This window comes from Rhinopithecus roxellana, chromosome 9, assembly GCF_007565055.1.
Source record: "Rhinopithecus roxellana isolate Shanxi Qingling chromosome 9, ASM756505v1, whole genome shotgun sequence".
NCBI classification, from domain to species: Eukaryota; Metazoa; Chordata; class Mammalia; order Primates; family Cercopithecidae; genus Rhinopithecus; species Rhinopithecus roxellana.
This window is the reverse complement of record NC_044557.1, coordinates 121954138-122098316: the sequence shown is the minus strand read 5'-3', so window position 1 is coordinate 122098316 and position 144179 is coordinate 121954138. Positions and strand designations below refer to the sequence as shown.

Here is a 144179-nt window from a genome sequence, read left to right as displayed (position 1 = left end):
CTTTAGAAGGCTGAGGGAGGTGGATCACTTGAGCTCAGGAGATCAAGACCAGCCTGGCATACATGGTGAAACCCCATCTCTACTAAAAATACAAAAATTAACTGGACATGGTGATTACACACCTGTAATCCCAGCTTCTTGGGAGGCTGAGGTGGGAGGATCATTGAGCCTGGGAGGCAGAGGTTGCAGTGAGCCAAGATCATGCCACTGCACTCCAGCCTGGGTGACAGAGCAAGCCTCTGTCTCAAAACAAACAAACAAACAAAACAAAACAAAAAAAACTTGTATGTACCTCACAACAAAGCTTCAAAATATGTGAAACAAAAATTGACTGAAACCAAAGAGAAAAAGAGGCAAAACCACCATCATAGGTGAATTTAACACCTCTGTCACTAATTGACAGAACTTGTGGAGAAAAAGTCAGTAAAGATATAAAAGATTTGAACACCACTATCAACCAACTTGATACTTGGCATTTATGAAGCAGTACACATACCTACAGAATTTAAAAAATAGCAAAATGGCAGATGTAAGTCCCTTCTTATCAGTAATTACAATAAGTACAAAAGGGTTAAATTTACTAACTAAAATGTAGACACTGGCTGAATGGATAAAAACAAAAACAAGCAAAAAACTTCCCGCATGATCCAATTTTATGTTGTCTACAAGAGATCCTTGTTAGATCAAAAGACAGGTTAAAGGTGAGCTGGGTTGGCTATACTAATATCAGACACAATAGACTAAGTTATAATAAAAAATTGTCACATGAGACAAAGGTGATTATATGTTGATAAAAGGTTAATTCCTACAGGAACCAACCTTTTGTGGTATATGTGGTATATATAAGCACATATACACCAAACAACAGAGCCACAAATATATGCAGCAAACTGACAAAAATAAAGGGAGAAGTTTTTCTTCTTTTTTCTGTTTTTAGAGACGGAGGTCTGTCTATGTTGGCCAGGCTGGTTTTAAACTCCTGGCCTCAAGCAGTCCTCCCACCTTGGCCCTCCAAAGTGCTGGGATTACAGGTGTGAGCCACTGCACCTAGCTGAGAAATGGTTTTATAATAGTAATTGGAGACTTCACGGCTGTCATCATAGCTACCATTTGTTAAGCACTTACTATATGCCAAGACTATGCTAGGCACTTCACGTGTTTTTTTTTTTTTTTTTTTTTTTTTTTTTTTTTTTATTACTTTTAGTTCTAGGGTAAATGTGCATAACGTGCAGGTTTGTTACATTTGTATACTTGCGCCATGTTGGTGTGCTGCACCCATCAACTCGTCAGCACCCATCAATTCATCATTTATATCAGGTATAACTCCCAGTGCAATCCTTCCCCCCTCCCCCCTCCCCATGATAGGCCCCGGTGTGTGATGTTCCCCTTCCCGAGTCCAAGTGATCTCATTGTTCAGCTCCCACCTACGAGTGAGAATATGCAGTGTTTGGTTTTCTGTTCTTGTGATAGTTTGCTAAGAATGATGGTTTCCAGCTGCATCCATGTCCCTACAAAGGACGCAAACTCATCCTTTTTTATGGCTGCATAGTATTCCATGGTGTATATGTGCCACATTTTCTTAATCCAGTCTGTCACAGATGGACATTTGGGTTGATTCCAAGTCTTTGCTATTGTGAATAGTGCCGCAATAAACATACGTGTGCATGTGTCTTTATAGCAGCATGATTTATAATCCTTTGGGTATATACCCAGTAGTGGGATGGCTGGGTCATATGGTACATCTAGTTCTAGATCCTTGAGGAATTGCCATACTGTTTTCCATAATGGTTGAACTAGTTTACAATCCCACCAACAGTGTAAAAGTGTTCCTATTTCTCCACATCCTCTCCAACACCTGTTGTTTCCTGACTTTTTAATGATTGCCATTCTAACTGGTGTGAGATGGTATCTCATTGTGGTTTTGATTTGCATTTCTCTGATGGCCAGTGATGGTGAGCATTTTTTCATGTGTCTGTTGGCTGTATGAATGTCTTCTTTTGAGAAATGTCTGTTCATATCCTTTGCCCACTTTTTGATGGGGTTGTTTGTTTTTTTCTTGTATATTTCTTTGAGTTCTTTGTAGATTCTGGATATTAGCCCTTTGTCGGATGAGTAGATTGCAAAGATTTTCTCCCATTCTGTAGGTTGCCTCTTCACTCTGATGGTAGTTTCTTTTGCTGTGCAGAAGCTCTTTAGTTTAATTAGATCCCATTTGTCAATTTTGGCTTTTGCTGCCGTTGCTTTTGGTGTTTTAGTCATGAAGTCCTTGCCCATGCCTATGTCCTGAATGGTATTACCTAGGTTTTCTTCTAGGGTTTTTATGGTATTAGGTCTAACATTTAAGTCTCTAATTCATCTTGAATTAATCTTCGTATAAGGAGTAAGGAAAGGATCCAGTTTCAGCTTTCTACTTATGGCTAGCCAATTTTCCCAGCACCATTTATTAAATAGGGAATCCTTTCCCCATTTCTTGTTTCTCTCAGGTTTGTTAAAGATCAGATGGCTGTAGATGTGTGGTATTATTTCTGAGGACTCTGTTCTGTTCCATTGGTCTATATCTCTGTTTTGGTACCAGTACCATGCTGTTTTGGTTACTGTAGCCTTGTAGTATAGTTTGAAGTCAGGTAGCGTGACGCCTCCAGCTTTGTCCTTTTGACTTAGGATTGTCTTGGCAATGCGGGCTCTTTTTTGGTTCCATATGAACTTTAAAGCAGTTTTTTTCCAATTCTGTGAAGAAACTCATTGGTAGATTGATGGGGATGGCATTGAATCTATAAATAACCTTGGGCAGTAGGGCCATTTTCACAATATTGATTCTTCCTATCCATGAGCATGGTATGTTCTTCCATTTGTTTGTGTCCTCTTTTATTTCACTGAGCAGTGGTTTGTAGTTCTCCTTGAAGAGGTCCTTGACATCCCTTGTAAGTTGGATTCCTAGGTATTTTATTCTCTTTGAAGCAATTGTGAATGGAAGTTCATTCATGATTTGGCTCTCTGTGTGTCTGTTACTGGTGTATAAGAATGCTTGTGATTTTTGCACATTAATTTTGTATCCTGAGACTTTGCTGAAGTTGCTTATCAGCTTAACGAGATTTTGGGCTGAGACAATGGGGTTTTCTAAATATACAATCATGTCATCTGCAAACAGGGACAATTTGACTTCTTCTTTTCCTAACTGAATACCCTTGATTTCTTTCTCTTGCCTGATTGCCCTAGCCAGAACTTCCAACACTATGTTGAATAGGAGTGGTGAGAGAGGGCATCCCTGTCTTGTGCCAGTTTTCAAAGGGAATTTTTCCAGTTTTTGCCCATTCAGTATGATATTAGCTGTGGGTTTGTCATAAATAGCTCTTATTATTTTGAGGTACGTTCCATCAATACCAAATTTATTGAGCGTTTTTAGCATGAAGGGCTGTTGAATTTTGTCAAAAGCCTTCTCTGCATCTATTGAGATAATCATGTGTTTCTTGTCTTTGGTTCTGTTTATATGCTGGATTACATTTATTGGTTTGCGAATGTTGAACCAGCCTTGCATCCCAGGGATGAAGCCCACTTGATCATGGTGGATAAGCTTTTTGATGTGCTGCTGAATCCGGTTTGCCAGTATCTTATTGAGGATTTTTGCATCGATGTTCATCAGGGATATTGGTCTAAAATTCTCTTTTTTTGTTGTGTCTCTGCCAGGCTTTGGTATCAGGATGATGTTGGCCTCATAAAATGAGTTAGGGAGGATTCCCTCTTTCTATTGATTGGAATAGTTTCAGAAGGAATGGTACCAGCTCCTCCTTGTACCTCTGGTAGAATTCAACTGTGAATCCATCTGGTCCTAGACTTTTTTTGGTTTGTAGGCTATTAATTATTGCCTCAATTTCAGAGCCTGCTATTGGTCTATTCAGGGATTCAACTTCTTCCTGGTTTAGTCTTGGAAGAGTGTAAGTGTCCAGGAAATTATCCATTTCTTCTAGATTTTCTAGTTGATTTGAGTAGAGGTGTTTATAGTATTCTCTGATGGTAGTTTGTAGTTCTGTGAGGTCAGTGGTGATATCCCCTTCATCATTTTGTATTGCGTCTATTTGATTCCTCTCTCTTCTTTATTAGTCTTGCTAGTGGTCTGTCAATTTTGTTGATCTTTTCAAAAAACCAACTCCTGGATTCATTGATTTTTTTGGAGGATTTTTTGTGTCTCTGCCTCCTTCAGTTCTGTTCTGATCTTATTTATTTTTTGCCTTCTGCTAGCTTTTGAATGTGTTTGCTCTTGCCTCTCTAGTTCTTTTAATTGTGATGTTAGAGTGTCAATTTTAGATCTTTCCTGCTTTCTCTTGTGGGCATTTAGTGCTATAAATTTCCCTCTACCCACTGCTTTAAATGTGTCCCAGAGATTCTGGTATATTGTATCTTTGTTCTCATTGGTTTCAAAGAACATCTTTATTTCTGCTTTCATTTCGTTATGTACCCAGTAGTCATTCAGGAGCAGGTTGTTCAGTTTCCATGTAGTTGAGCGGTTTTGATTGAGTTTCTTAGTCCTGAGTTCTAATTTGATTGCACTGTGGTCTGAGAGATAGTTTGTTATAATTTCTGTTCTTTTACATTTGCTGAGGAGTGCTTTACTTCCAATTATGTGGTCAATTTTGGAATAAGTGCGATGTGGTGCTGAGAAGAATGTATATTCTGTTGATTTGGGGTGGAGAGTTCTATAGATGTCTATTAGGTCCACTTGGTGCAGAGATGAGTTCAATTCCTGGATATCCTTGTTAACTTTCTGTCTCGTTGATCTGTCTAATGTTGACAGTGGAGTGTTGAAGTCTCCCATTATTATTGTATGGGAGTCTAAGTCTCTTTGTAAGTCTCTAAGGACTTGCTTTATGAATCTGGGTGCTCCTGTGTTGGGTGCATATATATTTAGGATAGTTAGCACTTCCTGTTGAATTGATCCCTTTACCATTATGTAATGGCCTTCTTTGTCTCTTTTGATCTTTGATGGTTTAAAGTCTGTTTTATCAGAGACTAGTATTGCAATCCCTGCATTTTTTTTGTTCTCCATTTGCTTGGTAGATCTTCCTCCATCCCTTTATTTTGAGCCTATGTATGTCTCTGCATGTGAGATGGGTCTCCTGAATACAGCAGACTGATGGGTCTTGACTCTTTATCCAGTTTGCCAGTCTGTGTCTTTTAATTCAGCATTTAGTCCATTTTCATTTAAGGTTAATATTGTTATGTGTGAACTTGATCCAGCCATTATGATATTAACTGGTTATTTTGCTCATTAGTTGATGCAGTTTCTTCCTAGCCTCGATGGTCTTTACATTTTTGCATGTTTTTGCAATGGCTGGTACCGGTTGTTCCTTTCCATGTTTAGGGCTTCCTTCAGGGTCTCTTGTAAGGCAGGCCTGGTGGTGACAAAATCTCTAAGTATTTGCTTATCTGTAAAGGATTTTATTTCTCCTTCACTTATGAAACTTAGTTTGGCTGGATATGAAATTCTGGGTTTAAAATTCTTTTCTTTAAGAATGTTGAATATTGGCCCCCACTCTCTTCTGGCTTGTAGAGTTTCTGCCGAGAGATCTGCTGTTAGTCTGATGGGCTTCCCTTTGTGGGTAACCCTACCTTTCTCTCTGGCTGCCCTTAAGATTTTTTCCTTCATTTCAACTTTGGTGAATTTGGCAATTATGTGTCTTGGAGTTGCTCTTCTCGAGGAGTATCTTTGTGGCATTCTCTGTATTTCCTGAATCTGAATGTTGGCCTGCCCTACTAGGTTGGGGAAGTTCTCCTGGATGATATCCTGAGGAGTGTTTTCCAACTTGGTTCCATTTTCCCCCTCACTTTCAGGCACCCCAATCAGATGTAGATTTGGTCTTTTTACATAATCCCATACTTCTTGCAGGCTTTGTTCATTTCTTTTTCTTCTTTTTTCTTTTGGTTTCTCTTCTCACTTCATTTCATTCATTTGATCCTTAATCGCTGATACTCTTTCTTCCAGTTGATCGAGTCGGTTACTGAAGCTTGTGCATTTGTCACATATTTCTCGTGTCATGGTTTTTATCTCTGTCATTTCGTTTATGACCTTCTCTGCATTAATTAGTCTAGCTGTCAATTCTTCCACTCTTTTTTCAAGATTTTTAGTTTCTTTGCGCTAGGTACGTAACTCCTCCTTTAGCTCTGAGAAGTTTGATGGACTGAAGCCTTCTTCTCTCATCTCGTCAAAGTCATTCTCTGACCAGCTTTGATCCGTTGCTGGCGATGGGCTGCGCTCCTTTGTAGGGGGAGATGCGCTCTTATTTTTTGAATTTCCAGCTTTTCTGCCCTGCTTTTTCCCCATCTTTGTGGTTTTATCTGCCTCTGGTCTTTGATGATGGTGACGTACTGATGGGGTTTTGGTATAGGTGTCCTTCCTGTTTGATAGTTTTCCTTCTAACAGTCAGGACCCTCAGCTGTAGGTCTGTTGGAGATTGCTTGATGTCCACTCCAGACCCTGTTTGCCTGGGTATCAGCAGCAGAGGTTGCAGAAGATAGAATATTGCTGAACAGCGAGTGTACCTGTCTGATTCTTACTTTGGAAGCTTCCTCTCAGGGGTGTACTCCACCCTGTGAGGTGTGGGGTGTCAGACTGCCCCTAGTGGGGGATGTCTCCCAGTTAGGCTACTCAGGGGTCAGGGACCCACTTGAGCAGGCAGTCTGTCCCTTCTCAGATCTCAACCTCTGTGTTGGGAGATCCACCGCTCTCTTCTAAGCTGTCAGACAGAGTCGTTTGTGTCTGCAAAGGTTTCTGCTGCTTTTGTTGTTGTTGTTGTTAACTGTGCCCTGTCCCCAGAGGTGGAGTCTACAGAGATAGGCAGGTTTCCTTGAGCTGCTGTGAGCTCCACCCAGTTCGAGCTTCCCAGTGGCTTTGTTTACCTACTTAAGCCTCAGCAATGGCGGGCGCCCCTCCCCTAGCCTCGCTGCTGTCTTGCAGTTAGATTGCAGACTGCTGTGTTAGCAATGAGGGAGGCTCTGTGGGTGTGGGACCCTTCCGGCCAGGTATGGGATATATTCTCCTGGTGTGCCCGTTTGCTTAAAGCGCAGTATTGGGTTGGGAGTTACCCGATTTTCCAGGTGTTGTGTGTCTCGGTTCCCCTGGCTAGGAAAAGGGATTCCCTTCCCCCTTGCGCTTCCCAGGTGAGGTGATGCCTCACCCTGCTTCAGCTCTCGCTGGTCGGGCTGCAGCAACTGACCAGCACCGATTGTCCGGCACTCCCTAGTGAGATGACCCCAGTACCTCAGTTGAAAATGCAGAAATCACCGGTCTTCTGTGTCGCTCACGCTGGGAGTTGGAGACTGGAGCTGTTTCTATTCGGCCATCTTGCTCCGCCCCTCCATTTCCCTCTGTCAAATCTTAAAAATAAACATGATGTTACAAATTGGCCAGAGAACAGAGAGGACATCAAAACTGGTAAAAAACTTTCTTACTTCAGCACACATGTTATACCCAACAAAACAGATATAAAGCTGAATATTAGAACTTTTGAAGTGACAGGAATTAAAATAACTAAATCCTGTTAGCTTCTTACAAGAGGGCTCCTATTATAGTCTTATTTAATAAAATTGGAACAATGAATATTAAATGTATCGTGTGTGTGTGTGTGTGTGTATATGTCAAAGAGTACGTTAAGAGATGATTTTTGCAGCAGAAGGAAAATAGAATTTGATGTTACAATAGCTGCCCTCAAAGAAACTTATAATTTGGAAGATGAATGTATACACCAGTAAAAAAAGCAATACACACAGACTGACAGTGGGAAGTACAGAGGTCTGAATATGCTTTAGGTTGTTAAAGCAAGACACATCTACTACAACTATCTGAATCTTTTATGAATTAGAGAGAGATTACAATTGGATTTCATAATAGTATCCTACTGCAAAAATTATCGTTTTATTGTAGCATATTTAAGTGTCCTCCTCTGTCCTTTGTTATAGGACCAGGGCCTGTTCTGGAGGCATGGAGTTCGAATTGATTTGGAGAGATGATGGTAACAGTAGCTTCTAAATATAAACCTGATGCTTATACAACCATTATGCCAAGAGTAAAAGTAGCTGTTCAATTCCTTTCTGTGGAGCATGGAAGATTCTTTCTATTTGCATATGGTATGGGTCATTCATAATCAAATTTGAATATGTAATAAGCCGTTCATAGTTGATAGCTTTGGGAAAATGAATTAATTTCTTTACATCTGCGTATCCTCTCATATAAAAGGGGATACAAGCATTCAACATCCAAGGCTGCTATGAGGACCAGGTGCAAAGAAGACCTTTAGTCACACATTGACCCCTCCCCTGCTTCCTGACTTTCTAAATTATTCGTTTGTAACACAATTATTCTCTTAAGGTTGTCCTTGATATTTCGTTTTAGACTAATTTTATCTGCACAATTTTAGGGACTGAAAAGGAGAATATACAACATAGTTTGTCCAGAAACACTTAGTAGATGACTCTTCTTATAGTCAAATTTTGTAGTCCATAAAACATGTGAAATATTTAGTCTATGACAATTTCAGAGCAATGTGACAGACTAGATTCAACCATAATTGGAATCAAAATAATTACCACAGAGATGTATTATTTTTTCCCATATCCTCAGAACAGTAAATCGTTTAAGGCAACTGTAGACACTAGTTTATTTCTTGTGGGGGAATGTTCTCTGTGGCACCTGTAATACAATCTTCCTTACTAAACTCCACTTATTTTCAATGATTTTTTTTTTTTATGAAACGAATATGACATTCTCAACTAAAGTTAGGAAAGTATAATAATTATGTTTCTCTTTAAATTAAGCTGTTTCCATCCCAAAAGCAAATACACAGTCCTAACAGGGAACCTGGGACATAAAGGGGCCATTTAGTGTCTTGTTTAACAGACAAAGACAACTGTAGGGCAGCCAGAGGACAGATTTAAATCCTGTTAAGAATAGCAGGAAATATTTTAGTTCACAGCAGTATGACACCACTTGTGGTTTCCTTAGGCATACAAGACAAGTCAACTCAAGCCTGTGGATTTTTTGGGTGAATGGAAATAACTCCCTTCTGTGCTTGTTTTTCACTGGAATGCTGACATGTGCAACGCTTGAAAATTCAGATCAGCCAGAGTTTACCCTGGCACTTGAAAAGAAGAAACTATTTTAGTAGTACCGCGGTGTTCACTTTCAAGTGAGCAAAAGTGTAGTATGGTAGATGTAGAGAAGAAAACTCATGATTACTTGTTATTTTTCTTAAACTCAGCAGAAATAGTAGAACAATCAAGAAATACTATCCCTTCTATTAAAACACTAGAATATAGACAACTTATGAATTTCAGATTAAAATTCTTCATACAGGTCCATAGTTCTCCACAAATGTGAACCTTTCCAAGTCTGTGACTGTGGAAATAGTTTGGTCATTCAAGGACTGTGGCTGTGAGCTATATGTATGTTGTCTGCCTGAGCAGAAATGCTGCCCAGTGAAACATCAAGTGGAATATGGAGGTATAATTGGTAGTAAAGATAACAGTTTGCTGAGTGCCTAAGATGTGTCCAGCAACTTAAATTCAGTTTGGTTAGGGTTAACATTAATAGTAGTCGCTAGTTATAACATTGTACTGTGGAACCCTATTAGGGAAAGAAGTTGTTTTTATGTTGGAGTCAGTGAGGTGCTGCTTGTCAAAGAGGTCCCTTGAGTTCCATAATTTTCTTTAGTTATGGATGAATCCCTGATTTGTTAGTTTTGTATTATTCAAAATTTATGTCTCACATATCTCTCAGTCTGGATTTTCTAGGAAGCACATACCATATTTAATGTCTTTAAAAGATGCATTCTTTCTGACCTTACATTAACTTTAGGATACATTTTTTCTATAGGCCAGGGACATTGCTCAATATTTTCAAGTATGACTTTCAGTAAAAATGCAGAAACGTTTTTATAGTGCATGATTTTTATACTTTCACCAATGCTGAGAGTTGAAAGACAATCTTAACACCGAGAAGGCATTTTTGAAATGGGAGATTGTAATAATGTGGTTCAAGTGTATTGCATACTGAGCATTTAATCTCACCAAGAGCCGAAGATTTTAGGTCACAAGGAGGTACTATTTTAGTGAGTTCATAAAGCTGCATCTCTTATACAACTTGTTTTTCCAAGGAAGACTTTATCAAATGCTGAATCACAATGTATTCTTATTTATACTTCCTGAAATGCAAAATATCAATATTCTTTAGAGTTTTAAATGGTACTTATAGTTATCTAAAACCAGGACTCCTGGAAGCAAAGTCTGGACATTGGCTTCTTTCTCCACCTCAGAGGAGGAGGTTTTCCACTTCTCCATTGAGACATGTTCCAGGTCCAGCTGAAGGAGGCAAAAAATGTTCTTCAGATAACTTGTGTAGACTAACACATGGATAAATGTGGATTTTCTAAAATTTAATAAAATTCTTGCCAAACTTGGTAGAAAAATAAGAAAATTTTACAACAAACCAATCTCACTTACACACATTAATTCAAAAAATACTAAGTGAAATATTAGCAAACAAAATCTATCACCACATTTAAAAATAACAAAGCATTCTGTGTGTTGTCTCATCACTTTGCTGAGTGCATCCCTTGCTATGCAGAAGGTTTTTAGCTTGATGTGGTTCCATTTGTCTATTTTTGTTTTGGTTGCCTGGACTTTTGAAGTCTTAGGAAATCTTTGCCCAGTCCAGTGTCCTAGAATGCTTCTCCAATGTTTTCTTCTAGAAGTTTTAGAGTTTCAGGTCCTAAGTTTGTCTTTAATCCATTTTGAGTTTATTTTTGCATGTAACAAGAGATAGCAATCTAGTTTCATTCTTCTGTATGTGAATATCAATTTTCCCAGTACCATTTATTAGCCTGTCCTTTTCCCAATGTATATTCTTGGTGACTTTGCCAAAAATGAGTTGACTGTAAATGCATGGACTTATTTCTGGTTCTCTACCCTGTTCCGCTGGTTTTTGTGTCTGTTTTTATACCAGTATCATGCTGTTTCAGCTACTGTAGCCACTATAGCTTTGTGATATAATTTGAGGTCAGGTAATATGATGTTCTTTGTGCTTAGTATTGCTTTAGCTATTCTGGATCTTTTGTGGTTCTATACAAATTTTAAGCCTTTTCCCCTCATTTCTGTGAATAATGTTGTTGGTATTTTGATAGTATTGCACTGAATCTATAGATTGCTTTGGAGAGTATTGACTTTTTAATAATATTGAATCTTCCAGTATATGAACATGGAATATCTTTTCATTTTATTGTGTCCTCTTAAATTTATTTTATCAATGTTTTATAGTATTCCTTGTGGAAATCTTTCACTTCTTTGATTAAATTTATTTTTAGGTATTGGAGGAAAATACTTCTAAATTGCTCATTTGACAAGGGATTAATATCCAAAATATATAAGCAGCTCAAACAACTCAGTAGCAAAAATGGGGAAAATATCTGGTTAGACATTTTTCAAAATAAGACCTAAAAATGGCCAAAATGGATATGAAAAAGAATACTTTATATTACCAGCCATCAGAGAAATACATATCAAAATTACAATGAGATGTCACCTCATCCCAATTAAAGTGGCTTTTTCTCAAGAAGACAGACCATAACTGACACTGGCAAGGATGCAGGGAGAGGGGAATCACTGTACACTGTGGGTGAGAAAGTAAAGTAGTACAGTGACTATGGAGAACAATATGAAGGTTTCTCAAAAACCTGAAAACAGAACTACCATATGATACAGCAATCCTACTGCTGGATATATATCCACAAAAAAGAAAATCAGTATATCAAAGATATATCTCCACTTCCATGTTTATTGCAGCACTTTTTGCAACAGCCAAGATATAGAATCAACCTAAGTATCTATCAGTGGATGAATGGATAAAAAATACGGTATATCTACACAGTGGAATATTATTCAGCCACAAAAATGAAATTCTGTCATTTCCAACAACATGAATGAAACTGGAGGACATTATGTTTAGTGAAATAAACCAGGTAGATAAAGAGAGATATGTGTTCTCCTTCATATGTGGAAGCAGAAATATTAGAACTCAGGAGATAGAGAGTAGAATAATGGTTATCAGAGGCTTGGAAGTGTAGTGCGGAGGGAGGGTAAAGGCGGAATGATTAGTGGGCACAAAACCTCTAGATAGAAGGAATAAGCTTAAGCATTTAGTATGCTTATACATACAGTATGGAGACTATAGTTAATAATTTATTGTATATTTCAAAATAAGTAGAAGAGTGAAATTGGAATATTTCCAACATAAAGAAATGATAAATGCATGAGGTGATAGTTATCCAAATTATCTTGATTGGCTCATTACGCATTATATGCTTGCATCAAAATGTCACATACACCCACAAATATTTAAGTGTTAGATATTCACAAAAATTAAAAGTAAAAAAAAAAGTAAACAGAAATAAACATGACAGACTGGTATTTATTATAGGAATCTAAGGGATATTCAATATTAGAAAACTATAAATTGAAACATATCAATTCAAAAGGGGGTAGTAATAAAATAATACTGGCCTCTTCTTAGGTATAGAAAGGCCAAAAATGCCAATTCATGTTTAAAAACTCAAATAAATAGAAATTGATGGACTCCTATTTAACATACTTTCCATATACAGTATTTCAAGAGCAAATGTCTTAATGGTAAAGTAGCAGAGATTCTCTAGTACAATGAGCTGTACGAGGATGCCTGTTAGCTTCACTGTTATTTCACATTAACTTGTAAATAGTAGCCAATAAAATAGAGAACAAAAGCATTTAGTGACAACACTTTTGAAAAGTTAATACTATTTTTATTCACAGATTATACAATCGTATATCAGAAAAACTAAAAAAGTATCAATGCAAAAATACAACAAATAATTGGTCAATATATAACAATAAATTGTCTTCATATGGGTAAGGAAAACCAGTTAGAAAATTTAATGGAATAAAAAGAAATCCCACTTATGTGGCAAAAAACAAAACATAGTCAACTAAACAAAAATACAAAAAAATTTCCAAACTTGGCATAAGCATAAAAAGAAATGCCCCAAACCTATGTGACAAAAAGTATAAAATACTCCTGTAAGGTGCAAAAGTTGAATTATATAAATAGAAAACAACTTATATTCCTGAAGAGAAAAACAGCATCAAAGTGATGTCAAACCCTTCTAAGTTAATTTAAAAATTTTAAATAATGCTAATAACAATACCACAATAATTTTTTTTCTGGAGATGAAAATTTGATTATAAAGTTCATTTGAAAGAATAAATAAACAACAAATGGTTAAGAAAAACCTTGGTGAGGGGGTACAATAGCATAGGTGATAAACTACTGTCCTTAGCAGATATTAAAGCATCTTATATTTTTTTCTCTATAATTAAAAGGGTATGGTGTGCTTGCTTGACTGGACCTACCAAAAATAGAACAGAAAACAAACTCCAGAAACAGACCCAACTGCATACGAATATTTAAAATATGACAGTGGTGGCTTTTCAAATTTATGAAGTCAAGACAGACATTTTAATAAGTAGTATTAGAAATCCATATAAAATAAGATAAATTGCATCTGTTCTGTCATGACAAATTCCAAATTAATCAGAAACTTAAATGTAAAAAGTAAGATTATAGATAGAGGTTCCTAGATGGCCAAATAGGAACAGCTCCAGCCTGCACCTCCCAGCATTAGCGACACAGAAGATGGGTATTTCTGCATTTCCAACTGAGGTACCGGGTTCATCTCACTGGGGCTTGTCAGATAGTGGGTGCAGCCCATGGAGCAAGGTGGGGCATCGCCTCACCCAGGAAGCACAAGGGGTCAGGGAATTCCCTTTCCTAGCAAAGGGAAGCCTTGACAGACAGTACCTGGAAAATCAGGACACTCCCACCCTAATACTGTGCTTTTCCAACGGCCTTAGCAAATGGCACAGCAGGAGATTATATCCCATGCCTGGCTTGGAGGGTCCCATGCCCATGGAGCCTCACTCACTGCTAGTACAGTAGCCTGAGATTGAACTACAAGGCTGGGGGAGGGGTGTCTGCCATTGCTGAGGCTTGAGTAGGTAAACAAAATGGCCAGGAAGCTCGAACTGGGTGGAGTCCAACACAGGTCAAGGAGCCTGCCTGCCCCTGTAGACTCCACTTCTGGGGACAGGGCATAGCTGAACAAAAGGCAGCAGAAACTTCTGCAGACTTAATAGTGCCTGTTTGACAGTTTTGAAGAGAGCAGTGTTTCTCCAAGCACAGAGTTTGAGATCTGAGAACGGACAGACTGCCTCCGCAAGTGGGTTCCTGACCCCTGAGTAGCCTAACTGGGAGACACCTCCTAGTAGGGGCCGACTGACACCTCATACAGCTGAGTGCCCCTCTGAGACGAAGTTTCAAGAGGAAGGATCAGGCAGAAACATCTGCTGTTCTGCAATATTTGCTGTTCTGCAGCCTCTGCTGGTGATACCCAGGCAAACAGGGTCTGGAGTAGACCTCCAGCAAACCCCAACAGACCTGCAGCTGAGGGTCCTGACTGTTAAAAGGAAAACTAACAAACAGAAAGGACATCCACACCAAAACCCCATCTGTACATCACCATCATCAAAGACCAAAGGTAGACAAAACAACAAAGATGGGGAGAAACCAGAGCAGAAAAGCTGAAAATTCTAAAAATCAGAGCACCTCTTCTCCTCCAAAGGAAGGCAGCTCCTCGCCAGCAATAGAACAAAGCTGGATGGAGAATGACTTTGACAGTTGAGAGAAGAAGGCTCCTTCTCTTATTAGACGATTGGTAATAACAAGCTTCTCCAAGTTAAAGGAGGATGTTCGAATCCATTGCAAAGAAGCTAAAAACCTTGAAAAAAGAGTAGATGAATCACTAACTAGAATAAACAGTGTAGAGAAGTCCTTAAATGACCTGATGGAGCTGAAAACCATGGCATGAGAACTATGTGACGCATGCACAAGCTTCAGTAGCCGATTCAACCAACTGGAAGAAGGGGTATCAGTGATTGAAGATCAAATGAATGAAATGAAGTGAGAAGAGAAGTTTAGAGAAAAAAGAGTAAAAACAAATGAACAAAGTCTCCAAGAAATATGGTACTATGTGAAAAGACCAATTCTATGTCTGATTGGTGTACCTGAAAGTGATGGGGAGAATGGAACCAAGTTGGAAAACCATCTTCAGGATATTATCCAGGAAAACTTCCCTAACCTAATGAGGCAGGCCAACATTCAAATTCAGGAAATATGGAGAATGCCACAAAGATACTCCTTGAGAAGAGCAACTCCAAGACACATAATTTTCAGATTCACCAAAGTTGAAATGAAGGAAAAAATGTTAAGGGTAGCCAAAGAGAAAAGTCGGCTTACCCACAAAGGGAAGCCCATCAGACAAACAGCAGATCTCTTGGCAAAAACTCTACAAACCAGAAGAGAGTGAGGGCCAATATTCAATTATTCTTAAAGAAAAAAAATTCCAACCCAGAATTTCATATCCAGCCAAACTAAGCTTCATAAGCAAAGGATAAATAAAATCCTTTATAGACAAACAAATGCTGAGAGATTTTTGTCACCACCAGGCCTGCCTTACAAGAGCTTCTGAAGGAAGCCCTAAACATGGAAAGGAACAACCGGTACCAGCCACTGCAAAAACATGCCAAAATGTAAAGATCATCAATGCTAGGAAGAAACTGCATCAACTAACAAGCAAAATAACTGGCTATCATCATAATGACAAGATCAAATTCACACATAACAATATTAACCTTAAATGTAAATGGGCTAAATGGTCAATTAAATGACACAGAGTGGCAGATTGGATAAAAAGTCAAGACCCATCAGTGTGCTGTATTCAGGAGACCCATCTCATGTGCAGAGACACACATAGGCTCAAAATAAAGGGATGGAGGAAGATCTACTAAGCAAATGGGAAACAACAAAAAAGCAGGGGTTGCAATCCTAATCTCTGATAAAACAGACTTTAAACCATCAAAGATCAAAAGAGATCAAGAAGGCCATTACATAATGGTAAAGGGATCAATTCAACAAGAAGAGCTAACTATCCTAAATATATATGCACCCAATACAGAAACATGCAGATTCATAAAGCAAGTCCTTAGAGACCTACAAAGAGACTTAGACTCACGCACAATAATAATGGGAGACTTTAACACCCCACTGTCGACATTAGACAGATCCAGGAGACAGAAAGTTAACAAGGATATCCAGGAATTGAACACAACTCTGCATCAAGTGGACCTAATAGATATCTATAGAACTCTCCACCCCAAATCAACAGAATATACATTCTTCTCAGCACCACATCACACTTTTCCAAAATTGACCACATAGTTGGAAGTAAAGCACTCCTCAGCAAATGTAAAAGAACAGAAATTATAACAAACTGTCTCTCAGACCACAGTGCAATCAAACTAGAGCTCAAGATTAAGAAAGTCACTCAAAACTGCTCAAATACATGGGACACATTTAAAGCAGTGTGTAGAGGCAAATTCATAGCACTAAATGCCCACAAGAGAAAGCAGGAAAGATCAAAATTGACACCCTAACATCACAATTAAAAGAACTAGAGAAGCAAGAGCAAACACATTCAAAAGCTAGCAGAAGGCAAGAAATAACAGAGTGGAACTGAAGGAGATAGAGACACAAAGTACCCTTCAAAAAAATCAATGAATCCAGGAGCTGGTTTTTTGAAAAGATCAACAAAATTGATAGACTAATAAAGAAGAAAAGAGAGAAGAATCAAATAAATGCAATATAAAGGGGATATCACCAGTGATCCCACAGAAATACAAACTACCATCAGAGAATACTATAAACACCTCTACGCAAATATATATGTGTGTATATATATATATACACCACACACACACACACATGCATACGCACATATACATATATATTTAGGGAGTCAGAGGATCCCAGGAAAGAATGCAGGCTGTCACAAGGCCATCTAACTGAATTAAAAATACACAGGACAATCTCACTTAGTATAGTGGTGTCTACTTTAGTAACTTTAGAAATAAATGGAGATAGTATGATTAAAGGGAAAAATAACAGCATGCATAAGTGTTGTACTGTAGTTGATAAATCTGTGTCCAGGTAGGTATAGGCTAGCAACTGTGACATAGTTACACATGTAAACTGGAATGGGACAATAAATAAATGGATATTGGATAGTGGGAGCCAATTTTCTTATTGCGGAAATGGGAATTTTTATGTAAATAAGGGGAAAAGGCTAAAATGATTCAAGTCATAACGGATTAGAGTTGGAGACATTAGTATGAACTTATGTCTAATGTAATATAGGTACAGATGATAACATCTAGAAGTATTTATAGGTACAAGTTGAGCATCCATCACCTGAAAATCTAAAACCCAACTTGCTCTGAAAACCAAAACTTTCTGAGCACTGATGCCATAAGTAGAAAATTCCCCACTTGACCTCACGTGACAGGTCACAGTCAAAACATAATTAACACTTTGTTTCATACACAGAAATATTTAAAAATATTATATGAAGGCCGGGCACAGTGGTTCATGCCTGTAATCCCAGCACTTTGGAAGGCTGAGGAGGGCGGATCACAAGATCAGGAGATCGACACCATCCTGGCTAACATGGTGAAACCCTGTCTCTACTAAAAATACAAAAAATTAGCTGGGCATGGTGGCACCCACCTGCAGTCCCAGCTAGTAGAGAAGCTGAATCAGGAGAATCACTTTAACTCGGGAGGTGGAGGTCGCAGTGAGCCGAGATCGCTCCACTGTACTCCAGCCTTGCAACAAAGCGAGACTCCGTCTCAAAAACAAACAAACAAAAAAATTACACAAAATTACCTTCAGGCTATGTGTATAAGGTATACATGAAACATAAATTTCATGTTTAGAATTAGGTCACATCCCAGAGATATCTATTTTTGTATATGCAAATATTCCAAAATCCCCCCAAAATTCCAAAATTCAAAACTCTTTCAGTCTCAAGAATTTCAGATAAGGGATGCTCAACTTCTGTGCCTATATACATAGCTTGGTACACACTCATATATTTATTTCGTGTGTCAGATGAGACAGCCTAAAAGAAATGAGACTCCAGTAGCAATGGATGCATCTAGTTCCCATGTCTTGAGTTCTAATATCGTTCTCCAATTAAAGAATCAGGGCTCCTTGGAGAAAATGGCTGATTCTAGAACTAGGCAGAAATAGTCAAGGTGAGCCTAGATCATCTTGTAGTGCCAGAAAGTAAGAAAGTATTCAATTACCAAAACAAAAACAAAAGCCAAAACGAAACCCCCAAAATAGCTTACACTGGTTTGTGATTGGGATATGTCAAAGGGGCACAGGAGCTCATTGAAAGAGTTTCCAATGACCAAAGCTGAAACTATTTGAGTAATAAATAGAGAAGCACTTTATTATAATCTAAAACATAACATAAATATCTGAATCTATAAGAACTGAATAAATAAGTTAATGGGAGAGAAGAGATAAATCTCCCATACAGAAGAACCCCACAGAAATTATACAGAAACCCCACCCCAAAGGAAGTTGCATGAGTCCCCACAACTTAGTGTGAGCTTCAAATCATGTCTTCTTTCTCCAAGGTATGGTATAGCAAAGAGGGAAATTAAAAGAATTACTTTACAAGAGAGAAACCTGACAAAAATGCCTTCTCCTGGGTAATTAAGGTCAACATCAACAGTGATAAGTCAGGGTGATAATACGTATCCTTAATATGACATAACAAAAATGGCACTTTGCCTTCACAGTCTCCTTCCCCCAAACCCATACCCTCAGTCTAATCATGATAAAAACATAAAACACATTTAAATTGAGGGACAACCTATAAAACATCTGACTCAATACTCAACAAAACCATCAAGTAATTAAAAAAGAAGGAAAGTCTGAAAAATTGCCACAGGCAAGAAGAGCCTAAAGAGCTGTGACAAGATGTATACACAATGTGGTAACCTGAGTAAGATCCTACAATAGAGAAAAGATATTAGGTGAAAACAAGGAAATCTGAATAACATACGAACTTGAACTAATAATAATTTATCTATCTATCTATCTATCTATCTATCTATCTATCTATCTATCTATCTATCTATCGTGACAGAGTCTTGCTCTGTGGCCCAGTCTGGAGTGTAGTGTTGCTTTCTTGGCTCACTGCAGTCTCCGCCTCCCGGGTTCAAGCTATTCTCCTGCCTCAGCCTCCCGAGTAGCTGTGATTACAGGCGCACCCAACCACACCTGGCTAATTTTTGGTAGAGACAGGGTTTCACCATACTGGCCAGGCTGGTCTCAAACTCCTGACCTCAAGTGATCTGCCTGCCTCAGCTTCCCGAAGTGCTGGGATTACAGGCGTGGTTCATCAGTTCTAATAAATTTACCATACTAATGTAAGATGCCAGTAACTAGAGGAACTGTGTGCAAGGTTTATATGGGAACTTTCTGTAATGTATGCTCAATTAATCTGCAAATCTAAAACTGTTCTAAATAATAAAACCTATCATTAGGTTGGTGCAAAAGTAATGTGGTTTTTGCCATTAATTTTAAGGCCAAAAGCTGCAATTACTTTTGCACCAACCTAATAATAAAAATAGTTTTAAGGGACTTAACAATAATTACAGTATATGGATCTATTATGAACCCAGATTTAAACCAACTAACTATATAGTCCTTTATGAGACAATTGTAAACTGGAAGGGTGACTATTTGATAATAAAGCATTGCTCTTTCTTTAAGTTATAATAATGCTATTATGATTATGTGTAAAATACTATTTCAGTGATGCAAACTGAAGTATTTAAAGCTAAAATGATGGGATGTTTGGATCGTCCTCAAAGTAATCCAGTGGGTTATACTTCCTGTGGGAATATAGACAAAAAAAGATTTTCCAAGAATGTTGGAGCTGGATTGGAGCTCTATAATGGCTACATGGAAGTTCATTGCACTACTTTTTACTTGATATATGCATATTTCTATCGGTATTTTTAAAAATTATAATTCGTATTAGAGAACTATAGTGTTTGTCCTTAATAATCAAATATATTATTTCTTCTTGTGAATTGTTTCTTCAGTTGTTTAAGCAAGCGTTCATCTATGATAATATAACTGTGCTATATTTCTCAAAAAATAATTTTAAAAAAGGGAGAAAGAAGATATTTCTGATAGAGTTTAAAGAACTATCTTGTATACCTGTATGTTCAGCAGCATGGGTTCAGTTAACTTGTTTGTTGTGTTTGTTACTTATGTTAAAATGATAACCATTCAATCCTCTCTCATCTGCAGACCAGCGCTAATCACTAACGTGTTTGGAATAAAACATAAATATGTTCTGTATCACTTTTCCAACAGCATCTTCATATTTCAATAAAAAGTGATTTAAGTACTTAATTAGTCTTGGGTTAGTTTATCTAATCATTTAAAAATTACATGATAATCTTAACTGCTCTTAATGTCTATTGAAATGTGTTTCTTGTATTCAAAATATTCTGTATTATAAAGTTTGTAAGTACTTAAGTCAAATATTTATTACTTACTTGAAATGCAATATATTTCACTGTTTTGTTCTACTAAGGCAATGCTTCAAAAATTAAGATTTTTGATAATTTATAGTTTAAAAAGTTGCTTCAGTTAATTATTGTTTTGGCAAAGCCTCCTACATTTCTATTAGTTAGTTACAGTGCTATGCTTCTGTCAAGGCATGTTTGGTACTTCCCAAGAGGTTTATTACGTTGCCAGGTAAAGACGCTTAAGCAAACAAAAAAGCGTGTGTTTGTTTCTGGCCATATCTGATTGACCAAGGAGATTTTAGATCAGGGAAACTCACATGAAGCATATTCTGGTTAGCTAAACATAACAAAGGCAAACTGTACTGTAAGATCTCGGAGTTTTAGGGAAGATATTCTTGATAAATATATTAGAATTGCCAGGCAAACATTTTAATTCATTTCAAATTGGTTTTCCTAAGCATATTTTGAAGCTCATGTGCGTATATTAATGGCTCACAAGTCAACTGAGTGAAAAGGGGACCTGTTGTGTTCCACAGTGTTCTTGGAAGACAGTCATATTGGCTACCACTGTTGACTTCTTCCCTGATTGGCATCAAACCAACCTACATTGCTTTTCTGAATAAGCAGTTTTCTAAAACAAAATCCTTTTGTTGTGCTTTAATAGACACAGGGTACTTTTTTTTCCCTCTTGGAACTGCATACGGCCACCAGGAGGCAGATATCTATTACTTATTATTTGTCATATTTATAGAAATAAAGATTATAAAATAGAAATACAGAAACATCGAAAAACACAGAAATACATAAAGATATGCTTTTATCTTTTACTTGTGGTATATGAAAGACTGGCTTAATTATTGTTAAGTAACCTGGCTTTCCTATCTGATTGAGAAATATGATTTATTAAACACAGATATTTATTCAAAGATATTTATAGTAAAATTTGATTACCCAGAATGTCTGTTATGTGGAGTTTTCTTAGGTATGAAAGGAAAATACTTTTATTTTACGATTGTGTAACTAATTTTAAAAGTTAGCTATTCTAGTTGAGTAAATAGATTGACAATCATCATAGCCCCTATATATCTTGTTAAGAATATGTGAGTTTCAGGACTGTCTTTTTCTAAATCAGCCAGAAAATACTTCATCAGTGTGTGTGAATAACATGTCAATGTTATGTTAATCACATAATTAATACTATATGTGAAAGTAGGTATTTATTTAAAGATAGTTTTCATAATACATCTAACTAGCAGAAGACGAGTCTCTCTTAAGGCTAGAAACTGGAATGGGAGGAAGAGCCTACAGCTAAGAAGGGGAAATTTTCTAGACAGTACCTAATCTTTCTCTGGAGGATCTCATGAACAATACGAAGGCCTGGAGATCCTGGGCTGAGGTTAACTAGATTATAAAAATTAAAAAAAAATTAAAAAGAGAAATCTTCCTTTAGTCAGCTGGTAAATCTGTACTCTCTGTTTTTCTTCTTTTTGTTCTTCCTCAAGGTTTACCAGACTCTGCCTGGTCTCAGTTTTACTAAGAGAGCCAAGAGAATGGGATTTTATCTGCACTTAAATCAGAAAATTATCAAGAAAGCAGCTGTCAGAGGTGCCAAAGGAAATGTCATCAAATGACTAAGTTTATCAATGCTTCTTATTGTCCTTCCAGTGCCAATCTCTGAAGGCTTTATAATTTATATAATTAAGAGAATTTATGTCCCCTTTTACTATCTAGTGACACTGTGAAACTGCAAAGGTAACAGTTGTTAAGAAAAAGTTAGGACTGAACTTCTTATGTTGACTTGAAGATAGTCCCGACGTCTCTCTCTCTCTCTCTCTGTCTTATTCTTTGTCTCTGTTTCTGCATTTCTCTCTCTTCGTCTCATAACTCTTGATTCAAATAGTTAAGAACACTTTGCTCCACCAAATTTGGCTTTTCTACACTAAACTAGAGGAAACCCTCTAACATAAATATTTGATTTGCTGGAATGCAATTAAACTGAGTTTTATGACTGTGGTTAAGTCATTGGATAGCAAGCATCTTGAAAATATCTGACACATATTAGGTGGGAACTCCTTCATATCTGTTCTGTAAATAAATGAATAAAATCTCTGTGCAGATGAGGGCACTAATTTATAAGAGCTAAAAGCCATTTGACTGATCTCTGAATCATTTAATACTATAATCAACATATCTCATATAATGACAAAACAGCAACCACATTAGAAGCTAATATTTATTTACACAAAGTGTCAGGCACTGTTCCCATTACTTTACATTTATTGATTAATCTCAACCTTTTAACGTTCTTCTTAGGAGCTATTAGTCAACATTACTAAGAGATGCTATATTATTTCCTTTTACAGATAGGAAACTGAGACCGGGAATGGTTAAGTAAATTGTCCAAAATCATACATTTAATGAGTGAGGAGTATAGATTCTGAGGCTATGGCGATTAAAATAAGCTTTTCATATATATTTTTTCCAAGTATTTTCTAAAATTGTCAGTCATTTGGAATGACACTGGATGGACAGATGACAAATCAAGGTGTCTCTCTGATGTTTGGGGAACTCGTAAAAGTTCTGATTCTCATGGTGGCAGCAGTTAGTGGAACTGGGTACCACCCACTACCTCTCTCCTAGTTGATGAATGACTCAGAGGTGTCATTCAGTTGATGAATAATAGAGGTGAAGACTACTCTTACCACCAGCATTATTTATACATCCCTCCTCTCCTACTTTGCCTTGTACCACCTGTTCCTCATCGATACCGAGGGGGTCCATACTTCCAACAAACTTTAGACTGAATCATATCTAGCAGCCTGAGTCTGGAGCTAATTTCCTTTTTTTCCCTTCCTCCCACATAAAGGTGGGTAGTGACTGAGAGGTGTGCAGGAAGTGCTGGGCAGAGAGATTGAGGAAGAAAGCTGAGGCTGGGAGGATGCAGAATGGAGAGCAACTGATTAGGTATTCTTGAGAATTATAAAAATCATGAAGAGATAAAATGAAGGAGAATAGTGATATGTGAGTAGGAGGAGAGGAATGTGGAGAGACACAATGTATGTGAGGAAGCTCAAGCAGGAAACTGGCAGAAGCAGGCAGGTGGGCTGAGTAGGATGGAGTCAAGAACGAAGACAGCTGTATTATGATATTGTCAGATTGAGCCATGAAGGGAGAGAACAGATGGTCATGTTTTCCCTTTATCAACTACAAGTACTGTCTTTGCAAAGTCAGACTCATTCAAAATATTCTTGTATGGGCTGGAAGTACAACAAGGCATTGTTCTGAGAGCACAGAAAAAAGCGACACTGTGAAGCAACTGTAATTCCAGTAAATGACAGGCCAAATGTTGCTGGGTGTTTAATACATCTAGAAGCTGTTTACTCAGGAGTTATTGAATCATAGAGCCTAAGGATTCAATCCCCTTTTATGCTTTTCAGATTGGCTAGAGTTAGGAAATATTTTAATTGACGATTATTTTCTGATTATGTCAGTGAGGGAATGCTGTTGTATTAAAGATAACAATTTTGAGTTTTCATAGTAAATATATTTTAAATTACTTAAATCTGAAGGAGGTTAATGACCAACAGGAAGAACAAATGCTGTTTCTACAGAAATTAGCATATGGAACTAGAGGATCTGTGTGGTAATGAGATGGGTTAGAGCAATATGCTGGGAAATTATGTACCAAGAAAAGGGGAGTAAGCCTAAGACTTATAACGTGTTCAGCAAGGAACTGAAATCTGTGATACTGGCTTCACAAAGTTGTCATCCATCTGATCTTTTGATAATGAGGGAGGGGAAACTCAGGTGAAAAAATAGATGGATAGTTTAGGAAAGGCAAGGACAGGACCAAATCCCTGGGATCATGCAGCTAAGAAGAGCGAAACAGAGGTGGAGCCATCTTGATGGTTCAGAACTGAATGGAGATTGGACCTGCATGGACTGGGGGATACAGTGGTTTGAAGGACCTGTGCTTTCTTGGGTAAACACTTCTAAAATATGAATAGGTTTTCAGGTGAGTTATGATTTTGGGAGCTTCAGGTTGCCGAGAAACATGACACTAGAACTCTACAGAAGGGTGACTTGCGATGAGCCTTCCTTAATGCATTAAGGTGACCATTCTGGGCCGAACTTTGGAACCTACTCTGGAGGGACAGATGAAGATTTAGCATTCACCAGTCTCAGAGGATACAGTTCTGTCTAATTAGTGATGACTAGAAGGGAACATGACAGGAACTTCCAGGATGTTATGATATTTGGATCCTTGATCTGGATGTTAGTTACCTGAGTGTTCATTTTAGAAAAATCCATCAAATTTCACATTTATGGGTACTTTTAATACAAAGCTAAAAAGTACCAATGTCTGAACCTCTCCTTACAATAAAATCAAAATCTGTGGAAATTTGGCTGAGTTCCTAATCTTTAAAAAGTATTCTAGCTGATTTGGGTAGGAAGCCAGAGTTGAGCATCCCTGAGAAAGAACTATACACACACGTGTACACTGTACACCTCTATCCTGAAAAAGTGAATCCTCTCCTTGCTTAATTGCCAGAAAGCAGAATATGGTATAGAGTTCTGTGCTGTATAATATGGTAGGCCAGATATTTGAAATTGGCTGGTCTGGATTGAGATCAGTCAAAACAGACACTGGACTTTGAAGAATTGGTACAAAATAAAGAATGTGTCAATAATTTTTATATTGGTTATGTACTGAACAGCCATATTTTGGATATATTGGGTTATTTTACTGCTTTCTTTCTATTTTTTAATATGGCTACTGGAAAATGTAAAACTGCATGTTCAGCTCATATTATTGTTCTATTGGGTAGCTCACATGTAGTTGAAAGAGCATGAGAATTGTCACCTGAGAAGATGGACATAATTTTCAGTCCTGCCTTTGCAGCACAAAACCTACATGGCCTTAGACAAGGCTCAAGGCTCTGAAGTTCTCTGAGTCTTAGACTGCTCATTTATAAGGAAATAAATATATTCATATTTCAGAGTAACTGTGAGAAAGAGGTAATAAAGCATCTGAAATATATTCAGAACATAATAGTTACTATTACTCTGAGAAAAGTCTTCTACCCCCTTCCTATGGTGCAATATAAAAAGACATCTTTCTTTTATACTTGAACCACATGTTGTGAGTGGAGACACAGGGTGTCTTTAAAAACTGAGGAGTGAATCAGGGCATAAGTAGGAGACAGTATGGATGAAGGACAACAGCAGCTGCTTTGCCAGAAAGAACCCCATCTGTGCCTCATTGTATGCACCTCTGCTGCTTCTCATTTACCCTCTGACATCTCTTTGGCTTTTCTAGCTACCAGATTACTAACCTTTGAATAAGTCCTATGTCTACTTTCATCTCTAGCCGTTAGTTTACCTGCAAAAATTTAACTCTCACTTTCAGAATTCTTTCATTTCTGTGTTAGGCTCCTCACCACAAGCCTTATCTGTGGCTCAGGGTCCTTGTGCGTGGGACATGCCTTGATGTTTACACTTTTCTCTCTGAGTGGTCTAGGAGCTGGCCTGCCAGCCACTTTTGAACTATTTCAGGCACACCCTGGAATCCTCACTGACTTTCATCAGATTTGAGGGCTTCCAGGTCCTTCTCCATAGTCTCACATTTCTTCTCCACCTAGCCTAGTGTCTCTCTTCAGACTTAGCATCCACACACTGTGCTCTGGCTAACAGGGATTATTTTTAAATTATATGATTCTGTTTTCCTATCTGTGTACCTTAGTTTATGTCAGTTTTTCTACACAGAATGCCTAATTATTTTTTCTTCAGTGAAATACATATTCCAATAGATAATTTCAGTTATTCCTTCTTCATAATATACCCTGTCATATGCAGTTTCTTTCACAGAATCTGTATAGGATGTTCCATGTTCATTTGTTACTATTTAGCAGTTTCAGACATTTATCATAGATATGTATGTGCTTCTGTTACAATTTCTATTAAATGATTATCCTTTAATAAATCTTTGGGTCCCCTGTGGCCTCCTCTTTGTAGGGAGCCTAATTCAAAAAAGTTTCATCTGGAAACCAGAAATAATTGAAAAGAATTTCCAATGTTTACTTATATACCTTTAGGATATTAAAGAAGATCTAATTCAGAACCTATTAAAGGCCCTTTTCTGTCCTTTCCAATTGTGTTTCATTCTGTATTTTCATTTAAATGTCTTACTTGCCAAACCTCTCAAGCTTATTTTAAAAACCCATTTCACTGCTTTAAAAATCCTCCTTGTAATTCTTTATTCTAAATTATGTAGGTCTACTTAAACATGTTAATGTTAAACAACTTTTAAAAAATCTGTTTCGATCATTACCTGGTTTGTTCTCAACAAGGAAACTTCTAGAATTGTTTACCTAAGAATCTTCTTTTTCCTCTTATCACTCTAACTTGTATATCTATTCTCCCAATTCTATGTTGCAAAAGGCCTAGGAATCAGCTGAGGAAAAAACTAAATTCTCATTAGATAGTAGAATTGAATAATATGTTCTTAAAAGGAAGATGGAGTGGTGTTAGGCGAAGACTGGAAATACTGGTAGAAAAACTATGGTCCCCATTATTATTTCAGTTTTTATTGGTCTATTGGATTCTGTGGTCTTTCAAAAATTTCACTCTTATTGGACCTAATAAAAAAAGACTTAAACTTAGTAAATGCTCAAATTTTATTTCCTAGACAAATTTGATGATTTGTTGAATTGTATTTAGGACCATCTGAGAAGGCAGAATCAGTTTAAGTTGTCATTCTTTAGCTATAGCTATTTTTTTTTTTTACACTTAAAACTTCATGGTTATATATTGGCTTGTGAATTTCAAAGAGGATGTGGGATAAAGAAAATCTTAGAAATTCAACAGGACAGTCATAATAGTCACACCATCCTACTCAAGCAATGTGTAAAATGAATCATGGCAGCCAAAGTTTAAACATTTTCTATTAGTGGTAACCTACATCACCACCTTTGTCAATCTTTTTCTTAGTTTCAGAGTCCAAAGTTCACAGTATTTCTTTAGTCTTGTTAGAGCTCCAAAGTTAATTTTATTACCAGTGTTTTTTTAAAAGATAACACTATTCAGGAAAAAGTCTTTAAGGTTCTATACATGTATATCAGTGAGCTTTCTTTCTTGAATATATAAAAATGTGTTTCTTAATTGCTTTCTACTATTGTTTCCCCTTTTTTTCTGTGAATTCCTGACACTGAGGTTTATTATATTGTTGTTAGAACTCGCATTTCTTTAGGCTGTTTGAGTGCATTTCTGTAAGGCATATTCTCAGAAACTCCAGTGAACTTTTGTCCTGGAGATCTTCCTCTCTGAACAAAGTACTGCTTAGGCCAAGAGAGTAAGATATAACCCCCTTTGGACTCATCTTAATTCCAGCAAACTGAAGATAATCCCTGCCACAAAATTCCCAGAAATATCTTTACCAAGACATTATTTAGCTGGATGGCTTACCTTAATGTGCCCATCTGGTTATGTGTTGTCTTACTGGTCACCTCATTTATTTATGTCTTATCAAATCTTTGTGTGTGTATGTGTGTGTATGTATAAATGCAGCACACCAGTTTGTGATACAAATTTTAAAAGTTACTCTTGTATAAACTAAAAAAAAAAAGGTGACAGGAATTAAGTTTTTATCCTCTGCAATGCAATATTCTTGAGACTTTACTATTTTCAACCATCAATTTTTTCTCTGAATTGCATTTTCCCTAATCGATCTGTATAGATTCTGTCTCTTAACTTCATTATGTATGAGCTGCAAGAGGGCAGATACTATTTATTTACAAACATCTGCTAATGTTTTTACTGATTAGCAGTAACCTACATAGATAAACATAGATAAAAAATAAGAATACAAAGATGAATAAAAGGGGGTTGACGCCCTCAAAAAGCTCACACTTGAGGTGGAGAGATATACATGCAAATAAATAGCTATGATAAAGAGATCCATTTGCGGATAAATTGTTAGAGAGCAAGGAGTACAGAGCAGCTGATTTCCTAGGGTAGTGCTTGGGAATGGAGATGGGTCAGAAAGACTCTACCAAAAAGGATGAAATGAGGCTTAGTCTGAAAGGACCAATGAGACTTTGCCCACAAGCATGAAGCACATTTTAGGAACAGGATACAAGCAACACAGAGCAAGAAGTTATACACAAATATATTGTGGTACTTATACTGTAAAATTTTGAAGGATTTTTTAATTAGGAGAGATACATGATCAAAATCATGTATCAGAGCAATACATCTGGTGGCAAGATGGCTAGAAAGAGTGCTGGATGAGGCAGGTCATGCTGAGCAGGTCTTTGCATTATAATAGGTAAGTTATGATTTAAAGGGTTGGAGTGCAGATAAAAAGAAGTGAGCAGTTTCAATAGTGAAGAATTAGAATTGATTGACCAAAAAACCAACAAGCACACAAATCACGGGAAGAGGTAAGAGCTAAAAGGGTTCCAAGAATTTTGATTTAAGGTCAGTGGAAAATCAGTGCTACCATGATCTGAAATCTGCAGCATGTGAGGAAAAGCAGGTTTGAAAATGGGATCATGCACTGGATGTAATATTAGAACACTGAATTTTAAGATTCTTTGAGCAATCCATGTTCAACTATCCAATAGGTCAGATAATGAGGAGTGACTCCTGGGCTAGAGATCAAGATATGAAATTCACCATAGGAATGTAGTTGCTGATGTGGGAATGGAGGAAGTCATCTGGAGAGAGAGATTAGAGAAGAGGAATGAGAATGGGAACTCAGGGAGCCACGAAATTTAATGGGGAGGTAGACAAGGAGGGCCCAGTCTTAGATGAGTGAGGAGGTGTCAGAGAGAAAAGAACAAGAAATCACTAAATAAAAACACCTGGAAGAAAAAGCAAGGCAAATGAAGCATTTCAAAAACATTCCATGGTGAACCAGATTAAATGTCATTGAGTAAGCTAATAAAATATACAAAAATATTCCACTCTATTTGCAGTAGATATATTTGTTTGGGTATAATTCAGAGAAGTAGAGCAAGACTGGGATTTTACACACATATAGCTGCTGTTGAGAGAAACAAGTGATATCATTAACATGTATCCAAGAGTAGAACGGAACACAGAACTTTACAACATCACAAGATAATCTTGTTCATCTATGAATGTCTAGGCTCTGTGTTGGTGGCCAGATATGTAACAACCACTCCTACAAAGTAATGAGCACTATAGGATTTGAGCACATAGCAAGCAAACATTATGGAGAGATTGTGGTCATAGAGTAAGGACATATCCATACATTATGGAAGTTCTATCCTAGAGAGAAAGCTGACTTTTTCTTGATATATGTCGATTCTATATAGTTGAAAAAGACTTTATTATGCAGTGATACCCTGTCATACTAGTATCAACTGAAAATATAAAAATGTTAAATTTTATTTTAGGTTAATCTGAGTCCTCTGAATCATCATCACCTGTTAATTTCCACATTGGTCAGAAATTCAATGACAATGACAGAGAAGATGAGCTACTAAAGATGTCATTGATAATGAGAAAAATTTTCCTGGAAGCCAAATTGCAAAAGAATAAGAAATAAGGAGGAGAAGAAGCATGAAAATAAGGAGTATACATTAGTATTTTGAGAATCATAAGTAATGAAGCAAACAGGAAATTGAAAACTTGAGCACATTTGTGAAAAAGGGTAAAGTCAGTAAAGAAAAAGGGATAATTAATAGACATCCTGTTAGAGTCAGAATAAAATTGTTTAAAAACATCAAATGAAGGAATAAATCTTAGCCAGAAAGTGGGACGATTCCTCTGTGCCCACGGACATGAAAAGAGAGAGCTGTGTAGCACTTATGTCTAGATTGAGGTTGCAAACAATGAATAAGCATTGTTTTAACTTTTTACTGTCATCCAGAAGACAAGTAAAGAGAAACGAGATGGCCTAATTGATTTTGATGGGGCAGAGATGGTAGAAAGGCAAGAAAATGTGGAACCTGAGGAGCATCTAGGAGAAGGATGAACAATGGAGTCCAGACCAGCAGGAAGGTTGCTGAGGAAACATCCATAGTAACCCAATCAGAAAGAAGATGTGTTGCAAATTAGAAAGTTAATAGGTTATAGTCATATCATTTTGTTAATTTTGACTTTAGTATTAAAGATGAAAAGGATCCCAAATCCCCACACCTGAATTAGACAGATACAAGAAATATACACTGAGTAGCAACACTAGAGGCTCTACAACTTATTTCACTGGCTAGTATTTTGTTGGTCCCAATCCCTATGTGGTGTTTTATCCTTGTGAGCTGAGTAAGATTAACTGAAATCTTTACATCTCCTTTGCTCTTTGGACTGAAGAACTTGCCTGGATTCAGGTTGAGTGCTGTTTGATGCCTACTTTCTCCCGAGCTCCACCTTGGTCTCTGTTTGGTCATTACTGCCTGTGTTTGATAAAAATAAAATGATGGAAAGAGAGAAACACTAAGATAAAAGAAGAGCTCTCTTTGCTTCTTTACCCTAAAATATTACCCTTAATGCAGTAAAATCATGGGTGTCTGTGAGGATTGCATTTTGTTCCTGACTAATTTCAGAGCCTTTCGGTGGAGTGGGCAGGGTGGGTATATCAGGAATCCTTGAACTTCTAGATCACTGATTCTAAAGTGGTGGGGGTGAGGTGGGTGGAGGAAAGGTATCAGAGTCATGCAGAAAGTTATTTTAAGAGAAACAGTGTTTATGTATGAATGTATCTATGTGGGGGGTGGGTAGAGGGTGGGTGCTGTAAAAACTTTCCAAGAATTCTGATAAACACCTGTCTTTCTCCTGACTGAAAGTCATCTCCCTACAGATGAGCAAGTAAGAACCATAGGCATGGTATTGGGAGTTAAGATCTAGGAGGTGGGATGGTTCTGGCAGATGACAAAGACCAGGAAGTGGACTACTCGAGTGGAAGGGAGTTGAAAATGATTAGAATAAAGACCAGGAAAGAGTGAAGCTGGAGTCCTGGGTTTGTCCACTGCAAGATGACTGAGGTATAGAATTTCTCCTTTATCACCTGCAGCACTCTCTAGCACCAAATACATAGTGTGAATTCAATAAATACTCTTAATAGACTGTGTACATTTCAGAAAAATGTGTTACTTTTAATTACCAATTATGTGAGCATGCAACATTGCTAAATACAAAAGTCATACAAGCTCACAAATGACTTCAGAGACTGCCACTCTTGTAATTAAAGAACAATTTAGGGTCTATTAAGACATCATAAATTATAGATCCTTTCCTATTTTCACTTGATGGCTACACATTTTCTCCCTACTACTACTGCTACTACAGGTTTCACTTAGAAGCTTTGCTGCCCGGCAGTTACATTTCTTTATCCATTATTGTTTCCCTGAAGAGAAATAGCAGTATCAATCATCTTCTAAAATGGTGCATTGCCACTGTATCTAAGTAAGACTCAAGTATAGGGCATTTACCATTGACTGTTCTGGGAGTATTATCTAAGAATCAAATTTCAATGTCTGTTATTTATTGGAAAAATATTTCTATGAATTTATGATAACAATATGTTGGCGTAGGATGATTACAATTGATAAAAGGTAAATTTAACAATTTCATGCTTGTTGCAAATAAGTCAAAAAGCCAAAGTCCCCATGTTTGTTGATAATTAAACAAAATGCTATTTATACAGACCACATGCCAGAAAACTATCTTCTGGGAAACATACCCCCCAAGTAAGACATAATTGAATTTCTTTTTTTAAAAAAAGATATACTTTGTGTGACCTACTCATATATATGTTATTACCCATCCAGGGAGCCTTGAAAAAGGCAGTTTCTCCTTCTGGGATTCAATTTCCTTCTGTAAAATATGGAGGCTGCAGAAGTTCATCTCTAAAAGTTCCCTTACAGCTCTGCAGTTGGCTCTAATTTTATGACATGTGCACTGGAAAGCTCATTGTTGACAAACATGGGTACTAATCCTAAGTTCATCACTTACCAGCTCTTTAAGCTTCTAAAGGTTATATTTTATTGAGTGCTTATATTTTAATCTGTGAAACTGGATAAAAATACCACTCTAATAGAATTGTTTGAGGAACAAATAGGAGAAGATGAGCTGCAAAGCCATTAGCATAGGAATAGTTGGTTAATAGGCATCCAATGCTTATTACCAAACCCAAGGCCTTGGTTTCCTACCCTTTCCTTCGCTCTTTAAAAATTCAGATCCATGTGTATTCTTGACTTGCAAATAAAGGAAACTAAAATAAAATTTGAGAGATACCATGAATAAGCAAAATGTATAGGATGTGGACATTTTGGAAAAATAATTTGTATCTCCCTAGCTTGGGAATACCTTTGGTTTTGAATATAGCAGACAAAGCAGTAGTAAGAAGTCAAACTAAATCCAAAGCTCCATATGACTTTGCAATTTAGCACTATTTATATATTTAAAGACAAGCATGGCACCACATGCATTAATAATAGTATATCACATAGGAATATAAACTCTCCACATACACTCAGCACTGGTTCTAAACTTTTCGAAATCACATGAAATCAGTTTGGAATTTCACAACCTTAAGAAAGAAGAGAAGTTTAAATTCACAAGAAACCTATTAAAATATTAAATGAAGATACTGAAAACTGACTGTAGGGGTTCGATGGTTTAAACAGTTTACCAGGGATTGCCTAAAGTAACTCTAGGAACCTCTTTTCTCACTTGTGAGTCTATTAATAGGTGATGTGTTTGAATTTTACTGGGCGTTTTGGCCCCTGATGGATTAGACAGAAGGAAGCATTCTAAAATTTAATCTTTCCTCTTTCTGCTCTCAGAAAGGCTCACATTATTAACTTTTTTTCTAGTAATATCTGATTGAGTACTAAACGCAACCCATGCCCTTATTCCAGTCAGTTGAAATGTTCTGTAGAAGGAGAAGTGAGCAGACTTACCTTTTATCCTGTATGTAATTACATAGGAGGGCTGAGTTTCTGGCACAACCACACAAATTACCTATTGAAATGCTGCTCTAACTACTTCACGTGGAATGGTATCTAAGCCCTCAAGGACAGCTAAGTGGGCTTGTTATTGTAAAGGGACTCCCATTGTCTGCTATTTGTCCAGTAATTCATGAACCACTGGCATATTACTGGTTCCTTATTTATTACCACTGACAAATGATTTCATAATACTGACCAGAGGGATTACACAGCTCACAAAAACTTTCCATATAAGAAGCACGATGTTAAAACACAGCAGAGGCCATCAAACACAGTATTAATGAGAATTTTGTTAGCTTCTAATGCTAATCATTATTGTATCAGAATGCAATTCACACTAATTATTAGTAAAAGTTTACAAACATTAAAAAGTGCATAATAACATTTGGATCTGAGAGGGCTGAAAAAAGACAGGAAAACACAACACCAGGGCTTTACTTTTGTGATTGGTGTCCACATGATTGCCAGGAGATTACTTTCTCCACCTTATTCAGCTTAGTGAAGATAAGTTGTCCTCCAAATTTAAATAATATCATACAGCATTGTGAGAAATTTGATTCCATAGAACAAATTATTTCCAGTCCTTAGTATGATCTTGGCTTTTCTTTTCTACCTTTCCAATTGTCCAAAATTCTCATAAATTAAAATATATATATATGTGTGTGTGTGTGTGTGTGTGTGTGTATATATATATATATATATATATATATATATATATATATTAGGTGGGAGAAGTTCTCCACTTGAGAATAAAACAAACTTGATAGATTGAATACCAGTCTGTGCAGACACCAAACAGACTGAATTCAGGTGATATTCACATTAATGGATATTTTCAAATGTCTGTATAATAAAGCAATGGAGTCTTGATGAATCTGTTAGACTTAATCAACTCATCAACATACAATAAGCAAGGGGAAAGACTGTGTTTTAAAAAAGGGTGTTCTATCCTGTGTACACCATCACAGTATGGAAAACCAAAATAAAAAGACAGCCCTTTTAAAAATGAGCGGTATAAAAATTCACAGTAATGCACATCATTTTGTTTTTCATAAGCAATCAGAGAAGGGGGCAGTGCTGAGCATCTATATTGTACAATACAAAACAGTGTAAATAACACAGCAGTAACACACAGATACGTAATGCTAAAAACAGTGCTTTCTGGATCTTTCTTTTACTGGGTGAACACTTGAGCCAGAGATATTTAAACTCTGGGGTTCAATCAACCCTTCGCAATTAGACACAATTAAATCCTCTGACATTGTGAGGGGCCAGATGCTACAGGAAGAATCATCATCTAGGTCGGTGCTACTCTCTATAAGCATTTCGTCATATGATCAAGTGAAAGGATCCATACAAAAATGACGCCCAAACACAAGCCACATGATTTCAACCATTGCTAATGACAGAGGTAGGGAAAAGTCTGCCTGCAGCCACAGCCTCTGCCCTCATTTTTAACATGATAATGAGCAGGTTCCTGCAATGCAGCACAGCCATTTTCTTTTTCCTCTTTTCACTCATGGAAACAAATGCATTCCAGACACTCCTGGAGATTTGAGACATTGTCAGGTGTGGTCGAGGGTCAAAGTGGGGTGTTAGCTTTCAGATTTTGCTGCTTCTCCCTGGGCTTCCCCACTTTGTTCTGTAGAACTTCGTTGTGCATCTTCTTCACCTTCTGCAAAAGAAAAACAAAAACGGAATACAGGCAAAATAAAAATGATTGCTTTTATTTCCAACTCTCAGTATGTCATATTGGTAACTTCAGAAATACTAAAGAGGCCCAAAACCCTTGAAGGAACAAGTATAGTTTCTTAGTAGTCAGTTCGCCACTGGAGTTTTCAAGTACTGATTAATTCTGTGAACTTGGGACAGCATGGCTCAAAAACAAAATAATATTCAAATTTTCAGAGTAGTTAGTGATCAGCTAAACTTTGGATAAATAGCTCAGAAATCTCATGGCCAGGTCATGTCACTTAGATACAGTTTCACAGGTTGCAGAAATCAGAAATGTCTTTAAGTAGAAATCAGAAGTGGGAGCATGTTTACCTTTTTATGCCTGATTGTCTTACTTGAAGAAATATTTTAAAACTGTATTTTCTCCTTTCTATAGCACTTGATGATAATCCAGCTAATTTCTCAGAGGTTCTATTAGTTCAAAGTAAAAGCAATAGTGGAAAATGAAAGGACACTATGTCAGCTGGCCAGTCCCTTGTCAAATAGTTATAATGGCCTCTGGTCTGCCCTTAGAGAACATGTGCACAATTCCAATAAAACCAGCCTCATAACTGCACCCTCAGTAGCAATCTTAGCCAGTGGTATAGCAAACATTTCAATGCTTTCACTCCATATTAGGTCATGTTATATAAGTACAAGCTGTTGGCAATTCCAGACTCAAAGATTCAAATATCTGCATGAGATATTTGGTTATCAGGCAGCCAATATGACTTGGTGGACAAAATGTTTTCAGGTGTCGCAATAATATAAATGAATCAATATTTGCTAAGGGTTTGTTATCATAATTCAAATAAAAGCAGGTAAGTGGGCTGGTCTATTCTTTGGACCATAATGTTATAAGGCAGTTTCTCCTCTACTCTTAGCAAGTGCACACGAAGCACCTCACCATACTCCAACAACATTAAATCTTTAGGAAAATTATAATCAATTCTTCTACATAAAAATATTTTCTTGTAAAGCACTACCAAGGGTATGACCAGACATTATATATCATTTTCATGCACTATTTTATTATGAGAGGCCCCCATGATGCACAGATGGCCTGGTTCTGAGATGTGTAAATTAGCATGCAACAAGAACTTGATAAACAGGAGAAGCTTTTGGTAACCAAAGAAATGAAGGCAAATTAGGGCATCTCTAAGACAGTAGAATATTTCAGGATGAAAGTGACTGTATAAATACAAGATAAGGAACTTGACTCCCACGGGGCTTGGGACCTTCTAGGTGTCTGGGGACACTTCTCAGGGCTTAGCATTATGCTGCAAACATAGAGACTGTTGCTAAACAGATGCTTATTAACAAATAAAAGTAATCATGAGGTAACAATATTGTTGAGTATAAACTAAAATGAAGCTGAAACATTTATGAATTAGAAAGGAAATTCTTCACAATTCTTAGTGACATTGAATTTGTCATTATACATTTGTCTTTTTTTATATTTTAGATCTTCATGTTATGCAGTTATTAGTTTTTGTACTTAGAATAAACAAAGTTATTGCTTTGTATACTGTTCCTGGTTTTGGACTTCATAATTTTAGAGAAAGAGCAAATGTTGCAAGAGCCTAGTGAATTGCAATTAACATGCAAAAATATTTAGAAAAGAAGACATTTGGAAATATAAAGATAATTTAAATTAATTATAATATAATGAATATAAAATTATTTTATTTACATTTATTAATATAAAATTTCAATTTATTATTTAAATAATTTATAATAATTTAATATGTTTTCAGGAAAATAAAGTGTTCTTAGGACTAGCAATTCTCAACTTCAGGAAAAATAGAAAAAGAAGAAATTAAATTACACTATGAATAAAAATGTCCTAATATTAAGAGTGGCTAAAATTAATGCAGACACTTTAAAATAGCATATGTGTATGAAAAACAAAATATAAATATTATGCAAGACTGCAGCAAAAATGTATTTATCCATCTCATGTTACCAAATTGGAATAATTTCCTATACAGTCTTTCTCAGAGCTGTTCTGGGAAGTAACTACTGGTAGCAATAATAGCACAACAATGAAACCTAAGATACACACAGGTCTGTGTATTCCAAAGTGGTAACGTTAAAGTTTTATTATTAATCCGAATTTCAAAAGACCAGTCTGAGAAGTACTGAGCTTTAGTCATTGAATAAAATACTGTCCTTATGTATTTTAAAGTAATATTGCTGAGCCGTTTCATTAATCTATATATGCATATACTCTGACTCAGTTTTCTAATAATCTAAATGTTTTACCTTAAAAATGCTAACAGCGAAGACATATTGAATAATTAAGAGTCAGAAATTGTGGTAAGTGCTTTCCATGCACATAATATCAGGGTTCCCTAATCGTGAATTCTTTTCACTTTTAAAGGTTATTTTTACACAAGTCTTCTCCGGGAAACACATTCAGCTTTGATATTTGCAAAAGCTACGGGTGGAGGAACTGTCAGGGAACTTATTCTAATACTCAGAAGTAAAACTGTCAAGTATTTTATTAATGAAGATAGACTCCTTGGGTAAGAATTCAAGGCCCAGTAAGGAGACACATTTTTCACAAACCCATTCTATCTGGAATGGGAAATCAAAGACCTAAGACTTACTAATGTAACAGATCATTTTACTTCCATTTTTAATAAAATTAGCCCTGGAGACTCTTTTTTTCTAAAATTGTTCTTAGAATTGAAGTCTATCAGAATTACCTGTGAATCTTGTTAAATATCTATCTAGTAAATGTTAGAGGTGGCCAATATTGTCAAAGGTAGGCGCTCCAACTTAGTTAAATACTGTACATAAGCAATTTCAGCTTTTGTAGAAATTAGGCTTTAAAAAAACACACCATGTATTTTATTGATGGCATTAATAAAATCAGATTAAGGACTCTGCATTTAAGTGAGAAGCCTTCTAAAGAGACATCACTGAAAATAGAGCAGGATTGATTAAGAGATTAGTCTCAGACTTTCGTCTTGCCTTAGATTGTTTAAAACTCTTTATATTAGATTACTTTCAAACATGACTTTTCGTGCCTTAATCCCACTTGGTAAAATGCTGCAAATCATTCCATGCTCACAGAGAAATGTGTGCCAGATGACTTACCTGTCTTGTTGATATCAAGACCTGCTAATTTCAAGGCTAATTCATTGCTGTTGCCACTTGCAGAGGAAACCAGGATATCATGTATTGCATTTCTTCTACCTGTTCTTCCTGAGGCAATAAAATCTGCATATGTAGTTTCCACATCAGTCATTGCTACCAAATATCCACATAGCAGGGACTACAAAAGAAAGTAAAATTAATAGGTAAATATAATGGTAGTCAATGCTAAACATTTAACAAAGACAACTGTTAAACTACCGACCTAGTATATGAATGTGAAACAACTGTCCTGTTTGCAGGTTCACAAAACAAGTAATGCCTTTTCTGGTCCTAAATATTTAAATCAAAGGTCTGGGAACCTTTAATGTACAGGGCCTGGTAGTACATATTTAGGGTCACATGATCTCTATTCCAACTACTCAACTTTGTCCTTACAGTAAAAAAGCAGCCACAGCCAATACGTAAAACAAATGTAATAAACAAACTTTACTAACAAAAATAGGGAATGGGCTAGATTTAGCCTACATGCCATAGTTTGTTGACATTTAGTTTACATTATAAAATTATCTTTCTCTAATACCATTTTAGTCATTCTTCAACTCCAGAGAGAACTTGAGATCAGGTGGGAGGCGTTGAGTGAAAAGTAGTTCATCCTAGGGATAAGCAGTAAGTGAGAGCATTGCCTGTACAGTCCGTTAATGAAATGGACTAAAATTCAGTTTGCTTTTTATTACCACTATGCACCATGCACCAGCAATTCTAAATATTTTCAGTGATCAAGTACTGCTCTCAGTCCAGAAAAACAGCCCCCACGCTCCCCTCAGTAAGTCATTACTTGAGAGGAGTAACAAATACTCTTGATTAAATCTTGGAAATGAAATGTAAAAAGGTACAAAAACTGATTACTCAAAACCCTCTCATTTCTATCATTAAAATGGCCATACTACCCAAAACAATTTACAGATTCAATGCTATTCCTAGCAAACTACCAACGATACTTTCCACAGAATTAGAAAAAAATCATTCTAAAATTCATAAAGAACCAAAAGAGAGCCCAAATGGCCAAAGCAATCCTAAGAAAAAGAAAAAAAAAAAAAAAAAAAAAAACAACCAGAAGCATCACACTACCCAATTTTAAACTGTACTACAAGGCTACAGTAACCTAAAACAGCATGATACTGGTACAAAAACAGACAAAGAGACCAATGAAACAGGTTAGAGAACCCAGAAATAAAGCCACACTTAAAGCCATCTGATCTTCAACAAAATTGACAAAAACAAACAATGGGGAAAGAACTCTCCAATAAATGGTGCTGGGATAACTGGCTGGCCACGTGTAGATTGAAACTGGACCTTTTCCTTTCACCATGTACAAAAATCAATTCAAAGACTAAGTCAATTTCAATTGATTAAAGACTTAAATGTAAAACCTAAAACTGTAAAAACTCTAGAAGAAAACATAGGGAATACAATTCTGGACATAGGCCCTTGCAAAGAATTTATGTCAAAGACTCCAAAAAGAATTGCCACAAAAGCAAAAATTGACAAATGGGATATAATTAAACTAAAGAGCTTCTGCACAGCAAAAGAAACTATCAACGGAGTAAACAGATAAACCACAGAATGGCAGAAAATAGTCTCAAATTATGCATCTGACAAAATTCTAATATCCAGAACTGAAAAGGAACTTAAACAAATCAACAAGCGGTGGTTCACGCCTGTAATCCCAGCACTTTGGGAGGCCAAGGTGGGTGGATCACCTGAGGTCAGGAGTCCGAGACCGGCCTGACCAAAATGGTGAAACTCTGTCTCTACTAAAAATACAAAAATTAGCCAGGTCTGGTGTTGGGTGCCCATAATCCCAGCTACTCAGGAGGCTGAAACAGGAGAATCACTTGAACCTGGGAAGCAGAGGTCACAGTGAGCTGAGATCATGCCCACTGCACTCCAGCCTGGGTGGAGAGAGTGAAACTTCATCTTGAAATAAACAAATAAATAAATAAATAGATAAATAAATAAATAAAAGCAAAAACCAAACAGCTCCATTAAAAATGGGCAATGGATATGAACAGACACTTCTCAAAAGAAGATACACACATGGCCAACAAGCATATGAAAAACTGGCCAACCTAATCATTAGAAAAATGCAAATCAAAACTACAGTGAGATACCACCTCACACTAGTCAGAGTGGCTATTACTAATAATTCAGAAATTAACAGATGCTGGTGAAGTTGCAGAGAAAAGGGAAAATTTTTACACTACTGATGGGAATATAAACTAGTTCAGCCACTCTGGAAAGCATTTTAAAGATTTCTCAGTGAACTTAGAACTACCATTAGACCCAGCAATCATATTACTGGATATATACCCAAAGGAATATAAATCGTTCTTCCATAAAGACACATGCACACGTATGTTCATCAGCACTTTTCACAATAACAAAGACATGGAATCCACCTAAATGCCCATCAACAGTGGATGAGATCATGTCTGTTGCAGCAACATGGATGGAGCTGAAGGCCATTATCCTAAGTAAATTAATGCAGGAACAGGAAACCAAACACTGCACATTCTCACATGTAATTGGTAGCTAAAAACTGAGTACAAATGGACAAAAGAAGGGAACAATAGACACCAGGGCCTATCTGAGGATGGAAGGTGGGAGGAGGGTGAGGATCAAAAAACTATAGGGTACTATGCTTATTACCTGGGTAATAAAATAATCTGTACACCAAACCCCCTAAATATGCAATTTACTCATGTAACAAACCTGTATATGTACCCCTTGAACCTAAAATAAAAGTTGGAAGCAAAACAAACAAAAATAAACCAAAACCACCTCATTTGTAAAATTCTGAATTTGGAAATTCTCTCCTCTTGTCACAGCCACCTTTTCTTTCTCTTTTCTCTTATACTCAATGAACCAATTCTTTATACTGACGCTGTCTTTAATTCCTTGAATCACTTTTTAGTTGCCTCTAGGTCCAGCCCTACTTGAATCAGTTATGCACTACTTTATGTAGTTTTTTTTATTAGCATCAAGAAGTTCCTTTGATCTATTGTTATCTTTACTTCTGTACCTACACTTCACTGCTGGGAAAACACTATAGTATATTTTCTCTGATCTCAGTACTGGGCGGTTGAGTGTTACCAGAAAAAGTCACAAAATTGTGCCAATTGGCTCAACTAGAAATTTCTGGCTCTATTATTAGTACACACTTGGATGGAGTTGCCCAGAAATTCTTCGGTTCACCTCTAGTTGACTCTTCCTTATGCTATTCTCTTTGGGAAGGATTCCAAAGCCTTTCCAGTCTACACACCAGACACCACCTACCTTAAGAGATGACTCTGCGTCTTCCTCTGAGAAGATACAGGACATCTGTTACAAATTCTCTAAAAATTCTTCCTTTTTCAAACAACATTTCTCAGTATAATCACCATTCTTTCTTTTTTGGATGAATTGACCTGTCTTTCTAAGACAGCTATTGAGCTATTGATTTTATTTCCTTCCACCTCTAATGTCATTACCTACTGCCCATTAACATGACACATGTTGGAGAATATATTTTCCCTCATTTCTTTCCCTTGATATCCATCACAGGTTCTAATAAGGCAGAAACTGCATTTTGTTAATATTTTAATCACATACAATTTCTAGCAGAGTTGTTTGCACATAGCCAATGTTAAATAAGAATATGTTAAATAGAACTGACCAATGAGGAAGAAATATATTAATCACCTTTTATCGGTGACCACAGAAAACTTTCCTGCTTCCTGATTGTACTAAATTACTAAATCCTAAAAATTCATCTACTTCAGTCTAGAAGTTTTTATAGATGAAGAACCTGAGGACCAGATAATTCAAGTGATCTGACCATATTCACATATTTAATAATTTAATCTGCCCATATTCACATAGTTAATGAATTAAGTACTTGAAACTTAAGTCTGCAAAGTTCTTGCCCACACTTTTTACTTTACCAGGCAGCCTGTCTATGAGTAAGTCAGAGTTTGAATAAAGTTTTTGGATCTTGGAATAATTCAGTGTTATTAATGGTAAAGATATTTTCATTATCTGCATTACCATTAACCAACACAGTATTTGGTTTCTACATTACTTCAGAGGTTTAGAACTGAACATGCACATCAACCTAGCAAAAACATCTTATAAATATTTAAGGAGAGGTGGAGTCACAAGACATATTCAAGCTCTTTTCACAATAATTTTCACTCTTAGTCTCTTTTTATAAATTTTAAAAACATAGACTTAGGCCAGGCACGGTGGTTCATGCCTGTAATCCCAGCACTTTGGGAGGCCAAGGCGGGCAGATCACGAGGTCAGGAGTTCGAGACCAGTCTGAACAACATGGTGAAACCTTGTCTCTACTAAAAATACAAAAATTAGCTGGGCGTAGTGGCGCACATCTGTAATCTCAGCTATACAGGAGGCCAAGGCAGGAGAATCACTTGAACCCAGGAGGCGGAGATTGCAGTGAGCCAAGATCGGGCCACTGCACTTCAGCCTGGGTGACAGAGAGAGACATCATCTCAAAAAAACAAATAAAGAAACAAATAGGCTTAAAAAAGCACAAGTGCTATTATTTCTGATCTGATAACAATGTTGTAAAATAGGAAAACAAATCCTCATTTTTCAGATGAAGAAAATAAGTCTCAGAGATTTTAAGTAACCATGGAATCATACATATTACCATGACTTAAACTATGGGTATATGTCTTTGGGTTTTGTGTAAAGGGCATTGTACTTTGCAGTAAAGGTCCCTGTTTTTTGCCATTATCATTTCTAACTGCCATAATAATACATATCCTCGTAGGGTTTTATATCTAATTAATTCTCCTCGCTGAAAATAGTTTTTAAAAGATTTGAAATACCAAAAATGAGGCAGAGAAAGTGGTAAAAATTTCCATGGGAAGGTATATATTAAAAGAAAGTGTCTTGTATTATGATTTATCTATTTGGGAATTTTAAAAGATCCTGGTGGCAATCCTACTTGTACTAGGGTAACCAACAACTTACTCTGATTTTTTATTTAGTCCACTCCCAAGTAATGAACACAGGAAGGAAGAAATGAGGTTATGAGAGACATAAAAGTATATTGTGCTTACTTTTAAAATCTTCATATATAGCTTTCATTTCAATTGAATGAAAGACAATGTGGACAATTGTGAGAAGAGGTTATTCCTGTAAAGTTGAAATATATTTTTAGATCAATGGACATCCAATTCTGCATCTTTAAAGTAACATGGAAACTAAGTAATGGATATCCAATTGCACTAGCCAATATAATTATTATAATACAAATAGCTATTACTATAAAAGTAATATTTCATTGCTTATTACGTTTTCTTTCTCTAGACAATAGGTCTATTTTCCAATAAAAGAACAATAGCTAACAAACAACACACACCAAATATGTGAATGAAGGAAAGCATACAATTACATTTTTAAACAAAATATATATTGTATACTCCAGATTTTCTCTATGATTATAGTGCTTTTAGTGAATTCCCCTTAAGTGCTCAAAAATAGATATTTTTACCTGCATGGTGGTTATGTTTTTTTTTTTTTTCAGTCAAGCATTTAGACACTTCTAATTTAGTGATATGACTCTGAGAGATAAATATCTTTTACGTCAAGTATACCTGTATAGATGACTTGTACTTGTGCTTTGAAATTCTGGAGAACAGCCATTATTTTATGGTTGACAGATATTCACCCCCAAAATTACAAAATTCAAAAAAAGCCAGATAAATGTCAGCAGCAGATGGAAGTGTAATAGACCAGCAAGTAGCACATATTCTGACTTTATAAAAATAATCAGGAAAAAATCTGGAAAACTTATTAAAAGTAGACTTTGACTCTTTACTAGAGTTTCCTGTCTATGTTGCTTTAATTGGAATTTTCTAGACATAACCAAATGATAGTATTGAATACAGACAAGGTAATATGCTGTTACTTTTTTGTATCCAGTTATACAAAAGATCCAATTATACTAATATTCAGCCCTATGGGATAGGGAAAAGAGGGAAATGGACATTTTATTATTTAAATGCTGAACTATTTGAAGTTGTATTAAATTTTAAAGCATAAATCTCTAAAACCTGAAATCTAAAAATTCAATCAAAATCTATGAATTAGAAATAAGCTTGCTCTTTCTTTTCCCCATTCTTAAAACAGCCTCACTCTCTTACTCTTTAGCAACAGAAGCAATATTGCTGCTCTACAAATTCTTTATATAATGGATTTCAAAACTGAGACTCATGATCTGTGTTTTCCTTTTTTATGCTATCTTTTTAAAATTCCATACACACAAATTTTTTGAGAGAATAAAGCAAAAGGTATTACTATAGTAGAATTTATAGATTTAGATAGATTTCAAGAGGCTATCTAAAAAGCATGTACTTACGTCTCCTACGTTAAACAAACTGAAGTGTTCCACATCGATGGATTCTAGAAGTTGGGACTATGATGTTGCTAAAATGATTTTTATAGTGACATTGAGTCATGAGCCAAATGGTGACTGGATAACATGCTAATTTTACTCCTGTAAATGGGACACATGAAATGAGACTCACAGACTTGGAGGAAAGAATGGAGAGAATGTCATTAGCATGCACTGAAGACTTCTCTTCTCTTTAATCTGAATACTATGATTTAAGTAAGAAAGAAAGAAAGAAAAAGAAAGAAAATTCCCCTGATTCCACTGTTACAAAATGCAATTATATAACTTCTCAACTTTGACTTTGTGAAATCGTGGGAAGTATGTTTAAAGCCCTTGAGTAGTTTACTACGTGTTTAGTGCTTGATCTACATTAATATTTCTGAATTGTTTTGGTCTCAGATATCTATTACATGCTCAAAAATTATGAAGAACTCCACTTAGCTTTCATTTGCCAGGGATAAATCTACCAATATTTAACATATCGGAAATTAGAAAAATTGAAAAAATTAAATAATTACTAACTCACCTCAAATACTATTAATAAACCCATTACATTTTATATAAATATTTAATGACAATAAAATATATTCTCCAAAGCAAAAAAATAAATAAATAGTGACAAGCGTGGCATTGATTTACATTTGCAACTCTCTGGTTTAATTTTGCAAATGTCTGGTTTAATAAAAGACATCTGGCTTCTCATATTTGCTTCTGCATTCAGTCTCTCTTAATATGTTGTTTTAGTTGAAGTATATAAGAGAATCTGGCTTAACAGAGATATTATTATTTTAGCTGGAAAAGTGAGGAAAATTTTAATAGCTTTTTCAGATAATTGTGGCTTTTTTTCAATGTGGAATCTAAAGTCATATGAATCTGCTTTCCATACTCTGCCTTTAGAAAGTCCCCATTGTCTTTCTTGCAGTTTGAAATGATCTTTTGTCCACACATTTTTTTCCTTTTTTTTTTTTTAAACTATCAGACATTGGTCATCTGGAAAATATTGGTACACTGGGTTATGTAAATTTCCCAAATGGTAGCACATTTAATTATACAGTATCACATTTGTTAGCAATATCACCTATCTCATCTGAAAAGTCTTTAAGAATTGGGAAACTGCAGGAGGCTGAGGCAGGAGAATGGCGGGAACCCGGGAGGCGGAGCTTGCAGTGAGCTGAGATCCGGCCACTGCACTCCAGCCCTGGCGACAGAGCCAGACTCCGTCTCAAAAAAAAAAAAAAAAAAAAAAAAAAAAAGAATTGGGAAACTGACAAATTCACAGGGGCAGATAATAAGTTTTCCAATATTATAACTTTTGTTTGAAAGTTCAGATTTTTTCACTGGCAAAAGATACTGTTAGATTTTGCTTTCCTAGAAGTGACAAGGTCACTTTGTTCATTTTCAAGAAAATCTCTGCCAAATGTCCAAGTTTGTACAACTGCAGTTTGCCTGTCACTTCTTTCAAGTAAAAATGGTGATCCAAGAAAATAGTGTCTAGCTCAGCTCTCAACCCACAGTTGCACAAGGTGCTTTACTTGTGATAACCATGTGTTTGATACACAACAGAAGTGCTTCATGAGATGCCCCATTTCATCACATGAATATTAAAAAGATGTGTACTCAAAGGTCGAGATTCAAGAAAATGAATTTTTTTTTTTACTGCTTCATCAAGTACATTCTTAGGTAAGCCTGGCGCTAAAAAAAATACTAGTTGTGAGTGTGTAGGGTTGCAGAATACATAGATCACTAGGAGAGTTTGGTGCCGCTGACTTGCCTAGTGCAAAAGTGCCAACAGTTCCCTGCCCACCTCCGCCTTGCTTTTGCATAATTCCTGCAAATGTCAGCCTTTCCCCCCCTCCCTGAATGGCAACATTACTTAATTTCTCCTCTCAAACTTTCTTTAGATCAGACTCAAATACTTTTTCCCCCTACAATGTTTAACACATAAAAACTTTAAAATGAGAAACTTCACCTGTAAATGTTTAAAATATTAGAAGTACTATCTTTCTTTAGAAAATATTTTTATAATTAGGCAACGAGTGACCTCAAAGCTACTCATAAATCCTTATACTCATTTCTGGTTTACCCCTATACTATCCCTAATAAAAACAATTTCTTTTTTTTTTTTTTCTATGCTCTTTAAATTTTATTTGTATCTTGCTTTCTTACTCCCCATAGCAAATCTTACCTAATAACTTTGTGGAGACCAAGGTCATCATTCATCTTCAATCCTCTTTCTTTATTGTCACATTTAAAGTCATCCATCTCTTTATTCAAGAGTCCTTTTGCCCACCATTATTAATACCTGACTGGTACTCTTGATTCTATCTTCTCCTCCATTATCATTCCTTCAATTCTGCCTCTTGCTTCTGGAGTCACAATTTTACTTCAGCTACTTCTTTAGCATCTTTCAAATCGCTTACATCTTCCCTGTATAAAATCTTATATCTTTTAACTCTCTATTTTTTTCTCTTTCTTTTTTTTTTTTTTTTTTTTTTTTTGAGGCGGAGTCTCGCTCTGTCACCCGGACTGGAGTGCAGTGGCCGGATCTCAGCTCACTGCAAGCTCCGCCTCCCGGGTTTACGCCATTCTCCTGCCTCAGCCTCCCTAGTAGCTGGGACTACAGGCGCCCGCCACCTCGCCCAGCTAGTTTTTGTATTTTTAGTAGAGACGGGGTTTCACCGTGTTAGCCAGGATGGTCTCGATCTCCTGACCTTGTGATCCTCCCGTCTCGGCCTCCCAAAGTGCTGGGATTACAGGCTTGAGCCACCGCGCCCGGCCTTTTTTCTCTTTCTTTCTTTCTTTTTTTCTCTTTCTTTTTGAGACAGGGTCTCGCTTTGTTGCCCAGGTTGGAGTGCAATGGAACAATCAACCCTGCATGTTCTTTAAGACATTCATCTCTTTTTATTTCATTTACTCTCATATAGGAAAAGAGGTAGATACTAGTTTTCCCTGCTTCCTCTACACTGCTTTATTTTTAATTCCTCTTGTAATTTTACACATATATCTATTAACTAAGGAGAACTGTTTTCTCAGGAACTATCACTACAGATTATTCACCACATGCAAGTCTTTTCACAATAGTCATTCATATCAAATTGTATATAGCATTTTACACGGCAGTTTTTTATTGTTCTTTTTGTTGTTGTTGTTTTTGCAATTTTGCTCTTGTTGCCCAGGCTGGGGTGCCGTGGCACGAACTTGGCTCACCGCTACTTCTGCCTCCCAGGTTCAAGCGATTCTCCTGCCTCAGTCTCCTGAGTAGCTGGGATCACAGGCATGTGCCACCATGCCCAACTAATTTTGTTTTTTTAGTAGAGATGAGGTTGCTCCATGTTGGTCAGGCTGGCCTCGAGCTCCTGACCTCAGGTGATCCACTCACCCTGGCCTTCCAAAGTGTTGGGATTATATGTGTGAACCACCATGCCTGGTCTTTTTTTTCTTTTTGAAATGTTCTTGTCCCTTGGCTGCCGTAGTTACTGTAGTCTTTTGGTTGCTTTATAATCTTCCTGTAGTTCTTGATTTTCCCACTACTTATCTCTTAAAATAAATCTTTATTCTCCTTTTTGTTTTTTATGCTCTTTCTGGTAATCCCATTTACCCTAATAACCTTAACTGTCACCTGTAAAATGATGCTACTCAAATCTATAATTCTGGGGCCTGATACTTTTTTTAAAGCTTCACTAGAGAATTTCTACTGACTATTAAATACTCCACTATGGATGTCTTTAAAATCTCAAATTCAGTATGTTCAAAATGGGATCTCTTGCTTTCCTCATCTCCACCTCTACTCACAAAACTGTTCATTCTTTCTATTATTTTGTTTATATCTCCACTATTTTCTCAGGTATCAATAATAGAAATCTCAGAATTGTATTCAATTACTCCCTCTCACTAATTCTTCACATCCAATAATTTCTCAAACCTCAGTAGTTAATTCCATCTATTCAATCTCTCTTAAATATTCTTCATTCCATTGTTCTGGCAACAACCTTCATCATCTCTCTCTTTCTTGACTGTTGCAACTGTAGGCTAACAATTCAACTTACCTAAATCTTCTCCAATTTACCCGTTAAAGGGTCAGCAGAATTAACTTTATAAAACATAAATAGTACTCAAAAATCCTCACTTGTTCCTAGGAACCCACAAAACATAGTTCAATTTTTTGATGGCCCTTAAGAGTTTGAAGCCAATCTACTTTACTAGCCTCATTTCTCACAGTATCCCTCCTGTTCATAATAAGGTCCAATCACAGCAGCACATGTAATACTCTTGGTATTCTCCTGTTGGTCTTCTCAACCTTTTTCATCTTTCCAGTTACACTCTTTCTCCATCTCCAGGTAGAATAAATAACTTTGTTATCGTGTTGATTTAATTCTGTCTTATATGAGAATTTATTATTTTCACGTTGACCTCTTTATATTATATTTCTGGATCTTTGATTTTCAAATCCACTGCAACACATGGCACAGAGTTTTGTATTTTGTTCCTAAATCCACAAAACGTATTGTGTAGATTATTCTTGATTATCTTACTCAAGATCCTCCTTGTTTAAGTAACTTGATCGAGGTCATACAGTTGTTCACAGTAAAACTAGGCTAAGAGAGCTTGTGTCCTTATTCTTACCCAGTTCATTTTCCTGTCTAATAAAATATTTTTTATAAACTTAAGAAGATAAATGCAATTATGATCTCTAGCACTTTCTTTTCTTATATTCACAATTATAACAAAATACTGTTTAAAATAACAGCAATAGAAAGCAACTAGAGTCCCGAGTAATCTAACCTATTTTCACTTTGTTGATGGCTCCCTCTTTTAAGTTTTTTATCAAATATATATGATGAAAGTAGCAAATTAAAACATAGAACAATTTGTTTTGTTCTCTTGTTAGGGCTTTTTATATCATTTATTCATTTATTTAATATTTCAAAGGGATTATAAATCATTTATCTGCTAATCTTTGCAATATCCCTGCTGAGACAGTTAATTAGCTGCAGAGGTACTGCTAGTTGGCAAGTGACAAGTAATATTACCTGCACATTACAAAAGAAGAAACGAAAGCAGCGAGAGGTTAATCGACTTGACCAATGTCTTACCCAGTCAGCGGCAGTACTGACGTCAGAAAGGGGACCAGGGTTTATTCACATCAAAATCACAAACGCATTAAGGGCCCTGGGGCTGGTGGTGTTCTTTGTTATATAACACTTGCCAAATTATTTATTTTATATTTTTCTTAACTGGCTCTGTAAGAGTCTAAAGAAGAAAGATACTTTTAAAATCTATAACCTCTCATTTATCTATGACTTTTCCTTCTATGTTAAATAAATATTTAGATTTTCAAAGGCGTTTAGAACACTGACACAGTTCTCAAAATAACTTATATTAACTTTTCATCTTTAAAATCACAAAAAGGATCCAGTCAAGCTCAGTAACATTTTCTAGTCTGTTCCAAGATATAATACTGACCGTAAGAATAACAAAACTGCTACGATTTAGTAGTGCCTCATGAATAATAGTAATAACAAAAATAAATATCACATATGTGCCAGATACACACTCTTTGTATATGGATTATATAATTTAAATTTCTTAACAACTCTCTCCAAATAGTATTCTCATTATTTCACTTTTAAAGATTAAATAATAAAGGTTTAGAAATCTTAAGTCACAAAACTAGTAGGTGATTTAACCATTTACAGTTACCATTTTCCAATATTTGCATTGGGGTATAAACTTACTTCATTTTCTGTTAATGGCTTGCTATCAATATTTCTTTTTAAATATGTAAGTAGTTTACATTATGTTTTGACGTATTACGCCATAGGGTGACAGTCTATTGATATCTCAACAGTATCTGGGTTTTGAATATTATGATCTGCTATGCAGAGTATTAATGACACCACTATCTTTTTCTTGATTTCTGTATTTGTTCTAGAAACACTTCCTATTCCATCTCCCACAAATCTGGTTTAATTATCCAGGTGATGGTCCTCATATTCAGTTAACTCACTGTCAGGGCTGTTTTGCATTGTGATAGTAAAAGCACACTCTCTGGAGACTATGAGTTTGAGAAAGACCTACACAAATATTGACACCTAAAAAAAGGCTTCCAAAATATTTTTTAAAATGCAAAATTGAGATTAAAAGTATGTTTATTTAATATTATCAGCACTAATATTACAACTCATGAAATGCATCTCCTACTTAGTTATGTAATAAATTATATTAAATATGTGATTTGGTACATTTTAACATATTTGATAAAATGTAGTGTGGAGCTTTCAAAAGTGCAATTGCCCAGGATGGAGGAAAGCTTAAAAATGGTCCTGCTCATAATGAACTAGTGACTTCGATTGGCAGGTTGAGGCAGAGATGCTAGGCCCTGAGAATAAGAGAGCAGGGGTACAGTGGAGCAGACTGCCTGATGAAATAGGAGAGTTAGAAATTAGTGATTTATTGAGTGGGAAGCATGAAGGTAGGGGATTCTAGGTTGACAAATTTTAGAATTGTGTCTAGATTTCTAACTTGGATAAATGAGAGGCCAGTGCTGTTTGGTGAAGGCAAAAGGAACAGCAATATGGAAAGTCTAAGAATGCCATTTTAGTATGTCACAATGCTACATTTAAGTTAAACTCGGTGATCTTTTCTGAATGAATGAAAATGCATTAATTAAAAACACATATTTCATACACATGTTAATATCTGCTATTCTGCAAGCATTTTCTGTAGTGTCTAAATATCTATTCCTACTGAAAAAGTGCTTAAACACTTCAATATGCCTCTTTTCAGCCAAAAAGAAAAACAGTTGCCATGACCATGTTTCAACATATTTTAAATCTATACATAATCACTGCCAATTTATAATATCTTCTCTGCAGATGCTAATTTCCTATATAGCATTTTTTGCAAATGTAATTGTTCAGTATCATAATTAGTGTTTTTCATTGCTATTACCTGTCTGAATGTTGTTAGAATTTTTTGTTAATCTTTTTATTAATGGCACGCTTTTCAGTACAATGTGTAATCCTCTTTTTCTCTGACACTGTTATAAATTATTTCAAAGATTTTTCATACACTTGTTTTAAATAGAATTTTCAAATTTTTCAGGCTATTTTAAGTCAGTAGAATAGGCTCTAGATAAAAGAAAATGCTGAAGAACAGAAATGTGATTTAAATGTAAGTGTAAATAAGAAAGTGTTAATTTGGCTAATGAGAAATATACCCATATATAGAAAATATATAAAGAATATAGCAATCAATAGACAGTTCAAAATGAGATTATCCACTGAACTATTTTTAAATATTAGTGAAAAGATGTGATCAAATCACTATATTAATAAAATAAAAAAATTGTATAAGGTAACAAGATAAACAATATGTGTATTTATTTTGGCCAAGAGACAAGTTGTTATCTGGAAAACTCATGACATGTTGTATATTATCAAAATTACAATCAATATGAGCAACTCTACTACTGACTCTATTATCAAGACTAGAAATTATTATTATGACTCTATTCCATTACCAGGAATATTGAAGAAACTATTTAAAATGGTAAACATTAATTATAACAAATAAATACCAATCCATCTGATGAAGAGGTTTCTGTGAACTGATACATTAAGGATCTCAAAATCTTGCTTTGACTACAATATAAACTACTTGAGATTTATATTTTCTAGTTTGCACTCTAAATTTTAGAAAAGTGTTTTATGCACAATTCAAAGTACATACTTAAAATAAAGTACAAAGTAAATACTTAAAAATAAAAATGCTTGAATTCATTACCTTGTGGTACAAATTGGAATGTCTTTCATATTTACATAAGATTTTTTATTTCAGCATTATGCATTAACAATGTTTGTGTCTAATTCCCATAATATTTTGTGTCAACCAAACTCATTTGAGTGATAATTAGAAGATCTGGTGCTTATCTTCTAGGCTTTAATCATTGCATGTTACTTCTTTAATTCACACCAACTTTTAATAATTTATAACACAACCAAAGACACTATAAACACATAGAATAAGCACTATGCAAATGACTCAGGATAAAACAGGTTTCAGATGTGAAATTATAGCCTTGCTTGGCTATACTTCCATTTAAGTGCTTCATCTGAATAGAGATGTTCCACCAGCTGCATATATAAGTCACCTAGGGTGACTTTTAAACTTACCAATGGCTGGCCCCACTATCAAATCTGATTATTATCTACATGATAATAATTGTTTTTCAACTGAGAGCTTTATTTTATTGGTTGCAAAGGCAGCACACACACACACGCACACACACACACACACACACACACACTCTTCCTAGTACTTTTAGAAATTATAGAACAGGGTTAAGCATAACTATTGAGTTTAAATGCTACTTATCAACATGTTAAAATGCAAATGAGTGGGGGAAAATTAAAGGTAAGCTGTTTTACATACATTTTTTAAGTTTTATAGAAATCCCTAGGAAATTAATATGAAACGGGAAAACACGAAAATCTTGTTGCTTTCTGTATTCCCTCGCCTGTGGCAATGCAAACAACAGAAATCACTCTGGGACTTCAATTAACCCATTAATGCCAGAGGTTGCAAATTTCTTTTGTGAAAAATCAGACTTTGGTGATGACCTTGAGCAGTGGGATGTAAATGACTCCCACAAGTTTAGCGTCCCAATAATGGAACACTAGGCATAAATAGGTTAAGGAAGGCTAGAATAGATTAGGTCCAGCCAACATTGTCTCTCTCTCCCATCTCCCTCTAAGGTAGGACAACTCTAGTCCCCACCTTATTGTCTCCAACTATAATCTCCTCTACTAAAATGTGTTTTTATACTAGTGTTACACAGTAATTCACCTGTAAGAGAGTGCAAATGCAAGCAGAGTCATTTAAAGAAGAAAGGAAAATGCTCTCACAAATTTTTAACACAGAAACAGCATTTCAAGAGTGAGTTACAAAAAAGTAAAATTGAAAAATATTTCTCACACCTAATACTTGCAGATAATACTATCATCCCGCTCACAAAAGCAAGACGGATGAGGCATAGAAGGAACGTAGTGTTGAGGGCAATGAAAATAAGCAGTTACTGCAATCTGTTACAAGCTTCATTCAATTGATTAAAAGACAGGAGATTCAATGCCATAATTTTTACAGTACTTGCTTGCCATCTGATGCTGGGAAAAATATTAATTTCTCTGCACTTCAGTTTTCATGCCTCCAAAATGTGGATTCTCAAACTAAAGAAATATTTTAAAACTTTTCGAGGTCTAAAAATTGCTGACCTTAGTGTCTGTGTGCTCTTCATAAAGGGCAAGTTTTCACGAAGTATGGTATTCTTCTAAAAGGCCTTTCAAGTAAGAAAAAACTATATTTAGAAAGCCCATTCAGTGTGCCTGGGTGTTCTCATGTCTTGCTGCTATTTATAACCAGGTATAGGCCAATAGGACAACAGCTTTGCTTTAACTAATAAGTGCCCAGGATTCTGAGAGTTCAAGAGAAGTTTTTCATTTTTCTAAGTGTGGATTTAAGAAATCATTGAAAACAGGAATTTTTTAAAAATGTGTTTGCTGAATTGCCCAGCTGTTACCTGGCCTGACATGGATGATTTAAAAGGTCGCATTTCTGTTCGGACATATAGTTGTCACCCTGCTGTTTTATCATCGCCCTCTTACAGGGTAAACATGCTCAACTGTTTTGAGTTTGTGAGTGTGAATGCTTCTTATGGTATGTTTTTCTTATGAATTTCATGCCTATTTATTCCAATTTGAATGCAGGTAGAAATATATAAAATTCTTGAAGAACTTATTTTCATTCTTATGAATCTTGTTGATTTTATTGTAATATAGAGAACTTTACTAATTTTATAGATGTTTGTAGAGTAAAAAACATTGCCACAGTTTGGCTTTGTGTCCCCACCCAAATCACATCTTCCATTGTAATCCCATAATCCTCACGTGTTGTGGGAGGGATCAAGAGGGAGGTAACTGAATTGTGGGGGTGGTTCCCCCCATGCTGTTCTTGTAATGTTGAGTACTCACAAGATCTGATGGTTTGAAAAGTGTTGGGCATTTCCCCTGCTTGCACTCATTCTCTCTCCTGCCACCCTGTGAAGAGATGCCTTCCACCATGATTTTAAGTTTCCTGAGGCCTCCCCAGCAATGTGGAACTGTGACTCAATTAAACCTCTTTCCTTCATAAATTACCCATTCCTGGGTATGTCCTTATAGCAGTGTGAGAATGGACTAATACAAACATCATTAGGAAAAAAAATCCCAAAGCCTCAAAAAAAAAGAAAAAAGAAAAAAAGAAAGAAATATTTCTGGAATTACATGGCATTAGCAAGAGAGATTAGCACCACTAGGCTAGAAGCTGACTAGCATTGTAAACAGCTTTTAGCTATACTAGCTGCCTAAAGAAAGATTATCTGACTCAAGGATGACTTGTCTTTTGTTCTTTATTTTTTAAATACAATCTCACACAGAAACGTTGAAATGACAGTAAAAAATACAGTAAAAATGGCTTATTTCTCAAGCCGTTTGAGAGTAAGCTGTCAACCCCAAACACTTCCTACAAACATATCCAACTATTAACAAGAAAATCTGACAATTAATACTGATACATTACTATAGTACTGTCTAAACCTCAGACTTGTTTAAATTTTGTCAATTATCCCAATAAGGCCCTTAATAACAAAAGGATTAGCCTAAAATCACATTTCATTGAGTTGTCCTCTCTTAATCTCTTTTATCTGGTAATTTTTCTTGGATTTCCCTTGAAATTCATACCCTTAAGACCTTTAAAGATACAGACTAGTTATTTTGTAGGATTTAGCTGTTTGTGTTTGTCTCATGATTAGATTCAGAAGATGTGTTCTTTGGCAGGAAAATCACAGTGAAGCTCTATTCGCACCACATTCTATCAATAGACAACTTGGGCAAACTTTTAATTTGTACCCTTATTGGGATACTAATTGTACTCATTTGATTAAAAGGTGCCAGTCTTCTCCACTGTAAAGTTATTTATTTCTTTTTTTAACATTAATACATTTTGTGGCAAGATACTTTGTGCTTATGTAAATATCCTATTTCTCACCAAACATAATGTATTCAGTTTATTTATACTGATATAAACTCATTGACCATTTTATTAAATTAACTATAACGAGTTTCTATTATTACTTATTTTGACGCTCAGACTGTTCAAGATTTGCCCAGGGGAAATTCCTTCCAGAGATGTCCTTTGACATCTCTCCATCATTCTTTGATATGTTTCTTAATTCTTGGAACAGTATGTTCTAGGGTCATCTTATGCTTTCTCTGCTCTGAATCAGACATTTCTCCAGAAAGCTCTGGTTCCTTCAATAGGAGAATTGTATCTAGACACCAAGATCTGGACACTAGGTGTGCTCATTGCTATTGGGGAATAGCTGCTCCAGGCCTTTGCAATAGACTGAGCTATGGGATTTATGTGTATATAGACATACATACATACATGTGAAAACATCTTCATCTACATTATAGTCACACACATATATACTTTACATCTATGTTTAATTCTATATTTGCTATATATATTGAAAACCAACACTTTCATTCCCCCATTTTCATCCAGCACCAGAGTTCATTCTAGCTTTTGCCTATATTATACTTTAACTTCCTCCTCAGACAATGAGAAATACTGATTACCTTCGTCTTTAATATTCTCACTTACTAGATCAATCTCCCTGTATTTTAACAAATTATTGTTGCTACCACTTTTTTACCCCATACAACATTCTCCCCACCTAGCACAGACTATAACTATCTGTATTGAGTGGTTGCTGTGGCCAGTCCCCCATGTATATGCCCCTCTCCCTCCAATAACTTTCAATATCTCACACTAGGCTCCTCCATGCAGACACCCTCCTTCTACTTCTTGGGCTTTAATAGCCAATGCCTAACCATTGCAATCCCCTGTACACTCACCCTGCCCATGGTGTCAAAGGCTTACTAGGCCTCATCCAATGGCTTTTGGACTAAATTGTTTAAGAAGGGAAAGGACAAGGAAGAGGATGAGGAAAGGAAAGTGGTAAAGAATGGAGAAAAACAATATTTTTTCCTAAAAATATTAGAAGTGGCTCTTTAGGAAGTTATAAAGACAATATGCAGTATCAGCTAAATAATTAAGCCTAGATTACATATTCTTTACATATCTATATCTATATGCTCTGTATCTTTATAATTATGACATATGTATGCATCATTTATAGCAATAAAATGTGTGACAAAATTTATAATATTTATCTAAATATTTTAATACCTCACAACTTAAAAAATTATATAGCACAATTCAATGATTAACAGTTCATGTCTGTGAATGGATTTTCAAGTCTCCATGCCAAGAGTGCTTGGGATAGTATCTGTAGTGGTATTTATTGGATCCTCTTCATCTTTGGCCACTCAAGATTCATATAATGTGCTGGTCAATTGCATACCATTGGTGCTCTGCACCAGCCCATGTTTATCTGAACAAATATATCAGCTTGGTATTTCTCAAAGGGTTGTCTGTAAAACCATATGCAGCAGAATCACCTGAAGACCTTGTCAAAAGGCAGGTCCTCAGGCCTTCTTGATTTCCTGTTCAGAATCTTTATGGGTGGAAATGGTTGTCTGGAACTCACCTCAGGTGATTCTCATGCATTAAATATTGAGGCCATGGTGTAACTCACATGCCTACAATTCCTCAAATTCTCTCTTTAAAATACACACCTTCACTCTATCATTTTTGTATTTGTTATTCAATAAACTTGCTCATGGCTAAATGTGTACATACCCTCCAAAGTAAAATGTATCTATCTTTTGCAAAATGTCTCTCACCAAATGTCTCCACAAAATGAAAATGCAAGTATCTTCTGAGATCTTATTTTGAGGAATCTTACAGGTCTTCCAGGTTCAGAAAATAACAAGTGCAAATGTCCTGATGCTGGAAAAGTCTTTTAGGGAAAAACATTCTAGAGGTGAGTGTGTGAGGGAGAAAGTGGTAAATGAGTTTGGACAGTAAGGCAGAAGGAACATTGACTAAGGCCATGTAGGTCAAAGAAGGCAGTTTAATTTTTATTTTAAAAGTGATGGGAGCCAGGGTTTTGGACAGTAATGTTACCTGGTTTAAATTTCTTTGGAAGATTATTCTGGCTATTGTACTGGTTATAAACTAGAAGGGCTGTGGCAAGAGGGGAAGGAGGAAGATCCTGTAAGAGACTGCCTGTTGCACTAGGTGAAGCAAGCAATGATGGCTTGCAGTAGGGTGAAGACGGTGAGAGGTACAGGGATTCAGGATAGATTTTAAAGTTAGAGGTGGAAGAGTTTCTCATGAACTAGATGTAGAAATTGTGGGAAAGAGAAAGTTTAAGGATGAATACAAAGCTTTTGACTTGAGCAAATGGATGAGTTATGGAGATGGAAACAGTTGGAGTGAAAGTGATAGAAAAAAGTAAACTATTTCATAGTATTTGCTAATTCTGAAGTGTCTGTGATATATAAAGTAGAGATATTTAGTAGGAAATGGAAATTATGAGTCTCAAGCTTAGGTGAGTGTTGAAGGCTAGAGGTATAAATTTGGGAGTCATAGTCATCTGCCTATTGAAGCAATGGCAGAATAAAACTCATGTGCACAGACAGAAAACTGTAGAGGGCCAGGAATGAGTTTTAGGGCACTCTAGCAATAAACACTAAGAAATGGAGGCATCACAAAGGAGACCAGAAAGAAATGCGAAGTGAAAAAGGAAGAAAACTATGAGAGTATGGTGTTCTAAAAGCCAGTCAAACAAAGCATTAATGTTGGAAATTATGAGAGCTTATTTTCCAAAGTTTGTTGTATTAATAACTTAAAACTTGATACTCTAAAGAGAGCTTTTAGCAGACAGAAAAAAAAGAATGATTTTTTTTTTTTTTCTATTACAAGTGATTGATTGTAACAACATAGGAACTGGAAATGTGTAAAAGGCATCAAGAATTTAGGTAGAACATGATTTTAAAGAAAAGTGTTCATTTAACATACAAATACACAATGTTAAGACATAATATTTTGTCTTTCTATTAACTGCAGCTACAGCATGCTGTAAGTGAAGACGAATGATTACAGTTTAATATCAAATTCAGGGGAAAATATTTGAGTCTTCCTAATTTTAAAATAGATTTTAAAAACTTTATAGGCTTGTGACTTGTCAAAAGTGAAACATTATTTTATAAACGATCATAACAATTTTAGAATCAGAATAAAGTTTACATATAAAATGACTTACTTGAATTCACATGGTTCATTTTTATGGGTGAAGACTAAGACTCAGGTTTTCTGATTACTGAGTATTATTTATTACTTGAACACACTGGAATATCTTTCAATCATCTATAAGTCATCTATAAAATGACTAAAAAGGGGCTTATTGGTGATATCTTACATTTTAAAATAAAATTATAAGTAACTAGAGCTAGGAGAAATAAGACTCATGAAGATTAAATTTTAAGAAGAGCTTATAAGAGGGTGAAAAAGTAAGAGATGCATTTCCACATGGACAGATAGGAGATTTTAGGAGAAAACAATCAAAACTTTATTTATACATGTTGATATTAGCTTAACGAAACAAAGACAACCATCACGGGACTAGCAGATAATTTTGAATATGTTTGAATATGAAGACTAATACAGATCAATATCCAATTAAACTAAAGACCAGATAAAGTCTTCATTCTATTACAGCATATTAGGAATAAGGGTACCTCTTGATACTTTGCTATGTGCCATTTTGGGACAATGAACCTCACCATAAAGTGAACATTTATGTCAAGAAGTAGTTTAGGATATAAATTGTTATCGTATAGGTTACTTTGAAAAATTAGAAATAACTAACTTTCCTTTATCCTTTTTTTTTTTTTTTTTTTACATTTTGGTTAACTTTTTAAACTTTTATTTTAGGTTCAGTGGTACATGTGCAGGTTGTTATATAGGTAAACTCATGTCATAGGGGTTTGTTTCATAGATTATTTTGCCACCCAGGTACTAAGCCTAGTACCCAATACTTATTTTTTCTGCTCCTCCCACTCCTTCCACGCTCTACCCTCAAAAGGCCCCAGTGTCTGTTGTTCCCTTCTTTGTGTTCAGGAATTCTCATCATTTAGCTTCCACTTATAAGTGAGAACATATGGTATTTGGTTTTCTCCTTTTGAATTAGTCTGCTAAGGATGATGGCCTCCAGCTCCATCCACGTCCCCACAAAAGACATTACTTCATTCTTTTTTATGGCTACATAGTATTCCATGGTGTATATGTACCATATTTTCTTTGTCCAGTTTATCACTGATGGGCAGTTAGGTTGATTCCATGTTTTTGCTATTGTAAATAGTGCTGCAAAGAATATTTGCATGCATGTGTCTTTATAATAGAATGATTTATATTCCTCCAGGGTATATAGCCAGTAATGTGATTGCTGAGTCTAATGGTAGTTAACTTTTCTTTTTAATGCCAGAATAACTGTTATATAAAATATCTCACTATGCCATTGTCAAAGACAAAATTCTGGGACAGTAGAGGTCCATTGTCTAACATCTAAAGCTGCACACTTCACTCATTAGCCACATGTGGCTTCTGAACCCTTAAAATGTAGCCTAGTTTGACCCAGGTACTGAAATTTTAATTTAATTTAATTTAATTTACATTTATTTTTTCAAAAAAACACAAGGCTAATGGATACAGTGTTAGACAGCACTGAGAACATTCCCATTATCACAGAAACTTCTGTGGAACAGAGCAGACCTACAACATTTAAAACCTTTTTACATTTATTCTTCTTTGTTAAGAAAATTGACTCTTATTAACAGATAACATTAGCATGATGGTAGATATAAGCTCAAGCTCTAAAAACCTATTTAACTTGATAACAATGAGAAATAAGTATGAAAAGATAAATAGAAAATGAAAATAAGATATTCTTCACAATTTTCCAGAATAGGAAACATAGTGACTATTAAACAGATGAAAAGATTTTCAACCTATTGGTAATTAGAGAAATGCAAACTAAAACTATTAGACACTGAATTATGTTCCCCAGATATTCATATGTTGAAGCCTCAGTCCTCAGTTGACTGCATTTGGAGATAGGCTCTTTAAAGAAGTCATTTAGGTTAAATAAGGTCTTAAGCGTGAGGCTCTAATCCAGTATGACTGGATTCCTTTTAAGAAGAAAAAGACTCCAGGGATGCGTGCAAACAGGGAAAAAGCCACGCAATGACATAGCAGCAAGGCAGTAGTCTCCAAGTAAAGGAGAGAGGCCTCAGGAGAAACTAAACGTGCCAACACCTTTCTGGACTTCTAACCTCCAGACCTGTGTAAAAATAAAGTCTGTTATTGAATCCACAGACTCTGTGGTATTTTGTTATGGAAGCCCTAGCAAACCAGCACAAAGATCAATTGAGGTTTTATGCTAACTAGATTGGCTGATCTATCTGGTGAGGCTGTAGAATCATAGGACTGCAACTTGATTCAGTAACTTTGAAAACCATTTTGGCATTATCTTTTAAAGCTGGATATTCAAATTCCCAATTACCCAGCAGTTCTAATCTTAGTTACACATGTTAAGATAAATCTTACATGTGTGTAACAAGAGACATAAAAATACATGCTCATAAAATATTGTTAATAATAGATCCAAAACCACTCAAATAACATCAACAGGATAATATACACATTTTTTACATTTATACAACATAGTATTATACAGTGGTAACAACGAATAAATACTAGCTAAAACAAAATGGGTATACCTTAGAAACATAATAATGTTGAGTGAAAAAAAGCAAACAGTTACATAAAGCATGACGCCAATTTTATAAAACACAAAACAAACCATACTTAGTAAAAAAAATACATAAAAATTAAATGAATGTTAATATAAAACCAAGAGCAGAATTACGCTATTTATGACAGAAAGAAAAAAGAACCAGAGAAAACCAAAAAGAAAGATTCAGCAGTGTTGATTCTAGTTCTTAGTTTTGGTGGTGTGTTTGCAAGAGTTTATTTTTATTACATTTCATAACTTACATATAACAGATCTGCATGCATTACTTTGCATGTTTCAAATACTATATAATAATGTTTTTAAAATAAAAATTTCCTGGTCACCGAAGATAACCCTTAGACATTAATTGTAGAGATGGAGATCTAATCCAAAACCACAGATATATTGATTTATGAATATTTTGTACTCAGAGACCTTTCAGCTGAGAAAAGAAATTCTTCCTTTCTCACATGAGAACTTTATGCTACCTAATGAAGCTCCCTACTTTGGGGCAATTTCCTATCTTTATTTAAGTGATACTAGTCTTTCAGCTGTGTAGAAATTTTAAAAACAACTGATAGCTACTTCTCCTGTTCCCAAGAGAATGCAGGAAAAGAATAAGGTGTGGGAGGCAATCTCATAGCTCACTGATAAGTACATACAAAGACAAAAATGGTACATAGCTAATGCTCCATCTAACAATACAGAATTGTTATTAGTAAGTATATCTGAATATCATAATTAATAAAAGAATAAAATAATCAAATATGAGTAAATGTCCTCTCATTTTGAAACGAGTTTCAGGGTGCTATTTTAGATCACTAGTTCACTTTCACACCTGGAAGAGTGTGTGTGAATGTTTTGGTTTTGTGGTAACTGGATTATGCTAAATTTTACATTTCCTTCTTTAATGAAATGGATTTTGTTCTCTCTTGGAAATGCAGGAGATAGCAACAGCAGAATGTAGAGAAATAGCTGCTGCAGCTGTACTACCCATGGAAAAGTATACATAACAATTTTAGCAGCTAGTGATTCTGAAATTGCCCTTAACTGTGTCATTATAAAAATGCTCTAACAAATATGTTTTACAGTGGGTGACTATAGCAAATAACAATGTATTGTATATTTCAAGATAGCTAGAAGAGAAGATTCTGAATGTTATCCCCACAAAGAAATAATAAATGCTTAAAATGATGGATATGCCAATTACCCTGATTTGATCATTATACAATGTATACATGCATTAAACATCACACTATACCCCATAAATATGTACAATTACTGTATCAGTTATAAATTTGAAAAAAAGAAGTTTGTAAGTAATATAGTTAAGAAATTTATCTGATGGATTTTCTCCCCAAGGCCAAATCATTGAATAGTAAATCTAATGAAGGTACTATGCCTAAATGTAAAGGATAACACGTAAATTATTAAAAAGCAGTCTCAGAACTAGAAAAATGGTCAGCTATATCAGCAGACTCAGATTCAGGCTTTCATGTCACAGATAATTCTGTCATAGAACTTGGCAAATATGTGTTTTGTGTTGGTCTTATAATTGTCCTTAGAATCACGGGGACTTATTCATTCATTCAAAAAGTTTTATGGCCCACATTTTATGTGTTAGTTATAGTGCTGGGTTCTGAGACTACAGAAGCCAACACACAAAGCAATACAAGGACAAACTTTTTTCCTTCATTCATCCACTATTCATTATGTGTCTTCATTTTGAGTACTGACTAGGGATCAAGTGCTGTGCTAAATATATATACATTAGTAAGTATATATTAATATAACTGCAAATGAGAAGATAAGCCACTGATTATGATGTTACTGCTATCTTTTTCTTTTCTTTCCATAAAATGGGATGTCCTTTTGCCCCAAGTGTTGGTCTTAAATTGCAAATGAAAAGAAAATTCTCAGTGGGATGCTGACGTGCATAGATAAATGAAAACAGAGCTCCCCTTTCGCATGCTCCATTCACCTCCCTGCCAACTCTCTATATGCGCTCACTTTGATTGTCCCAAGACCAAGATGAGAAGTGCCCCATAGGAACCAAGACGACTTCCTCACATCGTTCATTAGGACTGTTTCTCTTATAGAACTAAATGGCACCATGACCCATAATTTTCGTGACCTTCATAGAGGATCACGGAGACAACCTATGAAAATGATTTATTTTAAAATAAAACACTGAAAGGGTTAATCTGCTGCTCCACAGGCCTAACCTCCCGGGATTAAACCACAGGCATGGAGCTCACTAAGTGTACTTAGTAACAACAAGCTAAAAATAGAAAAAAGCATCGTGCTGTTATTGTATGAGTTTCCCTCCAAGGTTTTGTCGGATAAACATCACAACCACCAATGGGATGGTGAACAGGTTCCTTGCAGGGTAGGTTAGATACCTATTTTTTCAGACAGTCATACCATAGCCAGTTCTCAGCATACTTCTTTTAAGGTAATTAAATGTTTGAGAATTAGTGTTCCTACCTGATTGGAAACCTTCTTGTCTTTAATTCATTGACTGTAGTAGATCTCTTTTTTCTCGGAGATGACCTTCAGATTTCTATCAGAAATCGCTTCTTTGGGGAAACCAGGGTTCTCACAAAGTCAGGAAACTGAAATGGAGATAGCAAGAGAAAGGGAAATTATCTGTACATATAAGTTTCACTTTTTAAAAATTTTAAGCAAATGTTCAAGCATCCATCTTTTGAACAGTATCATAACTTCAGGAAATTTTATAGTTTACAAGTATGAATTCTCACAAGACAAACACATGATGCGAGTATAGGCTGCATTTTGGGATTTCAAGTCAAGGAGTCTTCAAAAGAGTCCTGGTTAGTCTTTGTTAGTTAATTGTGTGTGTGTGTGTGTGTGTGTGTGTGTGTGTGTGTGTAGCTTTTTTGTGATGAGGTGGTGGGGAAAGAATAAATCTGTTGACTACTAGTCAGTGATGTAGCGGGCAAAAAAGGCAAGTTTTCTGTCTTTTTAAAATATTCACTTCCGTTCTTCAGTCTTCATCTAGATTTCTCTTCCATCTTCACTTAGATCTTCAAAAAATTAATTTGACTAAACTTAATTATTCATAAATATTGGAATTTGTTGAAGGATATTTTGCAGAGACTTTTAATGTCTGTTCAAGCTTTGCCATCACACACAAAATTGTGTGTGTGTAGCTTTTCTTGTGATGAGATGGTGGGAGAGAACAAATCTGTTGACTACTACTTAGAGATTTAGAAAGATGGACAGATTTAGAAAGATGGATATTAGGGTAAAGTGAAGCAAATTATGCAATAAGTTCCAACACTGTGATTCTGAAACAATAATAGCAGACTTCTGGGTGACTAAGGAGTAACCTTCTCAAATTATAATCATACCTGTTATAGACCATCTGTTCACAAATTCTATACTATCATTCATCATTTATGGAAAACAAATGACACGATCTCTCATTCCCTCCACTTCTTGGCCATTCTCATATACATTTTTTCTATCTTTAATGTCATATTCTTTTCCATCTGTTTGAAAACATTAGGATCTAGGAGAGACAGACCATGAGCCAGCCTTCAGCATCTGTACCAGTGTTGGCCCTGAAAGGAACATTGGGCTATTAGGAGACTAGAAGTGATTTGGGATTGTCTGAGACTGATCTCCCTCAGAAGCAGAGCCTGACAAAAGAATTTGAATTCAAACCGTTCCTGGGAAGTAAGCAAGGAAACTCAGGAGTAGAGTGGGAATTGAGAATAGAGGCATGAAAGAAAGCCAAGAGAGGCACAGCATTGAACAGGTTACTCTTGGCGGGAACTGTTACAAGTCCCTCAGAGGAGTTCTGTGAAACCCTGCAGAACATTCCTCAGGGTTATCCCCACCAGTGGGTGGGAAAGCTGAAGTGTTCATATTCCAAATCCACTCTGTCACGGATTGAAAGTTTCAACCAGAGATGTTATCTCCTGCACACTTCTGGCCTGTTCTAAAGAGATGTTTGCAGGTGATGGCACAATTCTATCAGTATGCACTGGAATGCTGAGTGTAGCAGGAGATGTAGGTGGCCTCTGACAGCATTGGATACAGTGGCAGTGGGGTATTAAAGGTTATCTTGTAAGTCCAAGTGGATAAACTTTAGTTCCTGGGTTGACAGTTTTCTTTTGAGGTAATTAAGTACTAATGCATTGATAACAATTTCCTCTATTAAATCAAATCAAAGTTCCTAAGTCTCTAATCTCCTGAAAATTTTTGTATCTTTGATACAGCCCTAGTTAAAAAAAAAAAAAAAAGGAAAAATTAAGATTTCAAGTTGACCATTAATTCATCACTCATTTAACACTCACTGAACACCTAATGTATACCAAGGATTAAGTTAGACATCAGTGTAATCTTTATTAAAATCATTATCTTACCATCAATAATTTACTTTATTGGGGCATCCAGATAGTACACATTATTACATAGTGCAATGGAAAAGAGAGCAGAGTGTTAATTCATTCTGTGGACCAATAATAAGTGAATGTTATTTGCAGGTCTTCCTGTAGAAGGCAGTACTGGAGATGGATGTGTAATGTGAAGGAGAGGGAAATTTTTGAGTCAAAGAGAAGACAAATTCACAGTAGAAAGAAAGAAATTGGTTAAGGAACAGAATAGAAATAAATGCCATATACAACCAGTATAAAGAGTGCTTATAGGGGTGTAAAAAAATAAGAAAACAGAGAGCATGGTAGCAGCCAGATAAAGAATGGTTTGTGTATGTATGAAAAGGATGTGGAATTTAATTCTAAGGAAGACGGAAAGCCACTGAATGATTTTTAACAGAAAAGTTCAAGTTAGACGAAGATAGAAAGCTTTACTTGCATAACACGATCAGATGTTTGTTTTAGACAGGTCACTTTGGAAATACTGGGGCTTGATTGTTGGAGAAGGGTAGTTGCAATCCTAGACACAGAAAGATTAGTTAATAGTCCATTAATATAAGCCAAAGAAGAAACTGGATATGAAGTTTGTGCATGGCAGTTCTTTGCTTTCAGTACTGGAGGCATGTTATGCCAATACTTCTGACATCCATAGTTTCAGATCCGAAATCTGCTGTCACTTGAATTGGTGTTTCTCTGCAAGTAATGCATTGTTTCTCTCTGTCTGCTTTTCAGACTTTTTTCCTTTCTCTTTACATTTCAGAAGTTCAATTATGATGTGCCTTGGCATGAATATCTTTGTGTCTACCCTATTTGAGTTTTGCTTAGGTTCTTAAATCTGTACGTTTATGTCTTTTGCCAGTTTGGGGGAAACTGTTCTGCATTATTTCTTCAGATAATTTTTCCATCTCACTGGCTCTCTGTTTTCATTCTGGGAGTTTGATGATATGGATGTTATTTTTTTATTTTTTGTTCACAGGTTCCTGAGATCCTGCCCACTTCTTCACTAAGCCTATGTTTCCCTCTCTGTTTTTCAGGTTTGGTAAATTCTATTGATCTGATCTTGAGGTCACTGATATTATGCTTTGTCATCTCCACTCTACTCCTGAGCCTACCCAACAAAGGTTTTTATTTTGGTTATTGTATTTGTCAGCTCTATTTTTTTTTACTTGTTTTTATTTTATAACATCTATTTTGTTGCTTATACTTTCTATTTTTCCATCTATTTCAAGAAATACATAATTGGTTTTTGAAACCTTTATGTGATATCTTATTTAAAATCCCTGTCAGGTAATTTCAACAACTGATTTGTCTCAGTGTTAGTGTGGCTGACCATAATTTTTTTTCATTCATTTTGTGATTCCCTGGTTCTTGGTATAATAAGTAGTTTTCAATTGTATTGTGAATATTATGAGTGCTATATGACTCTCGATCTTATTTTAACTTATTATTATTTTTAGCAGGAAGTTCCCCTATATTGGGGTGTAGCATGAAAGGTACAAGTGTGGGGATGTACAGGTTCCACTGGGCCCTGCTGATACCACACTGGCAACAGAGGAACGCTGACTCACACGGCCTTACTGCAGACAGATGAGGTAGAAGTTTAGCTCTGTCTTTGGCCTTGCTGACACCTTCCCAAGGAGAATGGGACCACTCATATCACGTTGTTGTCTCCAAATGGGAATGGAGGGTCAGCACTGTAACAGGCCCCCTGAACCATGGCAGAGGGAAATGAAGTGTCAACTCTCTTTCTTTACACTACCTTAATTCTATCCTATTGGTGTTAGGTGTATGTAGAGGCTTAGCTCCTCACTGGTCTCCCCTGACCCCAGGTTTTAAAGGAAAGTACAGTGCTTCTTACCCCCAACTTGCAACATCCTGTTGCTGATGGCAAGGAGAGGTGGGGGCTTAGTTCCCCACTGGACCCCATGGCTGTGTGCAGGGAGTCCATTTGTAATAAGCTCTATCTGGCATGATCTCCTTAAGTCTCCTTCCTGATGGGTGGGGTGGAGGCTCAGCTCTCCACTGAACCACACCAGAGTGCTGCCTGCTTGTGAAGGGCAAGATTAGGGTGGTATGCACAATCAACTCTTTACCTGGTCCCTCTGAAATAAAAGTTATGGGTCATGGGTGTAACCATGACCTATGGTTTCATTAGTGTTTGGCTGGAGAGGTGTACATACTGCCAGAAAGGTTTTCTGTTGTCAGAAATCTATTTTCCCATACTTTGGCTAAGAAGCACAGAGTTTTCTTGGAGCTCTTTTTGTCTGTGTCTACTGGTTATGGATTGGAGGCTCCTGTGGTGCCCTGTCTGAGATATGCGAGAGAAAATAAGAAAAGAGGGAACTAATTGCCATGTCATTTCTTAAGTCCTGAAGTAAGTCTGCCTTCCAATTTTCACTATTCAGTGCCTCCTATGCTTATATATTGTATTCATTTCAGGGTTTTAGTGGTAAATGAAAAGACCTGGGAGACATGCAGCTACTCCATCTTATCACAACCAGAATTATGGAGGTCTATTAACGTTAAAAACTGCTGCTGGCTATAAATTGAAGTTTGACAATATACACCATGCCCTTTAGGAATTATTCTGCTAGACAAATGGCTTCCCAAGGGTTAACAAAGTTATTACGATTTGATTTTCACACTTGTAGAAGTAAAGTGTTCTGTTGAGGGTGAAATTTATAGATAAGGAAGGCTAGACTGATTCATGAGGTAATAGATTAGGGTTGGAGACATTAATATAAACTCATCCTTAGCTTAATGTACATATGCATAGAAACATACAAAAGTATAGACATGTGTATACACATTGTTAGTATACATACACATATCTCTTCACTCAGTCAGCTAAGACAACCTAGAAATAATGACACTCCAGTAACAATGAGCAAACGTAGCACCCAGATCTTGGTGCTAATACCACTCCCCAGTAAAGGAGGTCCTTCCTGGAGAAAGGACCAATTCTAGAACCAGGGCAAGAAATATAAAAGATGGAAACTAGACCTTCTTGTAGTGTGAGAAATTAAGGAAGTGGTTTTTAAAACCCACAATGATTGAGCCATGTCAAAGAAGCCCAGGAACCACTGAAAGAGTTCAAAATAGTTAAGATGGAACAATTTGAGCAACAAAATAAAGTGGTATATAACTCCAAGTATAAAATTAATGTCCACAGATGCTTACTGGTATAAACAAGTGACTAAATAAATAAATGGCTGCGGGATAGATAAGTCTCCAGTGCAGAAAACTTCCATATAGCTTATGTAGCTATTCTACCCTAAGGAGGGGGAGCATAACTCTGCTTCTTATTGTTGGCTTAGCATAGTGATTTCCTTCCAGAGTATAATACAGAAAGAGAAAAAAAGGGAAACATTACAGTGAAGAAACCTGATGACCACTACCTCAGCCAGGTGATCAAGGTTGACATCAGCAGTCATAAGTCGTGTTGACTAAATGGCCCTTTACCTCTGTGGTCTTCCTTAAAAGCACACTCCCAATCTTGAGAGAAGCATAAGACACATTTTAGCAGTGGGGCATCGTACAAAATACCTGACCAGTATTATCAAAAATTGTCGAAGTCCTCAAAAATAAGGAAAGTATGAGAAATGGTCACAACTAAGGAGCCTAAGGAAACATGACAACTAAATGTAATACAGTATCCTGATGGAATCCTGGAACACCAATGTGACATGATCAAGTAAAAATCTAGGAATCATGACGAAAGTATGAACTTCAGTTAATGATAATATATCAATATTTGTTCATTAGTTGAAACAAAAGTAACATACTAATATAAGTTGTTAATAATAGAGAAAAATGGGCATAGTATATATGAGAAATCTCTATACTATACTTGCAAATTTTCTGAATTAAAACTGTTTTAAAATATAAAGTCTATTTAAAAAGTCAAGTGTTTTCTTGTTTTATGATTATGTTTCTGCAGTCCCCAATAAATATTTGAGTTTGCTTTACCTTACCGATATTGATGTTGAAGAAAAAAAACTAACTCTAAAATGGTTGGTAATTCCAATTCAATAAGCAATAATTCTTAGTAACATGTTTTTGGAAGAACTCACTGAGTAAATCAAAGCAGACTGTCTTTAAATGCTAAATTTCTTTTCTGTGTTTAATCTTCTTTAAGATTAATGTTTGCCATGGGCATGATTCCACTTCAGAGGGCAACAATTACCATAAACATTGGCGGTAGGCAATGTCTAATGTACAGTGAAATATTAATGCAAGATGCTGTATTAACTTTAGCTAAAGTATTTTATGTTTTCAAAATGAAGTATTGTTATTTCTGTCTATAAAGCCTTTTTAAAAAGTACATTTTTTACTCACCTTTTCCAAAACAGAAAACTCACAAGGAAATGATACTACAGGATAGTATGCTCATCAATGTGAATTGAAGGCTCACTTTGCTAGCACTCGTGGTTGCCAATGATATTGGCATATGTATTACTTTTACAAATCCCTTCCTTGGCACAATCTGATCTCCACAGGGGAAATCTTTGACACAGCAGGTACCTAAAAGCTATATAACATATAGCTTTGAAGCTAGATTTATGAAACATTTTACCCAGAAGTACAATATAATGTAGAAAAGGCTATTTTTCTCTTTGCCTTCTGCTACTCAGAGATCACTCACCATCTTACTTTTTATCAGTCAACAAAGACATGTTTCATAAATTAGACCATGTGTTTGTAGCTCAAGATTGTATCTTAATATGACTAATTTAATATCATTTTTGTTGGTACCAAATATGTAAATCAACAGGAAATTTTGTGCTTAGCTCTTAAAAATAATTACTATAACTTACTCAATACATTTTTACACTTTTCCTTTGTGTTTTTCAAAACAGCAGTTCTCCTAAGGTGGACTTTGAGCATGTAAGTGAGTTGATCCTTTTTTTCCGTGGACAGTTCTCTAATCTCTTTTACCATATCAATTTGTTCTACTTTCTCAAAAAGTAGAACTTAATAACTAAATAATTAAGTCTTTATTGAACACTGATGTAAGGCAAACACAAAAGGCAAAAAACTGATCTGCTGTTTTTTTTTTTTTTTATTTAAACAATGAGCTCAATTAAAATCTCTCCAGATAACAGGTGTTACTCTATGTAGTGGAAATTGTATTTCCTTATGGGAACTCACAGTCAGGAAAATGAAGACCTAAATAATAACAGAAAAGTGATAACATTACTAACCACACAACGAGTGCCTGCTTTGTATCTGGCCCTGTAAAAGAAACTATAAATATTATACCCGCAATCCTCATTAAAAAAACCCTAATTACTTTAGGGTTGTGTGTGTAGGTGTAAGAGAAAGCGAGAGAAAGAAACTTCAATAAAGGGCTTCTGAGAAATAGCAAGAGCACTGCCAGGTATCCTTAATAAATAATTTAGGAGCTTCTAACTATGCATAATTATTTCTCATATGGGTGAATATTAAGGATCTTTCAGGTTTAGACTAAGAAGACAATAAGGCTTCCAGAAGTTGAGTCCAAATTTTACACTTACATAAAATCCTTATAACAGAAGACCAAACTATAATTCAATAACTGAAGAGTTTTTAAAATAGTGGATGTGTTCATATCAGCATGGCTTCATCATGTGGATAAGAGGCAAGAAATTGGCAGATGCAACCTGCAGATTCATTACTGTTCTTGTGAAGGGCAGGATAATGAATAAAAGTGAAAATAATGAAAAATAATGACTAGAATTTTAGGCAGTTTGCTTAGTCTCTATTCCAGGAAAAATACAGCAAGAAAGGAAAAAAAATCTTGACACTTTTTCTAAAAACACTTAAAAGTGATATTTCTTCTTTTTCTACCAAATAATGTGGAATTCTAATCAGTCAAATAAGTCTGACCTTTTCTGGTAAAATAATTATTTATTTGAAAATGTGAGACATAATAATCAGAAAGTCTTTAAAAAGGAGGCCAAAAAAAATTTCCTTTAACACTCCTCTTAAAGAGCAAAATTATAAAAAAGAACCATACTAAAAATATTTTAAAACAAAAGTAAAAATTCCCTTTACTGTTGCAGAGCTTTTAAATTTTTATTTTTGTTTGATTTTTAATAGTCATAGGTTTACATAGTTGTCACAAGGCAGACAAATTTGAAATCAGCTCTCTTCAGTAAGCATTATTCTATTTTGCTGCATAGTCTCATAATTATAATTTTAATGACTGTGTAATTTTCTACTAATTGGATATAATTTGCTTTACTAAACCATTTTCTTATTGTTGAAATTAAATATGTTTACTTTTTTTGTTATTACACATGACAGGACAATGAACACCTTTATATAATGATTTTCTAAATATAAATTATTTTAGTAAATTTCCAGAATTAAAATTAATGGGTAAAAATCTATGACCACTTTTATCTTACTAGACATTGCCAAATTACTTTTCCAGTTATTGAACCAAATTAGATGAAGCATGTTACCAAAATAAGATACTGTTATATGTGATTACTGATTTTGATAAATTAATAAACTGGACCCTCATGTTCCATTTCTTTGAATTTTTTGATAACTATTAAAGTCTAACATCACATACATATTTAAAATATGAATGTATTTTCTTTTAATTGTCTTCTCTCACTCTTTTCTGTCTCTTCATAACTTATTCCTAGGTAACTGGAGAAAAATCACATGACAGGGCACAACTGTATTCCAATAAATTAATGAACACCAACCTCAAATGGGCTTCTAAGACTGGGAATATTGTTCTGACTAACCAGTAAATTCTTTCTTATTCTACTTAAGGACCCTTCTTCTTCTTTTTGTTTTTTGTAATAAGCCTTCCCCACTCTCCTCAAATTTCCCCCTTTCTTCTTTACTTTCCTCTCTAAGCTGATGTGTTGCTTTATATCTCATTAAGAAAATAGAAGCCAGTAAATGGCCCACTGTCTAATCCATTTATCCATTAGCATCTTCACTGATATTTGTATTCCACTTTTGTTAGAGTTAATGTGAAAGGCCATTCACACTGCTTGTAGTGGTTATTCCATTTTTCCTCATCTGATCAAGAACTTCACAGCACTGAGTCTTCCACAGCCGACCTACTCCTTATAGATTATTCCCATAAAAATTCAAACATATTCTAGACCACTAACTCCTATTTAAAATAGTAAAAACTATATATGCAACATGAAACCTTCCTTGGTCATCGAATATCTTCTTTATCTCATTCACATCTGTCCTTCTCAAAATTGTTATCTTTATAGATTTTTTTCCCACTCCTCGAGTCCTATTTACTCATTAGTTTACTTTTTTTTTTTTTTTTTTTTTTTTGAGATGGAGTCTCACTCTGTCGCCCAGGCTGGAGTGCAGTGGCGCAATCTCGGCTCACTGCAAGCTCCGCCTCCCGGGTTCACGCCATTCTCCTGCCTCAGCCTCCCCAGTAGCTGGGACTATAGGTGCCCGCCACCACGCCTGGCTAATTTTTTGTATTTTTAGTAGAGACAGGGTTTCACCATGTTAGCCAGGATGGTCTCGATCTCCTGACCTCACAATCCGCCCACCTCGGCCTCCTAAAGTGCTGGGATTACAGGTGTGAGCCACCCCACCCGGCCTAGTTTACTTTCATCTGGCTTCCCTCACTCCAACACCTTTGTCTACTGCTCTAAAATTTCACTTATGAAGGACACCAGTGATCTCCATGTCACCACAGTCAATGAAGAGGTTTTGTCTCTTTATTTCTAGATTCTTTCCTTCTTTAAAAAATAAAGTAAAACAAAAGACAAAAATATTGTTATGCTTTTATACCCGCATAATCTTCTACCTTGTTATATTTTACCGTGCCAACTTTAATCTGATTTCAAAATATTTTGTTAGTTCCATTTACATTCAATGGAACATACAATTGTATGAAGGATTATTCTCCACATTTAATTCTCATAATAATACTAGTAACAGTAGTCAAGACTTCTATATTGTTTGGCAGATGCAAGACACTATTCTAAGAGCTTTATTAATGTGATTATTCTTATAAACTTATACATCTTGTATAATTCCCACATTACAAATGAGAAAACTGAGGCATTGAAAGGTTAATTATAATTTATGCAAGGTCAGATGACCACTAACTGATGATGCCTCTTGCCAAGTTAATGCTGAAATTTTAGAGTAGGGAACTTAAATAATGTCTCACAGATTGGCCTTAGAGTCAGCAAAATTTAATTAATTACACGGATAGAACCAGAAAGTAGAGAAACATTCTGTATTGCATGTGAACTACTAAGTGATGTTAGTAACGTTGTATGATTGATTTTAATTGAATGAAGATTTTTTTCCTTGTTACATTGTTCTTTCAAAAGAGAAATATTTTTGTCATAGCGTCTCTCATTTTTTTTTCATTCCTTCACATATTCATTCATTAATTAAACACTCATTTCCTGAGCATCTACCACATACCAGTCTCTGTTGAAAGCCTTGGAAGATTTGGTGGTGAATGAGCACAAAGTCCTTGCTCTTAAGCAAATGCTCTAGTTGTTGGGGGCAGGGGGGTGGGTGGTAGAGTACATAAGTAAACAGATTGATACATGAAACTGATTAATGGGATAGACAGACACAGAGGAGGCTGGTCTCTCTGGCCAAGGTGGTAGAGCTGGCATCTAAAACGAGACTGAAATGATGAGAGGAAAACTGATCTAAGCAGAAGGATCAGTAAATGCAAAGCCATGTGATAGCTACAAGCTTGCTGCATCTGAGGGCTTGAAAAAGGCAAACATGCCTGGAACCTATGAAGGTCTAGAAGAGATGCTGAAGGGGGCCAGAGCACTGGAGGCCTATAAGTGCTATTAAGTGGTTTATGTTTTAGTCTGTTCCCAATATATAACCTTTAGAAGTTTTAAGCAGGACAATGATATCATATACTTTGTGCTTTTAAAGAGATTACTTTGACTGTTGAGTCTCCTATAAAAATAAAATAGCTGTGCCTCTATGAAGTGTGGGCTTAATGCTAACAAATTTTTTAAGAGCCCAAGAAGCTAAGAAATGACTAGTTCACTGATTATTACCATTAGTCCCAACTAGACTATATTAATATAAGCTTGGTGACCCTGGAGTCCTGAGACATACTTCATTAGGAAAACTCAACTATTTTCAAACTAGCATGATTTTAACAATTGCTAATTTTTTGGGGGTTTCAGAACTATTATTTTATTAACTGGAGGCTGGATGAGACGTTTTGTGTAGAAAAAGGGTAGACAGTTGGCTTCTGTCTATTCTCCCTTTCAGTGGGAGAAGTGATGGTTGAGGGCAATTATTCTGTTGTTGGTGCATTGCCTAAGTTTTAGAACTAACTCAATCAAGTAAATATTTGCTGAAGAACTATTATATATTAGAAGGGAACTGAGAATGGGGGATACAAAGAGGATAATTAATAATAGAGCAGCTATTACCAACAAGAGGCAGGTACTGTGCAATGCTTAACATGCATTATCCCATGTTACATGAATTTACACATTAACCCTGTGAGGTAGGTGTATTTATTTTCCTCTTTTCCTGAGAAAACAGATGTTTTTCATAAATGTTACACTTAACGTTTATCTAAGGTTACATAGCTAGTCAGAGATGGAAGTAGTATTTGGACTCAGAAAGTTTGACATCAGTGCCAACCACTGTGTTCTACTGACTACAATGGTCCTACTTGAGAAGTTCAAAATTACACATACATGGGTACAACTGACTCTAAGACTGCCTGGCACAAACTCTGTGGGATGGGCTAGATTTATGTGAGATGTACTTGAAATGGAGAAGATTGTGACAGAGGATCACTAAAATACGCTCCTTGTACTAGGAGGGGGGAAAAAAAAGAAAAAAAAAAAAAAAAAAAACTACTCGGCCTAGCCTAGGGCAGTAGGGTAGGCTAACTACATGATGTTGAGGAGGAAGAAGGAGCATTTCTTTCTTTTTTCTTGTCTTATAATTGATTAAATTATATCTATGTCACAATATCAGAAACAAATCACAGTATAATGGACAGTTTTTGGACCCAACTTAGTTTGTGTCCTGGTATATGTAGAGTGTTAGACCAACAGTGGCACCTATGTGTATTTAAATACATTTTAATTTATCTTTAGCCTGAAAGGAAAATAGTTTCTTATATGTATAATTTGGGAATATCTTCAGAAAAAATACTTAAAGTCCACTATCTCAGAGGAAGGCAATTTTGCAAAAGATCTACCAGCAGGTGCAAGTCCAAACACACCAATCATTTAGTGAGATTTGTACTGATATGCCAAGTCTCATGTTGTTTATGCATTTTTCTGGAAGAAGGCTCATAGAGCTCATATATTGTCAAAGAGATAAAGACCCATGCTGATAAGGTGGAAAGATCTTTGCTCTGGAATTAAATCAGTTTACGTTTTGCAGCTTACTAGAATTAGGTAACATTCTTAATCTTCCTGAGCCTGGTGTCTGTCTACCAATAGAGATAACACTAACACAGAAGGATGTGGTTAAATTAAATGATTCAGATAAAATGTTATATATCTTTCCAGGTTATCCTGTTAGGACATGCCTAGTAAATGTTAAGCCATCAGCAAATACTCTGCTTCCTTGACATGAATGAAGTCCATTCTCATGTTCTTCATGGTTTTCCTTGGCCATTGGTCTAAATATCAAGGCCACAGTTAAAAATTATCCCTGTCCCTTCACAGTCCATCTGCCTCCCCAAAGTATTCGCCTCGATGAATTGAGTCCCAATATTAGTAATAATCATCACTTTAGTTATTAATGTTCATATGTTTAAGATATTTTAATATAAGATAAATCATTACTCAAGAGAATAGCTAAGCTGGCTTTGTCAAAGATTTCAATGAGATACCAGTACATCTTAATCAGAATTAACTTTCAAAGATGGGGAGAGCAATGATTCAAGGTGTGAATAGAAAAACTTTTTTTTTTTTTTGTACAAAATGTTACTGTCATTTGTTCTGGTGGGGAAAAAGACAGCTTAGAGTTAGCCTAATTTACATTTTATGATTAGTTTAAAGAAAGTGTCATATAAATTTAGAATGAAAGTAAATCAGTTTTCTTTAAACAGAAATGTAGATTTAAAAATGTCTTTTTATGCAACTGCCAGAAGGAAGCACTGTTTTGTCTGCAAATTCCCAGATTCTGCTCTAGTTTTGAAGGCTAACGACTCTGAAATGCAAATATAATCAGGGTTCCAGATGTGGCAATCAGGAAATGATTTGTGTACCAGCTATTTTTAACAAAAGGCTTGCAAACATGATAAATGAATAGTGAAAGTCAAAATGACATCAAATATGCATGAAAGCAGCATATATATAATCATAAATTACCTTTGGGAATTAATTATAACATTACTTCAGAGAAATTCATGTGGTTTATTCCTATGGAGAATGTAGAGTCAGATGATCTAGGTTATCACTTTGGGACTATGATCTCACCAAAAATCTTTATGTTACAACATATATGATAGAAATGAACACAATTTTACAGAAAGAACTAATCAGATGAATTAAGATTTCATTTATACTTTGGTATAAATAGATCAAATTGCGTTTTATCAACTAGATGTATAATAACTACAGATAAAAAGAACTATGCTGGTTTGCCAGAATGGAAAACATTGGCGAAAGTGAGGGGGCTGAATCTATGACCTCAGGAAAGCAGCTCCATAGCCTCTATCTCCATCACACAGACATTTAGTTCAGATTTGAAAGAGAACTTGTGATCAGTCATTTCAACACATCTCCAAACCAGTTATGTTCAAACATGAAGGGAGGGATAGATACAAGCCTTTTTTTTTTTTTTTTTTTTCCAAACCACATAAAGGTATCACTCTTCAGTTTTCATCAAAATCACACTTTTTAGGTTATCAGGGTCCATGGTTGTTAGGCAAGCAATGCATGTTTACAGTAGTGCTATCTCCCTGCTATAAATAGCTTCTCAGTCTTCCCACCACTGTCCATCCCTTCTCTGCTTAATGTCTTGGTCAAAACCATCCCCCAGGAACCCCTTTCCACTTAATTGCTGGCACCCGATCATGTTGTTTTGATTACCTTAGCTACTTCCTAGAGTCGGTAGTATATATGTGAGATTTAACTTTAAAAATACCCATAAAGGTTGGGTGTAGTGGCTCACACCTGTAATACTAGCACTTTGGGAGGCTGAGGCGGGTGGATCACCTGAGCTCAGGAGTTTGAGACCACCCTGGCCAACATAGTGAAACCCCGTCTCTACTAAAAATACAATTAGCCAGGCGTTGTGGCGCATGCCTGTAATTCCAGCTACTTGGGAGGCTGAGGCAGGAGAATCTCTTGAACCCAGGAGGCAGAGGCTGCAGTGAGCTGAGATGGTGTCATTGCACTCACCTGAGCAACAGAGAAAGGCTCCGTCTCAAAACAAACGAACACACCCTTAATGTACTAAATACACAGTTTCTAACATAATATGAATATCCAGTAACTGCTGACTAGCATTATTATTATAACATTTACATTAAAACTAATCTTCACTGGTTTAAGTATCACTTAATGATTGATTGTTTCTTTCACACACCTGTTCTTTTACTTCACCTGGTGTAAAGGAAATACGTGAACATTCGTTGATTGTTAATATGATTTGGCTGTGTCCCCACCAAATCTCAATTTAAATTGTATCTCCCAGAATTCCCACAAGTCCTAGGAGGGACCCAGGTGGAGGTAATTGAATTACGGGGGCGGGGGGTCTTGCCGTGCTATTCTCGTGATAGTGAATACGTCTCACGAGATCTGATGGGTTTATCAGGAGTTTCCACTTTTGCTTCTTCCTTATTTTCTCTTGCCACTGCTGTGTAAGAAGTGCCTTTTGCCTTCCGCCATGATTCTGAGGCCTCCCCAGCCATGTAGAATTGTAAGTCCAATTAAACCTCTTTTTCTTCCCAGATTCGGGTATATCTTTATCGGCAGCATGAAAACAGATTAATACAATTATCTACAGTGAGAGAGGCAGTGAAAGGTATAGAATTAGTGTAGTTCAAGCCTGAAACTGACCTGGGTTTGAATTCCATCCCTGCCACTCACTTGGACCTCTCTATACCTCAGTTTCCTTACTGTTAATTGGAGATAATAGATATTTTAGGGACACTACAAAGATTATAAATAATTAAACCAATGTTTGGATCCAGAAGTGATATTCATTACCCGATTTAATGTAAAATATTAGCCAATTTGATTTTGTTTTGAGAATCTGACTACTCGCTGACTGCTCAGCATCCCCTTACTAAAAATAAACAACTGTAAACAGCATTTTGCATGTAATTTCAGATTTGTGCTACTACAAAACAAATCAGCTAGTGGAAAAAAGACATCTTAGAGTTAGTCTAATTTACACTTTGTAATTAGTTTAAAACAAAGTGTCACATAAATTTACAAAACCAAAGAGTTGGTACAAACAACTCAGAAAAAATATTATAGGGGAAAGAACTGTAGTTATTGAAACGCAGACTATCATCCTGGAGAACGACAAGCGACATTGTACTATTGTCAAAATTTGGATCAAAACTATGTCTCTGCTAGGTTTCACTTTAACTGGGATTGAAGTTCCTGACATAATTGTCCCCATCACAGGCAGAAATACCCATCAAATAAACTGCAGTTGAACAGCCTCAGTCCCTTTTCTATAAAATGGGTATTTAATAATACCATTTTGACAGAAGCCTTATGAATATTAAGAGAACATAAATAAACCCCCCTAGCAGCTGACAGCCAAGTAATTAATCTTTCAGTCCTTTCCTTTCTCTTTTTCCTTTTGTTTCCATGTCCTGAGTTCTCTTTTACACTTCATGTCCCACAATGCTGAAGTAATTGAAATGCTTTTACTCAGATAATCTCATACAACTTCTAGCATAATAAACAAGGAAAGCTTAATGCATTATTGTTTAAACAATGTCATTATTACTTCTTTTTGATAACCTTATTTTTCCAAATATGTTAACTCTTTGATTCCCCTATAATAGTACATCTTATCCACGGGTACAAATTGAGGGTGTGTCACAAATATTAAGGCCCTGGAAAACTACCAGTGGTGCCATTTTGGGTTCTATTTATATGTTACAACTTCCCTAAAACCAAGTTATTATCATTTCTACTCTTCTTCTGTTTTAATGCCCTCAAAATGTGGCTTCCAATTAGTAATTATATTAATTGGCATCACATTCATTCTTGTTTGCTTTTTTCCTGATCATAACAAGAATTATCTGATTGTAAAGTTAGTGAGATGGGCTTTCTGATAAGGAAGGTTGAGAGGAAAAAAAATGACAAGTAGGGTAACATATGTACATACAAAATTAGAGGAAGCTTCAGCATAACAAAAAATAGTGAAATTACAGTCAATTAGTAGGAAGATTTTGTCATGTGTTGTCATTAATTGACCAACTAGAGTAATAGACTCACAAATAACAGAAAGCAAAGAGTGGCAAATCCATCGTTCCTGCCAGCTTCTTCTGCTAGTCATCAGAACAATTATCTCCTAGTTTATGAAAGGATAAAGATGTAGTATTCAAATTTAAATGTTACCAATATAAGATATGGAGATATGTACAGCCTACTATAGTATCTTCATAAATATAGTTTTATAGCATCATAAATTTCACAGTAAAATTATCCATGAGAAATGTAAAATTCATACAAAGTACAGTAATATTTTAAATCTCAAAAAGTTGAAAAGAATTGCTGACTGTGTCTGGGAACACTTTTCTCTGTTTGCAGAATATGTTAGAGCCAGCCTGTTTTTGATGAAGAGCTACTGTACTGGAGAGAAAGACTGTATTCATATTTATCATCGGGCAAATTGAGGAGCCGACTTGGTTAGGATCAGTAAGTGCTTTTTTGCTCACTTCTTAACAAAGAACATCCTATTAAAAAAAAGCAAAAATCCCATTTTTGCTAAAAATAATAGTAAACAATGGAATGTTAGATAATTGATTTTTTTACTTTCCATGTAAAATGATCAATAACTACTACTAAATACTAATTCGTAGTTATATGAATTGGCATCACATTCATTCTTGCTTGCTTTTTCCCTGGTCATAATAAGAATTACCTGACTGTAAAGTTCATGGAGCAAGCTTACATGGGCAAGTAGATATTGACTTATGTAAATAACAGAGAGTCATGTTTGGCTGCCTGATTCTGTTAAAAGAAAAATGCATCCATATTCATTCAAAGCAAATGTTCTTTTGGTAACTGAATAAAAATAATAGGTAGTAAGATCAGTTTATTTTAATTTACATAACTGCTAAACATAACATTTAGACTTTTGTGTATGAGACGGAAAAAAACTGTGTTTTCTATCATATTTTGTTTTTTTGCTCAAGTACTGCCAACATTCTTAACTGATAGTATTACCTGTTTGTGTCCTACCAGTGCCATAGAACAAAATCATAGCATTGGGAGACATTTCAAGAAAGTCATTGCTATTGATTTGTCCCTCAAATATGACTTAAAGCAGCAATAGAATGATTTTGAAGTTTTTCAGTGCATTAATAACTTTAGCAGTTTTAAATGTCTTTTTCTGGAGTGGTTTCTATACAAACACTCTCTCACACATACACACACTGACAATCACTTTCCTTTTGTAATTATACACTCAATTCTTCTTGCATTCACCAACACCAAGGCACTTTATTCAACTCCTTTTCACTGTTAGTCAGTTTGAGATCAGAAAACAGGCATCAATTTTAATGTTCTCTTCAATAAACCTACATTGTATTTATAAACTAAGGAGAAGTGACGTTTGTTTTTGTTTTCATGTATTTTGAGCCTTTTCAATGACTACGTCTCTCCAACTATATGGCTTATAAGACAGGTCTTATAATTGGGAGGAGCCGAAAAGTTCTGTTGCCTGGCAGACTCTCATCTCTTTGCCTGAGAACCTCAATCCTTTAGCCTTTCTTTTCCATTGAAATTCAAATCTTTACTTTAAGATCTTAGTCATTTTTTTTTTTATTTTTTTTATTTTTAACCTCAGCCTGAATGATCTCACAGCAAGGTTTGATGATGTGGAGGAGGGAAGATAATTTCAGGCCATACAGTTACTGTAAAGGGTATTAGATAACAGAGTGAATAGAGTAATAAATAGACTCAAAGGAGAAAGAAATTCAGAAAGTGCAGCTTGATGAAACTTATGCAAATATACTTTTGTTTAAGGTCTAATTAGTTAGAAGAGAAGTATCTGAAGGTGACTACTATTCCTTTGAAAAATACAACCTGTAAGTGCCTTGTACCCCTTCATATTATGGAATGTATAATATGATTCACACAGTGCAGAAAACAGAGATTCCCATAGCCTCAGTCATGCACCATTTTGTAGCCTCTCCACTTTGAGCATTAGAAAGTGGATTGTAGAAATCTGGTTCATCTTATTTTAAGTTCCTCATTTCTCAAATTTAAAACATTTTTTAACTAGGCTCCTTAAACCACAAAATATTGTAAAGTTATTCATTGAGAAGAATGTAACATTTACTACTGCAATATATGATGTGCAATTTATTATGTCTCCTAAATGCATCTTTATGTATTGCATAATCTAAAATTCATATGAGGTATAACTACAGTCTAATTCTTGTGTCAACCACGAAAGCCTTTCTTAGAAAGCTGATGAAATCCTTTGTTACAAATATCAGTCTCTGCTTTTTACTGTTTCTGTATTAGTGTCATCTACAATCCTCAGCAGGTTACTTTTCATCCTGGTAAACTTGTAATAATAGGCTACATCCCAATCATGGATAAAATACAATTTGCAGAGAATTCTCTATTTCTATTGAGTATTTTAAAATTTTCAACTAAATATGCAAGGCCTTCAGCAATTTCTGTAGCTTGCTCTTTTCCTAAGCCTACTTGCTTCTTAGGTCAATATTAAGTTCCTGGATTTAAATATTGGTGGCTTTCCTCTCAGGTGTTCTGTTAAAGGCTTTCTCTTCCTTTAGAATCCTTAGTAAAGGAAGTGGTATTTGCAAGGAAGGGAACAGTGTCTTCCCTACTATTTAACTGCCAGGACTTTAGGGCTACATGCTAGGTTGCATAGTGAAAACCCTGGCCTGGCATCAACTGGTGGCATTAAAAATCACTTTTTCACTTCTTTGCAATTAAAATATTTCTACCAATTTATCTTTTCATTAAAAATGACATGGAGAACCCAGTATGGGAATGGCCCATGATTCTGCTTCTGTGACTTGCTCCTTCTAACATTTTTATAAATGCACTCTACATATTGCTGGGTGCCAAGTTTGTTTGTTGATATTGGTTCCCAACAGTGCAGTGTCACAGGTCATCTCTGGAAATTATTACTTTGTTGTCTATGATGTATTTCTCCTCTCCTCCCCATCCCGTGTTCTGCTGCCTATTTAAACTTAACATTTGTAAACAGTCCACTGGGTTTGTTTTGTTGATGCACTGGCTGTTTTCCAAGATTTTGTTGTTAATTTTATCTGACTGTTTAAGGATGACCTTTTGTGATGTTATAAAACTCTCAAGAAAAGGAAAACAGATTTGGTCATCTAACCCTCTTCTAAAGACTGCAAAAAAAAAAAAAAAAAAAAAAAAAAATCCAGTTGTTTTAAAACAGAGTGGCTTGATATAAAAAGCTGCAGTATATTACATCTGCATCTGCACATTTTCAACTTTCAGGGACCAAAAATCAGCAGTGTAACATATAATCAGACATAAAGGAAAGCAAAAAAGAAGCCAGTAGGGACATTTTTCTGCCTGATATTCTAACAGTGTTGGTAAATAGGCCTACTACTTCTAGTGTTTACAAAGAGACAGCAGTCAAATAACCAATTCAATATAACAAACAATTCTTCCACGCAAAAAAAATGACACCACTTAAGAGTTGATGGACATAGACTCAGAATTATTAGATTTGAAAGGAATCTTAGAAGTCTCATTTTATAGATAAGGAGTATGAGGTCTAGAGTGGGTGAGTGATTTGACAAAGCCAGAAACAGGACTAGGATCCAAGCTGGGATTCTCTGCCTCCACAGATGGGACCCTGAGTTTATTCCTTGACTGAACTTTTTAGATGTTTATGCATTATATCAAGACAGCCCACATGCACCAGATTTGTTTCCATTATTACTAAATGAAGCAAGACTGTGTTTTTACAGGTATTGCAGTATAAAGTCAGCCAATGTCAAACTAGTCAAAAGAACTCTAAAAGAGTGCTTTGCAGGCTTTTTTTTTTTTTTTTTTTTTTTCTGCAAATGGGAATTAGATATGTTATATGTAAATGTATATTCAAATTTATATAAAAGTACAATTTTTGAGTTTCTGATAGTTTAAATTATAAATAACATCAAAATAAAACCCTTGCAGTTCATCAAATATTTTGTAGTTTTTATTTTTGTAAGAGCCTTCCTTTCTTTATGTATCTACAATGTTGAAGATAATTAATGGTTCAAAATGAGATATTATGCATCATTGAGCTAACCTGGATAAACAATGTTTTTTAAGTGCCTTAAATTATATAAAGACTAAAAGTATCATTCATTTATTCTATAGAAATACAATTATGTTTAGCTATAAAATAATAAGAGAACAAGTCTTAGGTTAAAATACTCATTCTCCCCATGACACATTGTCCTTTCACGATTTAATTCAAAGAATTTGCCTTTTTAAGGCTCAGTTATGTTTCACCATTGTTCTCATGCATGTTCCTGTTAAGGGTGCCTAATTCTGTTGCTAAGCAACTTTGCAGTCTTGTTGGGGCATAATGATAATAACTATTTTAAATATGCCTGTTTGGATATGGCCCCTTTAAGAATATCCTGATACTTCTGTCTAAAAGGCTATACAGACTTTTTCATTTTGACTCACAGGAGCATAAATGATAGAATGACGTTTTCCAGAAGAATTGGAAGAATGCCAACAGTGCACCAGAAAAGCACTAAGCCTTCCTTCCTTCCAGTATGCAATTTTCTTTTCTTTTTTCTTTTTTTATTTTTTGAGAAAATGATAAAATCGGTCAAATGACAAGTCAAGGATTTCAAAGAATTGTGAGGAAAATACATATTTCTTTTATTCACTAGATGACCATTAGTTTTTTTCTCACCACATATTCTTTAGAAAAACTTTCAAGCCATATTATTTTGAAAATAAGTATCATATCAGCCCAACATGGGTATTTGAATTTTATGGGACTTTCAGATTTAACTAAATTGTTAATTAAATTCTCTCCACTTTGCTTCCTCTTGTCCCAGATGTCTCCCCTCAATTCAGGAATATCTTCCCTTATAATGTTTGTTTAACCAGATAGGACTGGCACCAAGCAGCTTTAATATTTCTTGTCCTGACATACTGAGACATAGGAACTATCAGTACCTCTCCAGCACATAATAAGAATTAAATAGCATTCTCAATGCACATCTGAAAACACAGAAAGATTGTTCCCCCAAACATCTTTCCAGTGATAATAAAACCAAGGAAACGAAGAGATATTTCATTAGCAAAGAATCACAGAGAATGTTTTAAATACCAGGAAGAGCCCCACTAACTTCCATCTCAACGACCATCCAAACCAGAATTTAATTGCTGATGATTCTGCCAAGAAACAGATTCTCCTTGTGTTGACACTCCCTTCAAACGTTTTGGAAGATGCCCAAAACGTTACCCATTTTTATTCTTCCCTGTCTCTAGCATTTAAATATATGTCTAATACTGCATAGATTCTATTTATATATTGTGGATGATCCTTTCTTGGGGGTGTCATGTAATATGTAAAGTTAAAACTTCTGACTATTTTTTCTATTCCCTAAAAATTAAACAATTACCATTTAAGTTTACAGCAACAAAGTCTAATGGCTTTATAATGGGGCAATAGAGGCGAGGGTGAGTGTAGCTATATGGCTACTCTGTCAGTTTCTGCACTTATGAAGTGGAGCCTGTAATACTTTACTTCCAAAGGACTAAATTAGATATGCTAACATGGTGTCTACCATATATCATACATTAGACATAAGCTCCTTTTCCTGTCTTCACTGGGTATGGCCAACTTTTAGTTGTCTAGGATTTACTAGAACAGTTCATACCTCCAGGAACATGTCTCTGATCATACTCCTTTATAGCATTCATGTTACCAAACTAAATACTCTTAATTCTTTTGTAATATCCACACTCTTATTCCCACATCCTTATTTCTTATCTTATTCTCTAAAATCTTTAAAATTCAATCTTTTTTAACAAGCATTAATTCAATTACTATGAGGTGAGGGGCATTATTGTAAATCTTGTGATTACAAACACACAATATTCTTGCCCTCATAAACTTCATAGTCTCTTGTCCAGAGTAATAAACAAAAACTTGGAATTCATTCAGATAAAATCTGTGACATTGGCAATCCTGTGCCTCCATGGTAACACATAAACCAAACATCATATGTTCTCACTCATAAGTGGGAGCTAAGCTATGAGGATGCAAAGGCATAAGAATGATACAATGAACTTTGGGATCTTGAGGGAGAAAGGGTGGGAAGAGGTGAAAGATAAGAGGCTGCAAATTGGATTCAGTGTATACTGTTTGGGTAATGGGTGCACCAAAATCTCACAAATCACCACCAAAGAATATACTCATGTAACCAAATACCACCTGTTCTCCCAAAAACCTATGAAAAAATAAAAATAATATAAATAAATGAAATATTTAACTCAGATAAGGGAGGATGGGTGATCAGGGGAGCTTCTGTCTTTTCAGCTTTTTTCTTGTGTTGGCAATCAGATCTGAATCTGTGTTCCAGGTTTAGATTGACCAAGACAGCCTTAAATTTCCCACTTAGCTTGATGAACTTCCAGCAGGTTTCTTCCTTCTGGGACCCTAGGCCTGTAACCACCCTTTTTCAAGATCACTTACTTTAGAAAACTTGCAATTGTAAATTCTTTCTCTGACTCTGTGAGCTGTAAATATTCTACAACCCAGGAATGTCTTTCTGATAGACCTGGGAACCATCTTTTTGAAGTGTAATAATCAAGAAAAATAATGTTCCTATTTCCCAATCTGCAGGAAAGGATAGGACCCTAACTTGGCTAAGCACCCATTAGCAAACACAGATGTCTAATCACATTGACAAACTCTACCCTAACATTCTCCAGCATTTTTCACTAGCTCACCGCATCATTTAAAAACTTGCCTCCCTTTTATTTCAGCAGAGTTGAATTCAGTCTTTCTCCCCTATTGAAATAGTCTTGAATACATCTTTGCTTGCCTGTGTAATTCTGTTCTTTAATAGGATGCATCCAGATTTTTATACAAGGGGAAGAAATGGAGCTTGACCTAATGTTCTACTCGATACCTAGCATTTTATTATTGTAATTGCTGACTAAAATAAACCTATCATATTACGATTTAGAGGAAACTATTTACAATGGCTCTAAACTCTTTCACTAGCAATAAATGAAACCTCAGAGTTCATCATTTTCTAACTGTAAATTTTTTTTTCAAAAATATATTTCTTTACATTTATGCACAAAATGGACCTTTGTTTCACTGAGACTGAGTAGGCTCAAGCAATCACTTTTCCTAACAGCTTTATTCATACCATTTTTTTTTTTTTGGTATTTCAATAATTTCAAGGTTTCAGAATTGTGAGCAAACTTGAGACTAATTAATCATGCCCATCATTTATAAATGAATAAAGACTCTGCTGATTTTCAATGAAGCTTATTATAGGATCAAATAAGGCACTTGGCTTCATGGGCAGTCTTGATTGAGAAAGGATTTCAGATAATTGATGGTTTTATCTAGAACTCTGAATTTTAAAATTTGATGGGAATTTCTAAATCAATTATACAAAATTACAAATAATCTTCAAGAAAGACCACATAGCAAAATTTTCTAAAGATTGCTGTAAAAGTTAAGCTTAAATTTGAACTTAGTTCTAAGTTAAAAAAAAAAAACTTTCATCTTGCCACTTTTTTTATTATAAAACTTGTAAAACCAGATTTTTGCCTTTTAGTGTGCACATCTGCTATTCTAGCTTTTTCTCTTCCAAAAAAAGTTTTAGTAACTTTCGTTATATACATCATGTCATACAATACATAGCATATGAACATTAAGGAAATATGGGAGAATGACTTTATCTTTTCCTGCTACATTAAAATTATTACTTCAAACTCCTTTGGACAGTGTTTAAAAATATGCCAGACATCTAAATTCCATAAACCTCCATATACATACACCCAGTACATCTTTCTTGTTTGGAAACAGACTTTTATTGGTGTAAATAAGTGATAATTAAAGTTAGTGTGTTAATTTTATGTAGTTATAATTTAAGACACAGTAGAAATGTGGTTTTAATGTCAACACATATGCATTTTTCAAATATAATGGAGATTCATGTAACCACCTAATAGTGCATGTATTTGTCCATTAAATAAGGCTAGAATGTACTTTATTATCTCAGTGAATTGAGTATGATAGTATGGTGTTTTATAATTATATCTTTTATTTCATCATATATTGTAGATGTACAGTCACTGGTGGGAAGTATATCCCCTGCATTATAACAATATAATTATTGGAAAGTATAATATTCTCTTAATATCTAAGTCAACATGGAATAACAGATAGATTTTCGGCAAAAGGAGGGAGTTGTATATATTTGTCCTTTATTGATAGGCCTATTTGTCTCCAGAAATTACCCTATCTCTATACAACTCAGTGTGTTCTTAAGGAAATCCAAATTTCCTTGCTGTTTAATTCTTTGTTTCCACACAACACTTTCCAAACACATAGCTATTAGATCTATGTGAGGTGGATGTATATATCAAAATTTCTTCACAAGCCACTTAACCAAGGTGCTAAGTTTTCCAGAATCCAAAACAAATCAGTTTAAGAGCTAGGTATGCAAAGATCCTGTAATACTCTAGATTCCAATGAGCTGCAGATTTTATTAAGTCTACATTAATCAGGAAAGTTAGATTGGGTCTTTACACTGAGTTTATTTAATTAACATATGGTTAAGAACACAATTTAAATGCAATTACACTAGGAGATCATGATTGGAAATGTATAATAATAAAGGCAATGTATAAAAAATAAAACACCACTGACATATTCCCTAATTGTTTTCTGCTAAAGAGAGAATCTCACCTGCATGTATTCATATATTACATGTTTCTGGTAGCAAGTTCTCATCTTTTAAGAAAATACATCGAACCTTGTATCTATGTAGTTTAATCCCTCTTAAGATATATTTTCTAATAATCTCTGTTACTGTAATGTTTTTAAAACAAGTTATTTCATACTATTTATCTCAATATGCTTGTAAGATAATTATTGAGACATTTTATTAATATTTTATTTAGTCTTAGAATTTTAGAGAAAAGTGAACCTAGAGAGGCATTTCTCCTGGTTCAAATTGTGAACATGAATATTCTGAGTTTAACTGGACAAAGTAGGTAACGTTGATTAAGAAAACTAAGATGAGCTTCATTTTCCATCACATTTTAGTTGCATTTGGATTAATCTGGGAAACTTCACCCGGATTCAAAAATTAGTAAACTTCCTAATTTTGGGAGGTGGAGAATTTCTACTGCCTGGCTGATTTTTAAAAGGTTGACTAGAAAAGGGTTATATAAATCAAATTAGTGCAAACAACATACTGTCTGGTTCTCTCCCAGTGATCATTCACTTTCCCAATTAAATTTCAAGGTCATTAACTACTCATCTTATGTCTTTAAATTTAGAAAGCCTCAAATCAGCAACAAGTATTCATATGACTCAAAGCAGGAATGATTTTACAGAATGATTTTGGTAGATTTATATTTTCCTCATTTGTAACGTAAGTGGTTGAGATATATAAATTAATTATAGAGAAGTCACATATTTTTCCATGGAAAAAGTCCTACCCATGTGCTCCTTATGGCTATTTGTGTGCAAAATTTTAAAAATACTGGTAAGGCCAGGTGCGGTGGCTCACGCCTATAATTTCAGCACTTTGGGAGGCTGAGGTGGGTGGATCATGAGGTCAAAAGATCAAGACCATCCTAGCCAATATGGTGAAACCCCGTCTCTACTAAAAATACAAAAATTAGCCGGGCATGGTGGCATGCGCCTGTAATCCCAGCTACTTGGGAGGCTGAGGCAGGAGAGTTGCTTGAACCTGAGAGGCAGAGGTTGCAGTGAGCCAAGATGGTGCTACTGTACCTTAGCCTGGCAACAGAGCAAGACTCTATCTCAAACTGTTTTTCTTCTTTTTCTCTTTTTTCTTTTCTGATTCAGACCTTTAGTATGTGTGATGATTAATTGTATGACTAACTAGACAGTAAGATCCTCAAACAGTTTTTAACTTATTAGGATAGTCTTTTAAATGAAATAGCATTTTAGTAAGTGGGTGTTGAATGAATAAGTGGACACATCTCATTCACATTATAATGCTTGGATTTTTATGTAGAAATACAAGGTTTAATTTTGTGGTCCAATGCTTAAAAACGGACATAGAAGTTCATAATTCCATTTGATTTATAACATGACATCTGTTGTCAGTAGCTGGTTAAAAAGACTAGTTTTACTGGTGGCTTCAGAAAAGAATAGACTAAATGGGTTACAGGAATCAATATATTTATGGTATCTATTTAATTGGTTTGAAAGCTGAATGAATAGGAATTACTTGCAACAACAATCAGGTGCCAATTTCAATTATGAGGTTTGAACTGCACGGGTTTCAAACTCAGCTCCACATCTTATTTAATTTTAACTCACTTTATAATGATTCCCAATCCTGGCACACAGCCCTTATTTTGAGGTAATAGGATTTGATTTTTTTTTTTTTTTTTTTTTTTTTTTTTTTTTTTTTACTGTTACATTGAATACTAGAGTCAAAAGTTTGTATGTGACATGAGAAATGTGATACTTTTGATACGTGGCTATTTATGATAAATGCAGATCTACAGAAGCTTACATAAAACAAAAAAATGCCAATTAGAATTTCACCCTTAAAATGATTACAATTTTGTAATTACAATTTTAAATTGTAGTTACAATCTCTTCCTTCTTAACTATATAGTCCCATATCTAGGCTGAGTAGTTGTGCAGGATACCAAAAGGTCTCCACTGGATATGCCAGCGAAGAAGCAATTTTGCAAGGCAAAGCAATTTTGCAAGTAGTTTCCAAATAAACTAGTCATGTCCCCAGGACAATCACACAATTAGCAGTTTCAATGTATTAGCTGATGTATTCCACAAAGCCATGGATTTCATTCACTCTTCAGGAAACCTTCATTGTATAAAGATAGCCACTTGGTGGCTAGTGAGCTAGGTCAGATTTTGTAAACTCTAGCAAACCTGGGCTCACAAAATAATCTAATGAGCATTCTTGATCTAAATTCGAACAAAATGGGATAAAATACATAAATCTTTGCAGGAAGTTTGGACACTGAAAATACCTGTCACTTAAGATGACAATTCATCTTAATAAATGAGGCAAACGGGACTGATGAAACATGCCATTTCCAAGGAAGGAGTCACGATGATTTCTATTGATGCTATCAGTATTTCCACAAGCCTCTGTTTCCAGTAGGTTATATATAGTATCACAGAGGAACACTGAATTGAGTCTTCATAAAGAATCAGAAAAATAGTTTAAATCTCTCTTCACAAGAAAACCCAAGCTCTTTTATTTATAATGAGAATTATTATAGAATTATAATGTTACTAAATATATAATTTTTATATGCAAGGAAGACAGACTGGTATATTAGTATTATGTCAGTAAAAGCTAATTAGTATACAACATATGCTAAGCTTACACTAGGGATTCTAACTTCTGATCTTAAGGTTATGCCACTTTATCCCAATTTTTCCAGCAAAATTGTTTGTCAGACTTACTGTATATTATCCCACACTATATCAGAACTATTTCAAAAGCGATCTTGTTAGTCATCTCCATTAAAAAAAAAATCCAAGCTATGCCTTTTCTATGAAATTTTTGGTGGTTGCCATGACAATGGTATTTCTGTTTCAGCCCACAACTGATATTCTTCAGCTCTTACCCAAAGTAACCTGATTTGGCTTGCTAGGTGTCAAATTCTAAGATTCCAAAAGATATTTCCAACATTTCTCCAAAGACTGGGAATGGAAAAACAATAGCATTACTAAATGTTGTATTTTGAAAAAATCATTTATATTTTGAGCACCCTAATATAGGTATTTTCATTTTGCATAATCCTTTCAAGTCTTTTCATTTTAATAAGGAAGCATATTTTTACATAGTTGCAATTATAGAAAGCATGTAATTTAGCTTTTTTCTTTACCATTTCCAATAGTGAAAGCATTTTCCATATATTACCGTTTGGGAGATTCTTTAATAATAATGAATGTATGACATAAAATGGATATAATCCATACTTAATCAGGCATCTATTACTGGCTATTTAATTTGTATTTACTTTTTCCCTAACAAGTAAATCCGCAGGTCACATTTTAATAAACGTATCTTTTTTTCCTTCTAAGAAATTATTTGAAGACAGGGGTTATAATTTGTTTTGCTTGGACAGTAATTATAAAAATGTGAATCTGAATGTGTTTAGATAAGGTATGTACATTAGTCTGATATGTAATCAGACTAATGATTACATAGTCTGATATGTAATCAGACTAATGATTACATAGTCTGATATGTAATCAGACTAATGATTATATAGTCTGTAATGTAACAGAGACTGTTATCTCCTGTACTATATCTGTTATCTCCTGTACTACATTGGACATTTACATGACCTGCCTGATCTCTGAAAGCATTTAAGTTTTTGATTCCTGGTTTAATATATGAAAAGTATTTTTAAGGCTTTCACTTAACTTTTATCAAATAGCTCTTCAAAACCAGTAATACCTATATTTCAATGTCAGCAACATTCATTCAAGTGTTTTCCATGTGCTAGGTGCAGTGTAGGCACTGAGAACAGTGCAATAAGACAACGAACAGGGAGTTTCAAAATACAGTGTGCTGGAATATGATTCAGAATAGGATGTTAGTTGAACCCATGAGAAGGACAGAAACCAGCCTTCCCAAAGTAGATTGTGGCCCACTTCAGGGGGAAAGGGTGGTAGGCAGGTAAAGTATGGAGGAAAAAGAGAACTTCGGGCAAAGATAGTACCACATGCAGTGGCCTGGAAAATATAGAGCAAAGCACATTGAAATTTCAAGTACTATGAGAACACAGAACTTAAAGTTAAGTGTTAGAAGACATGAGGCAGTTGAAGTAAGCTGGAGCAAAAACATGAAGGCACTTGCTTGCCACGAGGTAGAATATGGTATACATGTACCCATTGTATAACAACATAGCAATCCTTAAGTGTCATTTAATAATTTTTGTCTGATTTATTAGCTATATAAGTATATTACAGTAAATGGGTTTTAATATGTATTGCATGTGAGAACATCAAATTCCTGGTACACTTAATAGCATGAAAAGTGCCACAGAGATCAGAAACTTTCCAGCACTTGAAAGGAAACTTGTGGAGTTGGACAGCAGCACAGGCCTATGTAAAGGGGAATAGGAAGTGATGGAGCTGTAGCCATAGTTTGGAACAGTAGAAATGCCTGAAGTGCCATGATAAGGAGTATACTCTGGATGTATTCAGTGGGCAGCAACAGGACATCGTAATTTTAGAGAAAACAAAGTAACAATGAAAGAAAACACCAATTCTCTTAATTAAAGCAAAATTCAAACTGGCCTGATTTTAGCATTGGAAAACAATCTCCAGGTAGGTGACGGAGGAAAACTGCATCCATTTAGGAATTCTCTTGTTTTGATTATCACTGGTACCACCATGCCAGCATCTAGGCCTCCACACTAATGCCTAGGTTTAGGTGTGAACAAAAGTATGTTGCATTATTTCACTTCAGTACGTATAGTAGAGTTGAAACATTAAAGAATGTATGGGAAAATAAGAGAATAACTAAAACAGAATATGAGAAAATAAAGTCCTGTTTTATAAAAGCTAGTTTATTCTTTATAGAAAATTGCTAGCCTGGAGTCCCTGAAACTTCAGTTTGTACTCCAGGTATCTGTGAGCCTGGTGAAATAATATGTAAGACATTGTGTGCATTTATACAGACCCTATGTATGAAGGATATGATGGATGATGACCTCTGTCAAAAGACAGAAAAGAAACTTACAGTTTGCCCGTTAATGTAAGTACAAAGGCATAGGGTGGGACAATTAGATGGAAGCAATGCTACAAGGAATCTAAACAATTTGATCCAAGCACACAGCTCTCTGGGTTGCATTATTTAAAGCAAATCTTAGAATTTGTGGAACCAGGGTTCTGACCTCAGTGTTCAAGGCACACGGAGTTCTGAGAATCCCTTTGAAATTACACTGAAAATCTTGGGCACGTGTATATTTGTGTGTACATTTCTGAGAGGGCACTACAAGATTCATTAAGCATCACCTTGCTTTAATTCTATGGCACATCTTCATGCTACTTCTGTGTTGGTTCTCTCCATTTCTGAAGGAGGAAGTTCTAGCTGCTGAAATCTTGAGCATAATTCAGCAGGTGGTGACAGCCTTCCCCTGAAGGAACAGCCCAACACTGCATCTTCAGTAAGATTAACAGATGGATAAGAGACAGGAAGCAGATAAAGACACTTTTGTAAAAGTTGGGAAAAAAAAGTAGAATCTAAACTATGGTGGTATGATTGGGAGTACGAAAGAGAGTACAGGTAGGAGGGGCATCTTGGTATTTGGTACGCACCATAACATTTTTTGTCAAGCTGTCACTCTATGTCTGGAAAACAAATTTTTAAAAAATTGTCACTATTTAATAGGAAGAAAAATGAAACCAAATAGTCAATCAGTGCCTAGCATATGATAGAGATATAACAAATTCCAGAAAAAAGCAAACTTGTAGGTTGGGACTACAAATTTTAGTATTAACAATATATTAATTTGCAGAACAGACAGTGGTTGGCCTTTTATATTTCTGATGTTTACAATATCTTAATTTCTGGTCACCCCACATAAGCTCATTTGATCTCTTATTGTTGCAGTGGAGTTTAGAAGCTTGACTTTTGAGATGTAGATGACATATGAAGTTATAAGATAGATGAATATAGGTGTTGGAGCTAAAGAAATAATAGAAAGCTTGGTGAACTGTAGTTGACTACAAATGGCCACTGGTTCTGGGGTGAATAAGAAGTGGTCTGAACAGAGAGAGGGCCATAGTACTTCCTAACATTAAGTTCAAAGTAGGGCAGTGCAGTATGGTAGTAGAAGCAAAAACAAAGTGGCATAAATACAAGGAATGACATGGCTCTTCTTATTGTATTTTTTGAGATAGGGTCTCGCTCTGTAGCCTAGGCTGAATTGCAATGGTGCCATCATGGCCCACTGCATCTTCTATCTTTCAGGCTCAAGCAGTCCACTTGAGTAGATGGGACTACAGGTGCATACTACCATGCCCAGCTGATTTTTTAAAATATATTTTTTTGTAGAGATAGGGTCTTACTATGCTGTCCAGGCTGGTCTTGAACTCCTGGGTTCAAGTAATCCACCCACCTTGGCCTCCCAAAGTGTTGGGATTACAGGTCTGAGCCACCACACCCAGCTCCTGGCTCTTATACTCTTGAAAGAGAAGGCTAACCTTCTGTTGAAGATGGTAGAGGGAATCTTAAAAAAAAAAAAAAAAAAAAAAAAAAAAAAATTCAACTTTCAGTTGAGCTGAAGAAGCCAGAAAATGTGAAGAACAAAGAAGACTGTTTTGTTAGGGGCGTGGACATTAGAGTTAATAAAAACAAGTGTTAAAAAATGATTTTGACACTTTAATTACCATTTGAATAATTGTGGACTATCCAGAAGTATATAAACAATAGTGCACATTAAGTCAATGTTGAAGAAAGTGATATATTTATTTGAAATACAATTCAACTGGTATTTTGCAATGTTTTAATTCACATTACCATATATATGTAAATTTATGAAATAATCAAAAATTTAAAGAGAGTTCATGTTTAATAAGGATGTGCTATTGCTTCATTCAATGGTTAGAGAAATAAAATAGTTCAATGGAAATACATTTCTGTCAGATATTTCCACCTGATAGCTGTTGTAGACATGGGATCCAGTATCTGCCTCTTATTTCCCTCAAACTTCTTTGAGGTGGGTTTAGCTTCATGATTAAGAGCATGACCCATTGGTTTGAAGCCTTTGGGTCTGAATTCTAGATTGCCACTTGCCAACTGTGCAACTTTTATTTGTAAAATGTGGATAATATTTGTGAGAGTTAAATGCCACTGATAAATAGTAAGTGGTATAAATTTAAGTGCTTAAAAAATTGCAGCTAAGAATATTATTTATCAAGAAGAATTTGGAGAGTAGACCATGATAGCAGATGGATTCATAGGGGAAACGCAGAGATGTTGAGGTTGGACTGAATTGAATTAGAATACAATTAGAATAAATAGTTTCAAGAAGGTAACAACTGTTTTAAAAATCTGTAAATGTACCTTGTAAATATATATATATATATAATTGTTTTTCAATTAAAAATAAATAAGATTTGCCAATTTAGTTTGGAAATTATCCAGAAATAGCCTAGCAAAATATCTGGTTAATGTGCTACTCAAAATTAATTTTATTTTAATGGATTAAAGTTATATAGGCCTCCTTTGGGAAGAAAACAAATTTTTCTCAAATGCAATAATTATAAAATATAATAATTATATGTAATACAGATTTTTGTAGATGAATCATTGTTATTAGAGTGTACATATGTGTGACTTTTATGAACACATAAAGAATAAAAAAAAATTGCAAGAAAAGAAAAACCAGATAGCCGGGCGAGGTGGCGGGCGCCTGTAGTCCCAGCTACTCGGGAGGCTGAGGCAGGAGAATGGCGTAAACCCGGGAGGCGGAGCCTGCAGTGAGCTGAGATCCGGCCACTGCACTGCAGTCCGGGCGACAGAGCGAGACTCCGCCTCAAAAAAAAAAAAAAAAAAAAAAAAGAAAGAAAAACCAGAAGGTAACAACTGAAAGAAGTTCCTGCCCTACCCTCTCTGTCCCTCTACCTGAAAAATCAGAATGGTTCACAGGAAAAAGAGATCAGGAGTTGCAACTGGTGACTTCTGACTGCTTTATTTTTTTTACTGTTAATTTAATATAATTTTAATCCTTTTAGAAAGGGCACACGTTCCCAGTTTGTCACAGCCTCTCCCACCTCTCTTGGCTTTGATCTGCCCCAATTTGTTTGGCCCTGCAGGGATTTGACTAGGAGCAGCATGCTTGAAGTGCTTTATACACACAATCATAAGAAGCTAAATGCTACCATCAAAAATAGATGTGGATATATATTTATGTCTATTTGAGGGACTATCTATACAATGTCTCTTTTGAGAAGTCGGCAAAAGTTTAGCAGATAGAGTTCTTACCCTCCCTAATACTTGCTAGGGACCCGGGGGCAGTGGAGCTGGCACCCTCAGGACCTACATTTTTATTTTTCATTTTCCTCCTAGCATTAGAACTCGTAGGGAAGCGAGTTACACCCTTTTATTGCCTTGTTCATTCTCTCTATGCATCGCCTATAATCAGGTTTCTGATTCACTTTTTTTCCTTCATTTTTTCTCTGATGTTGTAATTGCAAAAAGAAAATGAACTTGCCACACTCCTCTTTCTTCTTGACCCCAGTGAACTATGAAACTGCTAAATGTTTATTCCTATCTCTTTTATCTAGCAATCTATCCTCAAAGCTGTGAAATCATACAATATGTAAGATAGAATTATTCTCTCATATAAAACTGTATGTGTATGTTTATATATATGCAATTAGAGAAATCTTCACATTCAAATTAAATTCTTACATTAGAGGCTAATGCATTATATGTAATATGATTACATTTATTACATATAATTATATTACATGTAATTCTAATGTGAGCATTTCTCTAATGTTTACCTTTAAATTTAAGCCCTGCAGGCAATAAGTATTTTTGTTCTTGTGGACTACATAATCACATATTCTTCATTTTTTCCCTTTTTTTTTTTTACCTTTTAAAAATGTAAAGAACATTCTTATCTAAGAATGGGTTTGGTTTGTAGATTATAGTTTACTGCTGTGAATTATAGATTCCTTACTGCTGCTTTAAAATAAAAATCTCTGAGGTAGAGAAAAACAACAAAACTCAATAATCAGTATTGATGTTAGAGGTTCTACATCTCAAGAAGTACTATGGAGAAAATATACTTATCAATTCCCAAGAAATCTGAGGAATAGAAGTAAATGGAGTAAGATCATTTATGAATAAATCAGACTAGTTCTTATCCACTTGCTCATGCCCCTGAGTCTCCCTTTTTGTTTTATGCAACTGCCATTTCCTGAAGATAATCTCTTCCTTACATTGAGACAGGGTTCTCAGTCTCACCTCAGATTTCCTCATGTGACAAAAGAATTATCATATTCATTTTCTCAATCTCTGATCACATACCACTTTCATCTTTGATATGGCCCAAATGTTAATGTTCAGAAAATTATTTATTTTGCCCATTAATTGGATCTCATCAACCTTTTCCTACAAATGTTTTATGCCACATTTAATTAACTCAAATTACAGCTAATTTCCAGGCCTGCCAATACACCACTTCTGCCTTTCACTACTCACCTTGTTTCTCTGCACCCTTTTTGTCTATCATTTTTGCCTCAAATTTCTCATATTTAAAAAAGCCTCCTTGTCATAGCATGCACAATTCACTCATAGATGGGGAAGAAACAGATGTAATGCCTTTCTGCCAAGACACCCACTCTCTCTCACAATGCCCAGTCATTTGTCTCTGGGTTGTGTGCAGGATGGGTCATAAATATTTTGACCTATTTGATACTAAGCCACATATGCTACTGTAACACCTCCAAATTCGGCCTGTCTCCCAGGCTATCAACTTTAGATCAAGCTTTGACTCTTGACCATCTTTGTTCCCTACAGGAATAATTTCTAAACTAATTACACCATAAATTTAATATATTACCTCAGCACACACCAAGAGCTGCCAGATGAGATAAAGTGCAGAAGCAGTTTCTGAAGAGTTTTATCAGGATCTGCTACCATATACCTGATACTGTTCTTAGTATGAGAAGCTTAATATGGCAGTGGTTGTCTTTGTGGCAGTCTGGACACCAGAATCACTGTTATTTACTACTCCAAAATAAGCTTGAATGCCTCTCTCCTTCTTCTTGAGAATTCTAGCTAGTCTTGAAACTTTGATGTAGTTCATCTTCAAGCTGGATATTGCCATAAATGCCCATGCACCTGATGTTCAAGAAGACTCATTACTCTCATATTTCCCCAGGATAACTATAGAAGTTTAAAACAATAAAGAGTAGTAGTGTGAGAGATAAATAAGGTGGGCTGTTGTTCATTTACTCAATGTTTATGAATAGTTGTCATGCACCAGGCATTTTGCTTTTGATGCCAGAAATAGCAAACAGTCCCTGCTTTCAATGGCTCCCTTAGCAAAATCCATAATGAGTTTCCATCAGAGAGAATAGTATAAAGAGTGGGTTAAGGGCCAGCATAGAGTATGGGGGTTATACATCAGCATAGGCACATAGAGAAAGAACAAGTTTATCATGAAACACTTTTGGAGAGCAGGACATCTGATTTATGTTTTGAGGAAATGTAGGAGTGTGAAAGACAAGAAGGTTCAGAAGCGAACCTTCTAGGCAGTGGCAACAGCATGATTTAAAGCAAGAAAACATAAAGAGCAATGGTGGTTCAAAAGAACTGTCAATAGATAAGTATGTCTGCAGCAGAAGGCCTATTTGAGGCAGTAGCACTCAAGCAAAAGATGCATGCTTGGTAGCAACCAAAATTTGCAGTGGATAATCTGTAAGGATACATCACCTTTTTATTTTCTTTCATTCTAGAAGTATTTACTGAGTGACTCCTACGTGTCAGTAATTATTGTAGGTAGGTCCTGCAATGAAAAAATGATAAAAAGCCAAGACCCTGATGTCATGGGATTTGCATTCTAGTTGTTGGCGGTGGGGGGTGGGTTGGGGAGGGGGTTGGGAAATACACTAACTCAAAAATATATTGATTATCACACAGAAACAAATATGTGGATAAAACTGAAGACTTTTGGTGGTGCTGGAGGTGGTGTAGATTAGAAAGGGCTTTTTAGATGATCTGTTTAAGGACTTGTTCCCTTGTGACTTTCCACCTCTTAAAGGCAAGGAAATGTCTACCCTTCAGACAGTAGAGAGCAAGTATTGGAAAAATTTAGTCAGTTAAGCTTCAAAGTCTAAAATCTTCATAGAGATAAACTTTGCTAAAAGTTTATAGCTCTCTTTTACTGTATCAGAGAATTAGATGGATACATCCAAATAATTTTCTACCTTGGAAAAAAAAAATCAGGGTATGCCATGAAAGAAGGTTATGAGTAAGAAGCTTAAAAAAAAAAAAAAAAAAAAAAAAAAAAAAAAAAAACCTAAACCTTGTTATTTGGGGGAAATTTTGGTAAGAAAAGAGTTGGTACAGAGTTTTATCAAAGGAAGTGGCCTATAGATCCCTCAGACCCTTCATGACTGGTCCCCAAAACCCTGAGTCTATCTAGGTCTATGTACTAAGTTCCTCCAGCCATATGCCCTGACACATCTTAGAGAAGGAAAGGTAAAGTTGCAGACTCAGATGCACTATTTGAAAGAACCACTCAGATTTGGGGGTTGACTGAGATGCCAGGATTGAAATGTTGTGTGTGTGTGTGTGTGTGTATGTGTGTTTTCTAGCTACCCAGGTAAGTTATAGATTATATAAAAACATTTTCTTTCTCCAGTAGAATTGTAATCTATTTTGTAATCATGCTGCAGTTGAAAGATATACAAATATTTCTGGGTAAATACATGGACTGTTCAGGGTCAATAGAAATTCTTATATATGCTTTCCCCAAAGTTCAAAAAAAAATACACAACTTTTTGAGGAAAAATAATTGAGTGAGTAATAATTCTCATGCAACTGTTTCTTCTGCCTTCCTTAGATTTTTCCATTTCAGAATGAAATGCAGTTGCCACCTTGTCCTCAGTCTAGTTAATAGTATTTGCACCTTTTTAGACTATGGACTATCACAAATAAAGACAGTAACTAGAATTGGATTGTCTACCTGCATCAGACTCCTCTTCTTTTTCTTTCAAAGAAATTTGTGCTCACTACTTCCAGAGTCTCTAACTAGAGCTCAGATGGTTTTCCTTTATTTTCATAGCCTCTCATTGTGTCTGAGGCAGCTGTAGTTCTTTCACAAAATACATTTATCATGTTTTTGTTGCAATATTATTTTTGTGTGGAATTGCTTTTTTTCTTTATAACTAATGTTGGGTAAAGGATAGGCATCATTTCGCATATATTTAAATATAAATATATTTATAAATAGAAAAATATATTCTCTTAATTTTAAATAGTAATAGGACAAATTTAAGAAGCTAAAAATATACAGGTCATACCCTGCCAGTCTTGATAAGGTTTTGTTTGTGGTGTTTTTGGTCTTGTTTTTTAATAACAGAGGAAATAAATTACCATTATTTGAAACTTAGAAAGACTGAAGCAGAGGGAGGTTAAAAGATTAAACTGTGAGCCTGAGCTTAAGCAGAAAGGTAAGGATTGTTCTTTCTAAATCCCTCAGCCAGTGACTGATTCAGAGGACCATTTACAGTCATCACCTGGCAGCATGCACGGGGCGATTGGTTCCAGGACACTCCCATATCAAAACCTGCAGATACCAAAATCCAGGGATGCATACCTCTCGGGTACTCTAAATCCTCTCTAAATTACTTATAATACTTAATTCAAAGTAAATGCCATGTAAATAGTTGCTATACTCTATTATTTTATTTGTAATAGTTATCTTTTATTTTTTTGTCTTGAATATTTTCAATCTGGTGGTTGAATCCACGGATGCAGAACCCCAGATTCGGAGAGCTGAACATACTTTCAATAGGTTCCTGAGCAGCAGTGATTACATTCACAGCTGACTGGACAGTTTGGTGAGCAAGTTCGGGGCTGGCTTAGTGCTTCATAGTTCTTTCTTCCTCCTCCCCCAATAGTTTTGTTTCAGCAGTGATTTGGTCAAATTTGAACCACAAACCAGCAGCAAAAGCATTTTCTAGGAACTTGTTAAAACTGGAAGGCCCAAGGTTGCACTCAGGCTTACTGAGTCAGTCACTCCAAGTGGACCCCATCCCTAAACCTTGAGACCCACTGCTCCTCTTTTGATCTGGGAGAGAAACAGAGAAAAGAAGGAAAAAAAATCCCCAATGTGAGTATGCTAGAAAGTAAATTTGAATAGCTCTTTATATTGGGTACTTACTGTAGGTAATTTACAAATGATTGGAAGAAACCACAAATTAAAACACAGCCAAATTTAAGGTCTCTTTAGCAGAAATCAATCTTACATCATGGTAGTTCTCCTATACTCCAGTCTTTCACTTGATAGATCACTTCCTCATTAGGATGGCCTAAAGCAATTCTACACAAACTGCTCTTTACATTTAAACAGAGCTTTCTGTCCTAACATGTCAAAATGCTTGACAAGCAATCAAAAAGTAGCTCACTAATTTTTTTTCAACTCATGGCAGTAAATAGCCTGTGCCTACCATCACTGCTGTTTACTGGAGATTTCTTGGCAGGGAAACTTTAAACGCCTTAGCAATGTCTAGAAAGTCAATTACTAAAGAAGAAAATATTCATTTTGGCTTCCATAGGGCTGTATTTGATGAATTGCTCACTAACTTCTATTATTATGTCTCAAGAATAGATAATGATACTCATCAAGGGCAAATCCCAAAGAAGAGTGTATGCTTGCCTTGACTGAATCTGATTTTTGAGAGATTACATGGCCCAATCTATATTTAATTGTGATACAAATGCTACTTAACTCCCTGTTATTTCTGGTTGCATATAATTGATACTACTTGAAGAGTAAGAAGCAGCAGAGTCTCACTACACTGGGGACCCTTTGAGAACTAAGTCTGTGTCTTAGTGATCTTTGATGCCTTAGTGACCAGTACCATATCTGGAATAGTATATGTGATCAGTAACTCAAATGCATGTATTTCTTGAATGTATGGTACATGAATGAGTCAAGATACTTTCAGAGTTGGAAGCAATCTGTCATGGAGTAGGAGGAAAAAAAGTAGTGAAAAAACTTCTAAATTCTCAAAACCTAGTGCTGAACTGAATGCTGATAATAACTTGACAACATCCTTTGGCATTGCAGATGTTGGGATATCAACATGTAATCTGCCAAGAAAAATAATTTCATAATTAAAATTTGAGTGTGTTCTTGAGCTGGGGATTTCTTTGATCTACCTTCTGATAGAACTTGGAACCCCAGAGTCAATAGTCAATATAATAGTTTTTCACTTAAAACTGTAACATTTTAATCCAATTTTATACACATGAAATAAAACTGATGGGAAACTCTTGAAATTTTCATCACTGGAGTAACCTAACTTCAAAAATGCTGATGGTTAATTTCTTGAAATATTAATATTACTGCAAGTCATAAGTAAAAGCATTCTATCTTAAGTGAGAAACTATAAAGTTGGATAATTACTGTTTGGTTTTGTGGCTTGGTTTGAATAAACAAACACTTGTTTTAAACAAAACGAAGTTCAGCTGAAGTGACAATCCATCTTTAATCTTGTAAAGCTTCTGTGTTAGATATCTTCTATCTCTAAAATGCCAAACATGCATATTAAACTGTTTTTTTTTGCATATGATTTCTGTACCCTTCTCTTGTTTTTTGTTTGTTTTGCTTTGTATTGTTAGTTTGTTTAGATACAGGGTCTTGCTCTGCTGCCCAGGCTGGACCTTCTAGGCTCCAGTGATACCCTTACCTCAGCCTCCAGAGTAGTTAGGACTATGGCATGCATCACCATGGCTAATTTTTTTAAAGTGCTTTTTTTTTTAAGTGCTTTTTGTAGAGATGGGGTCTTGCTATGTTGTCCTGGCTGGTCTTGAAATACAGGCTTCAAGCACTCCTCCATCTCAGTCTTCTAAAGTGCTGGGATTACAGATGTGAGCCACTGTGCCCAGCCCTCTTTTCCTGTTTGAATTTTAAGTACACTTTCATAACAATCTTGTTTGAAAATTAGAATGTAGATTTTATACCATTCTGTTTAACATTCTACTGCCAGCACCTACTACAATAAATGCCTGAAATAAGGTACATAATAAATATGTAATAAAAGTGCTAAAGTATCTTGATTAAAATCTATATCTATTTTAAGTACTTGTAGACAGAAATAGATTCAAATTGCAAAAGAACATGTGAATAATCAAGTCAATGTTAATGTAAGTACAAATTATCTGCTGATTAAGATACTGAAAATGTCTCAGCTTTGGAATTACTTTCTGGTAATCCTGAGTTCAGAGTTATGGCAAGGGCATATTTAGAGCATGTTAATATTTACTGAGACATATATAAAGGAAGATGCTGAGAAGAAGGCTTGTAAGATTTGCTGGGCTCCAAATGAAACCTGACTCATCTGCATGGGACCAACAGGCAAAAGACAGAAATGAGCCCATTGTTCTTCTGGATGAAGCCCACACTGGTGCATGGACTGGAAGAGAGGAGAGGACCTTGAAGGTCCAGGCTTCAAGGATACTCACTGCACTTGCTCTCAAAAGACCAGGAGCTGGACAAATAAGAATGTGGGCACTATTGCTTTGTACTTTTTTATTTTTATTTTTTTCTGAGACAGAGTCACTCTGTTGCTTTGTCACTCAGGAGTGCAGTGGTGCCATCTCGGCTCACTGCAACCTCTACCTCTCGGGTTCAAGTGGTTCTCATGCCTCAGCCTCCCACGTAGCTGGGATTACAGGCACACCCTACAGTGCCTGGCTAATTTTTTGTATTTAATATTTTTAGTAGAGAAGGGATTTCGCCATGTTGGCCAGGCTGGTCTTGAATTCCTGGTCTTAAGTGATCTGCCTGCCTCAGCCTTCCAAAGTGCTGGGATTACATAGGCGTGAGCCACTGCATCCAGCCTGCTTTGTATCTTTAGGTACATAGTGACCCTATGCAATAGTAAAATATGGCTCAGTGAATATTCAGTTAAATCTGACCAATCAGAAAAATTTCTTCCTTCTTAGGGAAACAGTTATGACAGAAATGAGCAGGGGTGGGCTGGAGTGGGATGAAGATGCTTTCCTTTGGCTAAAAGCTCTAAATTTGTTTTTTTTCCTCTCATAATTTAAGCCTAATTTAAAACCTTACTAAAATTTGTGGACTTTTATAAAAAGTAAATTTTTATTATTAAATAAGCTGAGAATGTTGGGGGTGAAAAAAGACCTAATAATTTTAAGAAAAGATAGAATTATTGCTGTGAAAATTACTCAAGTTGGAAAAATAATAGGTACTAGACTTAATACCTGGGTGATGAAATAATTTGTACAACAAACCCCCATGACACAAGTTTACCTATATAACAAACCTGCACATGTACCCCCTGAACTGAAAAGTTTAAAAGTTACTTGAATTTTATTTGTTCCAAATATAAGACTGCTATTGTATTTCAGTTACGGTTATTACTAAATTGAAATTCACTTGCTATCTCCATCTGATAATATTACCACATACTTCACCACTGAACATTTAAGACTATTTTCTGTTGAAATCTTTACAAGTCCTTAAATCGAACTTCATTATAAATTATAGCACAGCATGTCAACCAGCTAGCAGGAATTTGCCATCTCTCCTGCCTTCCTCCCTCTCTCTCCTCCTTCCCTTTCTTTCCACAAAGCAATTAAATGGGCACACAACAAAGAGTAGGGATCCAAACCTTTATAATAACAATAGCAGTGGAATGTGGAGTCTCACAACAGACCACCTGGTGTTTAAATCCTATCTGTGTGCTTTATTAGCTGTGTGACTACAGGTACTTTACTCAATTGTTCTGTGCCTCAATTTTCCCATCTGTCAAAAAGGTAGTAATAATGCCTACCTTTTAGGGCTGTTAGGAGAAATTCATTTGGTTTTAGAACAGTGCTTAGCACATAGTAAGCACAATAACTGTTACATTATTTTTCACTTCTGTGAATATACAAAACATTAACATTTGTATCCTTAGCCTCAAAAGTTAATGATCACTGATGTGAATAGCTGGTCAGCTAAATGGAGGAAAAATGCTATTTCTTCAGTTTCTCATTTGGCTTTTTCAACTGAAAACCAGAATCACTAATTTCTGGCATTATCAGTTGTCAGTAAACAGTATCAAGCCATGATATTTTTGAGAAGGTTCTGAATATTTGCAATGAAGAGAACTAAGAAAGGGTAGAACATAAACTCTTTGATTTGGCTGATCCCAAGTGAAGGATGAAATTAATGATGAAAAATATAAAAACTCCACTGAAAATTCATACAGAAAGAACCTCAAGTACTTACAACATACTTGGAATTCAAATGACAGCAAATGACTAATTCTTAAATCAAGAACTCTTCACTAAAATTAAAAATATAAATGCTTTCTTTTTCATGCTTTCTTGTAGGCGGCGAAAGGGTACTTAGTAGGTGTCAGGCTATTTTAAAAAGCAGGTTATAGTGGTATTTCAGAAGCATTATAAATCTAAGGCAGCTCTTATAAGTGACCTGTTTTCAAAAAATTTTATCCTTAACAAAAGCTTGGTAGAAATCCATTGAAACTTCCCTATGTAGTTAAAGGAGAGAATTCTGTGAATTTCATTTATCTTTTAAAATAATAGATTATATTACTGCATCTTACACTTAGGTTGCCAATTATATAAATCATGTTCTAGTAAGGACCAAAACTTACTACTTAAATTAGACCTAGCAAATGTGTGTGTATATAATAAAATGATATAATCTCATGAATGTCAGCATTATATCGATGCAAACTAGACAGGCATATTTAACACAGGTAAGTGATCAGCAATGTCAATGTTTATTTTTTAAGCAATCCAACTCTTCAAATGAAGCCATGGTATACTCAAAAGGAGCTGTTGATTAGACACAAAGATATGGTGAAAAAAATAAGTTTAATTAAATCTAAGAATCTGTTTAACATGTTCATCTTTGGGTTGATGAAAGTAAATAACCCTTACAGATTTTCCTAGTTCAGGATCCAGTGAGGTTTGTAAGTGAATTTATAACTAGAAGCAGACCAGGTTTATTTCCATGTTTGTGCTTAACTCTTAAACACATCAGTTCCTATAGGATAGAGGGCAGCACTAGATTGGCCATGGCACAAAACTGGCTTGAATTCTTGCTCTAACACTTAGTAATTGTGTATACTGCTTAAGCGAGCAAATTACTAAATTTCATGAACTTCGAATTCACTGTCTGCAAAATAAGGACGATTCTAGTTCTACCAACTTTAGAGAGTTGGTATTGTCCAATAGACAGTTGTTATAAAAATGCTTTGAAAATTATGTGATACTTAAAAATAGAATTTATTATCATAATTTTAGGATGAGGGAAAACTTACCTTCTTCTATATTTAATATTTTCAAGGTCAGCCTAGATTTTCCAGAAATCTACATAAAAAGTGAACATTTCAGCCACACTCTTAGCAATGTTTAGATGGTAAAGAACATCCAAAAGTGAATTTCTTTTTACACAATTCTACAAGTAATATATACACATTGAATAAATTTGGAAATAAATGTGATCTCACTGACTCTCTGCTTCTTGATTTAACCATTGATAATTGACTTCTAAATTTCCTTTTAATATTTTCCTCTATGTATGCATCATTTATTGTTTAATGGTCTAGTCTTAGCACTTAACATTTTACAAAAAAATTATATGTTATCTTATACTCTAAGAATCTTACAACACTTAATAGTAAAGGCAACACCTGTGACCTGGTATGCAAATGAATAAAAGTTTAGCATAAATAATCTAAATATATTCAAAACTTGTATGTTTTAAAGGATATTCCCATACTTTTGTTTGTTTGATCATTTCATATATTTCAGACTATTTCAATATTTATATTTAACTATGCACACATTTTAATTAGTATTCTTAAATAAAAAATGTTTAAAAAAGACTGATCCACTTGAAAACTGACATAAAAACTCAAGAAAGCTTTCTTTTACTTAAGTGAAGTGGTAGATATAAAAGCATTATAGGAATATAGATCATACTTGAGTTTAAATGAAAATCTGATTAAATGCTATAGAATTGTTGCCCATTCCATATTTTGTTAATAATTGTGAAGATGAGAATTACAGAGAATGATTGAGCATTAGTCATCTATTGATCACACTACTGAGATAACACTGATGTGGTATGATGAATTTGCAAAAAAGGAAGTAGCAGGTATATTTTATTGTCAAAGGTTATCTATCAGTTGGCAAATCATTTTATAGGCTATAAATGATGTTCTAAAATAAATCATTTTGTTAATATCGATATCTGTAAGCTATATCTTAGTATATTATTAATAGGGCAGACACTCTGAACCATGGCTCTTTTTGCCTTTCTGATGCATTTAGTAGAGACACCAATTACTAGAAACCAGAACAGTAACTCCAATAACCTTTAAATTAATTTTGACCCTAAAGTTGGAGCAATTTCAACATTAGTTGGTATATTTACACTAAATTAAAATTTCTAAGCTAGTATTAAAATTAATAAAGTTTATATGAAATATGAGTATGTAACACTTAATAAAAATAAAAACACTAAAGAAATGTCATAAATATTTGTGTTCTAGAAATGATCCAGAAGGAATTTCATTTTTTTTCTATATAGATGGGGTCTCGCTACAGTACAAGCTGATCTCTAACTCTTGGCCTCAAGTGATCCCCCACCATGGCCACTCAAAGTGCTAAGTACAGGCATGAGCCACCATGCCTGGACTTGTAATTTTTTTTTTCTTGTAGAGACAGGGTCTCACTATGTTGGCCAGGCTGGTCTTGAACTTGTGGCCATAAGTGACCCTCCTGCCTCAGCCTCCTGAGTCACTGAGATTACTGGCATGAGCCACTGCACCCAGTCCCATATTTTAGGCATTTAACATTAAGAGAGATGTATTCCAGAGTTAATTTTAGAAACATCACTTTGTTGTGGTTATATCTTCTAATTGACAGTTCTGGCCTTTAAGCATTTTTGAATTGTAGAACTAATCAGTTATAAAGCAGAAGAGAAACTCAATGATCCAACTCATAGCATTTGTTAAAATAAGCCTCTGTATAATAGTGTTATGAAACAAAGTTAAAATGAAGCAGAATCAAAAATAGGCACCATTAATCAACAAATGGCTATTTTTAAAAATCTAGTTAAAAGTATACTACTTGGGTTAGGGAACTGAGGAAGACTAAATTAAATGCCAGACCAAGTTTGGTTCTCTTACTGTACTTGAACAAATTTTAGTATTTTTGGCCTACGTCCTACCTTGGGGCTATTTAACTGCAGTTCTCAACTTTCTAACTTTCCTAAGAGAAGGCATGTTACTAGCAGGAAGTATAGAAAAAGAACTGAAATGTCCCATGGTACGGTTTCCTTCCTCCCTTTATCTACTCATTCTCCAAAATAAAAAGGGAGAAATACCTAACAAACAGATCTGACAATTCACAAAGAACAAGTCTATATTCTGAAAAACTTGATTTAAATAAGAACCTTCCAAGTTAGAACTTTGTGAGACACTAAAAAATTATGGCATGAAACATAGATGTACAAAATAATTTATTACGCATTGGACAATGTATTCCTCAAGACAGAAAAGCTGATGGAAGGCCAAATAACTTATGGATTAAAAAAATAACAAAATGAAACAGGTGCATTTTTCAAGCTGAAAGGCAACTATGCTATTTTTCTCACATACTTGGACAGTAGTTATAACCTGGCAAGATCTAGTTCAGAAAAGCTTAGATAAATATATACTTTAAAATTAATATGACAAATATAGCAATCTGAAATAGGTAAATTCATAGTCATACTCATTCATTAAATAAATCACTTTAAAAATCTTAAACATATTCTTGTAACTTTGAAAAACAAACTGCCAGTGAAAAAAGTAAGTTTTCCTTGCTGAACTTGGTTCTGGAAACAAAGATTTTTCACATGCTTTTCCAAGCACTTGTCTCTTTATTTTAAATCAAATCAAACTTTCAAGGAATTAAATATTTGAAATAGGAAGAAAATATTAATGAATACATACATAGATACATATATACATAATTGGTTAAATATAGTTTACAATATACATAAAATATATGTGTACTTGTATGTACATATATGTTTAAAGCAGGTATTTTCAGTGTTTCCAACATCTCATCTTAAAATCAGACTATGCCCAAATTTACCCCTCAAGCCTTTGGCAAATAGCCAATCAATTCAGCATTTAAATAGGGATTAACAATATTGGCTTGGAGATTTAAGACAAACTTATACTGATGATTTATACTTTTTACTTGAAAGAATGAAGTTATTCTATTCTCAGGAACACATGAAGAGACTCTACTAATGGCAGTAAATTATTAACAAATTTGGCTGCAGTTCTTGCTCACCACAAAAATTCTCCCCTGTGAATAACTGTGATTGACATATTCAATGTAAGGTCCCAGGCAGTTTTTGTACTTGTTTTTTAAAACCCAAATGGCCTGTATCAATAACAGAAAGCCATATAAGAAAAAAATGTAAAATTGTGTGCTTTGCAAGCCCAACAAAAATTGTCATCATACTAATGTAAGTATATCATTAAAAATGCAGCTTTTATAGGCTGGTGTTTCTACTAGTAAAGGTTCCACATTAAGTGAGGCTCTATTTTTTTTTTTTTAATTTTAGTTTAACAGTTTTGCTATTCAACAAATCTAATCAGTAGCACCTAGTAATAAGTCCCTGAATACTAATGCTTGCACAGTCTCTGTAAATTCTTTGGGCTTCAATAAAATAGACATGTATCACAGACCAACAAGAGTATGACCTACAGTGGAGTTACAGTTTAATTTTTAGTTTTGGACAACTTAATAATATGAAACTTCTCCAATAGTTACACATTGAAACAACAACAACTATTTGAGTTAGCCAAATAGCAGGATCTTCAAAGGCTTTTGACATTCCTATTTTATATGGCACTTTGCTTCTGAAATAAGCACCCTTATGTAATGCCCGTGATATCATTTCTGATAATGAGCCAGTGAAACAAGTGATTAGACATGTGGTACAATTCAAAGAAAATAAGATGAAGAATTAATAGCCAGTTGACTTTTGCCAGGTGATCTAATCAACTACTTGAGAGTTAAAAATAGAAGCTAGGTCTAATTCCCACAGCCACTGCTGATCAGAGCCTAACAACCTCTCCTGACACTGGCACTATCTGCATTAAGACATTTTCCAGTGAGATTCAGGGTCATTTCAAGGCTTAGTTTAACTTACATGGGGAGGGGTAGAAAAAGTAATTCATGAACATTTGGGAAAAGATGTAGTAATGAGGTCTGGCTATATAAGTTGTCAGTGGAAATAAAAATGATAAAAATGGAAAACATTAACCTTTACCATGTATATTTCAGACACTTCACTAAGTTCTCCTTTATGTTATCTTCTTTCATCTTCACCACAACTCGGTGATTTTCCTGTTTTAAATATCAGGAAACAACTCACAGAGGTTGAGTAATGTATAAATCACACAGCTAGTAAGTGGTAAAGGTATGATTCAAAGCCCAAATTCATTTCCTGAAAGACATGATCTGGATATAAGTGGTAGCCAAAATGTCCCCAAATAAATAAATAAAAATAAATAGCAAAAGGGAGGAGGAAAGCCCAGTGATCAGAATATATTCATGATAATGGTTAGAGCTTCTTGATTGAACTTGAAAATGATCAAAAGTTGCCTGAGAGCTCTGAGAATAAAATTGTTACAACTTTACAGTCAGACATTTTGAGATTAACCTAATTGCTTTGCTTTCGTAACACCGCAATGCCATTTTATTTCATTTTCCATTTTGTTTATTAGGAAAAAATTTAAACATTTAAGTATTGCCTAAAAATGTTAGTGATCTTTCTTTTCTAAATAGATGAGCAAGATGCCAACATTCATCCTCTCATTTGATGGACTGTTTAATGTCAGATAATTTTAGTGTCAGGTTTGAATTTTGTGGTGAAATGTCACTCCAACACATCTCGTGAAGATGTGACAGACGGGCCCACTATCTCGCACCTGTATGCAGGTTGAAAACATTTTCAATGGATAGTAACTGTACTTAATTATGATTGTGTTCTTTACAATAAATGAGATTGAAAAAGAGATGCAGACAAAAGAAGTGCTGACTAATACTCTATCGTTATAATCTCTGTCTTGCATTCTGAGTTTTCTAAAAGTCCCCATCTGCTGTAGTTGAAAATGGGAATGTCTTGTTTTCTGCCCTGGGTAAGTAGACGGTGCATGGTTAAGTGTCTCGAACTACTTACTAGATAAATTCCAGTAAAATATGATTCACTTCTAAATTTCAACTTATACCCCAGAGGGAAACGAGTATAGTTTTAAAAGAATCAGGGGAGAGGGTAGTTTTATCTATAATTCACTCCTACCACATCTACAAAAGGAATCACAATGAGCTTGTGTAGAATACCAATCATTTTGTATTGGGGGATAGCTTTCAAAAATAAATGGTATTAGTTCATTTTGTTGTTCAATTAATATTTTGTAATCTCCTATAGTAAAGCCCTGTACCATAGTGGCCACTTGAGTTACAGAAATTTTTATGTTGTTGATATTTTACTTATGAAATAACAATTTATATTTATTGAGTACTTAGAGTATATGATGCTGATAAGCTCCCCAGAAATCTTAACATTGATAAAATATGTCAAATGCTACTTTTTCATGCTTTGCTTTGAAATCCTGAGTTATTCTCTAATCTGGAGAAGATGAAAAAAATGTAATTTAGATTTCTATAGGATCACCAGCTGTATGTTAGCCAACTTTTATCAACGGAGAGTCTCAACAGGTACATTTTTAGTTATCATAAAACCCTTTTGTACTGATTATTAGGTAATTCTTATAAATATGGGCATGTAACAAATAGTTAAGAATATCAGCCTCATTTTGTTTCAGCTTGACTCACTGCAGAAAAGCACAAATTTGAGAAAGCCATTTCCCCAAGAGCTACTCACTTCCTTGAGAGCCACATGAGAGACTAACTTGGATGACAGTGACTTGTCATAATTTATTTTTGATGGCACTAGTTTAAAAAAGTGGTAAAATAGTCGTTTCAGAATAAATTGTTTTTAAAAATCCATTATTCTTCAGTGAGTATACCTTATAAATAGAAACCCATATATATATCATGTTCCTTTACTAAATTGTATATTATATTACCATAGTTACTCTTTAGAATTTTCTAGTCTTTAAATCTAAATTTGTATTTGAGTGATTTTGACAGATTATTTCTAGTGATTCCATTGGGTGCCCACCAATTTCAGATTCAATGTTATTTCTGCAAGTCCCAGCAAAATCACATTTTGTAAATGGATAAGAGGTCTTAACATTCTGGTTATTTTCTCCTACATTTCAATTATCAGAGAAGCTGAGTATGAAAGATCATGGAGAGTTGTGCAAGAATTGTATTAAAGGTATTACTGACTTTTCTGTGTTTATTCGGTCAGATTCTGCAGTATATAAGTGAGGAATGCAGCAGGCTGTGTTGCTGTGACCATTGCAATGACCAAAACACTGCTGCTTCTACCCTTTGGTCTCATAACCACAGCAGCGCATTAAGAAGGTGTGGCCATGGTGTTGCTTATTCAGGCCAAGATCAGAATGCTGATTTGTTTTACATCTGTTTTTCAAAGAGGGTTTCATCAAACAACCATAAAGATAGAGGTAAACCATAGGATAAATGTTTATTAATAATTCCCTCCACCCCAATCAACCGAAGAAAAAGCATACTTTAAAATGCAGTTGTGACATGTCTAGGGTCAGCTACACTATGGAGTGTGTCTGTCCAACTAAATAAATGTTCTTGCAACCCTTTAGTTTTAAGTAGCTACTCAAATATATAAGACATGTTGCTCCATCTTTGCCCTTTCAGCATTTTAGTGTTTAATTAAAAACTGACGCAATCTCCAGCAAGTCTTCCGCTTCTCTCCTGGCCAATGCAATAGAGACTGTCTTCTGCTGAGGAGGATGGTTACAAGTCTTGCCAGTTCTGTTTATACTTCACATATGCCAAATATTTTGTAGTTTAGCTTAAATAAGACACTCTTATCACTAGGCTTTATTATTATTATATTTCAGAATAAACTAAAAATAGTACATTAAAGAGAAACTAAGAAAAAAATAAAATATTTACCATAATGTAGGTACATAAATTTGAACAAAAAAACAGAACAAATTTTAGATTAGGTTTGATACGAATAACCTATTGCTGGTGCAAACAAACAAAATTCCTAAAAACTATCTAGAGATGTTTCTACTATTCCATATTGTTATTACAAGACTTAACTGACATCTATGATGCACTTTGTCATCTATGATGACAAAATGTATGATTGAGAGACTTTAATTCTCTCAATACTTGTGAATATTTCCTCCATGAACTGGAAATGAAAAAAGTGAGAATATTTCCTTGCTCGGATCATGTTCAGTGAATTTCCTTATAGTATCTGCATTCATTTTTAAAATAGTATGAAAGGGTTCCAGAACATTCAGTAATACTATCTGTTGCAGAATGTTAGGATTTTTATAGTCTGTGTACTACAGTATTTAGAGTATTCAAACTATAAATATCTGGGCATAATCTTTGACCCAACAATACCACTCCAAGCATTCTTTGATCAAAAGTAAAAGTACCAACATATAAAGACATATGTATTAATTTACTTTGTTTATTACCACATAGCTTGAAGTCACAAAACAATTTGGAATTAAGTAAATGTTTTTCAATGGGTTTTGACCAAATAAATCATGGCACCTTCATAATGTACATTACTTGACATCTATGGAAGATAATATGGTGGTGTTATATGCTAGCCAGGTTTAATGTAACAGAAAGAATGTACTGAAAGTGTTTTGTAATTCAAAATTACCATGTGTTATATACATACAATGAAATAGTATTCAGCCTTAAAAAGGAATGAAGTTTTGATACGTGCTGAAATATGGATGAACTTTGAAAACATTTATACTAAGTGAAAGAAGCTTGAGACAAAAGGACAAACATTGTGTAATTCCACTTCTGAGGTAGCTAGAATATGCAAATTCATAGGTACATAGAGTAGAACAGTGTTTAGCAGGGGCTGGGGGAATGAACAGTCATTGTTTAATGTGTATAGAATTTCTGTTTGTGATAATGAGAAGGTTCTGAAAACTGATAATGGTGATGGTGGCCCAACATTGTTAATTATACAGTTAAAAATAGCTAAAACAGTAAATTTTATGTATATTTTACCATAAATAAATTTTTAATTATAAAATCTATAAAATATAAACTTACCTGATATGGAGCATATTATAAAGTTTTCATGGCATTTTACTTATTTTAGATGCTTATATAATTATAATCTTATTTTGGTACAAAAGAAGGTATTTGGGAAATGTAAAGAAAGTAACAGCTTAAGTTGTCCTTTTGAGTTTTCTATCTTTCCATTTCTGTTTTTTTTTTTTTTTCCAGACTAATGTTGTTCTTGCCACACCTCTTTGAATGTTCTTTGAATACATCAACAGGAACCATGCTTGCTAGTACCGGTCCCTTTAAATATCAGCTGAGAATCTGAATGCATTTTTATGAATCTAAAATGATATGCAGCTCTTTCAGGCTGGCGCTTGTTTTAGAACCTAGGAGGGATGAACATAAATTATCTTTCTTTCCTTAACTTGGCAAAAACAAATATATTACTGCAGATGGCATTACCATAAAGAAATATTAATATTGAGACAGTTAATAAGTTCATCCTAAGAGAACTGAATATATTCCAAAGTGGACTACACCAGTCAACTGCTGGCAATGTTTTCCCACATATGTGGCAGTACGATACTCTTAAGTCTGAGAACAGTTTCTTTTTTGTAAAAATGGCTTTGATTAGAAAACCTTAAATAAGTCATTTGGAATGTGTAATGTTCGGAGCTCCCTTTCCTGCCTTTTCTGTGAATCAAGGTTCTTCAAGTCACTATTTTCACTAGCACTTGCTTCCTAGTCATCAGCTGTCTTCATGTCAGTGTTAGTGAAGGGCTGTCATTTCAGGTCTTAAAGCAGGGAGAACAATAGAAGGAAAACCTCATCTCAAGTACTGGAAATGTAAGGGCTAACAAAGGTACATACATATTGTCCAGGGGAGCACAAATAGATGTTCTTTAACCATTCTGTAAAGACAGCTTTAGTGAATACACAAACACCTGCATTTGTATGCAAAATTATATGTGTATGCTTCTGTATGTACTTGCGGAGAAGATGTACAAACTTTACTAAGTTATCAAAAGTTTGGGATGTTAACCTAAAAGTTTAAAAAGCTGGAAAGATTAATCACAAAACTTGAAACTATTCTGATGGCTCTGACTTTGTGTTTTTACAATCTTTCCCTTACTCTGTTACTCTTCAAAGAGAGGATGGTAATATGGAAAAAAAAATCTCTGCCATTCAGGTGACATCTGTGAGCCTAGGTTTTCTCAGTGTAAAATTCTCATATAGTATAAACATCAAATGATAAACCAAAGATGAAAGTCCCTAGAAGAGTGGCTTGAAACAAGATAAATTCTCATATGCGTAAGGTGCCTTCTCCTGCTAGAATGCAATAATATTGAAAGCAGGTACAATGTCTTCATTAAAGATTTGTTTTGCTATGCTAACCATGCTTTTAGTATACATTTAAGGACGTTTAAGCTCACAATACCTTTTGTAGATTTAAAGATTTGAATCGTATATTTACTATTATTATAAAGATTTTTAAAAAAAAACAAATTAGCATTTGCACATATATTGAGAACTTGGCTGGTGGAGAAGGGTAGGTAGATAGATTTATAACTCTGGAAAATAACTTATTTCTTCACTAAAATCAAATTGCTGAACAGCTATAATACATATATGTAGGTAGGCACCATAGAGTTGCAGGTAATCAAAACTTATTCCCAGACCCTGCTTTCTTAGAAGAGCAGACAAAGCATGTTCACATGAAGGATAACCCAAAATAGAATGTGCTATAGGAATTTAAACAAGAGAGGGACACATCTGATGGGGGAAGGAAGGTGGGTATGGGGAAGGCTTCATAAATGAGTCAGTATCGAGGTGAACAAGGTTTCAACATGTAACAGGATGGGCTAAAAGAATAAATGAAAACATATAGGCATGCCACCATCGGGTACAAATTGGAAAGAAGATTCACTTGGTTGAGGTTGGGCATGGGGTACTTTAAGGGAATTAGTGACAGATTAAGAGATATCACAGTGCCTGATACATGGTACTTAATACCTTTTAAACACAAATATTTAATCAAAGAAGAACATAGAAGAGAACGTATAAAATGAATAGGATGAAATATTATAGAAATCTGGCAATTAAGAGGTCATTGGCAACTTTCAAAATAGTACTTTTTTCTACCTATTCTCAGTGGAGTCACTGGTTGAATAGAAATGACATTACTCTTTGAGCTTTATTATTGCTATTCTTTATCCATTTCAAAATTTCATAACTTTTAAAAAAGTTTTTATTTTATTTTTTAATTTGAGACAAGGTTTCATTCTGTTACCCTGGTTGAAGTACAGTGGTGCCATCATGGCTCACTGTAGCCTCAAACTCCTGGGCTCAAGCAATCCTCCTGCCTCAGCCTCAAATCTTAAGGCTATTTCAATTGTAGCCAATGGCAGTAATGCAGCACCAGAAAAAGATATTTTGTTATAAGAGGGCAACTTTGACTCCTAAATTTTTACTCTCTAAATTTCTGGTAACACCGCCTAGCAGACTAAACATTTTTTTTTTTTTTAACACAATTGGAAAGCAGTAGATTAACTTCAGTTCTATCTTGTCAAACACAAAAGTTCCTGCAGTTCATTTAGTATCTAGTCATTTAGCATCTAATCATGCACATCCTTCCATTTTTCATTCCTCTTTCAATTCTGAACACCAGCCAATTAGTTTTTCCTCTCCCTAGGAAACATTTTAAGGAAAGGAAATAAAGTCATAAATCAGTTTCAGACATAAAATCATACATATATTTCTGCTTAGGGTTCTAAATTTAGAAACTTTCCTCAAACTTGTTTAAACATAACAAAGTCCAAATTCAGAAATCCCTTGAGTTTGATTATCTTCCTCAGTTGTACTAAAATGAAAATTAAATTTTCTAACTTGTTTTCTTCTTAACAAGATTTCTCCAACTCCATTTCATAAATTAGTGGGTTCAACTCACCTGCAAAATCATTAGCAAGTATTATTCCACCGTAGGCAGCATCAATCTCCTAATCCTGAAACTATTTCCTGCCAAAGAGTTTTGTTTCTTCAGAAAGTAAATGATAGACACTTTGAATTTCTAACCATCATTAGGATATTCTCACGCATTTGCTCTTCAACAGAAAGGTGACTGTCAACATTACAGAAACTGCATTGTATTTCTAAGATGAATTGTACTAATCTGCATTTCATATACCTTAGGTTTATTTAGAACAATTATATTAAAATTATTCTTCTATATTAATATTTATTATTACTTATTCTTCAGCATAATGATGTATATGGTTAAGTATTTTAATACTAGAAAAAAGGTGGTAGAATAGAGGGTTTGTTGTTGATCTTGTTCTTTGTTACCTTTTAATGTGACTGAGTAAAAATTCTAGAATCTCAAGAAGTTAATATTCCAAACCAAAACCCTGTTTGACACATAATAATAACAACAAAAAAGGGACCTGACTGACCCCAAGGGATGGTTCCTGGAGTGGGTCACTCAGTAGTGGGCTTTGCCCCCCCCCCCCGCCCCCCACACACCCTATGCCTCATATACTGAAGATGGAGACAAAGAAACAAATTCAAATATTTCGAAAGTGTATTTTGTAAAAAAAGAAATTTGCAATCAGAAAGGCAAGAATGATATATAATATGATTAACATGATTTTCCATACTAGTATCTTTGTTTAAAAATAATATTCAAAAAGGAAAGTAAGCAGAGGTAAAATTTTAAGCTACCAATTCTGCCCCTCTTTTTCATTGATCTTCTAATTTAATTTATTAAAATAAAATTGCATGGCTGTTGAGTCAGTCTAATTTCAAGTTTAAAGATAACAGATCTCCCTTTAAATAGAACATTGGCACACAGATACACCACAATCTGGCTTTTTGCAACTGTTCTCTGTTGGTGAAGTGGCAGCACGTTTGCAATCCCCATAACAGCCATCTTAACCATTTCACAGCATATTATTCAAATGTACATCTCTAGGTGGCAACAGGGATAGGCACTTGGGCTCAGTAGCAAGGGGTCTGTGGGGAAAATCCTAGGACGAAGGATATGAACCTGCAAATGGCAAGACAAACTAGAGGATACTCAAATAACCAGGGGCTTAGATTGGGCAGCTCCATTGGCTTTCTGACTGCCTACGGGGAAAGCCTCACTGGAAACTCTTTTGAGGTTATTGAGGAATCCTAGAGGCAAATGGACTCCCCTACCTTTTGGAAACGATTTGTCCCAAATCTTAACAGTTAGCTGTCTCAAAACCCAGCTGGACTAAAATTGCTTCAAGAAAAACTGGATGGACTGGCATTCACATTTTTACTTCTACCTATGCCTATGCATAGGGAACATCCCTCACACTCCAGTGGATTCTATGTGTCCTCTCTAGCTTGCAAGTAGCCACAGTGACTACAGCGAACGGAGTTAATGGGGTACCATGTTGGTACAGGGCTACAAGCAGGATATTTCATTCCATGCATTTGGGGGAAGGACACAGGTAACAGTATACAGGTAGAATACCGAATAAGAAATCTGTGTGAGGCAATGCCCTTTTTGGGACCTTGACAAAATCAGTCATGGAACCCAGGTGGTGGATAAGAGCTGACAAGAGTTGGCCTGTGAATGGGCACAGCATCTCCGAAAAAGATCAATGAAATGATTGACAGAGAAAATGGCAAATGAAGGGAGAAGCGATGTCAAGTGCTGCTCAACCCAAGCTGAACTCCAGGAGATACGAGAAGTTTCCCCTCCAAATAGAGGCTCTTTCTAAAGGTTCAGTCTTGAAGCAGGTGTTTTGACATTGAGAGGGGCACAGAAGGAAGAGAGTAATTCAAATTATTTTACATTTTGAGTCCTCTTCACTGTCTACACGAATCTGGCACTGAAATGGTAGATCACGTTCAAAAGTGTATAGAGGCAAGAACGCCTTCTTTGTTTGCCCAGTAACACTGCTCCTCCAACCTCTGCACTTGGTCGCCTAACATTTCCATCCTAGTTGCTGTTCCTTTTCCCATTGCAGAAAGCAGCGGGGTTCTCCCCTTCTTCCCTCCGAGCTGCAAACCCCATTATTAACCAAGCGGAAAGCTCCACGCAGTGCGGCCAGGGAGCACCGGGGCTGGGCTGCTTACCTTCCCCGGACCTAGTCAGCGCAGGTTCCCGCGCCCGCCGCCACGGGACGCAGTCCCGCCGAGCCCGCCGAGTGCTCGGTCAGCTCGCTCCGGCCCAGGCGCCCCACCTGCCAGCTGCAGCCGTCGCTCGCCGCCGAGCTCCGGCCGCATGAAGTCATCCCCGCCCCGGGCCGGATCACCACATTCCGCGCCAGCCGCAGGGGGAGCGGGGCAGCTCCCGACTCCACGGAAGGCAGCCTGGAACCGGCACCCAACGATCGATGGCCCCCGAGGTTGTGGGTTGGTTTTCTGTTAATGCTTTTACAGTTGCAGCATTGCTGGATTATGGACCGAGAGAGAAGAGCCAGAGGGGGCTTTCTCTGCATAGCGTCCTTGCTCTGAGCGCTCCCCCATCACCCCGGCTGCATGGACTGCTCCATTCGCCAGTGTGGGTTTCCCACCCTCTTCATCTTCCTTATCAGCATTGTTCATTTGGCTGAATTTGAGAGCAGGAATTGTCTTTTAAGATAAACACTCAAGCACTACAAGAACATTTTAAATTGGTAATGAAGCTTTCTAAGCCCTTCTTATCTCGCTCCATCATTCCCCCCAACAGACACACATGCACACATACGCACACACATACACGTACACACACAGCCCAACCACTCACAATTTTGAAAGCTAGAACCTTTCGCCTACGTAATAGAACGGGAATCTCCCAAAAGACTGAAGTGGGGCCAACCGGAGAAAGTGCTCAAAGAAACAGCGGGGTGGCCCCATGATTTTGTTGTGTTTATGGTGCACTTGTGCACAGATGTTCCCTCTAACATCTCTTCCTCCTACTCCCTCTGCTCTGGACCCCCTCCCTTCCCTGCCACATAATTGGACAAACCGTTGTGGTGACAGCTGTAACATTTAGAAATCAAAATGCAGAATCTACATTAGCAGATGACTGTATCTCTTTCTTTCACTAAGGATTTATGAAATTTGCCTTGGGAATGAAACAAGCATGTGTTCATATAAGCCCTTATTAACAAGATTGTTCTCTCTCCCCACCCTACCCCCACCCCACCCCACCCCACCCCCACCCCCACTCCCACCCCCACCCTCCACTTTTGCTTCTTTCCCAAATCTTTCCAGGTTTGAGGGTTGAATGTTTAAGGAAAAATGAGCCTAAATTTGCTCTCTTTGTAGCTGAGCCAGGGTTTCCCCTTAGCTATTGAGTGATTTTCCAGTAGGGAGGTTCCTTGACACTAGGGTTCTGTGGAATGGAGTTCCCTCTTTTAACTTGCCTTGCTGTTCGAATTGACCATCACTTGATACAGGCCAGTTTTACACTATAGATTTGTCCAGCAACCTAAATAGTGCAATTGTACAAGGCCAGGGAAGCACCTTTGCTAAATGAAATGTTTCTATCCCTCTATCAGTCCAAAAGTTAGGTGGTAATGTAGCCAAGAGCTTTCCAACAAAACTTAGAATTCTTGGCCATAGAATGTATGCTCTTTGAAAGTTGGAACAGCTTAATTCATCGCTCTGAGACTCACTTTCATAACATTAGGCCGTTAATATTACCATAGAGCCGGAGATTCTTAATCTGTATAAAAGGGGTATATGAATAGAATTTCAGAGTATGGAATTTGGATGGGAAATTTTCATTTTTAATTCCACTAACCTCTGAAATTTAGCATTTAGCATGTCCTTTAAACATAAATGCAGGCAACAAGCCACAAGAATGTTAGGAGTACCTGTGACTTTGTTACCAATAGAAACAACAGCTAATTCCTTATTGCTGTTTTTGTAGATATCTTAGTATATCGCTACACTGATGTTATAATCAAATCATCATACTTTTTTTATTTAGTAGACTATGTTTTTCAGCTTTGGTATCCAGAAAAATTGAGGAAATAATACAGGGAGTTCCCATATATCTCATTCCCAGTGTCTCCTATTAACATCATACATTAGTATGGTACCTTGGTGTAATTAGTCCATTCTGGCATTGTTATAAAGAACTACCTGAGATTGAGTAATTTATAAAGAAAAGGAGTTTAACTGGCTCATGGTTCTGTAGGCTGTACAGGAAGCATGATTGGGGAAGTCTCAGGAAACTTCTAATCATGATGGAAGGCAAAGGGGAAGCAAGCAGGCCCTAATGGCTGGAGCAGGAGAAAGAGAAGGGGGAGGTGCTCCTCCACACTTTTAAACAGATATCATGAGAACTGACTATCACCAGAAAGGCAAGGGGGAAGTCCTCCCCCATGATCAAGTCACCTCCTGTCATGCCCCTCCTCCAAAATTGGGAATTACAATTTGACATGAGATTTGGGTAGGGACACAAATCTGAACCATATCATTTGGTTACAATCAATGAATCTATATTGATAAATTATTACTAACTAGTCTATAAATAAAATCTAACTACATTTGAGTTTCCCTGGTTTTTACCTAATATCCTTAAATCTGTTCCAGACGTCCATCCAGGATGCCACGCTAAATTTCGTTGTCATGTTCCCTTAAGCTCCTCTTAGCTGTGATGGTTTCTCAGCCTTTTCTTGTTTTTGATGACCTTGACAGTTTTGAGGACTAGCGGTCAAGTATTTTCCAGGAGGCCCCACTATTGCAATTTGTCTGATGCTTTTCTCATGACAAGACTGGAGTTGTGAACTATTGGCAGGAGAAAGAAAGAGGTAAAGTCCCATTTTCCTCACATCATATCAAGGTTCTGTAGTGTAGATGTGATTTGTGACTGGTGATGTTGACCTTGATCGTCTGACCGAGGCAGTGTTTGTCAGGTTTCTCCACTGTAACATTATTGCCCATCCCTTCTATATTGTACTTGTAGGAAGTAACTACATGAAGCCCAAACCTAAGGAGTGGGACTTTGGCTCTACCTCCCTGAAGGCAGAGTGTGTACATAAAGTATTTGGAATTCTGCACAGGAGATCTGTCTATTCTCTACCAAGTATTCAATTACTTATTGATATCAATATTATAGACTTATGGAGATTTATTATATTTTATGCTTTTGGTAATAATCAGTTATTTATTTTGTTGTTCAATTTGTTCTACTTTTGCCCATTGGAAACTCTTTCAGTAGGTTCCTGTGCTCCTTTGACCTTTGATGTGCGAGTGAGCGAGAGAGTGTTTGTGTGTGTGTATGTGTGTGTGGTGGGAGCAGTGGGGCCATTAACAATCTCTTACTTTATGGTATTATAAGTTCTTCCAGTCTCAACTTGTATACTTCCTGATTCGTTCCTAGAATCAGCCATTTCTTCATGGAGCCCTTGTTCCTTTTACTGGAGAATGGTAATACAAATCAAGACCTGGGACCTAGACATGGTCATTATTGGCAGATCATTTTGCTTAGACCTTTCAACTAAGACAGTGAAGAAATATATGTGCATACTTACCCATCCTTCTATACATAAGTATTTATATGACCATTCTGTATCTGTATTAAGCTAAATATGAACACATACTTATGTCTCCAACTTTAATCCTTTAACACATAGATCATTCTAGCCTCCTCCCTTTGCTTGTCTATAAATTCCTATTCCAATAGTGAGAATCATGGCTCCCACCATTCACTACTATAATTGTTCATTTTCAGTGTACATGTAAAGCAGTATAAAAATTAAACCTTCCCCACAGTATCATAATTTTTAAGTATAGTAATATATATAACTCTCCTATACTTTGTTTAATGAGTTTAAATGCCCATACCTTTGTATATCATGAATTTTGTTTTTAAATATTTTGAAAACAGTATTTTAAACTTGGTAATTAGTTTCCTTTGTAATTCTACATATTTTATGCATTTAAAAGCATTATTTTAAGAAGAGTTACGTAGGTTGCTGCAGATTGTCAAAGGGAGCCATGGCAAAAAGTTAGGATACAAACTGTAGACTGTTACTGTGAGGCTATAATGAGATGGTGTGAAATTGCCACTGCAGAACTTCAGGGAGCTGATACTCTATAAGTGTTATCCTTGCATACTTGAGCAGGCTTCTGTCTCCTTTCTCCTTTGAAAGTCTAAATACCTTGAATGAGAGAACATGCTCAACCTTCATAATTTATCATTTAGTTGAAGGATTTGCTAGTTATCTCATGTTGAAGATAAAAAGTCCTTATAAAGTAAAGAGGCAGGAGGATGAGAAGGTGAAGAGAACCAGAAGGTTGAGATGACTGTGAAGGTTAGAGGTTTTGTAGTTGAACAGACTTGGGCTTGGATTCCCACCATTCACAGCCTGACTTTGTCTTGTTTCTGAAATGAAGACAGCAATTGTCTCAAGAGTGAAAGATGTTTGATCTTTTCCTTCAAGTTGCCTGAGGCAGTAGGGATGCAACTGTGGTGACTTGGGACAGTCCCAGAACATGTTTTCTTGATCCCCCAGGGTAGTTTCCATCTGCAAAGCCAGACTCACTGAAGATAGTTTCTTATATAGATACATTCATCTATGAAAATATTCTTACCAGGTACTTTCTATTCATGGAAAGGAATCAGTGTGTTGATGGTGTTAAAGACAACAGTCAGAGACATTAAACGGCAGGATTGAACTGCTTCTGATACTATAGCATGGTAAGAGGCATAAGGAAACCAGAAAGAAAAGGGGAAAGATATTGGGAAATGTCTTATGTCAACATATAGGGTTTGAATCTGTCTTCTTGGAACTTGACATACAGCGATATGTAATTTTTTTTTTAACCTATGGCTTGTCTTTGCACAAATTTTTTTATAAAAACCCTAAATTTTGGACCTTGACTTTGAGGTCTGTAATGCTTCCTTTCTGATATTCTCAAATTAGAGATCAAATGGCCTAGTGATGTCATGAGTCTCAGCAAGGGAAAATGTGAAACCAGAGCCAGAGGCCCTGTGTGCTGGGAGCTGTCAGCATTTAGAACCAGTCCCTTGGGTTAAGGGAGTCCTTCCAGAAAGAACTCATTTAAATGCAAATACACTATCAAGAGGAGTGACTGAGTATCTCATTTGCCGCCATTAACAATTTAGCAGAGATTAGATTCTCAGATTTATTATTGAGAGGAGTTGTCAGGGTGATTTGGCCCCAGCATCTGTCACCCCATTGCCTGCCAGGTCTCCTGTTCTCATCACTCCGTAGGGGTCTGCCTGAAACCGGGAACTTGGTCTACTAGGAAAGAATTGGGCACTTAATGAATAATAGTCAATATTGTTTTACATAATTTTGACTTAAGAGAAAGGGTAGGAGAAGGATTTCCATGGTAATGGTACTGTCTGTGTGTGTGTGTGTGTGTGTGTGTGTGTGTGTGTGTGTGTGTGTGTGTGTGTGTCTGTGTGTCTGTGTCTGCTAGGCTTGGGCTGATTAATCATGCTCTACAGAAGTCTTACAATTTTATGACAAAGCATCTACTCTTTTAATGAGGTCAGAAAGTGGATCATGTAAAATACATAACAAATGTAATGCAAAGCTAGCAATAGAAACAGTTGCATTCAAGTAATCATAGGTAGGCTAAGAATTTTCTATACTAATATGAAAACATTTTGATATATCATACAAGGAACAAAAACCTATCATTTATGTGAAGATTGGTATTAGATCTTGAAGAGTTTCAGCAGATTGAACAGAAACAGGACAATGCAAGAAGGGGAAGTGACTATAAACAGAACAGAAATAGTTTTGACATTAGGAAGAATTCACTTTGTTTATACTTGTAAGGAGTTGACATAAAATTCTAGGTCTATGTAACACAGCTACTATGCTGTAATCAGAACTCTATATTTAATTGTGAAATGTCTATTTACTTAGATGACATACCTAGTAAATGACACATGATGCATTTCATACTGTGGTGTAAGTAATACTCAAATAAACTTTTTTTTTTTTTTTTTGAGGCGGAGTCTCGCTCTGTCGCCCGGACTGGAGTGCAGTGGCCAGATCTCAGCTCACTGCAAGCTCCGCCTCCCGGGTTTACACCATTCTCCTGCCTCAGCCTCCCGAGTAGCTGGGACTACAGGCGCCCGCCACCTCGCCCGGCTAGTTTTTGTATTTTTAGTAGAGACGGGGTTTCACCGTGTTAGCCAGGATGGTCTCGATCTCCTGACCTCGTGATCCGCCCGTCTCGGCCTCCCAAAGTGCTGGGATTACAGGCTTGAGCCACCGCGCCCGGCCTCAAATAAACTTTTAAAAAATTATTATGAAAGCATAAGATAAAACAATCTACTTAGGTAATACTTTACGTTTTTTTCACTTCTTTTATTTTAAGAATATGATGAAACCAATAAAATCCCCCTCTCAAGAAAAGTATGGTTTAATGAAAACTTTTCTACTGCAATGAGTAGATTATCAAATAATAATTATAAAGAATTATGTCTCTATTATTCTTCATCAATGACAAATTTCTTCATCAATTTCTTACCATATACAACTTAATAGATTATCAAATACTTTCAATAAAGAATTATGTCTCTGTCATACTTCATGAATGAAAAATTTTTTCATCTATTTCTTATATACAATTTAGGCTACTAAAAATGTAAATTTAAGTTTCATTAAAAAATAAGCTTCAATGAACTGTGTTCATCGGACAAGTTGATATTCAGTGGATTATTTATAGAGTACAGGGTACTAGTACTGCTGTTCTAATCACTGAAGATACAAAAATGGACAAATAAAGCTCTTCTTCATGGATATTTTGTCCAAGTAAAAGGAGACAGAGTTTTCACTTTGTTCCTTCATGGCCCTTTCCACCAACTAATATGGCATGTTAGTTGGTGGAAAGGGCCATGAAGGAGCAGAGTAGGAATGCAGGGCTGGGCATGGTGGCTCATGCCTGTAATCCCAGCACTTTGGGAGGCCGAGGCAGGTGGATCACTTGTGGTCAGGAATTTGACACCAGCCTGTCCAACATGGTGAAACCCCATCTCTACTAAAAATACAAAAATTAGCTGGGCATGGTGGTGTATGCCTGCAGTCCCAGCTACTCGGGAGGCTGAGGCAGGAGAATTGCTTGAACCCAGGAGGCAGAGGTTGCAGTGAGTGGAGATCGTGCCAATGCACTCCAGCCTGGGTAACAGACTCTGAAAAAAAAAAAAAAAAAGAATGTAGGTATGGGGGTATAAATGCAGTTATATAAGGTGGTAAGGGACACTTGGGCAGAGATTTAAAGACAATGCAAAAGAAGCAAGATGTGTGAACACTTGAAGAGGTTCAGCACATGCAAGTAGGTGAGCATATGTGTCATGCATGTTCCAGGGACTGAAAGGTTAGTTTCTTTGTAGTGAAATGATCAACGGGGCAAATTGTTAGGAGATGGAGTTAGAAAGGTAGGTGAGTGAATGTTCATTTAGAGCCTAAAAAGGCAGTGAGATTTAGGGGATTAAGACTTTGTTTTTGGACTTGCTAGCTATGCATTTCTGGTCAGATCTTAGTGGAGATGTGAAGTAGACAACTGGATGTACTAGTCTGAAATTCATGGGAGAGATATCATTGCTGTAGATGAAAATTTATGAGTCATCATGGTATATAAAGTCTTTATACTGGATGAAATCACTTTGGAGGTAAGTGTAGAAAGAGAATAGATGACGTTTGATGACTGAGCCATGGGGCATGCCAGAGGATCCCGCAGAGGGTATAAAAAGAAGTGAGCAGGGAGATAGGGAGAGTTGCCCCAGAAGCAAAGTGACAAGGGTTTAGAAGGAAGAGGGAGGGTTTATTGCTCCTACACTGCTAGTAGATTAAGATGAGAAGTGATAATTGAGTGTAGGATTTGCAACATGGAGATACATAATTTCCTTGATAAGAACAATTTGTATGTTCTTATCAAAGCACAAAAAATAGTGTAACGAGTAAATGAAGTGAAAAAAATAAAAGACAGCCTTTTAAAAGTGATTTTGTTATAAAAGTAAGCAATAAATGGCTAATAATTAGAGCAGGATATAGGAATAAAAAAGGATCTTTTTTTTTGAGATGGACATTTTTGTATGCTGTGGGAACAACTAGTAGAGAACAAGTAACTGATGATGCAGGAAAAAAGAGATACTCAGAAGGGATCTAGTGCAGGAGAGAGGATTTGGCCTTAGATCAGAGGACAAGTATTTCTTCCCCAAAAAGAGAGGGGAGGCAGAGCATTTGGCTTCAAGTAGACCCAGATAGGTTGGTAAACTTGATGTTCAGAGCTCTAGGGAATTTTGCCTTGCTCTCATCTGCATTCCCAGTGAAATAAGAAGCAGCTGAGAATTTAGAAAGATGAATTGGTACTTGAGATGTGAGGAAAGAGAAGTTTTGAAACAGTTGCCTAGAAGGGAGGGAAAGAGAACTGATTTGCACTGAGTTTTCTAATAAGTACTAGCAAGTTCACTCAGGCTTATGATTATGAATTTAAATGAGACAAATTAGCAAAGTTGCTGGGTTTTCTCCAGCCATGGTTAGTTGCCTGGTGCGGCTGCTGAGTTGTCCTAGGGTTCTGTTTCGCTGGGGTTGGCATTTTGTACAGCCAAAACAACCGAGAGTGATGGCCGTCAGAGGTCGGAGTGAATACAGCAGAGTGATTCTAATAGGAACCATGGACTCTGATCTGGGTAAGCATTAGACTGTGAGCAATAGTCTTATACTTGATTTTAACTTTAAGAATCACAAGGGCTGAAAACCCTGACTCATAACAGGGTGTGTTAAGGGCAAACACAACTAGAACTCAGTTTGCTGTGTTGTACAGAAATTTTCCATTTTTATTTTAGTTGAATTCCTGTCTAATTTCTTGACTCTTAAGACAATGATAGCATCTTAGGTGATGCATACATTTTTGATAAAGCAATCTCAGAAATATATTTTAAAAATAAAATTTAAAGCTGTCAGAATAGAAATAAGTATAAGAGAGCTTACAGTGTTTTCAAGTGCTTTCCTTATCATTAAAGAGACATTTACATGATTTTGTTACATCTGACTCCAACTTTCAGATATGCATACTTCCTCTGGCATTGAAAATAGGAATAAAAAGTAGAAATTGAATAAAAATCTTATCCTCGAAGAGCTATACTAGCATTGTTTTCTTTCTAATATGGTCTTAATGTCATTAATGACTCCATTTTTTTTCTCCAATGAATCCAGTTTATTATTGCTCATTTTCCCTGCCTTGTGCATGTGGTGTAAGTTTGCCCCCTTGTGGATGATTCCGGAACCATCAACATGATTTTTTTTTTTTCTTGTTTTTAGTAGGAAAAAAGATTGAAAGTGTAGATATTGTGGTAAACGGGAATTATTTTTAAAGAAATATGGAGACTAACCAAAGAGGTTCAAATTGTTGGACATTTACCACTCTTCTATTAGTTTTCAAATTTGCTATGATGTTAAAGCCCCCACTAACTGAATTTGGAAATGATGATATTCAAAGAAGTTAAAATGTTAAAATTATCTTAAAAAATGAGAATACAGAATTACAAAAGAGAGCTAGTATCACCATTATTTAAACATTAAAAGTCTCAAACTTTTCAACTTAGTAGGATATGATGGCTTTCTTTAAATTAGCTTGAAATTATATAAATATAAATACAAAGCTGGCCACAATTGATTAATCTTCACTTGCTAGGGTTGCATATGGAACTATACAAATTATGAGAAATCCCATTCTTGATATTGTGCATACATCAATTAATCTGACCTTTTATTAATAGTTTTCTGTACCATATTAGAAAAATAATTAATGCACTTAACTAAGCATTTGTGACTTGGCTCCTAAAGAGCAAGAAGTAGCATAAAACAATCATTAATTTTTATTTACTGTTTTATTTATGAAACATTATCTATTGATCACTTACTATGTGCTTGGAACTATTTTATATTCCAGGAATAAGACCCAGTTTCTTTCCTCAAAATAGTTGCAATCCGATGGGTAACAAATCGGAATAAAGTGTTATAAATTTTGCTGCAGAATTTTTTACATAATATGAGTATAGGCAACACATTTTAAGTTAATTCTAGAAGAGTAGTTAAGGAAAGCATCATAGAAGCGAAGACCTGAGCTGCCTTGTGAAGTGTTTAATAGTTGAAGAGTGAGAGCCAAGGGATACAAAGCAGAGGAGTTTAGCCTGAGGAAGAAAATATACACAGAGGTAATCATGTGGTTTCTTCACCAGTTCTTATTGTGTGCACCTGCTGGTAACTTCATCATCATCGTTATCATGCTGGCACTAGTGAATACAAACTTACTGCTACAAGTCAAATAAGCTCTTATCATGTAGCACCTAAATGTTTTTTACCATCCACTTTATATTACAAATATTCTCACTTTATACACAAGAAAATGAAACCTTAGTTAGATTAAATTACTTGCTTCAGTTTAGGTGTTACACTTTAAACTTTATGCTCTGAACATCTGCACTTTGCTAGCTAGAATGATTTGCCCATAGTAAGAGCTCAAATATTGGTTAGTAAGCATAATAATTTCATAAAAAGCAAAGCAAAGTGTTCCACTTTGATGTTTATGATGCAGGTTAGTGAACATGCTTAAGGGCTTATAGATGAGTAATCAAGATGAGAAATGCTCAAATAATAGGGAAAATTGTATTATGCATGTATAGTGGCAAAAAAGAATCCTTTCTAATATCTAATTTCTAGTTCATAGCATGATATTTATACTAACACAGGCAACATCAATGGGGCATTCCCTTCTCTTTGTGACAGGGCTATGTTGTCGATGCATAGAAAGAAAATTGACATTACCCGTACACTGCAGATAAGTGCACACTATAACTCTTTAGGAATAAAACCCTTTGGGATTTTTTTTTTTCATTTTATTTGTCAGCTGGTATAGATGAATCATTTTAGGTGAAGAATTATTGCCTGATTGGAGATACTATGTTTGAATTTTCTACAGATAACAATAAACAACCTCTTCCAGTTTTAAAATACCATATCTGACAAATGAGTTGTTATGCTAAAGAGAGGAATCAATGCCATAATGTGTCTGGAATCTAAAATAAATGAGAAGTAGCTAAAGGAACTGGGAATAGATGAAATGACACAAGACCAGGTGGGAACTAGGTGGCAGCTCTGAAATATTTGAAGCATTGTCCTGTGAAAAAAGGATTAGGCTGTTTCAAACAGAAGAAGTTAGACCAGTGAGCCAGGCTTCAGTTCATAAAGGATGAACATTTTAATGATTGGAACCTTTCAAGAAATAAAATAGACCATATTTTAAAATTATAAACTCCTTGTCTCTGAATATTTCAGCAGAGGTTGAAGCTAAGAAGTTGAGAAAGTAAATTCTAAGGGCATTTACAGTGAGAACATTCTATGGTTTTCTAACTCCTCATAAATTTATGTAGTTCATGTATTCCGCTCATCATGACACTTAATTGTATAAGGTTTTGAAAAGCTGTTGTTCAAAGCTGACTGTTTCCTCTGCCACACCTTATGAATCTTTTGTAAATATTATTTTCTACATCAGATTTGTAATATTCCTAAACAAGATGCTTTTCTTCATAGGAAATTTTCAAACTAAGTTTTTACTAACTGTATTATTAAGCTTAATTTACCAAAACACTTCATACATAAAGTCATGAGTTGCCATATAGCCTTTACTCAGCTTTCTCAAGTGTTTATATTTTACATAACCACAGTACAATTATGGAAGTCAGAAAATTTGCACTGATACCATTCTATTAACTGCTTTACAGACTATTCTCAAATACTGCCTATTGTCTTTCGGTCTAGGTTCATATCCAGGTTCACTTATCTCAGTTATTTGCTATACCTCCTCATTCTCCTTCAATCTAGGATAGTTTTTCAGTCTTTCATGACCTTGAGTTTATGGAAAATCCTAGGCAGTTATTTTGTAGAATCTCCTTCAATTTGAGTTTAATATGTTCTCATGATTAGACTGAGGTTATGCCATCCCTGACAGGAGCACCAAAGGAATGATGTTATGCCCGTCTCAGTGTGCCATATTAGGGAATACAAGAAATCCATATGTCTCATTACTGGGTAGTATTAGCTTTGATGACTTGTTTATAAGGATAGCAGCAAAATTACTGTTTTACCCTTTAATATGCATTTTCTGGGGAGATAATTTTAGATTGTTCAATTATTCTATTTCTTATTTCACCCTCCCATACCAATTTTAGCAACTGCCAATAATTCCTGCTTCCACCAGTTACGTTGGTGTTTCACAAATGGTCATTTTTTATTCCCACAATTCCTTCAACAGTTATTAATTATAATTTAACTATAAGGAAGCACTGTTCCTTTCCCCTCATTTGCAAATTTATTTAATTATTTATATCAGTGTATGCTTATGGATATTTATTTTCTGTGTTAAAATTAATTACAATTATTAATTATATCATTGCTCAGTTTATTCCAGATTTTATCACTGTACTCCTTCAAATCATCTCCTGTGTTTTTTTTTTCTTTTTACAGGGCCGTACAATTTTTTTAGTAGTACTTTCTTTTCTCACACCACAGAATGCTCCAGGCCTTTTACTTTTCCTGTCCCAGCTCTTAATCCATCATTTCTCCAAGGAGTTCTGGTTCCTTGAATTAGATAATAGCAATTACAGGATGGGCATGGTGGATCATGCCTATAATCCCAGCACTTTTGGAGGTCTAAGTGGAAAAATCGCTTGAGTTTGAGAGTTTGAGACCAGCCTGAGCGACATGGCAAAACCCCGTCTCCACCAAAAAAAAAAAAAAAAAAAAAAAAAATCTAGATGTGGTGGAACACACCTGTAGCCCCAGCATCTTGGCAAGAGTTATATTTATTAATACCCAAGTTACCCAATTGCCATATAAGCAGACAAAACTAACATACACACATAAACATCTGTTTTTAAATTTATATGAACGTATGTGTATATATAGATATCTATATGATTATCTGTCTAAAAGTATGAGTTCAAACGGATACCTGGATTCCAGTCCATCTCAGGGTTTATTTTGCCCTCCTCTCTCACTCTTTCTTTATTTGCAACTTCTTTCTTTCTTTTTTTTTTTTTTTAATTTCAGTTCTGGGATACATGTGCAGAACGTGCAGGTTTATTACATAGGTATACGCACACCATGGATGTTTGCGGCACCCATCAACCTGTCACCTACATTAGGTATTTCCCCTAATGCTATCCTTCACCTGTAATCTACATTAGGTATTTCTCCTAATGCTATGCTTCCCCAGGCCCTCACCCCCGACAGGCCCTGGTGTGTGATGTTCTCCTCTCTGTGGCCCTATGTTCTCATTGTTCAACTCTAACTTACAAGTGAGAGCACATGGTGTTTGGTTTTCTGTTCCTGTGTTACTTTGCTGAGAATGATGGTTTCTAGCTTCATCCATCTCCCTGCAAAAGACATGAACTCATCCTTTTTTATGGCTGCATAGTATTCCATGGTGTATATGTGCCACATTTCTTTTCTTTTTTTTTTTTTTTTTATACTTTAAGTTCTAGGGTACATGTGCATAACGTGGAGGTTTGTTACATATGTATACTTGTGCCATGTTGGTGTGCTGAACCCATCAACTCGTCAGCACCCATCAAGTCATCATTTATATCATGTATAACTCCCCAATGCAATTCCTCCCCCCTCCCCACCCCATGATAGGCCCCAGTGTGTGATGTTCCCCTTCCTGAGTCCAAGTTTCCTCATTGTTCAGTTCCCACCTATGAGTGAGAACATGCGGTGTTTGGTTTTCTCTTCTTGTGATAGTTTGCTAAGAATGATGGTTTCCAGCTGCATCCATGTCCCTACAAAGGACGCAAACTCATCCTTTTTTATGGCTGCATAGTATTCCATGGTGTATATGTGCCACATTTTCTTAATCCAGTCTGTCACAGATGGACATTTGGGTTGATTCCAAGTCTTTGCTATTGTGAATAGTGCCGCAATAAACATACGTGTGCATGTGTCTTTGTAGTAGAATAATTTATAATCCTTTGGGTATATACCCAGTAGTGGGATGGCTGGATCATATGGTACATCTAGTTCCAGATCCTTGAGGAATTGCTATACTGTTTTCCATAATGGTTGAACTAGTTTACAATCCCACCAACAGTGTAAAAGTGTTCCTATTTCTCCACATCCTCTCCAACACCTGTTGTTTCCTGACTTTTTAATGATTGCCATTCTAACTGGTGTGAGATGGTATCTCATTGTGGTTTTGATTTGCATTTCTCTGATGGCGAGTGATGATGAGCATTTTTTCATGTGTCTGTTGGCTGTATGAATGTCTTCTTTTGAGAAATGTCTGTTCATATCCTTTGCCCACTTTTTGATGGGGTTGTTTGTTTTTTTCTTGTATATTTGTTTGAGTTCTTTGTAGATTCTGGATATTAGCCCTTTGTCAGATGAGTAGGTTGCAAAAATTTTCTCCCATTCTGTAGGTTGCCTGTTCACTCTGATGGTAGTTTCTTTTGCTGTGCAGAAGCTCTTTAGTTTAATTAGATCCCATTTGTCAATTTTGGCTTTTGCTGCCGTTGCTTTTGGTGTTTTAGACATGAAGTCCTTGCCCATGCCTATGTCCTGAAAGGTACTACCTAGATTTTCTTCTAGGGTTTTTATGGTATTAGGTCTAACATTTAAGTCTCTAATCCATCTTGAATTAATCTTCGTATAAGGAGTAAGGAAAGGATCCAGTTTCAGCTTTCTACTTATGGCTAGCCAGTTTTCCCAGCACCATTTATTAAATAGGGAATCCTTTCCCCATTTCTTGTTTCTCTCAGGTTTGTCAAAGATCAGATGGCTGTAGATGTGTGGTATTATTTCTGAGGACTCTGTTCTGTTCCATTGGTCTATATCTCTGTTTTGGTACCAGTACCATGCTGTTTTGGTTACTGTAGCCTTGTAGTATAGTTTGAAGTCAGGTAGCGTGACACCTCCAGCTTTGTCCTTTTGACTGAGGATTGTCTTGGCAATGCGGGCTCTTTTTTGGTTCCATATGAACTTTAAAGCAGTTTTTTCCAATTCTGTGAAGAAACTCATTGGTAGCTTGATGGGGATGGCATTGAATCTATAAATAACCTTGGGCAGTAGGGCCATTTTCACAATATTGATTCTTCCTATCCATGAGCATGGTATGTTCTTCCATTTGTTTGTGTCCTCTTTTATTTCACTGAGCAGTGGTTTGTAGTTCTCCTTGAAGAGGTCCTTGACATCCCTTGTAAGTTGGATTCCTAGGTATTTTATTCTCTTTGAAGCAATTGTGAATGGAAGTTCATTCCTGATTTGGCTCTCTGCTTGTCTGTTACTGGTGTATAAGAATGCTTGTGATTTTTGCACATTAATTTTGTATCCTGAGACTTTGCTGAAGTTGCTTATCAGCTTAAGGAGATTTTGGGCTGAGACAATGGGGTTTTCTGAATATACAATCATGTCATCTGCAAACAGGGACAATTTGACTTCTTCTTTTCCTAACTGGATACCCTTGATTTCTTTCTCTTGCCTGATTGCCCTAGCCAGAACTTCCAACAGTATGTTGAATAGGAGTGGTGAGAGAGGGCATCCCTGTCTTGTGCCAGTTTTCAAAGGGAATTTTTCCAGTTTTTGCCCATTCAGTATGATATTAGCTATGAGTTTGTCATAAATAGCTCTTATTGTTTTGAGGTACGTTCCATCAATACCGAATTTATTGAGCATTTTTAGCATGAAGGGCTGTTGAATGTTGTCAAAAGCCTTTTCTGCATCTATTGAGATAATCATGTGGTTCTTGTCTTTGGTTCTGTTTATATGCTGGATTACGTTTATTGATTTGCAAATGTTGAACCAGCCTTGCATCCCAGGGATGAAGCCCACTTGATCATGGTGGATAAGCTTTTTGATGTGCTGCTGAATCCGGTTTGCCAGTATTTTATTGAGGATTTTTGCATCGATGTTCATCAGGGATATTGGTCTAAAATTCTCTTTTTTTGTTGTGTCTCTGCCAGGCTTTGCTATCAGGATGATGTTGGCCTCATAAAATGAGTTAGGGAGGATTCTCTCTTTTTCTATTGATTGGAATAGTTTCAGAAGGAATGGTACCAGCTCCTCCTTGTACCTCTGGTAGAATTCAGCTGTGAATCCATCTGGTCCTGGACTTTTTTTGGTGGGTAGGCTATTAATTGTTGCCTCAATTTCAGAGTCTACTATTGGTCTATTCAGGGATTCAGCTTCTTCCTGGTTTAGTCTTGGAAGAGTGTAAGTGTCCAGGAAATTATCCATTTCTTCTAGATTTTCTAGTTGATTTGCTTAGAGGTGTTTATAGTGTTCTCTGATGGTAGTTTGTATTTCTGTGGGGTCAGTGGTGATATCCCCTTTATCATTTTTTATTGCGTCTATTTGATTCCTCTCTCTTTTCTTCTTTATTAGTCTTGCTAGCGGTCTGTCAATTTTGTTGACCTTTTCAAAAACCAACTCCTGGATTCATTGATTTTTTGGAGGATTTTTTGTGTCTCTATCTCCTTCAGTTCTGCTCTGATCTTAGTTATTTCTTGCCTTCTGCTAGCTTTTGAATGTGTTTGCTCTTGCCTCTCTAGTTCTTTTAATTGTGGTGTTAGAGTGTCAATTTTAGATCTTTCCTGCTTTCTCTTGTGGGCATTTAGTGCTATAAATTTCCCCCTACACACTGCTTTAAATGTGTCCCAGAGATTCTGGTATGTTGTATCTTTGTTCTCATTGGTTTCAAAGAACATCTTTGTTCCTGCTTTCATTTCGTTATGTACCCATTAGTCATTCAGGAGCAGGTTGTTCAGTTTCCATTTAGTTGAGCGGTTTTGATTGAGTTTCTTAGTCCTGAGTTCTAGTTTGATTGCACTGTGGTCTGAGAGACAGTTTGTTATAATTTCTGTTCTTTTACATTTGCTCAGGAGTGCTTTCCTTCCAATTATGTGGTCAATTTTGGAATAAGTGCGATGTGGTGCTGAGAAGAATGTATATTCTGTTGATTTGGGGTGGAGAGTTCTATAGATGTCTATTAGGTCCGCTTGGTGCAGAGATGAGTTCAATTCCTGGATATCCTTGTTAACTTTCTGTCTCGTTGATCTGTCTAATGTTGACAGTGGAGTGTTGAAGTCTCCCATTATTATTGTATGGGGAGTCTAAGTCCCTTTGTAAGTCTCTAAGGACTTGCTTTATGAATCTGGGTGCTCCTGTATTGGGTGCATATATATTTAGGATAGTTAGCTCTTCCTGTTGAATTGATCCCTTTACCATTATGTAATGGCCTTGTCTCTTTTGATCTTTGATGGTTTAAAGTCTGTTTATCAGAGACTAGGGTTGCAACCCCTGCTTTTTTTTGTTCTCCATTTGCTTGGTAGATCTTCCTCCATCCCTTTATTTTGAGCCTATGTATGTCTCTGCATGTGAGATGGGTCTCCTGAATACAGCAGAATGATGGGTCTTGACTCTTTATCCAGTTTGCCAGTCTGTGTCTTTTAATTGGAGCATTTAGTCCATTGACATTTAAGGTTAATATTGTTATGTGTGAACTTGATCCAGCCATTATGATATTAACTGGTTATTTTGCTCGTTAGTTGATGCAGTTTCTTCCTAGCCTCGATGGTCTTTACGTTTTTGCATGTTTTTGCAATGGCTGGTACCGGTTGTTCCTTTCCATGTTTAGGGCTTCCTTCAGGGTCTCTTGTAAGGTGGGTGACAAAATCTCTAAGCATTTGCTTGTCTGTAAAGGATTTTATTTCTCCTTCACTGATGAAACTTAGTTTGACTGGATATGAAATTCTGGGTTTAAAATTCTTTTCTTTAAGAATGTTGAATATTGGCCCCCACTCTCTTCTGGCTTGTAGAGTTTCTGCTGAGAGATCTGCTGTTAGTCTGATGGGCTTCCCTTTGTGGATAACCCGACCTTTCTCTCTGGCTGCCCTTAAGATTTTTTTCCTTCATTTCAACTTTGGTGAATCTGGCAATTATGTGTCTTGGAGTTGCTCTTCTCGAGGAGTATCTTTGTGGTGTTCTCTGTATTTCCTGAATTTGAATGTTGGCCTGCCCTACTAGGTTGGGGAAGTTCTCCTGGATGATATCCTGAAGAGTGTTTTCCAACTTGGTTCCATTTTCCCCCTCACTTTCAGGCACCCCAATCAGACGTAGATTTGGTCTTTTGACATAATCCCATACTTCTTGCAGGCTTTGTTCATTTCTTTTTCTTCTTTTTTCTTTTGGTTTCTCTTCTCGCTTCATTTCATTCATTTGATCCTCAATCGCTGATACTCTTTCTTCCAGTTGATCGAGTCGGTTACTGAAGCTTGTGCATTTGTCACGTATTTCTCGTGTCATGGTTTTCATCTCTGTCATTTCGTTTATGACCTTCTCTGCATTAATTAGTCTAGCTGTCAATTCTTCCACTCTTTTTTCAAGATTTTTAGTTTCTTTGCGCTGGGTACGTAATTCTTCCTTTAGCTCTGAGAAGTTTGATGGACTGAAGCCTTCTTCTCTCATCTCGTCAAAGTCATTCTCTGACCAGCTTTGATCCATTGCTGGCGATGAGCTGCGCTCCTTTGCAGGGGGAGATGCGCTCTTATTTCTTGAATTTCCAGCTTTTCTGCCCTGCTTTTTCCCCATCTTCGTGTTTTTATCTGTCTCTGGTCTTTGATGATGGTGACGTACTGATGGGGTTTTGGTATAGGTGTCCTTCCTGTTTGATAGTTTTCCTTCTGACAGTCAGGACCCTCAGCTATAGGTCTGTTGGAGATTACTTGAGGTTCACTCCAGACCCTGTTTGCCTGGGTATCAGCAGCAGAGGTTGCAGAAGATAGAATATTGCTGAACAGCGAGTGTACCTGTCTGATTCTTACTTTGGAAGCTTCCTCTCAGGGGTGTACTCCACCCTGTGAGGTGTGGGGTGTCAGACTGCCCATAGTGGGGGATGTCTCCCAGTTAGGCTACTCAGGGGTCAGGGACCCACTTGAGCAGGCAGTCTGTCCCTTCTCAGATCTCAACCTCTGTGTTGGGAGATCCACTGCTCTCTTCAAAGCTGTCAGACAGAGTCGTTCGCGTCTGCACAGGCCTCTGCTGCTTCCCCTGTTGTGCCCTGTCCCCAGAGGTGGAGTCTACAGAGACAGGCCGGTTTCTTTGAGCTGCTGTGAGCTCCACCCAGTTCGAGCTTCCCAGCGGCTTTGTTTACCTACTTAAGCCTCAGCAATGGCGGGCGCCCCTCCCCCAGCCTCACTGCTGCCTTGCGGATAGATCGCCCGCAGACTGCTGTGTTAGCAATGAGGGAGGCTCCGTGGGCATGGGACCCTCCCGGCCAGGTGAGGGATATATTCTTCTGGTGTGCCCGTTTGCTTAAAGCGCAGTATTGGGGTGGGAGTTACCCGATTTTCCAGGTGTTGTGTGTCTCAGTTCCCTGCGCTTTTCCTGGCTAGGAAAAGGAATTCCCTTCCCCCTTGCGCTTCCCAGGTGAGGCGATGCCTCGCCCTGCTTCAGCTCTCGCTGGTCAGGCTGCAGCAGCTGACCAGCACCGATTGTCTGGCACTCCCTAGTGAGATGACCCCAGTACCTCAGTTGAAAATGCAGAAATCACGGGTCTTCTGTGTCGCTTGCACTGGGAGTTGGAGACTGAAGCTGTTCCTATTCCGCCACATTTCTTTATCCAGTCTATCATTGATGGGCATTTGGGTTGATAGCAAGTCTTTGCTATTGTGAATAGTGCTGCAATAAACATACTTGTGCATGTGTCTTTATAGTAAAATGACCCAGGAATGGGATTGCTGGGTCAAATTGTATTTCTGGTTCTAGATTCTTGAGGAATCACCACACTGTCTTCCACAATGGTTGAACTAATTTATACTCCCACCAACAGTGTAAAAACATTCCTATTTCTCCACATCCTCTCCAGCATCTGTTATTTCCTGACTTTTTAGTGATCATCATTCTAACTGGCATGAGATAATATCTCATTATGGTTTTGATTTGCCTTTCTCTAATGACCAGTGATGATGTGCTTTTCTTCACATGTGTGTTGGAAAATGTCCTCTTTTGAGACGTGTCTGTTCATATCCATGCCCACTTTTTGATGGAGTTGTTTGATTTTTTCTTGTAAATTTGTTTACGTTTCTTGTAGATTCTAGATATTAGCCTTTCGTTAGACGGATAGATTGCAAAAATTTCTCCCATTCCATAGATTGCCTGTTCACTCAGATGATAGTTTCTTTTGCTGTGCAGAAGCTCTTTAGTTTAATTAGACCCCATTTGTCAATTTTGGCTTTTGTTGCCATTGCTTTTGGTGTTTTCATCATGAAGTCTTTGCTGATGCCTATGTCCTGAATGGTATTGCCTTGGTTTTCCTCTAGGGTTTTTATGGGTTTAGGTCTTAGATTTTAATCCATCTTGAGTTAATTTTTAAAAACTCTCAATAAACTAGGCATTGATGGAACGTATCTCAAAATAGTAAGAGCTATTTATGACAAATCCACAGCCAATATCATACTGAATGTGCAAAAGCTGGAAGCATTCCCTTTGAAAACTGGCACAAGACAGATGCTCTCTCTCACCACTCCTACTCAACAAGTTCTGGCTGGGGCAATCAGGCAAGAGAAAGAAATACAGGGTATTCAAATAGGAAGAGAGGAAGTCAAATTGTCTCTGTTTGCAGATGACATGATTGTATACTTAGAAAACTCCATCATCTCAGCCCCAAATCTCCTTAAACTGATAAGCAACTTCAGCAAAGTCTCAGGATACAGAATCAATGTGCAAAAATCACAAGCATTTCTATACATCAATAATAGACAAGCAGAGAGCCAAATCATGGGTGAACTCCATTTCACAAGTGCTATAAAGAAAATAAAATACATAGGAATACAAGTTACAAGGGATGTGAAGGATCTCTTCAAGGAGAACTACAAACCACTGCTCAAGGAAATAAGAGAGGACACAAACAAATGGAAAAACATTCCATGCTCATGGATAGGAAGAATCAACATCGTGAAAATGGCCATAGTGCCCAAAATAATTTATAGATTCAATGCTATCTCCTTCAAGCTATCATTGACTTTCTTCACAGAATTAGAAAAAACTACTTTAAATTTCATATGGAACCAAAAAAGAGCCCATATAGCCGAGAAAATCCTAAGCAGAAAGAACAAAGATGGAGGCATCATGCTACATGACTTCAAACTATACTACAAGACTACACTAACCAAAACAGCATGGTACTGGTACCAAAACAGATATATAGACTAATGAAACAGAACAGAGGCCTCAGAAATAACGCCACACATCTACAACCATCTGATTTTTAACAAACGTGACAAAAACAAGCAATGGGGAAAGGATTCCCTGTTTAATAAATGGTGTTGGGAGAACTTGCTAGCCATATGCAGAAAACTGAAACTGGAGCCCTTCCTTACACCTTACAAACTTCTTTCTTTAACAGTGAGAAACTGATTCTCACGATCCACATTCTATTTACTTATTTGTTCAGTCCTAGAATACACATAATTTAAGAATTGTGAAAAAACATTTAATAAGTTGATTTGGTTTGGCTCTGTGTCCCCATCCAAATTGCATGTTGAATTGTAATTCTCAGTATTGGGGAGGGAGCTGGTGGGAGGTGACTGGATCATGGGCAGATGTCCCCCTGGCCATTCTTGTGATAGTGAGTTCTCACGAGATCTTGTTGTTTAAAGGTGTATAGCACTTCCCTGCTCTCTCTCTCTCTTTCTCTCTCTCCCCTGCCACCATGTGAAGAGGGTGCTTGCTTCCTCATCACCCTTCTGCCATGATTGGAAATTTCCTGAGTCCTCCCAGCATGCTTCCTGTATAGCCTGTGGCACTGTGAGTCAATTAATCTTCTTTTCTTCATAAATTACCCAGTCTCAGGTTGCTCTTTATAGCAGTTTGAAAACGAACTAACACACAAGTACAGTATTTGTGTACAATTCTTTTTGTCTTTAGCCTTACAGTATGTGTAAACTCAAAACTGTATGGTCAATATACTGTTTCCTAAAGTTTAGGTTAGTTTTTCTGCATTTCAGTGTAATTTTATTATTTGTTTGTAATAAAGTTAGGCTCATTTGTCACAGTTTATGTTCCATGTTGAGATCTTTCCAAATACTGCTTGATTTTAAATATTTATTTACCTGGAAATGTAAGATTTTCCATTGTTTTAATGTCAGGATTATACAAAAAGGTATACTCATAGAAATGTCATTCCTTCTCATTCCTTCTACTCCATTCCCATTCTACTTTTCTTTCTGCCCAGTTTCTATCTGCTTCCTGCAGATAATCAGTTGCACTAATTTCTGGTTTATCCTTTCTACATTTCTTTTTGCACAAATGAACAGATATATGTGCATTTTCTTACATTCCCTTTTTTGTTACATGGGAGGTGATATATTTGTAGATACTCAAATGTACTTTGCCTTTAAGGTATTGTGGCACTCTATATCATTTGATATTCTGTAAATCTTTTTTCTCTCAGTGAATGGCATCACGATTTGTATACTGACTCAAAGCAAAACCTAGGAATAAGCCTTTATTCTTTACTTTTTTTCATTTTTAACATAGAATACATCAGTGAGTTCTCTATAATCTATATTCAACTGTATATATATTATATAAAATATATATGATTTCTCTTCATTTTCATAGTCACTAACTTAGTCTATGCTACTATAATTTCTTCCTTGTTCTACTTTGAGAAATTTTTATGTAATATACCATACAAATCTGATCATTTCAACTGTTTTTTCAAAGCTATTTAATGGCTTTCACTTGAATCTAAAATAAAATCAAAATCCTTAGCCTTGTAGATTTTAGCCCCTATCAATCCTCCCAACTGCACCTTGTCTGCATTTCCTTCATGCAGGTATTTGATTGTTTACCCAGATATGCTCTAAGATTTTCCATTGCAGGACTTTTTAGTAGCTAGTTTTTTCATGTAATGTTTTTATTCCTCCTCTTTATCTTGCTGCTTCTTATTTTGTTTCAGCTTTAATGTCACCTCCTCCTTAAGATCTTTGCTGCCACCTTTTCTGAAATAGGTTACCACACCTTCAGTCATTCTTTAATCAGTGTGTGTCCTTCACAGCAGCTCATATAAGTAATAAAATGTAGAAATTTAGATTGATATGTAATTGTTGTACATAACTTTCGGGTATATGTGATATTTTGATACTTGTGTACAATGTACAATGATCAAATCAGAGAAACTGGTGTGTCTAGAATTTGTGGGTTCTTGGTCTTGCTGACTTCAAGAATGAAGCTGAGGATCCTTACGGTGAGTGTTACAGTTCTTAAAGATGGTGTGCCTGGAGTTTGTTCCTTCAGATGTCCAGATGTGTCTGGAGTTTCTTCCTTCTGGTGGGTTCATGGTTTCGCTGGCTTCAGGAGTGAAGCTGCAGACCTTCGTAGTGAGTGTTACAGCTCTTAAAAGCGGCACATCTGGAGTTGTTCGTGTCTCCTGGTGGGTTCATGGTCTCACTGGCTTCAGGTGTGAAGCTGCAGACCTTTGTGGTAAGTGTTACAGCTTATAAAGGTGGTGCGGACCCAGTGAGCAGCAGCAAGATTTATTGGGAAGAGCAAAAGAACAAACCCTCCACAGCGAGGAAGGGGACCTGAGCAGATTGCCCCAGGCTGGCTCGGGCAACCTGCTTTTATTCCCTTATCTGGCCCCACCCACATCCTGCTGATTGGTCCATTTTACAGGACATGATTGGTCCATTTTGAGAGGGTGCTGATTGGTGCATTTACAATCCCTGAGCTAGACACAGAGTGCTGATTGGTGCATTTACAATCCTCTAACTAGACATAAAAGTTCTCCAAGTTCCCACTAGATTAGCTAGACAGAGAGCACTGATTGGTGCGTT

General features: G+C 36.0%; 1 protein-coding gene across 4 annotated transcripts; it reads right to left on the bottom strand.

Moving 5' to 3' along the window:
* Positions 1-31621: 31621 nt before the first annotated feature.
* On the bottom strand, positions 31622-120609 carry PKIA (cAMP-dependent protein kinase inhibitor alpha). Of its 4 annotated transcripts, XM_010367770.2 has the most exons (4): positions 120443-120609; positions 64070-64197; positions 38322-38499; positions 31622-35178 (listed from the first exon to the last, which is right to left on the bottom strand). In XM_010367770.2, the coding sequence occupies exons 3-4, from the start codon at positions 38470-38472 to the stop codon at positions 35099-35101; spliced, it is 231 nt and encodes a 76-aa protein (XP_010366072.1). In that variant the 5' UTR covers positions 38473-38499; positions 64070-64197; positions 120443-120609; the 3' UTR covers positions 31622-35098. The 4 variants fall into 4 exon arrangements, with proteins under 4 accessions (XP_010366072.1, XP_010366073.1, XP_010366071.1 ...); XM_010367771.2 differs by lacking the exons at positions 64070-64197; positions 120443-120609 and adding an exon at positions 54057-54133; XM_010367769.2 differs by lacking the exons at positions 64070-64197; positions 120443-120609 and adding an exon at positions 44749-44845.
* Between the last annotated feature and the right edge of the window lie 23570 nt (positions 120610-144179).

Coding starts and splice junctions, on each gene's coding strand:
- PKIA (XM_010367768.2), bottom strand. Junction 35,179..38,321: donor TCTTGATATCAACAAGACAG/GTAAGTCATCTG, acceptor TTTCTTTTGCAG/AAGGTGAAGAAGATGCACAA.